The 131,290-nt window shown below is 37.4% G+C and overlaps 4 protein-coding genes, 1 long non-coding RNA gene and 1 pseudogene across 5 annotated transcripts; 3 read left to right on the forward strand and 3 right to left on the reverse strand.

The window, feature by feature from the left end:
• The first annotated feature begins 22,765 nt into the window (after window positions 1-22,765).
• On the forward strand, window positions 22,766-25,418 carry LOC116246170 (amino acid permease 3-like). Its single transcript, XM_031617893.2, has 6 exons — window positions 22,766-23,150; window positions 23,269-23,502; window positions 23,638-23,731; window positions 23,842-24,056; window positions 24,156-24,295; window positions 24,574-25,418. Exons 1-6 carry the CDS (start codon window positions 23,048-23,050, stop codon window positions 25,228-25,230), a joined length of 1,443 nt encoding a protein of 480 aa, XP_031473753.1. The 5' UTR covers window positions 22,766-23,047; the 3' UTR covers window positions 25,231-25,418.
• A 9,227-nt stretch (window positions 25,419-34,645) lies between these two features.
• LOC126409703 (uncharacterized) lies at window positions 34,646-62,317 on the reverse strand (annotated as a pseudogene).
• A 2,391-nt stretch (window positions 62,318-64,708) lies between these two features.
• Window positions 64,709-66,403, forward strand: LOC116245958 (putative disease resistance protein RGA1). Its single transcript, XM_050075619.1, has 4 exons — window positions 64,709-65,252; window positions 65,318-65,550; window positions 65,753-66,157; window positions 66,335-66,403. The coding sequence occupies exons 1-4, from the start codon at window positions 64,709-64,711 to the stop codon at window positions 66,401-66,403; spliced, it is 1,251 nt and encodes a 416-aa protein (XP_049931576.1).
• Window positions 66,404-71,268: 4,865 nt separating this feature from the next.
• Window positions 71,269-75,119, forward strand: LOC126409705 (putative disease resistance protein RGA3). Its single transcript, XM_050075620.1, has 4 exons — window positions 71,269-71,448; window positions 71,578-72,082; window positions 72,245-72,532; window positions 74,164-75,119. Exons 1-4 carry the CDS (start codon window positions 71,269-71,271, stop codon window positions 75,117-75,119), a joined length of 1,929 nt encoding a protein of 642 aa, XP_049931577.1.
• A 20,350-nt stretch (window positions 75,120-95,469) lies between these two features.
• LOC126409926 (uncharacterized) lies at window positions 95,470-97,511 on the reverse strand. Its single transcript, XR_007572866.1, has 2 exons — window positions 95,832-97,511; window positions 95,470-95,751 (listed from the first exon to the last, which is right to left on the reverse strand). It is a non-coding gene; the product is annotated as an uncharacterized LOC126409926 (long non-coding RNA).
• A 3,719-nt stretch (window positions 97,512-101,230) lies between these two features.
• LOC116245979 (disease resistance protein RGA2-like) lies at window positions 101,231-105,031 on the reverse strand. The gene is made up of 2 exons (XM_031617637.1): window positions 101,624-105,031; window positions 101,231-101,581 (listed from the first exon to the last, which is right to left on the reverse strand). The coding sequence occupies exons 1-2, from the start codon at window positions 105,029-105,031 to the stop codon at window positions 101,231-101,233; spliced, it is 3,759 nt and encodes a 1,252-aa protein (XP_031473497.1).
• Between the last annotated feature and the right edge of the window lie 26,259 nt (window positions 105,032-131,290).

Genomic DNA, 131,290 nt, shown 5'->3' on the forward strand with positions numbered 1-131,290 from the left:
TAATCCAAACATTCATCTAAAGCACATACACAATTTGCCCAATATTGAATCCAAAACCAAATGATTCAATGATATGGGCCCAAAAGAGACCAAAATTTTATAAACCGATACCATAATTGTGTTTAAGTGGGTCAAGAACCACTGAATCGGCCTTAAAGTGGCCCTTATCGTTCTTAAACCGCAACTAGAACACCCACATGCCCCTAAATAGAGCTGAACCGGTCAAAAATTGGACAAACCGGTCAAAAAATAGACCGTATCGGTTCTAAAACCCACTGAACTGGTTAAAAATGGCTAAAAAACGGTTCCAGAACTCAATGAACCGGTCTGAAAATGCCCGAATCGGTTCGAAAATCAACTTAATCAGTTCTGAAATGCTAGAATCGGTTCTAAAACTGAATGAACCGGTTCTGAAAAGCCCTGAATCTGTCCGAATCGGTTCTCAAATGAATGAACCGGTCCCAAAATGGTTCGAATCGGATCTGAAAGGTCCGAACCGGTCCCTAGAAGGTCCGAACCGGTCTGAATCAGATTGAATCGGTTTTGAATCGGATTGAACCGGTCTGAAATCGAATGAACCGGTTCGAGTCTTTTCCAAAACCGGTTTAAAAAATGAACCGTTTCTTTAAAATTAAACCGCATGGATACGAGTCGGGTCCGACAGGACCCGACCCGGTCCAAAAACCGAACACAGCACGCAGGCGAGCGGGCGGAAGAAAATGGACCTGAGTATGAGACATTTTCATATTTGGGATAGGCAAAACGCCTAGTATGAGACATTTTCATATTTGGGGATGTCCAGTTGGAGCAAAGCCATATAGACCAAGCAAAAGAAAACTGGACTCTAAGACGGTTAGCTGTTACTTTGTTGGGTATTCTGAAAGGTCAAGGGGTTATAAGTTTTATAATCCATCCAGTAAGTCTTTCTTTGAAACGGGAAATGCCCATTTCTTTGAGGATATTGAGTTTGGGGGAGGTGATCAGGTTAGAAACATTGCCTTTGAAGAGGGACCTGAGTCCACTCATACAGTTGTTGTAAGCAACAGGTATTCATTCCTGCAATTGTTTCATCAACATATTCAGAAGAAGGCAATGATGTCGATCTCCATACTGAAGAACAAACTCAACAACCTCAAGAAAATCAAGTAGAAGTGCCACTGAGGAGATCCATTAGAGAGAGGGACTCCTCTCTCTAATGGATCTCCTCAGTGGCACTTCTACTTGATTTTCTTGAGGTTGTTGAGTTTGTTCTTCAGTATGGAGATCGACATCATTGCCTTCTTCTGAATATGTTGATGAAACAATTGCAAGAATGAATACCTGACTGTTGCTTACAACACCTGTATGAGTGGACTCAGGTCCCTCTTCAAAGACAATGTTTCTAACCTGATCACCTCCCCCAAACTCAATATCCTCAAAGAAATGGGCATTTCCCGTTTCAAAGAAACACTTATTGGATAAATTATAAAACTTATAACCCCTTTTCTTACCGATTTTGTGTGTTGCAGCGGCGACGAAGCCACCGGCGGGCCGCCGGAGACCGTGGGTGGGTGCCTGAGGGTCGCACGGCCCTGTCCGGCGACAGGTAAGTCGCCGGCAGGCCTTTGACCGATGTCGCCCTCCCTGCCGTCGCCCTTTCCCTACCTCTTTTCTTCAATGGCTGCGACGGACGAAAAGGTGTTCACCTGCAGGCCACCCAACAGCGTGGGTGGCCGCTGGTGGGTCGCGCTAGGACGGCTGGAAGCCGTCCGTCGCCTTCCGGCGACAGTCGCCCGCCTAAAACCTGCCGTCCCTTACGCCATACCCTCTGCATCCTTAGGCGGCTGCAGCGGAAGCCCGACGACTTCCGTTGCTTCCCACGCCAATTTTGTTTTTTTTTTTTTTGAAAAACTTGCAGCCGAAGAACCAAATGAGGAACATCCGAACGGGAAACAACGCACAAAATCATCCAAAAATCAATGATTTAACGAAGAACATAGGCTCTGATACCAAATGTTGGGATTTCTCCCCATAGCGCATATACAAAACCAAACGTATATACCCTAAACAGGATCATGCTCATGCTAAATCATTGAAATAAACGAAACCTTAAACTGAAGCAGAAGCGTACCTGAATCCATCTGATCTGGTGCACAGGAAGATCGCAGCAGGGTCTTCCAGGGTACGTGCGGTACGCGTGAAGTCTCTCTCAGATGGGGAAGAGAAAACCCTAGAAACCAAAAGCAACTGTTCGCACGACCCCAGGGACCACTACCATTATATAATGAGGACAATTACGGATTCAACCCATCAAAGAGTCCGTAATTGCGTACTGGTATCTATACATTTCAAAATTACCCCATACCATCTAAAATGACGTAATATCCCAAAATGCAATCACTTAAGCGGATATTTACGTTAAGACAGCCATAATGTCTGAAATTCCTCATAGACATATGCCGGCCCACCAAATGATCTTACAAAAAGATATGGGACACCTGATTTTAAATGGATGGTATAGATTTGATGCCCTTGAATGTATGCTCAAAGTGACAGTCAGCATTCAGAAATTATATATATATATATATATATATATATATATATATATATATATATATATATATATATAGAGAGAGAGAGAGAGAGAGAGAGAGAGAGAAACCATTCTCATACACAACCTTGGCTTTCTACAAGGTCTATTCCTGTAGTTTAATTTCAAGGGTGGAGCTAGGATTTTTTTCATCGAATCCAATAAGTGGCATGACTCAATAAAATTTGGAACATTTTTTTGCAGAAGCAATTACATTCATCAAAATTTTTATAGGCACCAAATTAGAATTTCGGCTGAACAATTTTAAGAGTTTTTTTTTTAAAAAGAAAAAAACTTGGGGAGTCTTGGTGGCTGCTAGCACACCCGACTCCTCTCCTAAGAGCCTTTTCTGCAATAGTAGCACCTTAAAAAATTGGGGCAGATTAATTGAATATTTAACACCGTGTTTTATGAATCAGTCTCAAATTTCTTTGTCCCACCTATAAAATAATAGCTAATAGCAGCTTGTTACCAGCTTTAAAAGCACATAGTTTGTTTATGAGAACTTTGACGTACTATTACAAATATCTTAGGGCAAATGCTTCAAACAATATGTTACTGTTCTCAATACCAAACGACCCCTAAAACTCATTGCGAGTCCAACACCAGCTTTTGGTTCATCGAATGCATGCGGCATGCGCTTCATACATTTTATCAAGATTATCCTAAAAAATGAGGTATATTCTGTCATCTAAATCTTGGGATTTCACCGCAAGAATGTGTTCGTTTTCAGTGGATATAAAACCTCAGAGACGCATCTGTAGTATCGAATTCTGGTCGTCGACTTGAAGTCCGAAACCGTAGCCATGTATTTGAGAACATTTCCAACAGCTACGAGTAGGTCTACACATCAATATCATCGCGAATTTCATCTCATAAAAGAGAAAATAGAAAGGACAGCCAGATACCAAGATAGCCCTACTATGCATCGGTCAGACATGATTTCTTGAACCACATATTATGGCTTTATGCAGTCAATATCGTACCATAAAGATATGATACAAAAAGTGTATATTGAAATATGCCAAAGATCATAATTCATTTAAACATAAAAAAGGATCTTACAGGAATTTGAAAAATACAAAGTTCCCTTTATTCAGACCACAGCACATGGATGCCACTGAATTGTCTATCATAAAGGTGGTGAATATTATTATTGTCATGACAATCAAAGGCTGCAGCAGTTCCTTGATCTTGTTTCTTTTTTGTTTGTGCTTAGAATTCTTTCACTTTGAGCCGCAGATGCTTAGCAATTGGACTTGAGAACCAATGGCAGTATCTTTTTTTATTTAAAGCACAGTTTTTGAATAAAAGGGATTTTGATCTTCTGAAAAGACACGAATCTTTGGAATAGGTTGGAGAGATATTGTCAAAAAGGATATATATGTATGACCAATTTCGCAACTAGCGGATGGCAAAGGGCCTTGGCGAAGCCTGATTTTAATTAATGGCTGATTTCTTAATAAATTGAAGGAAAAAAAAAGAAAAAAAGAGTCAGAAAAAAATAAAATTGTTATATCAGAAGAAGGTTTATTTGTTGAGTATCCTATAATACAGTGACTTAACATGTATGGGAGAATTTGAATTTATGTTTATGATGTTTATCATTTTCAAATATAAAATAAAATAGCTTTCTTAATATTAAAATATCAATTAATTTTTTCGAAAACACTGTAAAAAAACTTCTGTCCTTACAACTTTTGTCTTCAAAACAAACATTCAAACTCGTGCCTTGTCCTTGCAACACACATGCAATAGATTGGAGTTTAGAAATTCAGTAATTAATTGATGAAAAAAAGGTGCTGCGGTTCAACAACTTTGAAGTTATCATGTGAACATATATATCATCCTAAAATTTTCAAAATGGAATATTAAAAAAGAAAAAAGAATTTTCAAGAAAGATGGACCTATTGTGCTTGTGATTTGAGTCAAAATTGAAACTCAATAGCATCAAACTCAAGATCTATAAGATTTGGTCAATTAGTACTTTAACAAGGTATATATATATATATATATATAATGATGACTCTGACTATCCGGAGTTCGTCCATCTGAAACAAATGGATGGTTAAGAGAAAAAAAAAGAAAAAAAAGTGTGAACTACACTAGATGATGAAAATGCTAGACACCTATCTATCATGTTTGATTGGGCTGCCCTGTTTAGATGGCCAAGTCACTCTGAAAAGCCAAAGTCACCATTTAATTTTCATATATATATATATATATATATATACACACACACACACACTAAAATTAGGCTCTACGTTAAACATATTATTAGCAAAACAGCTTAAGCTGAAAACTGGAGAACAATTTCCTACTCTTCAGAGCTATAAATTTCAAAGAAAATTATTACTTGAAAAAGAGCTAGAAATTGTAGACTTTATATAAAGTTTGTAGAGGAGAATTTGAACCATGAGAAACCTTTTATTGGAAAGGACATGATGCTTTTCAAATTTTCTCCTACAACACTCCCAAAAACCACAACTTTTGCACCTTATAGAGGTCAAAAATTGCTACAAAATAGTGGTGCCACGTTGAAGTATTATTTTCACACTTAAAAAGTCAGATTGCAAGAGGACTTCAAAGGGCATCACCTTGCATGCCATGAACAGTAAAAGTACAACACTTGATGACCCATTTTGCAAATGCATCCACAAAAAGATTCCCCTTCTAGGGTTTTGAGGTCGCTGTCAAGAGAGTTCAAACACGTTAAAATACATTTGATGCTGAACCCAAAGAAGTTGTCGTAGAGACAAGTGTCGGCTGTCAGGCAAGTAGTCGTGGTTCGATATGGCGGGATGGACATTGGCAGGGGCATAGATAGGTGGGGACTCTGCACGGAGCTCATTCTCTAAAAGTTTAAATTAGTGGTTGAACTTGGGTGGACGTGGGTTCAGTTATGTACGAGAGCCCCACCAAACCTAGGTGCCTCGTGGCCAATTGGAAATTTGTTAACCATATACTTAGTGCCCCATAGAAAAAAAAAATTCTGGCTCCAGCCCTGGATCTTGGTTACTTTTTAGTAAGTTGTTATGGTTTGAATTCAGTAGGAACCTCTCCTTGCTTGGGATCTATGATGAGAGAAAAATTGTAAAGGGCATTTAAAACATATAATCTGTTAGAAATGTGGCTCTTTTTGAGTGAGCAAGAGGCTAACAACCCACTGCCCATGAAAGAGAACGGAGGCTCCCCACAATTCCCACTTGCCCCTAGGGTCCTAGACTACTTTGATGTTTTGTATAGGTCCAATATATGTCAACTAGCATAACACTTTCACATATAAATCATGAGCATAAGGAGTAGAACTACTGTTGAACTCACAAAAATCAAACTGAGGACGTGCTGCTTAATGTTAGAAATGTGTTGCTTAAAGTTATGCTGGCTGGTATGGGGTTTGAAATTAAATTTAAGAAAAATTTATTGTTTTATTAAATATTTAAAAAATAGAAAAAGTGGAAAATAGATCAGCATGGGCCGATGCATATCTGCTAGCCAGCGAACTGATACTGCACCAATACCGATATTCATGTTCAACACTGGTTCTTAGTGCAAGATTTATCTGAGTTTTTTCCCCAATATATTAACAGTCAAGCAATTACTTTTGTAGATCATCTTTGTTTACTTAGTTCTTTAGGTACCAAGTGGCTGCATTATAGAGTTATATTGGTTTTTAAACAGCCACAGAACGTTATAGCGTTGGCTTAACCAGTCAAAAGTTGCTGGGAGATAGGCTCGGACCTTTGTTGCTAAAAAAACATCTATCCATAATAAAAAAAATATTTATATATTAGAATTAGCGACAGTTTATAGTGCAGCAACAGTTTAAATTTTTTCCGGTCCGGCAACTATCGAGCATCTACAACAATGAATTATACTCTTTTGCAGAAGGTTCTATCATTTCCCACTTGACTGATAGAGTATCATAAAGATCATGCTAATATTGTATGCCAAAACTTTTTATTTAGTAAAAAGAAAAGGTCTTGGGAGAAGCACAAGCCAAATTTTTTGCACTGTGCCTAGGCTTTTAGTAGGTCAACTTATTCCAGGGCCTCCCATTCAGGCCTCTTGTCAAGGCACCCATCAGAAGAGAACAATCAGAAGACTATATATAAAAAGAGCAAGTATTAGGTCAGTTCTCTTCTCAACCTTGATTCACAAAGACTTCTAGAGCATCCCATCTCTAGAATCCACCAAAGAACCTTTTGAAGCTGAACTCATGGATACCAAGAGCCATTAGAAAGGCAATTGCCAACTCTCTCTCCCTCTCTCCCTTGCTCACACACACACACACACACTCTCTCTCTATATAAGAAAGAGGAAAAATGTAACCTTAGTAGTAGGGAGACTTTGTAGGTATCTTTGTTGCTTTATTGCTCAACAATGAAAAGAATAATGCCTTTAGTGTTATACAACCAAAAGAAGGGCTTCAGGCCAAGGAATCAATGAGTGGATCTAGGGATAACTGGCCTTCAGAATAGAAAGGAAAGATTCTCCACAGGACAAGAAGAAACTAAATGGATGGTAGAGCAACAAAGTTGGCCCTAAGTACACCACCTCCTTTGAATGTGGTAGTCCATGAAAAAATAATGGATACAATACTGAGACCAGACATAGATACCATCCACTCAATATGCTAAATTGATATTGTATGGTAGCAAATGGGCACCTCAGGATGTGGGAATTTTGATGCCACCTCTTTTGCATGAGGCCAGAATTGCATCTGGAAATATAGATACCACAATGTGCAGTGTATGAACATATACCAACCAGTGAATATATGCTGATAGTCAAAAAGTAGAAAAATATTAATTGCATTTCTACCAAAGGTGGTTTTTGAAATTGAATTGAACAAGCTGTTGGGTTGTGGAATTGGCTGACACAGAGATTCAGCCGAATAGGCTGTGAATCATAAAAGACATTTTACAAGTTTTTACTATTTTGTCAATGATGCTCAAGGGGGTTGATCGAACGGGATTGAATAGGGGCTGGCAGGCACCTATTCTCTACTTTGATTCCTGAGGGCTAACTGTTTGTGCTAAAAATAAGGGACCATCGACATGTAAGTTGAAGTGTGGTAGGGGCAGAATCTCGAGGCACCGATGCAGGCCTTCATTGGGTGAGGGCTTTGACCTTTTTCAGGTGCTGGGTCAAACCCCCCTCACCCGAAAGTACTATTTTGTCAATGATAACTACGAAGAAAAATTAAACTCAAAAAGCATCTCGAGGGAAGAAATATCCTTGAAATATGAAAGTGACTACACATAAATAATTCTAAATGAGAAATTAAAGTGTGAATGCCAACAGATGCCAATCTTTGATGATGCTTGCTCATAGATGATAGGGAACTCAAATTCATTATATAGACTTCTCTAGGTCAGCCTGCGGAATTTTTTCAAATGGATGCTCAGAAATTTCGTGTGGCTGATGAAAGAAAGAACAGTGATCGGGCTTTGAAAATCTCATGAAATCGGATTTTGTTTGACAATTATGTCACATGAGGTTCAGTGATCAGGAAACCACTCATGTGACATAATTGCCAAAGCTTTTAATTTTATATGGATGTGACAATTATGTCAAACAGGGTAAACTTTTCTACAAACAACTATATGGATGTGATCTCCACATACGTGAGATGATTCAACATAAACTAAGGGCACCTTATACTGTATTTACTAAGCTAAAAGAGTTTAGATTGTGCATCCAAAATGCTTAAGAAAGCAAAATTATGCATAATTAGAACATATTTCCATATTAATTTTATTTTTCAAAAACCAAGGCTAAGGCATTTAGCTAGTCTTTACTGCACTCAAATGTACATGATAGAATCTACAAACACCGTCACACACAAACACACACAAAAACTTGTGTATGTGTGTGTATCTGTATTTAAAATGGAGAAATGACCCAGAAAATTAAAAACCAGACAACTGATCTTTGTCTTCCTTTTTGCTAAATTCTCAACGCTTCATTTAATGATGAGAGACCTGTCTGGATTAGTATCGAGTTATTACAATCTAATTTTCTAGGCAGACCTATGCAGCACATGCAAACACAAAAAACCTAGATAATGACTTTATCAAATATGATAATATATATGGCAAATTGGCTTATCTCTTTCTTAATTGAATATTTCATAATGAGCAATCCATTATAAGAAGCTTAAATTCAAATGTGAACACTACACTATATATATATATATATATATATATATAGAGAGAGAGAGAGAGAGAGAGAGGAGAAAACAGGACAGTTAGCTACTAGTTAGAATCTCGTATACCAAACTTGATGGGAATAACCTAAGCCGTTGATTCAAGGAGATCGGATGTTGGATATTCACTTTCAAATATAAAAGAGCAAACTACTTACTTTAAGAATCAGAAATACCCTCCAAAGGGTGAGAAAGAGAGAAAAAAGAGAGAAACAAATGACTTTCCCTAAACAAAGTTCCTTTCTTTTATCGAGGGGTATTTTGAACTCTTGAAAAAATATTTGTCATTTAATCTCTACCATATGATTTTATTGGAATTAATGACCTAAATGACTGTCATCAAAGTTTGGTATACGAAGGTCTAGTAGCATATATCTATATGTGTATAAGATATGATGGTCTTAGTAAAAAAGATGGTGATGGAGAGGGTCTCATAGATCAAGGAAGCTTTCTTATTCTATCTATTTGACCAGGCGATTGAGAGAAAGTGTATATAAAAAGTTTCAGTCTGCATTGAATGAATCAGCCTCCCTAACTTGGGGTAGGCATTGTTTGTCCTTCAGGCGATTAAAAATGCCTAAAGCAGCAAAAAGTAACTATAACAAGCTAACTAAGACAGGCCAAACCAAGCCAAATCCAACTTTAGTTTGAAAAATCAAGCCAAATTCTCCAAAGTCATCTTCCTTAACGTTTTTAATGCGATCACAACTTCCTAAAATAGGAACAATGAATCAAACTAGTCGGCTCATTAAAAGAAGAACCAAATAGAGCTAAGTTCAAACTAGGGGGAAGTTTTTTATCACAACCAACCTCTGGTTGTGCTTTTTCTAATGTACGCTGCTTGTACATATATTCATTTCTGACTGTAGACTTTACTCTAAAGTCTTATACGCATGAGCACTATTATGATGATTCAAACATTAATTAGCCGGTGAGAAGGAGTAAACTCATCGCTCATGTGGGGGGCAGAAGCCCCCTTCATTCCCTTTACTACCCAGGGTCTAGAGCTATGTCGGGACCAGGCGAACTACTGAATAAAATCTTGAAAGATTTGAAAAAATACTATCTCTTTGAAAGGCTCTATACATCTGCCGTTTCTCAACGCATTTCTTTAGACAAAGGTTCCATTTTTTTGCGAATGGTAAACCTTTCTCAGAACATAGAGTGTGAATCAATCTAGTAACCATTATTCAATTCGCCGACAAGGCCAATGGGATATATGGTCCCTCCATGAGAACTGAACACCGTTCAGCTTTGTTTCGTTGATTGAGATAGAGAAGGTGATAGCTTCCAGATCTTATGGAAATTATGAGTCCCAAGAGCTAATCCAGGTTTGATTTTCTCTCTATTTATGCATGTAGTTTACCTTAATCTAACTTGTAATCACACTTAAATAAATTAACTGTTTAGACGCGGAGAAAGACTTGTTGATGATCATGAGACTCAACAGTCAAGGTCATGAAATTAATGCAGTTTTTTTTCGCGGATGATTACGTCTAGAGATGATCAACAGGAAAGTCATATACCAAAGTCAGATTTAGCATATGAAAATGTCAATAGATTAATAGCGTGAAGCATGTTTCACTCGTAGCTTTTTGCTTAGAATATTAGATTTTTTGCGGCTCATTAGTTATAAGGCCACCTTTGTGACGGGGAAAAGCGAAAAAGTACAGGATAAGATATGAATGAATGTTTATCTTACTCTCAATCTCCACTAAAAACTTCTTCGTTCAATTAATTTATTATCATTATATATTAAAACCATGTGTGGATAAAAGAGATTAGTGGGACACATTGGAGCTTGGATTAATTAATAGTCCTTTGTAAGCAACTATAGTACATTTTTAGGTATATCACTAATAACGTACACTTATAATTTGGGGTTAATGAACACATGCTTTTAAAACATGTTATTAAAGCAAAAAAGAGCATGTTAGCTTGCTTTAAACGAGTCGTGAACATGTTAAACACAGATTAACCTAATCAAGCCTAATCAAACTATAAACAAACAAGTAAGTGCTCTCAAACTTCGATCTAATTTGTTAGAAACAACTGAAAATGTGGCAAAAGAGATTTACATTACTTTTGTAACAGTTAAAATGTGTTAAATGAGAAACAATTTTCACCCCTAATGAGTCATTACTGTTAGGTTTTCACTTTTTGAGACGCATAGACTTGAAGACATTGACCTTACATAATTTTAAGTAGGGACTTGAGCAAGTAAATTGCATTTTATCATAGACCACCATACTCAATTACTGATGCTTGTATTCCATAATTCAGAAATTAGAACCAGTGTCACAGATATTGAGATATCTTTAAAAATATCTTGATATTAATTAGAACAATCAGGAAAATGAAAAAAAGTGAAAAAAATCATGATGTTTTGAAAAAAAAGGAAAATATATTTTTTGAGTTTTTTGCGTTATTTTCATGTTTTTTCATTTTTCTCCATTTTAATGTCAATATCATGTACTCATATCTGAACTTAAACTAAATTATTTTTCATCATTGTTATCATCATTAAAACTTTCTTTTTATCACTTTTAACTAGTTTTATTTATCTTTTTTTTATTTAATTTCTGATTTGTTTTAATTTTTACATAGGTTTTTGAAAAATTTTCATTTTTTAAAGTTGTGCAAGTTTTTAGTGAATTTTTCCTGAGAAAAACAACTTTATCAGAAAATATCTATGAAAAATCTTGCTGTTAAAAACTCAAAAACAGTATTGGTGATGATGATTAAAGCTAATAAAATCTGCCATTAATCTAAAAAATAAGAAAAAACAATGAAAGATGTCAACTTCTATGCAAACTTAATATATAGCCTTTTTATTGGACCAAACCCAACCTCAAAGACCAAACACTACCAGTCAAGCAAGTATGATAGGCACATGGCAGACTTTGAAGGCCACCAGAAGCCTAAAATTCCAAAACAAAGGTTTCATAATTCCTCACTTTGAATGCTCCAAAGAACTTGAACCTTTAACCAAAATAGTTTTCCTGTTCTCAGTTTTAACTACCAAACTCCAAGAAGTTCAACATCTGTTAGCTTGCAACGCCCTTCAACTTCTTCTCATTTTGTTACTTTTCGAAGTCCCCAATAAAGAAAGTCTGAAAGAGCCCTTTCTCCACAGTCTGAAAGTTCCTATTGACATCATAAGGTTGAACATCTGGAACAATGACAACCAGCAGAACTCCCAGCAAGCAAAGCATAAGATTGATGTCTCCATCAAAATCAAATTATGGTTATCACACTAAATGAAGTGCATGGGAACTAACCTTTTCATCACAAGATGAAGCTTCATGGTAGTTTCCAATCACAATAAGGATCCATGGCCCACTTGAAAGAAGTTTATAGAACAGTGTCTTTCTTCAAACAGGAGGGCTGCCTGGTAAGCCCAAGTCAACCCACTTCCCCAACTTTAATGGTGATCTTAGGTCTTGTATGCTCTTTTCTATCATATGACTCATACTGAACATGAAAGCAGTGTGGAATCAAATCTTCAAAAGAGAGGAAAGCTATCTCATCTTGTGTTGACAAGTGGGGTAGAGAGAGAGAGAGAGAGAGAGTAATCCAACCAAATTAACTGAAATTTATGGTAATTTGCTTATTTTTTTGGCAAAAATAGCAATATAGTTGTGGTCATATACACTTGTGTTCTGGTTTATCTTTCATATATATATTGGTTCCCATGGAAGTTTGAAAATCAACAGCCAAGAGATTCCATGAATAGTTTAGATAAAGGTCTTCTTTCAATAAAATTCACAGAGCAAGTTCCTATTCTTAACAAATTGACCATAACGAACTGACTATCTCAGGTTTGCAAAGAAAAGTTAAAAAGTTTTACAAATATCAGTTCATAAATATGTTTTATTGGCATATTTGTGATCTCCGACTCTCTCTACCAAATGATGGATAGTGCATGCGATCAGAATGGATGGTGTGTAGCAACCACGTCCACACTTAATTTGAGTTTTAGAAGGTGTTATCTTGATGGTATCGATTAATGTTAATCTTGGAATTATAGGTGCTATTGTGGAGGTCAAGTAGATCACTTCTTGTTCATCTCTCTCTCTCTCTCTCTCTCTCTATATATATATATATATATATATATATATATATATATATATATATATATATATATATATATATATATATATATATATATATATATATATAATATCGAACGTTGTTAGCCTTATGGGCTGGAGAGAAATAGTCAGGAAATCCTCATGTTCCAAGATTGTGTGCTGAATGACGTTCATTTCAATAAAGCAGATCAAGCTCTACTTTTTGACTCTGCTTTTTATTGTCCCAACTTATTGTTGACCCCTGAATGTGGTAGTGCCCTTTCCATGGGTGGAGGCATGAGCACTGGCAACTTGACACTTGGTAGCCCCCACACCGGTTCGGGGCGTCTTGCTGGCACGTGCCATCTGTGTACAGCGTGCATCGAGGTAGGTGACACTTGGACAGGCTCATTTGGCAGGTGCAAGTCATTTCCACCCTCCGTGTTCCGTCACACAAAAATATCTTGGGTGTCACCTTTGTTGCACTATGAGCCGCATGGTAAAACTTTTATTGACATTTTTTCGCTCAAGCCATGCCAGTAAACCTTTCATTTATTTTTTTTATTCATTACTGATGTAGGCAATACGTCACACTTGGAACACTACTAAATATAAATAAAAATTACTATTTAAGATTTTCAAAAACTTTAATTTCATCCCCATAAAAAAATTCTAAATATTATACAGTATCCCCTCAAAAATAGAAATCTTGGCTCCACCCTTGCCTATGGTTGATGCATATATTGTAGGTCTATATATATATATATATATATATATGTCCGTGTTTTCTACTTTGGCCACCTATGAACTCCTAGGGAGACAAGGTTGATTGGGTTGCTCACCTTTGGATGAAAAGCAGACCTCAGATCTTGTGGACCAATGGACCAGATTGATTACACTCATTGGAAAGGAAGATTCACCCTAAGGATCCCATAGGCATTAATCACATCATAAAAGATGTGTGGCATGTTAAGGCCACAGTTAAAAAGTGTTCCCCCACTTTAAGCAGCCACATATAGTTTGGAAAGGAAACTGGAACTGTGTCTTTCTTTATAAAAAGAAACATCCTTTAGTGGACTCTTTTCCGCACCTTTATCGCCGGTGACCGCCCGCCTGGCGGCACGCCGCCTGCCACATTGGCAGCTCTAGAGGGTTCATTCTTTTGAACTGGTGGATCAGATTGCTCGTAGAATGACTAGGAAAGGAGGAAACTTTGGGAGCTTTAACGCCGTATCAATGCATACCACATTTATTATTATCTTTTGGACTGTTTGGCAATGGAAACAATTTATTATTGTTCTATGAATATGTCCCAAAAGAATGAAATGCACTTGATAACATTGTTTTATAGCATTCTATGAATCTCTCTCAATATAAAACGATAACAAATTGTTACTGTTGCCAAACGACCTCTTTCTGTTCTTATTTGGTCTTATCTTACCCTATCATATTGAATTATTAACTTGAATTAACAGAAATATTCAGGCATGCAATCAATCTACGGAAATGAACTTCATGTGCTCTCTACATATACAAGTAGATCTCTATGGTCTTAGAAGTAGATATCAATTGCATATCAGATATTTTTGTTTATGTTAATTCCCTATCTAAGCCGTTCTTGTGACAAAGGCACATCACATCATCACCCCACATTGTGGAGCCTTATCCCAACTGCAGAAGGTCAGCTTTGTGAGGCTTAATTCCCCTTCTTTTTTGATTTAAAGCTGTGATTCAGGTACTTTAGAAATCTTTTAGGCCACTGTTTTTTATGATAAGATCATGGAAAATCTATAATCTTTGGAGTCTTGCAAGGGAATTTAGCATCCAATGAACTGCCATTACAGTAGGCTCTGGAAACCAGCGGTGCTGCAAACAACTGGTAATTGCACACATGTTACTTCATAATGGAATGGTTCTCAATCTTGAATTGGCTTCACATTTGTGAACATGTGTGTTTTTGTGGAGAGATTGATATAGGTAAGCGACAGACCTAAGCTCATCAATGATTATCTTGGCCTTTATTTATTTATTTATTCTATTGTTAAAGGGATAATGGAAGAGATAGATGAGATCATTCATGATGCCATGTATCTAGCTTTTAAGGGTGACACCTATTTGTGTGTGTGTGTTTCTCTCTCTTTATATATATATATATATATATATATATATATATATATATATATATATATATATATATATATCAAACATAGATTTCTCGAGCATCTCATACATGCAATACATGCATATACAGTAGTTCTTGTTTTTTAAAATCACCTAACCATCTAAGTAGGGCAATCCGATTCATTGGATGGTTAAAAGAAAAATATAGAGAAAAAAGACTATATGTATTTTTGTTGCCTATAAATAGTTCATAACTTTTTTTCATTGGTTTCTCTCAACCATTTATTTTGTTTTACATTGATCGTTAGAATAATCATTCACTCATTATGTATATATATATATATATACCAAAGGGAAAAAAATTTTTTTTTGCTGTATATAAAAAAACTAAAGGAGAAGTTTTTTTTTGGGGAGGAGATAGACGAAAGAATTGGCCAGTTTCGTCATTCGTGGCAGGCAACAGCATTGATTGAAATATAATTAAAATAAACAAAGCCGCTCATTGCAAAAGTGAAAAAGCGTGGGGACTGATTATCTATTTTAATTAATTTTCCTATGCACGAGTCGGCAACAATGACATGGACTAGGCGTATCACGTATGACTCCAACAGGAACAACATTAACGGAAATCCTCGTTCAAGCGCCAAAATTTATCAGAATTTCAAACACCCGACTCCTCTTTTTCTGTTTTCTGGTAGGCGGCTTCAATTTCGTTGATCACAGTTTGCTATCACCATCCCTTTTAAGTTGAAAACTGATTTTTTAACAAACTTGACCGATTTTTAAGCTAGTGAAAAACTAGGCCATTATTCGACAGTTAATAGCAAGCCAGGCTCATATAGGGGAAAAAATTCATAAATCAAGACTCAATGTTAAAATTGCATTAAAAGTAGGCCCGGGAATGAAATTTCTACTAACAAATGATTGGGCAAGTTGGCCAGACGTGAGACCCACCTCCTCAGGCGTCAGAGTTGACTGCGCACCGCCCAAAGAGGGAAGAAACAAAAAGGGAATTGGTTGGTTCCCATCAAAAGGCAAAGTTCCTGTGTCGACTAAATCATTGAGCAAATTTTAAATAAGAAAAATGTTTGAACAATTTTTTTTTAAAAAATTATTTGCTTATTTTGGCTAGATTTGAATTTCAAATCTCAAATCAGAGCATGAAAAATGCACATAGGGGCCATTGATCACTCCATATTTGAAATCCATGTATATGATATAATGCTCTTTTACCAATATGGCAAAAGATTTATGGTAAAATCTATTATTTACAAAACTAACAATCTTATGTCAGACCTAACCACACTTAAGATTCTTTAAGTTTTTTTTTTCTTACATTAAGAAAAGGTTGAATTTAAGATCGGAGGGGGAGAATCTGATCTTAAATCCATATTTTTTTAAAGCTTGAGCAACAACTTTAAGTAGACTACAATGAGAGCCGAGAGTTTACCTATCAAATAAGAGAGTAAGGTCTGTCCTTCCAAGCTCGGCTTTCCGTCGCTAAAACGAGGAAAGCGTGGTTTCTGCACCATAAAATCTATGCATAAGAACACAATTTATTCAACCTAAGCATAATTAATTTTCAGCAACTACCAATTGATCCTCAATAGATGCTCTCTGCCTTTTATGTACCACACAAACCTCACTATATATATTCATTCTTCGTTGATGGAACAGTTTGTTCTTTAAAAGGTCATTTGGTAGGAAGAATACTTAGGCAGTGTCCAATGAAACTGCCCAAAACATTTCTTACACTTCTCAAGTGTCATTGCTATCAAACTACTCATAACTAGTTCAAAATAATCTCTCTCTCTCTCTCTCTACATTAATTTTTTGTTGTAATAGGAAATGTCCAAAATGAATTATTGGTAGGAGTTCAAACTTCAAAGACAAATCTGGGCAAGGTCATATTCAAGTCTAAAGCAATAATTTTGTCTGGTGGACTTTCTTTGAAATGGGAACTCGCATTTATTGAGTGTACACATTTGGGACTATGTTAGTCACAAATAGCTGCACATTCCCAAAATTTGTTTGAATTTTTCATGATTCTATTAACATGAAATAATAACTTCGCTGGTTTAAATCACACCTTAATGCAAATGACATATATGTGTGCATGTATAAGTCTATGTAAACTAATTATGAGTTATCAAAATAAGATAATGATAATTTACAAGGTACATGTCGATGTTGCTTTTGGAATCAAAGTATAATTTATGATCATTTACTTGAAATAATTTTATACACAACATCTAGCTGTAAAGCATGCATCAAGCAAGTTTTGAATGACTCATGGTCAGTCTACATAATTCTTGTATTACTTAATCTATATATTATATAATGACTTTTTTTTTTTGTTGAACTTTTTCAAAAATAAAAAAAAACTAACATTTTACTGACGATTCTCTGGAGAACATTTTGTGTCGGGGATTTGGATCTGCCACTTAGGAATCCTATGCAGGAACTTACAATTAGAATTGTTCATATGTAAGTTGATGATGATTATCTCATATAAAAATATAACGAGGATTACTCCTCAGAGCCTGAAAATTAATTTTGGTTTGTGATAATATTTCTTCTTCTGTTGAAGCATTTGAAACAACGACTTGTGCGTGTATAAAAAGATCAAAATCAAATAAAGATCTAAAACCGATGCTTTGTATTCATAGATAATATATTTAATTAATTACTTTGCATCTCGACCGCTTAAAATTGAGGCCAATTATATGATATCACTTGATGGTAGAACTAAATGGCCTCAATGGCTAGAGAATGAATTAAGTTATGGGAATACACTGAACTCTAGCAATATAAGGAGAAGATAAAGATAAAAGACTTTGAGTAAGAAATTAAATATGCAACAAAAAGGAACCGGATTCCCTCATCCCCCATCGTTATCCTCATATAGACAAATGTTGTGGTGTCGTAACAACTCAGTGTACATCAAGTCAGATGATGAAATTATATGTGAATAATATGGGCCGTTTAGCAAATATTAGCATTTTTTTTCATGAAATTAATCTCCATATTTTATTTTCAATGTATAAAATGAAATTTTTAAAATTTGAATTCAAAATATATGCAAAAACAAACCAGCCCTTCCTTTTTCTTGTAGAAAGATTAATTATTTTAAAATTTACTAAAATTTCCCGCCTTTTTCCCATAAAAAAAGAACTTCGTCATTTTATACATGTACAAAACCTTGCTATTTAAAATCCGAAATTGATATTTGTGGCTATGGTCGGGACCCATGTCATTTAAAGTAACAACTACAATCTACCAGCCACTAGCCCGAGCCAGTGGGCCGAGGTACGATCAAATTGAACAAATAGAAAGGGGGTGAACTTTCTAGTGTAAGACTGAGGATGACCATAGGGATGGTGTTATAAGACCCTGAAGGTACATCAAGTTCAAGTTGTTGCAAGTCTTGAGACAAGTCCATGCTTATCATCTTTTTTATAACAGTTTTAATGGCTGGAAAGCACAATATCTTTCTTTCTTTCTTTCTTTCTTGTTAGATATATGCGCAAACACCGGTTAGATAGTCCCAAGAAAGTTTACACAACATTTAGAACAAAGGCTGGTTTGCGGCCAAATTTCATTTTGAATCTCCGGGTGTCAACTCTTTGTGTCGCAACAGAGAGGCCACTGACATGCAAGTTAAAAGGTGGTGGAGGAGGCACACTGGGACACTAAAAACAAGCCCTATACCCTGAAAGTACGAGAGGTTGAGTAGTAGGATGAAATACTCTTCTTACTTGCCCATAACTCGGGTTGGGTAGACAACTGTCAGATTATGCCCACAGAGACGAACTGCAAGCGTTGAACCAAAAATTCATGTTGACGACCACCTAAGTTTGTTAAAGCGCTAAATCCTACATGCTTTGCATAATCTAATCTCAAATGGCTTAATTTTTAATCTAATGTCATAAGAAACTCGGTACTTTCAATTAGAGTAGTGTGGCTGTTCACATACATAATTGCATGGTGACAAACTAGGAGCAAAGAATGTCAACTTGACAGAAGAATAATGAACACACTGTTGGCCTTGATGTGTCCTTATATGGCTAAGTCCTGCCATGTTCTAATCTATCCAGTAAAGCCTTGGGTCACCTTCATAAAAAGTATACTCTAAGGTATAATTTTAGCCATTTCATGCAAGAACACTCTTGCAAGCAAGAAACAAAAGATGCTCTAGACATATTTATCCAACTTGAATTCTAAACTTAACCCTATCTTTAGATGCTAGCTTTTTTTTTTGGTATTTTCTTGAAAAATATTGTTTTTTCTCAATTGGGTTGTCTTCTAGTTGCATTATTGATAATATTTTTACAATTATTTATCAATATTTTGGACAAAAAGAGGGTTCAAATTAGTCAAACATCTATTGTATGCTAGATGTTTTGTTTTTGACTTGTTGCCGACTAATTCCTTGCTGTGGCTGACAGCAACCGCCCATAAGCTTCAGGCCAAGAAAGAAAACATTGGGGAGTGACCGTTATGGTACTTGACTTTTTTGATGCCAATATTAGCCCTAGCTAAAAGGATAAATTTCCTATTTATCATTATTAGGAGAAATTTTTTATTGAAGAAACCAATTTTTGGTCATAATCCCTAAGACATGCTTTATGTTCTTAAATATTCCTTAGAGCTTTTTGTTATGCCATCCATATGGCCCCATTTGTTTGATTTTCTAGAACTTTTGCTTACGTTCTTTTAGTACCATGTTTAGTTGTGCATGGAATTTAAATACCATCTATTCCTAACAATAGGTCAGCGGAAGTAAATTAAAAAAAGATGTTGAGATTTTCAAGGTAAGAAAAGGCCAAAAACAAAGTTCCACCTATCTATATTGTTGGAACTTTACTGCTGAGGATAAAGTTCCACATATCAAGAGAAAGTCCCTGGTGTTTTAGCTCTTTGTTTGTTTTATGACAATCTTTCTATCAAATTTGAACTTTTGTTCCACCTCTAGAATAAAGTTCCAGCTAATCAAACGGGTTATAGTGAAATAACCACAATCAAATGTTAAACCAATATAGGAAATATATTTATGAAAAAGATATTCTACACTTTGTGAATTTTTAAATAACTAATATACATTACATAGAAACCCATCGCTTTCTATTAAATTGCTTAATAGGACTCCTCCCCACATCAACTTTAAAAAAGCTGCAAAAAGCTCCTGCCGTTGTGAGGCCCAATCTAATTAAAAGAAAAAAAAAAAAACGCCTGCCCAGTGGCCAGCTTCCACTCTCATGAACCCACAACAGACCTGTATAATATTTTTGCTTAAATAATATTATCATCAGACTATGTATCCTTTAAACCTGCGTTACTAATAGAACCACGTGTAGCATTCATGATAATGATAAGAAAAAAGATATTGAGATGATGAATACCTAAAAGGGGAATCGTCTTCATAGATACTCGGATGAATTTTAGCTTTCCCATGGTCTTCGGGAACAGAAGGAACAAAGTTACTTTAACTTTGTGATCACTTATCTCGCGCACAGTGATGACGTGATTTTTTATCCCCGTTTTAGAAAAGTGTAGTGCACTCTCATTCGCTGGTGTTGGCCTTCTTTTATAGGGGAAACTACTGAGAATGAACGGTGTAGCTTAGTGGAATAAAGCTCGGCTATACATGATTCAAACCGTCTTCTTTGACTCGCTTCATGAACCACTAATTTGCTTTGCTGTTGTTAATTAATTTTCACGTCCACACACACACACATTATATATATATATATATATATATAATGTGTAAATGATGATTTTAGCTATCCAAACTCACCCAACCATCTCATTGGAGCCGTTTATTTGAGGGGCATCGATATGTAAATGAGCAAAATAAATATGAGGTATCAATATATAAATAAGTAATTTGTATGTCATTATGGACAATTGGGCCCACATGGGTTCACACTACCTCTGCCAGGGGCCGGACCAAATCTGCGATCTAAGTTAACCAAGAGGTGCCCTTGCAGTCGACAACCAGAGCTGAGACAATCCATGTTTGTTAATTTCGTTGGGATTCTTTGCAGGTTTTAAGAGTTGTTTGGTTGGAGAGATATTTTGTAAGTGACTCATAAATTTGCTTCAAAGGTTGAAGCATATTCATAAAACACTAAAATAATATTTCAGGCATATTTAAGGGAATGCACAACGTTTTCCGACCCAGTAGATAGCTAACAGGGTGGTATTTGAATAAGTAAGATGTAGTAAGGTGCAAAAGCAAAATAATTCAAAATTTGGTGTTGAAATGTGACGGCTTTTATTAAGTATTGAACACCTAAATATTGAAGGAGAATTGTGTAATTATCTTTGAGAGAGGGGTAGAGAGAGAGAGTTCCACTAGGCAAGTAGGGAAGATTCTTAATATCTTGACCTTTGTTAGGAAAGGTGGGTACGGGAGGAACCCTATGCTCTTCCAAACAAGGATGGACCAAAGGCTACACACATGTGAATTCGACATCTAACACGTGTAAACAATTTCTTCCGACAAAAACTTTTCATGCAAACTTAAAAAAATATTAAATTATTAAGTTAATAATTATTATTTTATTTCTTTTATTGATTAATTAACTTGGTCATTGAAAAATGAAGACAGAACAAAGACTAGGTTGTCATATCAGGTCTGTTGTTATTTGTAGGGCAATGTGGGCTCAGCTCCATGCATATAAGGACCACAGAAACCTAAGCAAGAAGGAACAAAAATACAAAATACTATATGAAAGGTAAACGATCGATGTGCGTTCCTTGCCAAGGATTAAGTAAATGTAAGAAGTATGCGGAGTAATAAACCTACATATTCCATAAACTTTACTTTTAAGTTCAGGCAAATACTTGATTTGATTATGAAACATTCGATCAAGTTGATTGAAAGTTCATATATAAAATAATTTTCTTAAAAAAAATATGGCGAGTAGAATTTTGATTCTTAGAAATAACCCTATACATGTTATCTTGTGAACTAACAATCAAGTTTATTAAATGAGCCATAATCGATACCCACAGTCCTCACTTGAGCTTATCCTTATTTCATGATTGTATGCATAATGAAGTAGCAATTATGTGCACGTAGGATATATATATATATATATATATATATATATATATATATATATATATATATATATATATATATATATATATATATATATATAAAGAGAGAGAGAGAGAAAGTACATATTTGTCAACCCACCTTTTCTCAAAGCTACCAAATTTGCATAAATAAATGATTCTGTTCATTCTGAATCAGTATATGTGAGATTACCTACACTTTTTTGCAATTTGTACGTGTTTTGTTTACTCGATGGTAGAAAATTCAAACACTTTTAATTAACATAGCAGGATATAATTGCAAAATAAGTATCAAAAAATATATCAGCATCATTATGCTGGAGGAAGAACACTAAATTTTGCTTATGAGTTAGAAACCGCATTTCATCTAGAACAACAAATGCACAGCAAATCTTCACGCTGTTTTTTTGCTGAGTGCTAGTAAATCTAGTCCCTGTAGATCGAGATTATGTGAAAAGGAAATTGGTTTCTTGGTTTTGTTGAATTTCTCTAATGTGGTGAAGAATGCACCAGATAGCAAACAGATGGTCGGCCTTTGTCCTTCTCTCCTGGTTGGGTTGGGTTGAACATATTATCATTATGTTTTTAGAGAGAGAAAGTTGATGAGAGAGGTCCGCGTTGACATGGCATGGCGTCTGTCGACGAGGCCCCACAGTCTTTTCTCTCTCCTTCCCAGCTTCACCATATATACCCGCGTTCCTCGACCCATTTGCTTCAGAGTTTCCATCGTCTTGGTCCCTAGCTTTCTTCACGATATCACTCCTGAAGACAGCCAGGAGCCAGAGCGACCTGTTTCTCTGTTTGTGGCTACTGGTTCCTTTTTGGGAGCTGCCACCTTAGTTCTGTCAGCTGAATAGGCACAGAAACTCTCTTAATTCACAGAATCCCAGTTAGTGCCACAGTAACAGAGAGGCCGTACTCCTTCATCTCCTTGCTTCCGCCATTAATTCTGTGGGTTTCTTGGTGGTGCCACCAATTTGGGAGGAAATGGGAGAGGGCAAGGGTGCGCCGAAGCAGTGCTTCGCCATTGATGTGGCTCAGCAGGACCCTTCCAAATTCTTCGATGACGATGGACGTCCCAAGAGGACAGGTGAGATAGAGAGCAACAGGGAAAAAAATTTGAGTTAGAATTGCTCTTGATAATGGAAGGGGCTGTGTCTCTAATATGGAGTCTTCTTGTTTTCTTCTTCTGTTCTGCGTTTTGCCAGGAAACATGTGGACTGCCAGCGCTCACATCATCACGGCCGTGATTGGGTCTGGAGTTCTGTCTCTGGCTTGGGCCATTGCCCAACTGGGATGGATAGCAGGCCCTGCTGTAATGATCCTCTTCGCCTTTGTTATCTACTATACTTCCACGCTTCTTTCAGACTGTTACAGGTCTGGAGACCCTGTTAATGGCAAGAGAAATTACACCTACACGGATGCTGTTAAGGCCAACTTAGGTATGTAGCATTTTTCTGCTGCAGCTCTGAAACTCAGAGAGCGAAAGAAAGAGAGAGAGAGAGAGAGAGAGAGAGATCTCAGTTTATGGCCAATATGATCAGAAACTGAACAGGTACTTCCATTAAATCTTGTAGGTGGTGTTCATGTTCAGATTTGTGGGTGGATTCAATACTTGAACCTTTTTGGTGTAGCAATTGGTTACACAATTGCTGCCTCCATTAGCATGATGTAAGTTGCTCTGTCTTCCCCTTCTGAAGCTTTTTTTCTTCTTGGTGTCTCCAGTCATGAGATGAACCCATTGTTTCTTATATTCTGAGTGTCCTTTTTGTCTCATGCAGGGCAATCAAGAGGTCCAATTGCTTCCATAAGAGTGGAGGGAAGAACCCGTGCCACACATCCAGCAACCCCTACATGATAATCTTTGGTATATCAGAGATAATACTGTCCCAAATTCCAGACTTTGATCAGATCTGGTGGCTCTCCACTGTTGCAGCAGTCATGTCATTCACGTACTCCACAGTAGGCTTGTCCTTGGGCATTGGCAAAGTTGCAGGTTTTTTTACCATTCCATTTTCACCCCAATTTACCCACTTTCACTACTCTTTCTTATCTGAAATTAAGCCTGAATTCGCTACTCTTCTTTTTACTGCAGAGCATGGGAGTTTTGCAGGCAGCTTGACAGGGATCAGCGTAGGCAAAGTAACGGAGGCTCAGAAGATTTGGAGGAGCTTGCAGGCTTTTGGTGACATAGCCTTTGCTTACTCCTACTCCATTGTCCTGATTGAAATTCAGGTAAACAGTTTAGTACTTTCTGGTAAATCTTTTTCTTGGTTTTCACTTGGGCAGCGGCTGAAATTTTACTGCTGTAAAACACAATCTGTGATATTGTTTTCATGAACTCAGAAGAACTGTTCAACTTCTAAAACTTTTCCCCTTTCAACTTGAATATATATACATCTGTGTAATTGATTCACAAAAACCAGCCGACAGCGCCCGACCGGCGGTACAGAATGTGACTAATATCTTCATACAAGAAAGATATTGATCATCTCTGTTTTGGTTCGGCGCAGGACACAGTGAAATCTCCTCCATCGGAAGCGAAGACGATGAAGAAGGCAACCCTCCTGAGCGTGGCGGTGACCACCACGTTCTACATGCTGTGCGGCTGCATGGGCTACGCCGCCTTCGGCGACCACGCGCCTTCCAACCTTCTCACCGGCTTCGGCTTCTACAACCCTTACTGGCTCCTCGACATCGCGAACGTCGCCATCGTCGTCCACCTCGTCGGCGCCTACCAGGTCTTCTGCCAGCCCCTCTTCGCCTTCATCGAGAAGTTCGCCCAGAGCCGATGGCCGGACAGCGACTTCATCACCAAGGACATCGCCGTCCCCATCCCCTTCGCCGTCAAGCCCTACAACCTGAACCTTTTCCGCCTCATCTGGCGGACCATCTTCGTCATCCTGACGACCGTCATCTCCATGCTCCTCCCCTTCTTCAACGACGTCGTCGGCATCCTCGGCGCCTTCGGCTTCTGGCCCCTCACCGTTTACTTCCCCGTCGAGATGTACATCGCGCAGAAGAAGATACCGAAATGGAGCTCCAGATGGGTGTGCCTCCAGATACTGAGCTTGTGCTGCCTCGTCATCTCCATTGCCGCCGCCGCCGGCTCCATGGCCGGGGTTGTCCTCGACCTGAAGGCCTACAAGCCATTTAAGAGCACCTACTAGAATAGAACTGTACTGCCAGTAAAGTTTTAAGCCTCTTTTCTGCCACACATGGCGCCCACTTGTAGATGATGCCTAAGAACAGGGAGAAATTTTCTCTACCCCATGCAAACATGATAAGGACACAAGAGATCCAATCTTGTACCTTTTTTTATTGTTTCAATGGAAATTAAAGCTTTATTTTGTATCAATCTTTAAGAAAAGGGAGAACAAAATCTTCAAAGAACATCTACCAACTTCATGCTCAAATTCCCTTCTTAATTTTATATCCCATATGTGTAAGATACATTATCATGGCAACATTCAGTGACTAAGCAGAAGAAGGATAAGAGTTCATGTTATATAGCATAGAAAGTGCTAAAATTGCGCCTGTGAAAGAAAAGAAACACATATTCACATGAAACACATATATAAAGAACTAAAGCAAGCTGCTGGCTGAACGGATAAAAAGTTAAAATTCATAGTTGTAAAAACTAAAACCACAATAAACTGTTGGTATATTTTAAAAATACTGTACACTATCACTAATATTTATGCTGGAATTGGTTTTAATTTTCAATCATCTGATAACAGCCAGCGCAGCCGATGGATTTCATTTACCCGTGTTACATTAGTTTATAATATCTTGTGTTGACTATGTGGACTGAATTATAGAAACAACAGTTTGAGGCGTCACAAAACCTACCATCCCCCCTAGACGATTGACTAGTTTCCGGCCACTGGTCACATCTTTCAACTACAAAAAAAGGTTGAATGGTCTTAATAAGAAGAACAGGTCCTTGATCAGGAAAAACGTTAATGACATCAACAAAGACATAATAAGGACAATAAAGACGGCTAGAATAAAAGTCTTGTATTATGAGATTGATTACGGAGATCACAACGCTGTTGAAGAGAATTTTAATTAATTAGCTAACATTAACGCATAATTTCTCATGTAATTATAATTAATAATTAATTAATCACTTATTTGAGCAAATGGATTCATGGTGGGTGAGTGAGATTGATGCTTGACTTGGCTGTTGTGGTCCTAAGTGGGGGTGGGTGCGACGCAGCGAGCCGACTAACTCGGGCGGCCGGTCGGGCCCTGTGGAAGGAATGGACGCCACACGTCAAAGGAAGAATAGAACAGGTTGGTCCATTGGCATCTTGTGTCACTGTTGAAAAGATCAGCTTGGTCCATTGGCATCTTGTGTCACTGTTAGGTTGGTCAATCCTTTTCCATTGTGCATGGCCCAGTAATATTCTGATTCTTGTCATATATACAGGTGCAAAAGAGAGAGAGGTCGCATGAATTCCATGTATTTCCTTCTTCTTTCTTTCTTTCTTTCTTTTTTGGCCGACTTCTATTTGATTCTGTTGGTAAAAACCTGGTTCGGGTATTAAATTCTTGACCTTCTTCAACTTGAACAACAACTCTAGTTCATCTTTGGCAACATGATGAAGAATTGGAAACCCCTGGAAGGCCAAAATCATCCGGTTAATAGACGTGTGAACATGGCACTATTGTCGTTGTCAGGCATTCATTGCTTGTCTGTGTGGCCAAAGGCTGATGTTTGTCACAGTACGGTTATGTTTCTATCATTCACGTCAAGCTTGAAGTCAATTTTGGCTAGGTTTGAAACCAAGAAATCTCTCTCTCTCTCTAGATTATTATATCATTCACGCCACATTTTATTATATCAAGAGTTATCTCGGAATGCTTTTAACTAGAGGTATATATTTATATATGTACAAAAGACAAAATCACATTAATGATTTATTATGCATGATTGGATTATAACACTTTATGTGAGAGGACTAAATGTAGTTCTATATTTATAATAATTGAAAAAGCCTTTAAAATAGTTCTACATTGGTAATAACCAAAACATTTTAGGAGTACATAAGCGTTGGCGTATTACTGTCAGTTTTGTCCGATCCACTAACTTTTCTTTTTTCAAGAGAATCAACTGAAACCGACTGGGAGGCGGAATTGCTAAACCACACATTTGGGTCAGTTTTGAAACAAGGGCTCACACAAATATATAATTCCTTGGATGCCCAAAAAAAAGAAAGAGAGAGAGAGAGAGCCGATAAAATATGAATATATAACAAAATTTGGGGACAAGAGGTCCCCTAGGTACATCCGCAAAAAACAAACCGCAAAAACAGAATCAAGAAGAAGGAATATACAATACAATGCACAGAAAAATGAAAGAGAGAGAAAGAGTTCTTAAAGCCCAAATTAACCAACTTGTTGCTTTTTGGAATGAGCAAGAACATGAGTATCCACAGCCTTGAAAAAGAGCCCAGCGTCATCTTTTTTTTCCCAACCTGAAGAAGGTCCAGGCTGCATCAGTGTCTAGGAGGAGATTGAGTACTATTATCTCAGTATTTAGGGCTTTAACTTGACTCCTTTAACTAGTTTATGTAAGTATGTCTCATTTTTTAAAACTTGTTTAGTTGCCACTTGTTTAACTATTCTCTTATTATAATTCAACATTGACTATTATAGAGTCGAGCCAAATCGAGTTTAAAGGAGTCGAGTTTTTACAACTCAAACTTGACTCGCTAAATATTTCAAGAAGACATTTGAACTCGAGCTCGACTCATTTATAAACGAGTTGAGCTCAAGTCGAGTTTTGACAAGCGAGTTCAAGTTGAGCTGGCTTGACTTGTTGTGCATCATAGGTATTGCACTTGCACTTGCACCATTTATGCGCCGCTAAAGCCAGCTTCTTGCTCTTCCTTTGGGGCAACCAACTTGCTCATCTTCCAAGTTCATGTATTGAATTGTCCCTCAACTTATATGTCTTACCTAAAAAACTGAAGCCTCCCCTATACCCCTGCCCATGGTTCAAGACCTACTTCAGAACCTAGGTGGCTGCGGTACCAGCATTTGCAGTCTACAAGAATGGTGCCAATAAGAATCAGACTAACGATAGTGCTCTCACCTGCCCACCAGCCCACCAGCCTGACCAGCTATTATGGAGTTCATATGAAGTTCCAACCACAAATTATGGAATATAAGCTCATCTTGCTTGTTCTGAAGTCGTTCTTCTCTCTTTAATTTTTGTCTTGCTGAGATTTTAGCACCGCCGGCTCAATGGTGTGAACATCTGAAAAAATGGCGGTCCAGCCTGATCAGTTGGACTACGATATGGCGCAAGCGTGGAGGTTATACAAAGGCAAGTTGGAAGTCAGGTCGCTCTTGCAACAATGAAGAATCTTTCTATGCTTACACAAGCAGCATATTACGCCAACGGCATACTGCCATATGATCTTCAACTAACGTTTGAAAATCAACAATCTCGGAAAGCTACTGCTATATATATATATATATATATATATATATATATATATATATATATATATATATATATAGAGAGAGAGAGAGAGAGCGAGAGAGAGAGAGAGAGAGAGAGAGAGAGAGAGTTGGGTAAGGAATTAAAACCAGGCCTCTCAAATTTGAGTTAAAAATTGTTTAACAAAAATAGACCTCTTAATTGATTATAAACACTACTTTTATGTAAATCATGTTATATATATACATATATACGTATAGACATATATAATTAGGTAATTTTTGTAAATTATTGCTAGAAATTGGTGATTTTCACTTTGACAACTCTAACATTTGATCTAATAATATTTTCACTTTTTTACACAAATTTGCAGCCATCTATTTGGTCAAATCTGTTAAAGCTACTTAATTAATGGTAAGTACAATAGGATGCATATGTGGGGATGCTATATATGTACACACACAAACACCCACATTTCATTAAGCCTAACTAAGTGACATAAAATGCTATAAAAGTATATAATTGTTTGTGTGTGTGAAAGTTTCTTATAATCAGCTGTTTACCTCATTACTTAGCTTAATCAATTCATAGTCAATATTTACTAAATATGTACATGTGAGAAAACAATCAGTGATGGGGTCTTTTATAAAATAAATAACTCAACAATGAGCGGTAGCAATCCGGGTACCTTTTTGAAAAATGATTTCATGATGAAACAAAAGTCATAGACGTGATGATCAGCGTAAGAAAAGATCTAAGATTGCCCAAACAAGAAACTTGTGGCTTATGATACAAGAAAATTTACATCCGGGAATTTGTATTCTGTGGTTGAGGCAAGAAGACCTAAGATGTGATCGATAACAAACACATTATAGTACTCAAGATCTATAAGATTTGACAAAGCATGAGCCCACAAATTTTTTTTTTTTTTAAATTGCTTGGTGGATACCACCCTAAACTTCATTTGATCTCAAGGCCATTTCACCAATCCCCGAGGAACATGTGTCTGATTTCACAAGGGATAAGCGCCCCAAAGATTTGAACCAGCGTCTGGCTGCATACAAGACAAGGCCAGCCAAGAGCACCAAACCCCTCAGGGAATTGAACCCGAAATTTACTTGTATCTTCGTGACCCGTGATCTTGATATCATTCAGCATCAACTAATGAGATAAATTTGTATTTTTGAAATGATTTTAACTGGAAAATATATTAAAAGAATTTTACATCTCAATATGTAATTCTAGAATTTGTGAAGAGATTATGGAAAGTGTACAAGTGGTTGAACAATATATATATATATATATATATATATATATATAGAGAAAGAGAGAGCCGATAAAATGAGAGTATATAACAAAATTTGGGGACAAGAGGTCCCCTAGATACAAAATCAGAGAGAGAGAGAGAGAGAGAGAGAGAGAGAGAGAGAGACTGGTAGTTGATTGATAGACACTTAAATGAAAAGACTGATGAAGAACAAAACAGTCCTTGATCTTTTTCAGTTCAAGGGTTGAAAAGTAACAAAGGAAAATAGTGTATACCAATTGTATTTTAAGAGACGATGAAAATGTCCCTCCATCTTTGTTATATATATATATATATATATATATATATATATATATATATATATATATACCACATGGGTAAGAGATAAAGACCAAACTTCTTAAGTTCTTGTTAAAAAAGACTGATGAAGAACAAAACAGTCCTTGATCTTTTTCAGTTCAAGGGTTGAAAAATAACAAAGGAAAATAGTGTATACCAATTGTATTTTAAGAGACGATGAAAATGTCCCTCCATCTTTGTTATATATATATATATGTAGAGTGGTTCTTCATAATTGTCTTGGTTAGGCGTTGTGTAGTCTATTCAATGACGGAAGAAAAATAAGAGAACTTCTAGAAAAGGTTCTATGACGCTTAGATAACGAGGGGGAAAGATGAGAAGAGTGAAGAATGTTGCTACAGCGTCAATGGGAATACTATTATCGTTTGCAATTTAAGCCATTAATCTTATGTTGTGTGCATCAACTTGACGTGCATAATTCTCCTGATCTCATCTTGAAAAGAAGAACCGAATAAAACGGGCGAACGGTGATGGCTGTTGGATTGTCATTTTATGTTTTCAAACCCGTTCGAAACTTTCACATTCAAGAAAACGAAATGAGAAGGAATAATTATTTGAACACGTAACTCTAATGAAAGCAAAACCTTCATTTTTCCTGATGGAGGAATCAAATTCTTAACTTCAAAACAGTGGCCGAGCTAGAAACTTGTAGCTGAGGGGCACCGATTCATCTTACTATTGCAATGGATTGGATGCATATTGAACTACAGGGTAGCAGCCTAAGTCTAGGGGTGAGACTTACATAGAGCTAGGCCTGATTTCTGTGTTATCGTAGTAAAACTCTTCTAAGGGTTTACTCATGATAGGGTGGACGGTTGCCCACACCAGCCACAAGGTAGCTTATTGCTTCGAAAGTGTGAAAAATATATATTCAGATATTCGAGCACTCTGAGAAGTGCATGTGACGTGTTAAAATGATCGAGATGTGAAACCTCATCCCTTCCCTCGATCCAGGACCCGAATAGGTGAGTTTGCCGATTTGGTAAGTCGACATTGATAATTTAAAACAACAAAAATCATTTCTAAAAGAAATAAACTTTAAACTGATTTCAAATAAGAAAATTCTATTTGGACAATTCAGAAGAAAAGAGAGGGAGAGAAACGGTCAGGTTGGCATTCTTTTCAATTTTAAGCAATGACATCAAAAGTTACTTTCAAAGCTCCAGTGTATACATATGCCTTGTGGATAGGAATATAAAACTATTATGTATATTATCTACCTACAAGATGCTTTATTATCAATGTAGAATGAAATTCTTATCCAAACGACCAGTTTCCAAGTTTAAGAGCTTCTCCTAGAAAGCAACTCTTTGATCATTTATGTGAAGCCATACCAATCCTTAAGCCAAAGTGCAGGTTGAATATGATGGAAGAAGGGGGGAGGCAGGTGTGATCTACCTGTGGACAATTGCCCACACGAAAGCTAAAAAAGCAACTTATTTAGATATTGACATTTCTAAGCAATTTTTCCTCAATTAATTATACATTTTATACCTAGTGTCCCTTAATTAGAATTCTTTGGCTGATCTGCCCTGCATGGTATGATAGCAATCTGGATGAGATCAATCTTTCTGAAACCCAAAAGCATCTGACATTTTTTTTTTGGGGTGTTGGTGTCCTTCTCAAAGTTGAATTCACATGCAAGAAGACATTGAAAGTTAGTTGTTGAGAATTATAATTTTTAAAATTTCTTAACAAGATAAGCATATGAATTATAAAAATAGATGACGATAATTGGTATATGAATCAACCTAGCTAAGAAGCGGTGGCAGAGCGAAAAAATATTTCTGCATGGGGAGTAATTATTTTTTTAAAACTTTAGGTGGGAGCAATGAAGTTTTTTAAAAAAAGTTCACAAATAAAAGTTGGAGGGTTTAAAAAAATCTATCCTGTCCACACCCCCAAAAGGGATGAAATCTTACATTCGGTTCAGATTCAGGTTCGATCGAGCGTTTACTACACTCAGCATAATAGGATTCTACGCAATCTGGATTTGGATTCAGATTCAGGCACTACTCTTTAAAACCATCTTCAGATTCAGTTAACATATATAAGATCCATCTAATCAGATCCTTATGGGACATTAGTCATATATGAAGCATTCGACTTTGGTTATGAAACTGCATACCGAAGCCAAATCCAAGTAGTAATCAAACATGGATTCCTTTATCAAATCTAATTAGACAGTCACAAATCAAATCTGCAATTCGATATTATCCAATCCATTAATTCCATTCGTTGGCATCTTCTTGATTCTTTGAGCACTGCACAAGGAATGAGGATTCAATTCAAGAAAAAACAAGAGAACAAGAAAGTGGATGAAGATTTCAAGATTACTCGTTGCCATAGTCCATTCTTGCAAGTGAAGACCAGGATGAAGCTTGGGTGAAACTAAGTAGAGACCCGAACCAACTGATGTTGAAGAATCAGCGGCTGAGTTAGTGGTCAGGAGTGAAATGCTGCTCGAACCCAGAGCTAGCTGTTCTCCACAAAATGAGTTCAGACACAAGTGCAGGCGTATGCCCCACGGAGTCCAATGTAAAACTTTGAATTTACATGTTGCATCATAATAGACCTGGGTGGAGTTAAATGGGACATCTCCAAGAGACCCGAGTCACTGCCCTAAGGCCAACTGAAAATTTATTCATTATATATTTAATATTCTATGGAAAAAAATTTCTAGCTTCGCCCTAATGCGAACATAAGCTAAGAAGCATCTGTAGATGGAGCAATCAATTCTGGTGATTAAGTACGAATATGCCCAGCAAACTTATGAAAAATCGGCGATAAGCAATTGGGCATATTTGTATGCACTAATTGCCACCTGAAATCAGAAGAGAAATATCATTTGGTTCGTCCATGAAATATTGTTGTTACTTATCGTCAAGGAAAAGGATGTTGAACTCATAATATCATTTTCCTGCTCTTTCCCCCTTTTTTTCTCGAGTATTTAATGAAGGTTCTACATCTGCTTTCACATTTATCTGCTAGTTACATTCTTCCCGATAATTTAAACTTAGAAAGAGTAAAGCCCTCAAAATATCAACAACGAAAGAGGGAGTTTGTTTTGCTGGTTATGGTTTTCTTTTTCTTTTCAAGTGTAATTTTGTTATTTGAGAAAAAAAAAACTTTTGAAGTTCTCCCTGTTTTTTAGGGAGATCAATGGATTGGATCCAATCAGATGTATATTTTATCATATCTGCTTTTTCCAATATCTAAGCATTCAAGTTCTAATTCAGATCCAAATTAGGACAGAGAAAAACCGAATTCATAATCAGAATCCAACTTTTAGATTAACATCCGAATCCATATCCAAACCACATTATAGACACAAAGCATAGGATTATTTATTGAAAACTATATCCCATCCGAATCTGAATCCAAATACGGTCAATATTTACTTGAATGCGAATCTGATTCAAATTCTTAGTCAGATATCATTTTTTTTTTCATATCTGATTTTTTTTTATACGATTTGTATAATGGGCTTGCTGTGCCCCGCACATCCACTTCGATCCGAAGGATTTTCAGATTGAATCAGTCTTGTTGCCTTGATTTGAGCAAGCGCCAGCAGGCTAGACCTTGTAAGAAATTAAGTATCCAGAATAAGTTTTGAGCACATGATCATCTATTTGTCACTCATTGTTTACTCTTGTTATATATTAATCCTTTGGGCTCATAGATCTGTTATTTGAATTCTATCTCTGGATTATTTTATGATTTCAATAGGAAGTCTTACTGAAAAAGATGAAAACATAAAACAAAAAAAAAATCGTGATAAATTGATTTTTTAAGTTTTTTTTCAAAATATCAAAAAATTTTCCTTTTTTTTTCATTTTTTCGTGAATATCAAAATAATGCTTATGCCTAGATGCTTTATGTAAAGAATTAGTCTTCTTGCCTATTCCAAAAAGAAGAATTTATTGCCCAGTGAAAGAGATTGTGGGAACAAATGATTAGAGCTACAATACTGCTTACAATTACTCAAGCAGTTGGACATCACAAGGTTGCTTTTGCTCACATACATAGCCACACATATCAAGATATTTATTAAGATATCACAAGATTAAAGAAAAAAATTTTGTGATATTTTAAAAGAAACATTAAAAATCAATTTGTCAAGATTATGTTGCGGTCCTTTTTATTTCATTTTCTGCTTTCATTTTCTTCAACTTTTGTTTGAATGTTTCATTTTCTTTCCTTTTGTTTTAGGTATTCAATGTGACCTCCTAGAAGCAATGCAATGCAATGCTTATTAGTTTATCATTTTTACCATTTTAACCACATGTTTATTATGTCTTCTATTAGTTCCTCATTTGTTGTATTTTTGCCAACATTTGTATTTTTAACTTTTTTTTAAAACACAAATGGCCAAGAAAAACCTCACCAATAAAACCAGAAAGTTATATTTGTGGCTATACTTATATGTATGTACGGAGGGTCCTTGTCTTCAATTCTCACTAGGATTATGTTTATAGCATTTTTAGTGAGTATTTCTTTCAGGCTAGGCTTCCAACAGAGATAACAATCTTTTGTAACAGCCAAAGCGTATAATCCTAGAAGATACTGGCATGAACTTGTATGGAATCTGAAGGCCATTGGTGCCATGGAAAGCTCCTCCATTGACCCTTTCATCTTGTAATGTCTCTCCTACAACCAAATGACAAATACTGTTTGTGATAAGTTCTGGCAGAGACATTTTGACAGCCAAAGGACAAGATCTTGTCTGTGATGAGTTAGAAAATTCAGAAACAGACACACTGATACCATGTATACATGTACATACATGCATACAAACTTTGGTTAATGAACATTACCAAATTTGTCAGGAGGTGCAACCACGGTTCCCTTCAATAGTAGTGAAAGCTGTAAAAAGAGTAAATTTTGAAAGTAAGCACATAAAAGGTTGATGATTCTGAATGATTCTAGTACAAAATTTCATCTTAATAGACAAGTCAGCAGTTTTCAGAATCTTGGAGAAACAAAACAAATGTGGCACCAGTTGATTGCTCTAATGAACAAGTTGGGAATTTAATAATTAAAGGATTTAACAAATATACGCACATAGATTAAAACCTTGGTCAAAAGTGAATCGTGAAAGACACGTCCCTTCTTCAATTTCACTTCATCCATGTTGCTGTCTCAAAGGAAATTATGATATATAAACAATCAAACAAGTGTCTTAAAAAAGAAATATTTTAAGTTATGCGAGACAACTTTTGTACTATGAATACCAGAATTTGAAGATCAGAATAGAAAGTGTGCAGGTATTTTTTGGCTATTGATAGCACAAAGAAAGCATGGACAGCACATGAAATGACAGTTGCACATCAATAATCTCACTTTCATGCTCATACATGCCTTTTAGCTCACTATGCCCATACTCAGGGAGCTTGTTGAGAAGCTTACTTTCAGTTCCTTGCTTATTTCATGAAATTTTCTTGTGGTACCGCGGTACTCCTTCTCAAGAAGGGGGATTATCAGAGGGACACTGTCCATGTATCTTACATCCACAAAGTTAAACAGCTTTAAGTTAAAAAAAAAAAAAAAGATCTATCAGATTAAGGCAAATGTTTAGAAAGTACCTTCTCTGCAGTAGTTCTTCAAGAAACAACTTAAGGCTGCTAACACCAATTCTTGATCTGTCATTCTTTGACAAAGAGCGGCCTAATTTTTCTTCCAAAGAAGCAATACCTTGTATTTCCCACAAAGAAACAGCCTGAAATAAGAAATACTCTTTCACTTCCAAATTCCAATACAATTGGATTAGACAATCTAAATCACTACCACCAGGGGCGGAGGGAGGGGGGCCCACCTAGGCCATGGCCCCACCCTGGCAAAATGGAAAAAAAAAGTTTACATTGAAAAAAAAATTATTTTTTAATCACTCTATGTATTTTTTAGATTTAAATTTAGTTTGGCCCTACCCAGATCCAAAGGTTGGACTGTTCTGGCTCCGCCACTGACTACCACGATCTGTTCCATGCAGGTATCAAAACCTTTATTTTTATCCTTGCCACAAATTTGAAGCTATAAAATGTCCGAGGACTATTTTATTTTTCAAGACTCAAATTTGAACTCTGACAGAAGAAAGGCTAATTTTTCATCGAAGAATGGCTGACCAATAACTTTAGAGTTTATAGTTTACACGACAAAACAAAAAAGGAAAATTTATAATGATGGAAAAGAAAAATAGATGGTCGCGAGCATATACTAAGAGAATAGAAAAAAAAAAAACAAAATTGTTCTTATTAGAAGATATATGACTTGTAGAGGTCCCGTGTACTCATATAAGGATGCATGAAGTTTCAGAAGCCTCTTAAAGAAGGGAAGGACATAAATGCCAGAATCGTTTGAGACAATGAAATTGTGAAAATTACCTGTTTAAATTCATTATTTGACCTAAAAACAGATTCATGTCAGAACCCACTCTTCCAGATAGTGCACAAACGAAAATGCAGAAATCGAAAAACAAACATTTATGATTCATGTGTTTCATAAAGGGCGGAGTAGAACCTGTAGAGGCGACCGCCGACATTCTGTCGGCGGCTGTGGGAAGAACGGCTACAGTCCCCATAGAGTCGTTCTCCAGCGGAGGTAGTGGCGGCGGCGGCGGCGGCAATGGGTTTCTCTCCTCAGCCATAGCAGCCCAGTGATGGGGACAGACAATTCGCGTATGGCTAAAGGGACCGATTACCCAGACGGTAAAACTTTATGTATCTCACACCATCACAAGACACGAGTATTTATACTTAAGGGTCCGAAACGGATATGGACCCGTATCGATGCAGGACTATTCAGATGGGGAAATCCCAACAATCTCCCACTAGTCCAAGTCGATATCAAGGGTAAACAAAATGAATGGACTAGCCTTAAAATCCATTCCAAGGTCCCACCTTGTTGTCTTACAAAACTTCTCAACAAACAAATGAGAATACAAAATAAATAGACAACAAGCTTAATGAGAATCAACAAACTGTATGTGATCACATTCATAAATGTTTACATAATAGTGTGTTTTCATTGAACTACACAAATCCATCCTCTTAACATGTTCAAAGAACATACCAGATGCTAGCGCTTTAGTAAGAGGATCTGCAACCATATCTGTAGTCCCAATGTGTTGAACACACACTAGTTGATTCTCTGTCCTTTCCTTAATAGCAAAATACTTAAGTTCCATATGCTTACAAGAAGTAGTACTTTTGTTGTTGTTGGAAAAAGACACTGCAGCTTCATTATCACAGTGAACCTTAAGTGGTCTCTCAATAGATTCCACTATCTTGAGCTGTGAAATGAAATTTTTTATCTAAATTGCCTGTGATGTAGTCTCATATAATGCAATGAATTCTGCTTCCATGGTGTGAGCAGTAGTAACAGTCTGCTTTTTGCTCCCCCATGAGATGACACCTCATGATAGAAGGAAAACAAAACTAGTAGTAGACTTTCTACTATCGGTACATCCTCCAAGATCGGCATCAGAATAGCCAATCACTTCTAAATGGTCTATCTTGTGATATGTCAACATTTAATCTTTTGTCCCTTGCAAGTACCGCATGACTCTCTTTACAACCTTCCAATGTGCCATGCCTGGATTAGATTGAAATCTACCAAGCATGCCAACAGCAAAGGAAATGTCAGGCCTAGTACAAATCTGCGCATACTGCAAACTGCCAACCGCAGATGCATATGGAATGTTGATCATTTGTGCCTTTTCAAATTCGTCCTTTAGAAAATCATTTAGGCTCAATTTATCCCATTTAGCAATGAGTGCCGAAATAGGAGAACAATTCTCCATCTCATATCTCTTAAAAACTTTATTGATGTATGCTGATTGGGAGAGACTTAAAAAACATTTAGATCTGTCTCGACGAATCTCAATGCCGAGAACAAATGAAGCCTCACCCATGTCCTTCATCTCAAAATGAGATGCGAGAAAATGTTTGAGTTCTGTTAGCAATTGAAGATCATTTGAAGCAAGCAAAATGTTATCCACATATAAAGTCAAAATTATGAACTTACTCCCACATGTCTTAAAATACACATATCGATCAATGATGTTTTCTGTAAACCCAAAAGTCGTAATGACTTCGAAAAACTTAATGTAGCATTGACGTGAGGCCTGTTTAAGTCCATAAATCGCTTTATTAAGCTTGCAAACCAAATGATCTTTACCACTCTCAGAAAACCCTTGAGGTTGATCCATATATACCTCTTCATCCAAATCACCATTCAAGAAAGCCGTTTTCACATCCATCTGATGTAGCAGAGACAGATGAACATGTCTCATTATAGTCAATGCCCTCCATTTGTGTGAATCCTTTAGCAACCAATCTTGCCTTGTATCTCTCTATGTTGCCTTTAGAGTCCCTCTTGGTCTTATAGACCCATTTACACCCTACGGGTTTTACTCCTTCAGGCAATGACACAAGGCTCTATGTCTGGTTTTTAGCCATAGAGTCAAACTCTTCTTTCATGACATTAATCTAGTGCCTATATTGTTTCCTTTCAACGGTTTCAATGAATGTGAAAGGATCATCATCAACATCTATGAAATCACTAGGCTCTTGTAGGTATACCACATAGTCTGATGATATGGGAGATCTCCTGGCCCTTGTAGATCTACGAACAGGTAATTGATCATTTTCAATTTGTATGTCCACATCCTGTTCGTGTTCATCAGTATGATCTACACTTAATTCATCTGGATCTGATGCATTGCCTGTATAATTTACATTCATGTTATCCTGGGAGACAACATAATCATACACATTTATATTCTCTTTATCAGGTCTACTTTCAGTATCTTGTATTTCCTCAAAATTGAGGTTTTGTAATGCATCTAACCCAAATGAGTCATCTTCCAGGAACTTGGCCTTATGTATTTCCACAATATGTGGTGTATGACATGGACAATAAAACCTATAGCTTTTCGATCTTTCTAGATAACCAATAAAGAAACCACTGGTTGTTCTAGATCAAAGGCTTTTATGTAGGGGTTATACAATTTAGCTTCAGCAGGACATCCCCATATGTGCATATAAGAAAGAGAAGGATTCCTACCTGTCCATAACTCGTAAGGAGTTGTGGGAACAGCCTTAGTAGGAACCCTATTCTGCATATGTACTGCTGTCTTGAGAGCTTTACCCCACAATGTTAGAGGGAGAGTAGAGTAATTTAACATAGCTCGAACCATTTCTTTAAGCGTACGATTTCTTCTTTCAGCAACACCATTTTGGTAGGCGCTGCCTGGTATAGTGTATTGAGGCACAATGCCTTCTTCCTTTAGAAATCGCGCTAATGGTTCATCCCTTTGTCCCATCTCAGTGAACCTACCATAATATTTACCACCTCTATCTGATCTGACTATCTTGATAACCTCACCGGTTTGTTTCTTTACTTCTTTCTTATAATCTTTGAAAACTTGACACACATTGGATTTTTCAAAGATTAAGTAGAGATACAAATACCGAGAATAGTCATCTATAAAGGTGACAAAATATTTTTCGCCTGTGTAACAAGGAGGGAAATGTCCACAAACATTTGTGTGAACAATTCCTAATTTTTAAGTACATCGCTCGACACCTTTTTTATATATGTTAGTTTGCTTTGCCTTTATGCAATCTACATATATGTTGTTATTTGTAAAATCAAGAGATCGTAAGATCCCTTCATTTAAAAGTCTCCTTATTCTCTTTTCAGAGATATGACCCAAACGGCGGTGCCATAGCATGTATGAATCATCCTTTATGGTACTACGCTTATTGCCAATTATATTATGACTAGAAACCAACGATTTAGGAGATTAGATCTTCACATTCAACTTGTATAAACCATCACACAAAATAGCAGAACCAATTTCAACAAGATCTTTATAAGTCAACATTTTTGAATTTTCAAACTTTAAACAGAAATCAAATTTGTCCAGTCTTCATACAGAAATTAAGTTTCTACTATATGATAGAAAAAAGAAAACATCATGAAGATCCAAAACAAAGCCAGTATCAATCCTAATCTGGCATTTTCTACAGCCTTCACATGTGAGCGCATTTTATTTCCTGATAAAATGCTCCTCTCATGTAGTGTTGGTTTCCTTTTGCTCAGAAAGTCCTGTAAATTATTGGTAATATGCACAATAGCACCAGAGTTAATCCTCCAACTATTAATATGAACATGTAACATATTACTTTCAAGTGAAACAAATGACATGTTACCTTTCTTCTCTAACCAATTCTTATACTTGATGCAGTCTGACTTCTTATGCCTTTTTTCTTGCAAAAGAAACACTTTATAGGGGCTAAGTTAGTCTGCGCAGTTTGAAAAGCAGGTTGACTTGATGACTTCTTCTTGGCACTCCTTTTCATTGAACTTTTCTTTATGCCAACTTTACCATCCCCAGAGTGAGAAACCATATGTGCACTTTGCAACTTCTCACCCTTCATTCTTTCCTCCTCTTCAACACATTTAGACATCAATTCATTGAATGTCCATTCAGTATTATGTGTGTTGTAACTGATCTTAAAAGGAGTATATTCAGCTGGTAAAGAGGTCAACATAAAGAATACCAAGAATGATTCAGAAATAGTCAACTTCTTGTCATTCTTTTGAGAAGCAATGTTCTTCATTTCTAACATATGCTGACGAATGTTACTCCCTCCTTGATATTTCATAGATATTAACTTTGACATTAGGGTACTAGCTCTGGTTTTATGAGAACTGACAAACTGAGCCTCAACTGCACCCAAGAACTCTCTCACCGATCTACAAGGTGGGATAGCAACACGTATGTTCTTAGCGACCCTTGATTGCAAAAGCAACAAACTTAGTTGGTTAGAACGCTCCCACTTGTCAAAATACACTATTTCATTATGTGTACTTTCTGGTGTAAGAGGTGGTGAATCAGGTCGCCTCAAAGCCACATCTAGATCTATATACCCCAATGTAAACACAACATTTTCTTTCTATTCAGCATAATTTGAATCATCAAGTAAAGGGATAGAATTTGAACCATTAAAATAAATAGATCCAAACAGTGTAGACGACAAAAGACATCTATAAGTTGACATGCATTATATGAGACAAACCATATAGAACAATAAACCAAATAAAGATTCTTTATATCTACTATTTCCAAGACAAATACCAGGGGTCATTAGGATACTACTTTGGTAATATACCTAATACACATATGTATTCAGTCTTAACTTTATCTAGTAAAACTAGGAAATATAAATCTAAACTATAGTTAATCATAACACCTTTGGGTGTAAAATGACAGAACTATATAAGGATCTATTTTCTTATTTTACTCTACTCATTCTCTTGAACATAACACACTACCTTTGGGTAATTATGCTACTTCAAATGAGAATAAGCACAACATGAAACACTAATGTGTCTTTAAATCATGCGTAGTCACTTTAGTGAGGTATGACATGATTTAACTAATCATAAGCTATTTACATTAGCGTTATCGTACAACTTTATGATCATGCAATAAAATTTAACCTTAGCATAATCATAAACAAAACATGATACAAAAATATAATATGTCACAATAACACATTTAAAATGAAACACTAATCACATGAATCATTTCTGCACAATAACTTAATGCTATCTAAATTGTTCATTAAAGCTCCATAAAACATAATGAATCGGTCTCGTATCGATCTAAAATAATCGAACCAATCCATTAATCACCTTAAATGGACATAAAACCACATATACCAGCTTCCTCTAGCTTAAAACCGGTCCCGTATCAGTCCTAAATGGACTGAACCGATGGAAAACTAGATGAACCGGTCCGAAAAGGAAAAGAACTGGTCTCAAACAACTCTGAATCGGTTCAAAAGGGTCCGAACTGGTTCTGAAACTGAATGAACCGGTCTTATAAACTGAGAACCAGTCCAGAACCGGTCTGAAAACGGATGAACCAGTCCCGAGAGCGAAAGAACCGGTTTGAAAACAACTGAAACGGTCTGTAAATGACTCGAACCGGTTCTATTTTAAAATCAGTCCGTATGGATACGGGTCGGGTCCTATCGGACCCGACCCGATCCAGAAACTTAAAACGCGGGCGGAAGAACGGGCGCGAACAAGTTTTTTTTTATTAAAACTTTATGGATCCGGATCGGGTCAGGACTGACCCGACCTGGTTCCGACCCACCTCCCGCTCGACCGAGCGAGCAGTTTCACTCACGCGAAACTGCCGCTCGTATGCCCTACGCCGAGCGGCGGAATCGCTTCCGACGGGCCTCCAGGGGGGCCTTGGGTGGGCGACGGCAGGGGCTCACGGCGCCATCCGGCGACCGGTAAGCCGCCGGCGGCCCTCTGATCTGCCGTCGCCCTCCCTACTATTGTTCCTCTGATGCCCCTTTCTGGTTCGTCGGGCGGCTGGAAAAATGGTGCCTAAAAGCCCACCGACAGGCCACCCAACGGCGTGGGTGGCCGCCGACGGGGCAAACCAGCACGGTCGGAAGTCGGCTGTCGCCTAATGCCCGACCCACGCCCGCCTAGACGCCGGATTCTGGCAATCCACCTCCCTTCTGTCACCTTTCCATCCCCCTTTCTCTTTCGTGGTTTTCCCTCTTTCGTGGTTGCCACAACGCAAGGGAGCCGTCGGGGAGGGGGTCGAACCAGGATGGGCTGGAGGCCATTCGTCGCTTTCCGACGACAAACACCTGCCCAAAGCCGACCGTCCCTATCCGTGTTCGTGTCCCTACGGCTGCAACGAAAGCCGACAGCTTCCATCACCGACGCGATGGAGGCCGTCGCCCTCTTTCCACATTTTTGCCCTATTCTCTTTGCATGAAAACAGAATGCAAAGGAAAACACGGAGAGGAATCGTGGAGTGGGCTCATAACCCATTGTTGAAGCTTTGCAAGGAATCTAGATAGCGCACAAACGAAAATGCAGAAATCGAAAAACAAACATTCATGATTCATGTGTTTCATAAAGGGCGGAAGTAGAACCTGTAGAGGCGACCGCCGACTGAATGTCGGCGGCTGTGGGAAGAACGGCTACAGTCCCCATAGAGTCGTTCCCCAACGGAGGTAGTGGCGGCGGCGATGGCAATGAGTTTCTCTCCTCAGCCACAGCAGCCCAGTGATGGGGACAGACAATTCGCATATGGCTAAAGGGACCGATTACCCAGACAGTAAAACTTTATGTATCTCACACCATCACAAAACACGAGTATTTATACTTAAGGGTCCGAAACGGATATGGACCCGTATCAACACAGGACTATCCAGATGGGGAAATCCCAACAAAGTCATCATACTCCAAGCAAATAAAGGTCTGATGTGAACTAAAAACTGGATTTTATGCATGCCCGCAAGCACGTGCATTGCAACCTGATGAGTTGTAGCGTTACTCCAACCATTACAGTCCTCAAGGGAGAGAATGATAAACTCCTTATGCTGCATCTTTCCTCCCACAAGAGCTTCAACTGCACGTGCTTGAGCCTTCAAATGTATTTTGGAAGTCAGTTCATGAAAGAACAAGAAAAAATAAAAAACTAAGCTTGTTCCATGGAGGAATACTTGAACAATTTTCTGAGAACCAGCAGACAAAAAAATAAATGCTAAACCAACCATTCAAAACTGACCCACTTTTTCTTTTTCTCATCCAGAGTAATAGATGACATCTATACAAAATTGAGGATATGGAACTACTGTAACACAAATTTCTAGGATCAATTATGATACTAAAAAAAGTAAGTGTGTGTGTGTGTGTAAAGCAATAAATGTTACTTTCTAAAGAATAAGCTTAATTTAATTTTCTCCTTTAAGTCACAAAATTGGAAGGTAAAATCAATAGGAATCAGCTGAACAAACATGCAATACAGTTTAAATTCATCCTAATTTGTAGTTATTTAATATTTTCCCAATTAATATAAGAACAAATGGTGATAGCCTTTAACAAACAAGAATCAACATAAGCCTATCTTGACCTAATTTCTACTGCGAAAAAACAGATGACTGCAATAAGTCAAAGAACAGGGGCATGAATAAGTACGAGATGATGAAATAGACCCCCCAAAAATGCAAACACGGTTAAACTTCATGATACAGGAATGTGGCATGTAGAAATCCATAGTTCAGTGGATGGCATGCATCTTGAGATTACCTAAAATTCAAAGCTTCATACTGCTGTGAATGTTTGTACCCGCAACATTCTAGTTTTCCTGCCTGGAGCGGGAGAAACAAGGCCTGGTGTGTCAATGATTGTGAGATTTGGGCAGTATTTATATTCAATTCCAACTGTTATTTCCTTTGTAGAGAACTGACATGCATCACGCTCAGGCCTTATGTTTTCAGCTTCAATATATGCCTGTTTACCACTATTACTAGTTATTGATTTGAACCGGCGCAATAGTATGCTACTCGAAGATGAAATGGCATAGTTCCTGCAATGATCAGCTAAATAAACAGTAGAAAAACAAAAAGATAGACCAAACCTAACAACAACAGAACCAGCATTTGGCCATCTGTTTAATGCATGTCAAAATTAAATTTGGGCACAGAGAAAAAAAAAATTGCAAATGTCTTAATGGTTTCACTAAGATAAATATATGCCAAAGTAGTCATACCTTGATATAGAAAGGTCTTCCTAGAAGAATGTTCATGGGATATCAGATCTTTTGAGATGAAAACAGAGTAAGTGCCATATAATTTACAAGCCTGGTCTTCCATGATGCTGGAGCAAACAGGTGATCATAGAATATTCGGGCACCTTGAGTACCAATCAGAAATCCATATCCTTGAGCGCAAAGTTTAACGTGTTACTAGGCTTTGATGCCCACATCATGAACATACACGAGATAGCATCTAATAAACATAGAGAAGCATGTAATGATGTGATTATCACCGTGTTGGGAGGTCCGCTGTTTATGATATGAAGTTTTTATTTGGTAATTGAACTTTCTATTACTCCAGAATTGTATTTTCAGCTTTTTATGGTTCTGGATCTTGAAATTGTCATTTGTAATAGCTAGAAAGGGTACATTTTTCACCTTATATACAATAATTAGCTAGTCAGTCATTGAACCTTGAAAATGCCCATAGCTTTATGTGATTCACTTTCTCTTTTTTTCTTTCTTAAATATTCATAGCTTTATGTGATTCACTTTCTCTTTTTTTCTTTCTTAAATATTCATATAAACGTAGCAAAGGTTTTCATTTAAGAGTCTACCACGCATAATCCAATGCAGAACTTATAACATTTTAGGATGGTTTCTTTACTATAAATGCGCCTTTGATTGTATTTCCCTTGGCCTAACTTAAGAATCTTTTCTGATAGGCACACTTACGTGCCTAAATGAGGAGGAGCTCCTCTATAAAACTAACCAAATTGCACAATGTGTTATTAGAGACAGCGCAGTGTGTTAATAGAGACAGCGCCAGTCTCAAACTGATTGACACAAGCAATTTTAAGCGACATCATGATACACGTTAGGCAGGCGATTTAAGCTCAGGAAACGACGGTGCTTCTCCTCGGGCATGCGTGCTGCAGGAAAACATTCATGTAGGGTGGCAGGTCGTAATACTTGGACCTCAATCCGTAATTCCTCCTTAAGGCCACTGACGAATGTACCAATAAGGGTTTCAACAGGCCACCCACGAACCAAGTTCCTCAAAGTGCTCCTGGTACTCCACCACACTTCCTTTCTGCCAGTCGGGTTGGCCTTGTTAATGTTAGGAACAACACAGAATAAACTCTCCTCTCGCACACTCAAGAGGGGGTTAGAAGCAACAAGGAAGAAGACAACGATTTACGTGGTTCGGAGCAACAATCTCATACGTCCACGGTCACACAGATCTCTTGTATTCTCTCTCTCTATGAACACACAGCACAGACACTCTCAAGCGGCGGCCATCCTCAAAACATAAGGATTAAGGCAAACCCGCATTTGTACAAAATGATCCGCGGTATTGCATATGAGTGTCCAGTATGGATCAACTTCCATACACCAACAATCTCCCACTTGGAATTTGATCCATCCAAGTGCTTGTACATCACATACTCAACCTGTGCAACGTCTCCTCATCAATCAACCTTGGAGACAAACTGAAGTTAAACATAACCTCAACTTCTCAGCAGTCACTGGCTTTGTCAACATGTCTGCAGGATTCTCTGTTCCACGAATCTTTTCAAGAGATAGTATCTTCTCTTCCAACAAATCTCTAATGAAATGATACTTCAATTCAATATGCTTTATTCTAGCATGAAACACTGGATTCTTGGCTAAATGAATTGCACTTTGACTATCACAAGAAAGAACACTCTTATCTTCCTTTACATGCAATTCTTTTAGAATAGTCTTTAACCAAATCATCTCTTTGCTGGCTTCTGTAACTGCAATATATTCAGCTTTTGTGGTAGACAGTGCAACAACCTTTTGAAGCTGTGAAACCCAACTAACACAGGTTCCTCCTAGGGTATAAATATACCCGGTAGTACTTCTTCTACTGTCAAGATCACCACCCAAATCTGCATCTACAAAGCCATGCAAAAGTAATTCATTTTTCTTAAAACAAAGGCTCATACCTGAAGTTCCTTTCAAATAACGTAATATCCACTTCACAGCTTCCCAATGTTTCTTTCTAGGCTCAGCCATGTATCTGCTCACTACTCCCACTGCTTGTGCTATGTCTGGTCTAGTGCATACTATAGCATACATCAAGCTACCCACTGCTGAAGCATATGGAATCTTTGACATTTCTTCATGTTCTTCATCTGTCTTGGGTGACAAATCTTTGGACAGTTTGAAATGACTAGCAAGAGGCGTACTAACAGGTTTAGCATCTTGCATCTTAAACCTGCACAAGATCTTCTCAATATAATTTTGTTGAGACAAATTTAACGTACCTGTCTTACTGTCCCTACTAATTCTCATCCAAAGAATTTGTTTTGCAGTGCCTAGATCTTTCATTTCAAACTCCTTTGATAGTTGTTCTTTCAGAGAATTAATCTCTTGCAAATTTGAGCCTGTAATAAGCATATCATCCAAATATAATAGTAAAATGATATAACAACTATCAAGGTTCTTAAAATAGCAACAGTGATCCATATCACACTTCTTAAAAGCATTTCTCCCCATGAAGTTATCAAACTTTTTGTACCACTGTCTTGGTGCCTGCTTTAAACCATAGAAACTCTTCTCTAATTTGCATACAAGACTTTCTTTCCCTAATACTTGAAAGCCTTCAGGTTGCACCATATAAATATCTTCCTCCAAATCCCCATGAAGGAATGCAGTCTTTACATCTAGTTGCTCTAAATATAAATTTTTAGCTGCAACTAAACTCAATACCAATCTTATAGTAGTTAGTTTTACAACAGGAGAGAAAATTTCTGTATAATCTATACTTTCTTTCTGTTGGAAACCTTTCACTACTAACCTTGCTTTATACCTTTTCTTTCCATCTGCTTCTTTAATCCTGTATACCCATTTGTTTTGCAATGCCTTCTTCCCACAAGGAAGCTCAGTTAATGTCCACGTTCTGTTAGCATGTAGAGAGTCCATCTCCACTTTCATAGCTAACTCCCACTTAACAGAATTTGTAACATGCATTGCTTCATCAAAACACTTGGGTTCTCCAGCATCAGTTAACAACAAGTAATGTAAGTAAGGAGAATACCTTCGATTTGGTTTTGGCCTTCTACTTGATCTCCTTAATGGAGGTTGGGATGTGCTTGCTTCTTGTTCCATCTGACTGTTTCCATCTTGACTCTTAATTGCAACATCATTTTCAGAGGCATCTTGAAGTTCTACAATGTCTTCACTTGTGTCATGATGTTCATTCTTCTCAGACATAAGACTATCCTTGTCTTTGTACAGAGTCATCTCATTAAACACTACATCATTATGTCTAATAATTTTCTTCGTTTTATCATCCCAAAAGCGATACCCAAACTCATCATTTCTATAGCCAATGAAATAACATTTCCTGAACTTAGGATCTAATTTATCCATTTTATCTGAGTCTATATGTATGTAAGAAACACAACCGAAGACTCTTAAGTGTGCAAGATTTACCTCCTTGCCGGTCCAGGCTTCTTCAGGTATTCCATAGTCCAAAGGAACAGAAGGCCCACGATTTATCAAGTATGCAGCTGTATTGATTGCATCCGCCCAAAACATTTTTGGTAAGCCTGAATGCAGTCTCATGCTTCTTGCTCTTTCACAAAGGGTTCTGTTCATTCTTTCAGCAAACCCATTTTGTCGTGGTCTTTTAGGGACCGTTCTTTGTGTTCGAATCCCATGATCTGCACAAAAATTTTTAAACTCTTTGCTGTCATACTCACCTCCATTATCTGACCGCAGACATTTAATCTTCTTTCCAGTTTGATTTTCTACTTCTGCTTTCCACCTTTTGAAAACAGTAAACACGTCAGATTTATGTTTGAGAAAGTAAACCCATACCTTCCTTGTACAATCATCAATGAATGTGACATAGTATAGGGATCCTCCAAGAGAACGAACTGGAGCTGGTCCCCAAACATCAGTATGCACCAACTTTAGCTTTTTCTTCTTTGGAAGCCGTCCAACTTTGGAGAAAGTGACCATTTTCTATTTTCTGAAAACACAGTCTTCACATAGCTCAATGTCTATAGATTTCAAGTCATGCAACTTGTTATTTGTTGTCATGATCTTCATTCCCTTCTCACTCATATGCCCCAGCCTGTAATGCCACAACAATGATTTATTCTCACATTTCGCCACAGCCACTGTGTCTTTCACATCTGCAGTCATGTACAAAGTGCCAAGTTTGTGGCCTCGTGCTATAACCATAGCACCTTTGGTTATCTTCTAAGATCCGCCAACAAAGGTAGTAACATAGCCTTCGTCGTTTAACTGTCTGACCGAGATGAGATTCCTCTTCAACCCTGGGACATGTCTGACATCTTTTAACTTCCATACATGCCCATTCTGCATTTTAATGTGAACCTCACCTTTTCCTACAATATCCAGAGGTTCATCATCGGCAAGGTATACTCTACCAAATTTTCCTACAACATAGTTATGCATACTTTCATTTGAATATGTTGAATGGAAAGATATGCCAGAGTCTAAAATCCAAGACTCTATAGAGCTGTGTACACTCAAGGCAAGTGCATCAGCTATATCTTCTGTTGTTGCATTTGCTGAATCATCTTCACGATTTTGGTTCTTCTTCTTCAACAACCTGCAATCTCTTTTCCGGTGTCCTGGCTTACCACAGTTCCAGCAGCCATCACTTCGAGGTTTGGATTGACTCCTTCCCTTAGATTTGGACCTTCCACGCTCTTGGTAGCGTTGATTAGTTCTGCCCCTATTTTGAACATTTAGGGCAGAACCGAGGGGCTCTCCTGCCTCTCTTCTGCGAATGTCCTCACTAAGTATTAAATCTCGAACACCACTGAACTTCAATTTGCTTGACCCCGATGAACTACTCACAGCGGTCACAGTGGCACTCCAACTCTCCGGTAGAGATGACAGTAAAATTAAGGCTTGAACCTCATCATCAAACTTAATATCGACAGAACATAATTGAGAAGTAATAACATTGAACTCATTTATGTGATCCGTAACAGAGGCACCTTCAGCCATTTTCAAATTAAATAATCGACGCATCAGATATACCTTATTCAAAGCAGAGGGTTTTTCGTACATATCTGTTAGCGTCTTCATCAGACTTGCTGTCGTCTTCTCGTTAACAATGTTGAAGGCGACGTTTCTAGCTAGCGTCAACCGGATGACTCCAAGGGCTTGTCTATCCAGCAACTGCCAATCTGCATCAGCCATTGTTGCAGGTTTCGCTCCCATGAGTGGTTCATGCAGTTTCTTCTGATACAAGTAGTCCTCGATCTGCATCTTCCAGAATCCGAAGTCTTTACCGTCGAACTTCTCGATTCTGACCTTTCCTTCTTCCAGCGCCATTGTTCCTACCTCGAACGAACCGAGCTCTGATACCAGTTGTTAGGAATAACACAGAATAAACTCTCCTCTCGCACACTCAAGAGGGGGTTAGAAGCAACAAGGAAGAAGACAACGATTTACGTGGTTCGGAGCAACAATCTCCTACGTCCACGGTCACACAGATCTCTTGTATTCTCTCTCTCTATGAACACACAACACAGACACTCTCAAGCGGCGGCCATCCTCAAAACATAAGGATTAGGGCAAACCCACATTTGGATCCGCGGTGTTGCATATGAGTGTCCAGTATGGATCAACTTCCATACACCTACAGTTAAGAAACTAGCTATCGAAACCACCAAATGGTGAGTTCGTCAAAGTTCATGGCAGCATGTCTTACCTTCATTGTCTCCAAAATTCCTTGGCATTCAAGGAACTGTTCAGTCTTGAAGATCCAACTTGGTAGGTCATCTCCATTGAAGCCGGGAAAATCCATCTTGATCGGCTTTCATCGGTTTGCTTCTCCTCCCTCCCCCCATATGGGAAAGTAGGCAGTGGCAAAGCTGGGCTGCCCCCAGTGTGCGCCAAATGCATATTGACAGGAAAAACGCCACCGAAAGTTGGTCTGGTACTGGCATGGGTAACGCCAAAGGTGTCAAATGAGATGCCAAAAACCAGTGGCGGAGCCAGCGTGGGGTAGGTGTGGGCGCCTGCCCACGCCAGCCCAAGATAGCCCAAAATATTTTTCAAGTCGTAGCGTAGCCTTCTTCCTCCCTCTCACTCTCTTCACTATTTGTTAGAAATTCATAAGAATTGAGATCTTAAATCCAGTGTTATCATAAAAATGTCATGCATGCCGGAGAAGTTACCGAAGGTTCTTCTTACCTTAGTCGATTTTCATGGGGAAAAAGAGGCAGACCACCATAATTCTGGCTTTTTACATGATTGCAAGGGATAAATTATCCATGATAAGTTTAACGGAGTGGTGGTACACGAAAACCATTTGTTTCATGCCTCATTTAATAAATCATGAGTTTAAATTAAAAAAGAAAAAGGTGAGAGAAGAAGGCCACGTTCGGAGACGGCTAAGAATTTTCTTAAATATTATAAAATTTTTAAGTGGTCTCCCACATCTTCACCCTGTGGGGCCTATGGCCTATTAGAAGCATGCATGCCGTCTATAATTTATTTGTTTTAACCACATTGGAAAATTATCAAGAATTGTCTTAAATATTTTAAATTTTTTAATTGTCTCGCACATCTTTACCATGTGGCCTACTTAGAAGAAATGCATGACATCTTTTGTCTTCCCCACATTGGAAAATTATCTTTTCATGTACGAAATTTTTGTGAGATTCGGATTCCTTGTTGTAGATGAAGTCTTACACTCTATCATGGCTGGTACCAAACCAATTAAATGTACATTTTAATTTTTGTGAGATTCGGATTCCTTGTTGTAAATCAGGTTATATAAGCCAAATAAAAGGCCAACACTTCCTGATAATGGTTAGCATTTTAGGCATTTTAGGCCCTGTCCGGACCATGTCTTTTTTTTTTCCTTCCTCCCAATAAGATATTTTAAGTTAGAAGATGTGTCAGTCTCTTAAAAATTCTTTATTTTTAAGTAAGAATCTTAAATATTTATCCTTAAGAATCTTAAATATTTATTCTTATATATATATAAGTCTCCACCAGCTTTGAGTATTTTAAGTAAATGCCTCGCCAGCCAATTAAACTCTAATAAATCCAAACATAATGAAAGCAATGCTGAAATAAGACTAAAAACAGACCATAACGTATCAACAGAATAAACTTGGTGGAAAATGAGTTTGTGAAGCGTTCTAAATAATGTGGATAAACTCAATTACACCAACAAGAAGGAATATCAAAATCCATCAAAGTTCGGAATACCAACATCCTGTAACCACTTCATAAAATGTCGAACACATTCCAAACCAAGAATTTTCTATACTTAATCTCGTCAAGGCTCTTCTCCTCCAACAGCGTCGGACCACCCTCGGACACGAGGTGAGAGAGCGGCTCCTCGCACAAGGCATTGCACTTCATGTGCAGAGTGATGGGGCGCCTGGTCTTTGTCCTGCCACCGACGTGGTTGAACTGGAACCCATAGGCCATAAGTGCCTCCATGAGGGCACTCTTGCCGTCCGATGGCCGACGATGATATCGGAACGGAAGATCAGAAAACTGATTTTAAGGAAAGATGAGATCAAGATTTTGTTGTAACATACACATTGTAACATCCCTAGTGTACATATCTCACCATTTGTTAATTTGTATAGCTATAAATACCTGATCAGGATTTTGTTTTAACATACAGATTGTAACATCCCTACTGTACATATCTCACCATTCGTTAATTTGTATAGCTATAAATACTTGCAATCACCCCAAATTTTTTTCAAGTCCAAAATTCAATTCATGGATCCAAACTAGATCCAAAAAAATTCAAATTAAATCCAAATCAAGCATTTTGGACCTAAAACTCGAATTGCATTCAAAATGACAAAATTTGAGCACCGCGCTCACATGGACCTTGGTTTAAGATCTCACCCAAGTCGCGTACTCGAACCAAAATCAAATTTAAAACCAGTTCAAAATCGCTTAAAACGGAGTTGAGCACTCGTTTTTAACAAAACTTTCCTTTTATTTTAAATCATAAATACATATTCAATTCAAAATTAAAAAAAAAAATATTTGACCTCTCGCGTGCGACGAGTGCGATCGAAAGCGCGACCCACCTGCCGCGGTTGCGCGCGACAGTGCCCGGCGCTGTTGTCTGCCCCTTCCTCCTTCCTTTTTGATGAATAACTGCCCTCTATGGGGCAGTTTTGGTCTTTTGGGGTGGGCAACAGCCCTGCCCACATCAAAAATTGTTTTTTTGCAGTCCTCATGACCAATCATACCAATTTAAAACTATTTCTTTTTCAAAATAATTCAAAATTATTTGAAATCTGGATGAAAATGTTATAAAATTCTAAAAGTTTCAATTTTTGAGTTTTGACTCCAAAACTCCCTATAAATACCCATACAATTCCTCCGGGCAAGAGTTAGCCTTTGGAAAAACTCTATTGTATTCTCACTTAAAAACTTAAAGTTTTTCCCTTAGCTCTTTCTCTCCCTCTTCCTCTTTTCATTTCTCTTATTCCTCTCCAACTTAGAGCAAACTACAACTTTCTTGGAGATATCTTCTTCATTATCTTGGAGATTCTTTCAAGGTAAGTCTAAAATCATTTCAAACATGGTTGTTCATTTTCCTAAGTCATTTCTCATTAGAGGTATGTAATCATCATTTCTCTCATTTCTCACTTATTTTCTTTCTTCTATTCTTCATCTCTCAATGGCCAAAGGAGATAGCGCTCAACCTCTTTTTAGAGACAAGAGGTTATGCTCAAGTGCATCAGGAGCATGGAAAGATGAAATGATCTTTCATTTCATGATTGAACCATGTTTTCTCTTTTATTGAATGTACCATTTCTTTCTTCATTTTCTTCTCATCTTCATCAGCCATGGCCAAAAGAGATAGCAATCAACCTCTTTTTATAGACAAGAGGCTATGCTCAAGTGCACCGGGAGCATGGAAAGATGAGATGATCTTTCATTTCATGATTGAATCAAGTTTTTTCATTCATTGAATGTAGCATTGTTTTTATTTCTTCATTTTCTTCTCGTCTTCATGTTTTCACGGTCAAAGGAGATAACATTCAATCTCTTTTTAGAGACAAGAGGCTATGCTCAAGTGCACCGAGAATATGAAAAGATGAGATGATCTTTCATTTCATAGTTACATCATGTCATCCCTCCAAATTGAATCTTTTTCTTTTCATCTCTCTCTCATTCATTGAATATTGTCTATGTATTATCCACACGTAGTTGCTTGGATTTCCCTTTTATATGCGAGTGTGCGGTGGGAATGAAAGTGTAGTTAGGGTTATTTTTATTTTTATCTTCATATTGATTTTTGAGGTTGAGACTTGTCCAACCTGAAGAAAACTCCCACGAAAATGTACATGTAAATATGCATTTGCATGTCATTTTGAATTAGTTTCTTTTCTAATCTCCCAATTAGGATCCCTAACGAGTGCCTTGTTATATTGCTTGTTTTTCTTCCATAACTAACGGTGGAAAGAATATATCCCATGTGATAAACCAAATCATAACATCCTATATTTAAATAAATCATATTTTTCAAAAGATTTTCAAAAGCAAATACCCTTTCTAAAGCAGTCTTGGAGACTTAGCTTAGACTCTTGCATGAGTCCAAGCTCCCATTCGGCCCATATCAAACTTGAAGTCGGTTGTTTTCATTTCTTTATTTCTAATATCATGAAGATGACACATATGTATATACATGGTATATACATATATGTGCACATGATTCCTTCATTTGTCTCTCTTTATGTTTTCACATTTTATTTTACAAATTTTTATATATATATGAATGCATATATACATGTGTTCTACTTTCTCTCTCTAGTGTATATATATATATATATATATATATATATATATATATTTCTCTTGTTCTTCCTCTCTCTATTTAAGTTTAAGACTTTATCTTCAAAAGCTTATACAAATATGTATACATACATATAGAGAATATATATCTCCTCATATTTCAAAATCTTCTATCTAGTGATATTTGAAATCTCTTTTTCTTTTTCTCGTTATTTTTATGAGAGTATTTCACCTCATCTGTCCTTTTTAATATTTTCCTTTGATGACTTTTTATATCTACCGACTTCACTAAAATCAAAACTCATATATATGATATTTACAAAAATAAAATCTTAGATGTATATTATGGTAGGAATGCTTTAGATGAATGTTGTGGTATGAATGTTTCATTCTCTTTTAATCATATAGGAAAGATCAATGCATTCATGCATTCACATTCACTTAATATCACAAATAAGCACAATCACATTTCTAAAAGAACTGAAGCAAGATGAGATGAAACTCTAACTAGATGGTAACCGAATTAGAGCAAAATCTCAATCCTGCTTAATGTCTTAAGAAAACACTAAAGTGATTTCAAAATAATTTTTCAAACTTTCCAAATGATATTCATAAGGATTTTTCGTTTCTATTTTTCCCTAAAATATTTCACATTCTCAAGCAACTCTTCAAGAACTTTTTTAAAAGTTTGAAACATCAAACTTTTAACGTTTTTTTATACCGCATATAGAATCAAAAAGATGTTTAAGTTAAAATGAAATGCATCAATATTAAACATAGCCCTTGGGTTGATTACCCTTGATAAAGGCATCGGGAACAGTCGATCCTCGTACCAACGGACGAGTCTTTTTTTTTTTTCATTTCAAAACAAAAACTCATTTTTCTTGAGCACTCTAAAACCAACAAAAAATTTTACTCATTCATTTTCTTCGTCTCTCTCGCTTATTTTTTCATGGTATCATAGCAATTTCCGTGAGAAGAATAGTGGGAAGGCGAGCGTCTCAACTAGGAATCTCGACAGAAGCATTCCTGTCTCCGGCAGATTCGTTTTTTCTTTTTTCTCTTTGCTACGAGTGCTGCCGAGATTGGAACAGGGGAGTTACCGCCAGTCCACGGCAACCAAATCGGCTGGCGTTGTCAATTCCAGCCACCGTAGCTGTCTAGCACGAGACCTACAGAATCCTACGCATCTGAGGATCAATTCAGCATAATTTCAGAATTTATGAAGCTGGCGATGACGAGCTGTTGATTTTCCAAGTGCCGCCTGTTTCCAGGCGACTGTCCTGCGGCTGACGAAAGAATCACCACCGCCTCCCCTTTTCTGATAAAAAATTGCGATTTCCCGATTCTCTGGTGATTCGTTTCTACAACTCCTTTGATTTACATTAACTGAGAGCAAGATTGATTGATTAATTCTCCGTCTGTGGATTATGAAATGGAGGATCTCGACTGAGACGGTGAACATCCTTCTGCTGCCTGCTATGAATCAGGGAGCGACTGCAACTTAAACGAGGACAATCCTCGACTGCTTCCCCTTTCTGCCAAAGATTGGGATTTCATCTAGATTCGGTGAATCATTCAATCCGTGTGAAGCATTCCTTTAATTCATGAACGAACTGTGATTTTTTTGCACTGTCGGTGAAGCATTTGGTGACTGGAGAGACCTGCGACCGAGGAGGAGTAGGAACCGGAAACAGAGACTGTTCGTGGGAAGATCCTGCATCCGCCTGCGCATATCCGGCGATTTCATCCCCATTTCCACATAAAAGATTGGGTTATTCCACACTTTCCGGTGAGGCAATCCAACATTACACTTTACTGTTATCTAAATGTTGAACTGCAAGCGATCAGTCTTCCTGTGCTGAGACTTCACGCCCGTTCTGTGCTCGTTGATATCGGCTGAAGCAGGAGACCATTTCTCACATGAACGGGATAAGAAAAATTCGCTACGAGGAGGAAAAGATTTTTTATAGTAAGAAGGGATTATGCCAAGTGGCTCTTCACTGCTTTTCATTGGAGAATTGGAGAAATCGGGCGGGAGAGAGGGGTTAAGGAAAGAGGAAGGAATATTTTAAGAGAAAATCGAAAAGAAAAAGCAGGAAAGTGGGAGAAATCAAAGGTACAGAGCAGGACATTAATAAAAGAGAGAAAAAGAAAGAGAGAAAAAGAGATTATAAGAGATAAATCAGAGGGAGAGAGAGAGATATTAGATAGAGATAAAGAGAGAGAAACCTAAGAAAGAGAGAGAAAAAATTAATAAAAAGAAGATTCTAAGAGAGTAATTGAAGAGAGGGAAAGAGATTTAAAAAAAAAGGTAAATAGATGTACCAAAAAAAAAAGATAAATAGAGGAGAGGGAGAAACAGATTAATAAGAGAGAGAGAGAGAGTATCTTGGTGGTATAAAAATAGATTTTTGATATTTTAGATTGTATCAAATATTTATAAAGATAATGTAGCAGCTTTTATGTTTGAATTAAAATTTATAATATATATATATATATATAACTACAATGGCAATGGTCATTTTTGTGGGTAATGCAAAAATATGCTATGGTTGTTACAAATGATTTGATACTCCTAAGAGCCACAGTGTTTACCTTGCTCCGAAACCCAATAACCACTAAGTTTATAACCACAGCTCCCTCATTTAGTGGACAGGGGAAAGAGATTGGTTGAAAATACATACTCCATGGTTTCAGTGGAGGAGCCAGAAACTTTTGGCTGTGGGGCACTAGTACATAGTATGTAATTTTTTTTTCTAAATTTAAATATATATATATTATTTCTAACCCTTCTTCCAAACACCGGTTTCAATAACATTTTGACAGTCAAAAGTTACAACTGAATTGGTCCACACCTTTTGCAAAGCGAAAATATCCCTAACCAAATGAAGTTAGCAAAAGAAATATGGGAAAACTTGGAATGAAGATGACTGCACACAATTGGAAGGCTTTCTACTTCCAAACAGTTATCAACAACTTTTATTAAACATGTCATAATCGAGGAAAGAACCCAAATGCTTTATTTCAAGAAAAGTCTAAAAGAAGTTCAGAGAAGTTTGATTTGCTTGATATGAGCAAGCCTGTGTACATCTGCATACTCGCTGGCATATAATGATAATAAAAACAGTAAAAAACTTGCATAGCAACCAAAAATCACGACCAGGCAAAAGCGAGAGGAATTGTAAGTTAAATAAACAGAAAAAAATGATTATGACTCTTATATTATCTTTTATGAAATCTGTTCTTTACTTGTGATTATTGCCATTAGGTATGTTGTGTAACTAAATGGCTTGATGAAGATTATCCGGCTGGTGCATTCCCAACCTGTGATTAGCAACTAAATTGTGGGGATTTGCTACTAATTGTACTGAGCTCCCATCATGAAAGAACCTTTCCCATTTTCATCCGTATCACAACCTACAGCTCTTTTCATCCAATTGACTTGTACAGCCACAACACCTTTTTGATGAGTGATGGCAGAGCTACGCTTGATAGAGTGACAATTTCAGTGACAGTAAACAGTCTGCTTTCCATTTTGGACTATGGGGCTCGACCCAAGTCTGGCATGGGCATTGGACTTGAGAGAGTCTTGGATGGATGGAGCTCTTTCCAATGGAAGCTTTAATGGGCTGGCGTGGGCCCACGCCAGCCCACACGTAGCTCCGCTACTGCATGGTTTTAATGGCCTATTATCCAGCGTTTTTTTTTCTTGGGTATTCAGGCAAACTTCCATGAAACTATATCAATAGTATCAATGAACCCAAATATTGCAATTGCACAGACTACCAGCTTATAGGGTCTATTCTTAGTTCAAGATCCCTCTTACTAAGTAATTGAAAAAAAAGGATATGTAGATATGTTTTACCGAAGATGGGAATGGTATGGGGTCATGAACTAATAATCATGAATCTGACTCCACCATCAGATTATTAGTTCATCCCATACCAGATCGGGCCGAAATAAGGTTATGTACATTGTAAATAAGGTATGTACATTGTCTAAATAGATAAAGATATGGATCCCTGCATCGTAACATTCCATTTAAGATTAAAAATATGCTTAATCGGACCTACACTCATTTATATATTTCAAAAAAACATGAACTGAATGATTCTTTCAAAAAGACATAAACTGCCCATTATGTAATATACTTGTGGGGTGTCAGAAAAGGTCCCCACTTAGCTCATAGATCAGAGTTTCAAGGATCTTTTTAAAATTTTACATGTAGATGTCCGCATTCGAGCATATCTATATGTAATTGGAGTAGACGTAAAATATTTATAAGTATCTTCGAAAATTTCCTTAGAAAGTGAGAATATGTAATTAATAGACTTGAAAATGTGTAATTAATAATATTTGGTCCAGCGATCGTAAAGAAAATGACATTCTTGACGCTGTGTCTTAAATATATTTACTAAGGTTAATGGCAAGACAATGGAAAACGGAGAAGTAAAGTGAGAGGAGGGAATTAATGTAGTGCAATTTTTTTTTTTTTATTTTAGGTAAGGGGTACTAAGTCTACACTTATTTCTTTAATTCGAGTGTAGTGTCTGTCATCATTGTATTGCAGAAGCACCCACGAAAATTAAACTAATGACCACGCTTTCACGTCTCAAAAAGTAGAAAAAGATCATGACAATAATGACTTCTCAAGATGAATGAAAACATGAAATAAATGGCCAGAGAAATTGGGTCTACTTATTCAAAAAGAGGAAATAATTGTGGGCAGCCTGCTCTTTATATCGTTAGTTCTTGACTTCTCGCTATGCCTTTCTTTGATGGAGATTTCCTCATACATATACAAACAAACAAATATGCCCTAAAGCAGAATCTTGTTCATGCTAAATCACTGAATCAAAACTTTAACTGTAGCTGAAGCGTACGTAAATCCATATGAACAAACGGACGGTCAGATCGTGGTAGGATCTTCTAGGGTCTGTGCGGAGCACGTGCTGTTTCTCTCAAATGGGGAAGAGACAACCCTAGAAAGCGACGTTTCAAGTCTCACTTTCTGCTCCATGCATGACCATAGGGACCACTACCTTTTATATTATGAGCAATTTCGGATTCAACTCATCAAAGAATCCTTAATTGCGTACAAGTATCTATACATTATAAAAATACCTCATACCATATAAAATGACGTGATATCCCAAAACGCAATCACTTAATTAGATATTTACATTAAAATGGCCATAGTGTCTGAAATTCCTCATTGACATATGTCAGCCCACCAAACGATCCTTACAATTTCCCACTTGGGCCAAATATGTCTTTATACATTCAAACATTACATAAATTAGGAACTCATAACTACTATCTTATTAAACATCATTTTCACCAGTCTCGTCCATGATCCTATCAACACGGAACCAATGTGACTTTCACTGTATTAATATTAGCTAAACCTTCAACGATCATAAATATTGATACAATCAATGATATAGATCTGGTATGGATGTATAGCATAAGAATTACATGTAATGTGATTACAACATGTCTATTCTCAACAGGTCCTAATTTAAAACCTTATGGAGATCAAAAAACACAAACACAAAATGAAACCAAAGAACTTTACACTATATTCTGCAGAAAATTAATATGTGTATACATGAGAGCAAACAAAATACAAGCTCCCACTAAACAAGCACATCATCGAATGATAAAACCCCCATACGAACAACATGTTTGTGAAAGACCTTGCGTGTTAAACTTTTAGTAAGTGGATCCGCAATCATAGAGTTTGTTTCAATATCCTCTAAAGACATCTGACCATTCTGTATCATTTCTTTGACAGCCAAAAACTTAATGTCGATGTCCTTCGACTTTGACAAACTGCGGCTGTTATTAGAGTACATGACTGCTAAATTATTGTCACACAATAATCTTAGTGGTTTTTCTACACCAATCATAATGCGCAACCCTGTGACAAAATTCTGCAACCACAAAGCATGATTGGATGTCTCGTAACATGTTATGAATTCTGGCTATGGTTGAAATAGCTACTATTGTTTGTTTGACACTTTTCCAGGATATAGCTCATTCAGCCAACAAAAATACATAGCCTGAAGTATATTTTGTACTCTCTTGGCACCCAGCAAAGTCGGAATCTGAATACCCAATGATCTGCAACTAGCCTGACTTTTTGTACGTAAGTATAAAAATCTTTTGTTCTTTGTAAGTACTTCAATATTCTTTTGGCTGATTTCCAATGATCCATACCAGGATTAATTAAGTATCTGCCCAACATTCTAACGATAAATGCAATATCCAAACAAGTACAAACCTGAACATACATAAGGCTTTCCACAACAGATAAATAGAGAATCTTTTCCATTTCTTTAGATTCGAGTCCACTTTTAGGGCACTGTTTAGGACTAAACTTGTCTACTCTAGTAACTGGAGTATCTCTTGGTTTGCAATCTTTTATGTCATATCGCTAATGCACCTTATCAGTGTAGGCCTTTTGTGATAATTCAAGAATATCCAGAGAAAGATCTCGAAATATCTGGATCCCCAATACAAAAGATGCATCACCAAGATCTTTCATGTCAAATTTTGTTGACAAAGATTTCTTAGTTTCATGCAATATACCTACATCATTACTTACCAGCAATATATCATCGACATATAAAAACGGAAAGATAAATTTACCTCTATTGAACTTTTGGTATACATATTTATCAACCATATTAGTCTCGAAACCAAATGAAACTATAACTTGATGAAATTTGTAATATCACTGATTGAAAGCTTGCTTTAGCCCATAAATGAATTTCTTGAGTTTGCAGACTATTTTCTTTGCATCCCCTGAAACAAAGTTTTCTGGTTGCACCATATATATCGTTTCATCAATGTCTCTATTTAGAAATACTGTCTCTGCATCCATCTGATACAACTCCAAGTCAAAATGAGCTACAAGTGTCATTATGGTCTTAAAAGAGTCTTTCGACGAAACAGGAGAGCAAGTCTTTGTATAATCAATGTTTTTCTTCTTAGTAAAGCCCTTTGCGACAAAACGTAAATTATACCTTTCGATGTTTCCTAATGAATCACTCTTGGTTTTAAATATCCATTTACAACCAATAGGGCTCGCACCTTCAAACAAGAGAACAACGTCTCATACGTCATTATCTGTCATAGACTTTATTTTCTCATTCATAGATCTATCCACTTATGAAATTTAGAACTCTTTGTCGCTTGCTAGAGGTTAATAGGATCATCCTCCACTAAGCTCACATCAACATCATATTCTTGGAGATAGACAAAATCATTTGAAATTATGTTTTTTCTCTATGAGTGGATCTCCTCAGTGGCACCTCTACACGACCCGGGTCCGAAGTTCTTACCGAAAGCAGTCTGAGGCGGCAGTTTTTTTTATTCTTATGGATCCGAGTCGGGTCTTTCACGACCCAACCAGGTCCAACCCTACTTATGGATCCGGGTCGGGTTTGACATGACCCGACCAGGGTTCGACCGCTACCGCGTGAGCGGTTTCATTGATTGCTTTTATTTATGATTCATATGATCCGTTCAGGCAGCGACTCCACCACTCGCCGTGACCCGACCTGGGTCCGACCGATATCGCGTGAGCGGTTTCAGGCAGCGATGCCACCGCTCGCCTGCCGAACGACAGGCGAACGGTGGATCTCCATTGGAAGGCCACCCAAGAACGTGGGTGGCTGCCGGCTTGCCGCGCCAGGACAGCCGGAGGCCAGCCGTCCCCTTCCCTGTTCCTCTTCCCCTTTTCCCCTTTTGCGGCTGCAATGGAAGCCCAATGGCTTCCATTGCCCACGCCCCCGATTTCCACCATGGTTGTGTGGAAATGCTCGTGCCACTTCAAAGAACAACCCTGCTTCTTCCGGTGAGCAGATGAAACCCCTCTGCACGTCCCTATCCTCTACCAGCAGCCAATAATCGTTCCTTTTTTTTTTTGAAAGAAAGGGAACAGGCCGTTGGACATCCCTTTCTCTTTCGTGATGAAGGAGAGGAAGGGCGGTCATCAGGCGGTCAGTAGGGAGGTTGTGCAGCCTTGGTGATTTCTGAATCGCAACCGAAGAAAAGGGGAAGATTTGAAAAGGGAATAACAATCCAATGATTCAACAATAAACATAGTCTCTAATACCAATTGATGAAGATTTCCTCATGCATATACAAACACAAGACTATAGCGGACGCGTACGTGAATCCATCTGAACAAACGGACGATGAGATCGCAGTAGGATCTTCCAAGGTCGACGCGGAGCACGTGCAGTTTCTCTCAGATGGGGAAGAGAAAGCAACGTTTCAAGTCTCACTTTTGCTTTATGCACGACCTTAGGGACCACTACCTTTTATATTATGAGTAATTTTGGATTCAACTCATCAAAAAATCCATAATTGCATATATGTATCTATACATTATAAAAATACCTCATACCATATAAAATGACGTGATATCCCAAAACACAATCACTTAATCGGATATTTACATTAAGATAGCCATAATGTCTGAAATTCCTCATTGACATATGCCAGCACCCAAACGATCTTTACATTCTTTCCCTTCATTTAAAAATTGTTTCTCTTCCTCTGCTCTTCAGTCTAGTGAGAAACAGGGGTGGAGATGATAGGAGGGATAGGTGCTCTTGCAGGAACAACTATTTCCAATCTAGTGAGAAAAGTGTAAGATTAATAAAAGAGATAGAAAAAGAAACTTTAAGAGGGAAATCAAAGAGAGAAAGAAGAAAGAAGAGACATTGTACACATCCAAAACAAAGAAGGGATAGATATTAATAAAAAAGAGAAATAAATAGATTTTAAGAGAGAAATCAAAGAGAGAAAAGGAAATCAAGGAGAGAGAGGAGTTAAGAAAAGAGAGATATTTAAAGAGAAAAATCAAAAAGAGAGAGAAAGTGGGAAAGTGATAGAGAAATCAAAGGTAGAAATAACAAAAGATTAATAAAAAAGAGAGAAAAAGAGATTTTAAGAGATAAATAAGAGAGAGAGAGAGAGAGAGATTAATAACAGATAGGAAGAATGAGAGATTTGAAGTGAGAAATCAAAGAAAGAGAGATGAAGAGAGAGAAACTTAAGAAAGAGAGAAAAGAGGTTTTAAGAAAGACATCAAAGAGAAAATGATCAACAAAAGAGAGAGACAATGAATTTTATAGAGTAGTCGAAAAGTGAGAGAAAAAGAAAAAAATTGAAGAGAGAACTGCATAAGATTAATAGAAAAAATTTGAAGAGAGAAAAGAGTAAGATTAATAAAAGAGAGAGAAAAAGGGATTTTAAGAGAGGAGAGTGAGTGACATTAATAAAATAGAAAAAAGATATTGTAAGATATCAATATAAGAGAGTGAGATAAATAGAAGAGAGAAAAAGAGGTTTTAATTTAGAAATCGAAGAAAGGGAGAGAGAAAAGGGACAGATGTATCAATAAAGGAGAAAAAAAAAGTTCTAAGAGAGTAATTGAAGAGAGAGAAAGAGATTTAAAAAAAGAGAAAAATCAAAGAGAGGGAAAAAGAGGTTAATAAGAGAGCGAGAGGAGAGACGAACTCGAGCTGAGAAACCAGAGAAGATGAAAACAGTAATTGTTGTACTTGCAGAAGCAGCTATTTCTAGTCTATTGGGGGCTGTAACTAGTTTGATGAAAAACAAGGTGGACCTCATCCTAAATGCTGAAGACAAACTCGAGCAGCTTCAGGGGAAGCTGGAATGCTTGCAGAAGGCCCTCAAAGATGCAGATCGGAAGCCCTTTTACAGCAACGAGCGCAACAGAGGTCTGGAGGGAGACGTGAAGGACGTTGTTTATGATGCACAGGATATTGTTGAGGAATATCGAAGTAAAATTGAGGTCAGCAAGAAGGATAAGGGTTCTACTTCAACAAACAAGGTATGCAAGCGGCCTTGAACCGCTCTGTTCTGTTCCATTCCATTAATGAACATGTTTCTTTTCCCTATGAACTTGGTAACGAAATAAAAAAAATCAATGAATGGCTTGATGAAATAAAAAAGAATTGGGACATGGATCTGCTCAAACCAAAACCAAAAGAAAATAGCCAGGGCCCTATTGGTGGTGAAAATGACAACCCTCCAGAGACAACCCATCACATAGGTGCACAACCACCCATAGGAAGAGAGAATGATAAAAGGGTGATAGTAGAAAAACTGTAGTCAAATGGCTCAGGATAGAGTAGAATGACAGAGAAGCATGATGTTTCTATTATTTCTATTGTAGGAGAAGGCGGGATCGGCAAGACTACTCTTGCAAAAATGGTCTTTAGTGAAGTCAAACAACAGTTCGGAGAATGCAGGTGGTGGGTTTGCATTTCTGAGAGGCCAAACCGTAAGGATCTATTGAGGAAAATACTCAAGGAAGTGTGCAAGGGATCTACAGCAGGTCTTGATTGTATCACTTCTTTGAGTGACTTGTGCACACAAATACAGAGTGAGCTATGGAAGAATAGATTTTTTCTGGTCTTAGATGATGTATGGGAAATAGATTGGTGGCAGGGAGAGGCAGAGAGCACTCTTATGAGAGGTGCAATGGGGAGCAAAATTTTGATCACTAGTCGCAATATAGATGTCTCCAAAGGTGTCAAAGCTTTATATAGGCATAGATTGGCAATATTGCCAGAAGATGAGAGTTGGAATTTATTTTTTAACAAGGCATTGAGGACTGAAAATGATTTGGTGAGCCACAATTTGCAAGATATTGCAAAAAAGATAGTCAAGAAGTGCGGTCGGTTGCCACTTGTGGTCCAAACTATTGGGTCCTTAGTGAAACAAAAAGCATGGAAAAAGCAGAGTGGAAGGTGGTTGCGGATAGTGTGATCTGGGAATGGAAGATGCCTGCCTTATCCTCTTCCTCTCAATATGGTCCCATTCTTCCTGGTCTTGTACTGAGCTACCATGACTTGCCACCTTATTTGACCAGTTGTTTCGTCTATTGCAGCATTTTTCCAAAGGATCATGAGATTGAAAACGAGGGATTGATCATGCAATGGGTGGCACATGGATTGATTGAAGAAAAGGAAGCCGTAGGTGTGGAAGTGGCAGCAAATCAGTACATTGAAGATTTGATAAGGCGTTGCTTGATTGAAACACATGATAGATTTTTTGAGGGCACTTTTCTCAAATTGCATGATGTTTTGCATGATCTTGCCTCATATATAGGTGGAAAGGAATATAGGCATGCCTCTTTTTCTGAGCAAACACGCCATCTGTCATTACTTGCTATAGACGATGCAGAAGCGGCCATGCAATGCCTCAGAAGCAGCAAATAAGGTGCGGACATTATTGAGTGCATCCTTGTCTTCGGTGGAATTCACTAATTTCAAGTGGTTGAGGGTGTTGTCATTGATGCAATGTCTAATGGATGAGCTACCGAACTCCATTGAATGCTTTTCACTTCTAAAATATCTCGATCTAAGCTGGTCTCATGTGAGACGATTGCCCAGGTCAATTGGCAAACTCTATAACTTGCAAACATTGGATTTAAGTTATAGTAAAATTGAAGAGTTGCAAGAGGAAATGGGTGAACTGTGCAACTTGAGGTATCTTGGGCTGGAAGGAACAAAGTGTTTGAAATCTATAGCCAAAGGCTTGGGTAAGCTTACCAATTTACAGACATTGCACAGGTTTTTGGTATGCGATGATAGAGGGGACATAAGAGGATGCAATATTAGGGAACTAAAAGACTTGAACAAACTGAAAGGAAAATTGTTAATAAGGATAGCGTCAGCTACCAAAGCACAATGTTTTTTTTTTTATTTCTACTTGCTAATTTTTTAGTTTCTAATTGTTTAATTTCTACTTGCACAGGTTGGCAAATGGCAAGATCCACGTTTGCAGATAAATAAATCTGGAAAATTCACCAACCCCGACAATTAAGAAAGAAACATTAGATGCGAAGTGCGCTCGTGCAGGGTTAAGACAATAGAATGTGAATGATATTAAAATGAAGACGAAAAAATTCCTAAATCAAGTCCTAACTAGCGAACACGGTGCCAAACATATTTTGTCCGTGGTCTTACGTGATCATCACTCTTGTAACCGTTAATATTCTATTTGAAGCTTTCGTTTTAAATTAATTTCCATTACGTAGGGACAAAAAAAAACAAAGTTCATGCAATGAACCACATTGTTATGTGTGCTATACCCGTGAGTAGTTCAGCGTGCCTTTTTTTAACCAACCTAGTCATACGTGTCATGCTGGTTATGACAAAAATACCCTTAGTTCACACAAAAAAAAAAATCACACAAAAAAAAAAAACTTAAGTGAAGACAAAAATGAAAATCGAAAAAAAGTAAAAAGACTGGGATATTTAAAAAAAAAGACCAAAATCATCAATAATGTAAAATCACTACAACAAAGAACATTCTGGTGATGCTTACAATGGGCTCGTAGAATAATAATTTAGTAATTGAGAATGGTAACCAGAACATACCTGTCGCTTGCCTATCCCTGGACATCGAGCTAGGTCTTCCATCGAGGCATCCATGATACCAGAGAGAGATTGCAAGAACCACAAGCTTGGTGAAGAATCACAGCATGACCAACTAACTGGGGGAACAGCAAGATGTTCACCATCATTTTCCAAAATAAGTAGCTTATAGTTTTGCTGATGATAATGAGGATAAAGGAAGGCAGGCTCTTGATATTTGCATAGTTAATTGCAGACTCTCTCCCTGACATTCATAAGGAAGGTCATACAGAATGAAATTTTCACAACAAGCTGCTACTTGTGGAAAAACAAGGTGGTTTTTGGCATAAAAAAAATTGCATGGATTTATGAAATAACTACTATACCTAGTTTAGACCATATGCTTTCAACTCTATAACTAGCTTCCATAAATCACTTTACCTGCACATTAGCGCCCTTACGCTGGCTAGCAAGATATGCAACATTGAGATAAAAGAGCATAACCAAATGCAGAACCTGCTTCTTGTCAATAGCACTTACCCCAAAAGCGGAGCCAAGGGTGACAACATCACTCTTATTGATATGACGAATGCTCATCTAACAAAAGAAGATGGAATTTATAGATCATTGCATCCTGACCTCAGCGCACCAGCTATTTAGCAAAGTCCTTGTTGTTAAGGACATAACAAAGTAAAAGGGAGATGCAAACAATACCACTTAGAAACTTGAAATCATGTGATTTTGGAAATATAAAACATCGGACCATACTTAGAGGAAAACAGAAAGCCATAATGTAGAAACATAAAAATGAATAACAAACACTGCTCCAAGCATATGGACTTTTCTGTTGCAACACTACATCAATAACGTAAAATCACTACAACGAAGAACATTCAGGCGATGCTTACAACCACACAAAATCAACAATCCATGAAATTCAAAGGTGGAATTCGCAAAAGAGGATTGGCAATCCATTTTTACACTTTACCCATGCCTTCATTAGTAAGGTACACTGGTGGGATACACTTTTGCAAAAATGAGCTCTGTTGAGGGTTCCTTGAAAGCTACCACAAGAGTTTGAATAGAGACCAGATAACAAGCCAGTACAACCAAATCAGAAGCCTCAATGCACAAATACATTAAATAATAGATTCACATGACCACAAACAAATGTAAATAGCAGGAAAAGCTCTTTTAAGATGTTTTTTTGACGTTTCAGCACAAACCAACACCCATTCGATACAAGGCCAAAACATTTATCCTTCCTCAAGTCAACTTTATGTCAGTTACTTGAATCAATCATCCGACGATTATGAGTAATAAATCCAAGAAAACACTCTTGTGAATCTCCTTTTGAGTCTTTAACAATAGAACCTAAGAAAAACATTAAAATGTTAGCATAAAAAAGAAGTCATTATTGACTATGTTCGAAAGAGATTCAACTGATATTGTTGTCATCAAGGTAAAATCAAACATCTAAGAACAAAACAACTACTAAACTTAAAACAGTACCTGATATTTTGTTATTTGTTACTGCATAATATGTTTGAATTGATGTTCAATCATGTCATATTATCTCATCTTCAGTAGTGTCCTACAAGAAAACTCACAATAATTGATCAATAAACAACTACTATAACATATAAGCACAAATAAACATGATAAACTTTTATATACATACATTTTAGTACTTACCTTTAGCAAATACAGCTACAAGATTCATTGGGTCACCATATTATCTTATCTGATTACCTGCACAAGCTAATTCTTCCACTGTCTTGAACTCAATGAACTCTTACATTCATCCACAATTCAACCTCTATTACTAAAAGTGGCTTCATATGCAATTGTAGTAATATGAATATGCAACATATCTCGTGTCATATGTGATAAAATAGGGTATTTCAATTCTTTATCTTTTCTCCAAATCAATATATCAAATGAATAATGAGTGCTAGTATCTCATTTGAGTAACCCATCTTCTAAATACATATCAAGCTCCCATCTAGAGCATCATATCTTCTCATACAATTTGATGGTCAACTCTATTTGGGACTCACTTGGATTTATATCCGGACTTTCCACCCAAGTCCAAGTCCGATATAAACTTATTACATAATTCATATCTAAATTCAGATATAGATCCAGTCCAAGAACTCATATAGAGACCCATAACGAAAGCCCTAGATCAATATCTAGATCCAAATCCTGGCCATAGATCCAGACAAATCCCTAGATAAGGTTTCATATTCAAATTCTAGCTTTAGTATCCAAGAAAAGCCTTAGATCCAAAATAGAGCCCAGATCCAAATCAAACTCAGATCCCAAATAGAATTTCAGATCTGAATCAAGATCCAAATCCAACTTCAAACCCACTCCAGTTATGAGCCTTGGCTGCAATTTAGAGCCGATCTGGATCTAAGATCCAAAATCTATATCCATATTCTTGTCCAGATTCAAATCCTCGGTCTGGGTCCAAATGTAGATCCAACTTTATATTTTTTACTCAATCCGGTTGCAAATATGAGATTGACATCCAAATCTGAAATTCCAGATCCGAATGTGAAAATTCAAATCCAAAACTGAGATTCTAGGTAAATTCAGAGATTTTGATCCAGATCTAGTCCAGATCTGAACTTTAGAAGCATCTATAGACCCATATCCATTGCTTTTATCCATTTCCAACTCAAAAATTCCAATGTTGACTTGGCTTACTATTTGGATGTAGTTCATATCCAAATCCAAGTCACAGACCCTTTTCAGGCCCAAGGATCAAGACATCGTGGTCATTCCCAGACAATTAGTTTTCAGTTCAAAATCCTCAAAAATACCTTTAAATGTTCTCAAGATATCATTGAATTTCCCAAATGCACTTGATTTTGTCAAAATATATTTTATTTTTCCAAAAAACCTCATTTTTGTGATAAAAATCTGAAAATGCCTTCTTTTTCTCTCCGAACGAGGCCAAGAGCTAACATTGCAGGACCAGCCAGGCCGAACACTGGCGAGCAAGGTTCTGTAGGGCCTGACCAGGCCTAGTCTGGCCGCCGGCAAGGCCAGCTCCACCCAGCCAAACAGGCTCAGCCAGGCAATGGCCCCAACTGACTAGTCTAGGCCAACTTCACGCCATGATTAAAATCCTACCCTTTGCAAGTGCTTTGTACATCACAAGCAATATGGTGATTTATGCCTACTTGATTGGTTAGGTAGGTTTTTGGGCCTGATGTACATTTCTTTGTTCTTTAAGATAATTGACTTGGCCCATCTATTCCAGTTCATTGGCCGATGGGTGACTGGGAGATTATAATTTTTGCCTCTTCTCTTTTTGTTCGAACTCCAAGTATTTCGTGGCCCCTCCGAACGAGCGGAGGATTCATCCCAATCATCTGGAGCTTACGTTGATGTTGGTGGTGTCAATTTACGTTGATATTGGTGGTGTCAAGTTAGTGAAAGAGGGAGAATGAATTAAACATATGATGTTGGTGGTTCCAATATCGATTTTTCATATTTTAGATTGTACCAAATATTTATAAAGATTATTATGAAACAAAGATTGTAGCAATTTTTATGTTTGAAATTCAAAGTTGTAGTTGATATATATTTTGCACCCTCAATGGCCATGGTCATTCCTATGCATAATGCAAATTGCTTCATATAACAGCCATGGTGTTAATTGTCGCTGTTAAAAATGTTTGATACGCTTAAAAGCCAATAGCAACCAAGGCTATAACCATGGCTAATGGCCTATTTTGTTGTTGTGCCTTTGAAGAAAGAGGGTTCTCTCTCTAAGCTTCCGTGGATTCTCTTCACTCATTTATAGATTCATCCCTATCACCTGAAGCGAGGCCCAAAGACTCATCCCTATCACGTATCACCTGGAGCGAGGCCCATTCATATCTTTTGTAGAGTCTCTACAGTCATCTTTGTAAATGTAAATGTATACATAATTGAGAAGACTTATAAGCTATACATGACTTGCGCAAATCAAATTACTATAATACGAAGTTCTACAATCAATATTGTCTACTTTTTGTGTTCTCGAAGCAATTGATAATCGCTTCATCGCCAACCAAAAATATGACTCATTCATTTATCTCTCCCTTCTACATACAAGCAAGTTTCAACAACATTCATTCTTGAAAATGGCCTTTAAGCATTTGATGTTGAACTAGCAAAGTCAACTGCACATCTATTTGTACATCTATTGGTGGTGAAGATGACAACCCCCGAGAAACAACCCATCACATAGGTGCAGAACCACCCATAGGCAGGGAAAATGATAAAGAGGTGATACTAGAAAAACTCTTGTCCAATGGCTCCGAACAGAGTAGTATGACAGGCAAGCGTGATGTTTTTATTATCTCTATTGTAGGAGAAGGCGGGATCGGCAAGACTACTCTTGCAAAAATTGTCTTTAGTGAAGTCAAACAACAGTTCGAGGAACGTAGGTGGTGGGTTTGCGTTTCTGAGAGGCCAAAGGGTAAGGATTTATTGCGGAAAATACTGAAGGAAGTGTGCCAGGAATCTAAAGCAGGACTTGATACTTCCTTGAGTGACTTGTGCACCCAAATACAAAGTGAGCTCTTGAAAGAAAAATTTTTGTTGGTCTTAGATGATGTATGGGAACTAGATTGATGGCAGGGAGAGGTAGAGAGCACTCTTATGAGAGGTGCAATGGGGAGCAAAATTTTGATCACTAGTCGAAATATAGATGTCTCCAAAGGGATCGGAGCTTTATATATGCATAGATGGCCAATGTTGAGAGAAGATGAGAGTTGGAATTTATTTTTGAACAAGGCATTGAGGACCGAAATTGATTTGGTGCGCCACAAGTTGCAAGATATTGCAAAAGCAATAGTCAAGAAGTGTGGTGGGTTGCCACTTGTGGTCCAAACAGTTGGGTCCTTAATGCGAACAAAAAACATGAAAAAAGCAGAGTGGAAGGAGGTTGCGGATAGTGTGATTTGGGAATGGAAGATGCCTGCCTCTTCCTCTTCCTCTCAATATGGTAGCATTCTTCCTGGTCTCATACTGAGCTACGATGACTTGCCGCCTTATTTGAGGAGTTGTTTTGTTTATTGCAGCATTTTCCCAAAGAATCATGAGATCAAAAGGGAGGGATTGATCATGCAATGGGTGGCACATGGATTGATTGAGGAAAAGGAAGGCATAGATGTGGAAGTGACAGGAAACCAATACATTGAAGAATTGATAAGGCGTTGCTTGATTGAAGAAACCGATGTTAGATATTATGAGGGCACATGTCTCAAGTTGCATGATGTTTTGCATGGGCTTGCCTCATATATAGGTGGAAAGGAATATAGGCATGCGTCTGCTACTGAGCAAACCCGCCATTTGTCATTACATGGTGAAGCGGCCATGCAATATAATGCCTCAGTTGCAGCAAACAAGGTGCGGACAATATTGTTGAGTGCATCCTTGTCTTCAGTGGAATTCACCAATTTTAAGTGGTTGAGGGTGTTGTCATTGAGGGGATGTCAAATGGATGAGCTACCAAACTCCATTGAATGCCTTTCACTTCCAAAATATCTTGATCTAAGTGTGTCTAATGTGAGACGGTTGCCCAGTTCAATCGGCAAACTCTGTAACTTGCAAACATTGGATTTAAGTGATGCTAAAATTGAAGAGTTGCCCGAGGAAATGGGTGAACTGTGCAACTTGAGGTATCTTGGGCTGGAAGGAACAGAGTGTTTGAAATTTATTGCAGAAGGCTTGGGGAAGCTTACCAATTTATGGACCTTCCATAAGTTTCTGGTATGCAATGACAAAGGGGACACAAGGGGATGCAATATTGGGGAACTAAAAGACTTGAACAAACTGAAAGGGAAATTGGTAATAGAAGGTTTGGGTGGGGGAAGGGTGAAAGTTATTGATGCAGAGAAAGCACAGCTTAAGAATAAGCTTGAGCTAAATGGTGTGGAATTAAAGTTTCAGGTGGGAGAGGATGACAAAGTGGATAGTGCCTCTGAACAGAGGGGTTTGCTGGAGGCTTTAGAACCTCCACATGGCATAGAGAGGTTGAGAATTTGTGATTATGAAGGAGATAGGCCTGCATGGTTTTTGAACACCAACTATGTGGAGCTGCAGACACTATGCCTGGAACGTTGCCGATCGTGGGCAACAGTGGTAGGAATCAAATCATTAGAAAAATTGGACATCAAAGCCTGCCCAAAGCTGTATGAATTACGGTGCTTGCCTTTGCTAAAGTCATTGAGTATTTTAAGCTGTGATGGACTCAATACAATTGCTGACATGGCTGCTCTCAAATCCTTGGAGGTACCTCCATCTAATAGGCTGAAGACTCTTGCTAATATGCCGTACTTGGAGTCGTTGGAAGTGAAAGGTTGTGGCAGCCTAGAGCGAGTAGCTGAGATGCCCGCACTTAGGTCACTGAGGGTGGTTGGATGTAATATGTTGAAGACTCTTGCTAATATGCCAGCCTTGGAGTCGTCGGATGTGAGAGCATGTGGCAGCCTAAAGAAAGTAGCTGAGATGCCTGCACTCACATCACTGAAGGTGGTTGGATGTTATATGCTGACGACTGTTGCCAATATATCGGCTTTGGAGTTGTTGGAAGTGAGAGATTGTGGCAGTCTAGATCAAGTAGCTAAGATGACCGCACTTAGGTCACTGAGGGTGGTCGGATGTAATATGCTGAAGACTCTTGCTAATATGATAGCCCTAGAGTCATTGGAGGTGAAAGATTGTGGCAGCTAGAGCAGGTAGCTGAGATGCCTGCACTCAGGTCACTGAGGGTGTATGGATGTAATATGCTGAAGACTCTTGCTAATATGCCGGCCTTGGAGTCATTGGAAGTGAGAGATTGTGGCAGCTTAGAGCAAGTTGCTGAGATGCCGGAACTCAGATCATTGGAGGTGGACAGATGTAAGAGGCTGAAGACTCTTGCTCATGTGCCTGCCTTACGGTCGCTGCATGTGCATCAGTGTGGTAGGCTAGAGCAAGTTGCTGATGATCGCATGCCAGACTTGGAGTCATTGAAGGTGAAAGGTTGTGGCAGCCTAGAGCAATTACCTCATGACATACCTGCTCTCAAGTCATTGACAATGCACGGATCTGATAGGCTGACTAATATGCTGGCCTTGGAGTCGTTGAATGTGAGAGATTGTGGCAGCGTAGAGCAAGTAGCTGGGGTGCCTGCACTCAGGTCACTGAGGGTGTGTAGATGTAATGGGCTGAAGACTCTAGCTAACATGCCTGCCTTGGAGTCGTTGGAGGTAAGATATTGTCACAGCCTAGAGCAAGTAGGTGAGATGCCTGCTCTCAAGTCATTGAAGGTGGACAGATGTGATGGGCTGAAGGCTCTGGCCAACATGCCTGCCTTGGAGTCGCCGGACGTGAGAGATTGTAACAGCCTAGAGCAAGTAGCAGATTATCACATGCCAGCTTTAAAAAGATTGAGGTTGTCTGACCTAAACACTCTGAAGCAGCTCCCTACTCGCCTTCCTTCACTTGAGGAACTGATAATGGAGAATTTGGCCAACTGGGAGGGGTGGGCAGCAGCTGCAACAGGGGAAACAATATTTACTTCTATGCCATGCTTAAGAGAGGCGTATTTTTACAAATGTCCAAAGATGCAGACACAAGGCATGATTGATGAGTTGGCACGGCTCCAAACTCTGAGAGTGACGAAATGCCCAAGTGCAAGATTGGGATGGAAATTGCTTAAAAACATGCCTAACCTCATTTACTTGGAACTAGATGGACCAGCTTTGGAATCAACACTGCCATCACCATTGTCATTGCAGGTATCAACATTTCTACCCTCCCTCGAGTCTCTCACATTGAAGGATAACAACACTGAAGATCTCAAATGGGGAAAGGTGCCTGAGTCGGTGTGGGGTCTCTCCCAACTAAAGGAATTGAGACTCGAAAGCTTCACTGAGGACATCAGCTTGGGAGGCCGCTGGCAATGCCTTCCAAAACTGAAAGACCTTCGGCTTTCTGACTTCCCCAATCTCAAGTCTCTTGTGGACGTCAATAATATTACTCCCCAACAAAATGAACCAACATGTCCCACAGATGCACAGGAACAGATCGCCTGCCTCTCAAAGCTTGATTGCATACATATTTCCACATGCCCCGCACTTGATCTGCTGCAGGTTAGAAAGAAGATGACTAGTGTTGCTATAAGATGTCACTGAACTTTTTCAGTTCATTTTAAATTGTCTGAAATGTGTGTGGTTTTTAAAATTGGTGTTGGTGGTTAAACATTATCTTTTTGCATTTTGTCATCTCTTTTCTCTCTCCCCCATATACACACCAGCACTACAAAACACTATATTGGCACTTGCTGTCTTGTCAACGCATCCCACCTTATCTTTTGAACTTAATTTAAAAAGTATCAGTATTATATATATATATATATATATATAGTCATTAGATTGGTACTGGCTATGATTTATGATACGGCAACGGCTATTGCGGTTTTTCCAATGAATTATGGTTCTGTTAGAGGTTGTTTGAATGCCTTGAATGTTGATTTTATAATTGAAATTGTAAAAACAAAATTCTACCACAAACTGGAATTCAAATGAAAATTCCACTTCTAATTTTCCTTTGTGTTTAATAATATGAAATTTTGATTTTAGAATTGAAAATGATATGTTTGATAAAATAGAAATTAAATTCCGTGATTGATGAACTACAATCTTTGTAACATATACCTTAAGGAAAAATGAAAAAAAAAAAAAATCTAGAATGATAATTCTACCTCCTAAGACACGATCACAAGATTCTACAGCCAGCCCAAAATTCTGAAATTTGGCAACACAATTCCCATATCATAAAAAAAAGAATCCTAATTCTACAATTCTACAATTCTGTCCTCATTACATAATCACTTAGGGATGTCAATATATCCGATTTGAATCAGATAATCATACTATTCCGAAAAAATCAAACATTGAAACAAACTGAATATTCAACTAAGGAATCAGATCGGATTCGGCTTTATGAAATGATACCCGATCGGATTTGGATATACATAAAATCAAATTGGATTTGGATTTGGATTTAGATCACATTTATTTTTAAGCAAATATCCTATATATAGTGCTCTTACATCTTGAAAATTAGCAAAATTTGGTTCAAAGTTCATAATCAGATTCAGATATGAATGTAAAAAATCAGATTCAAATTGTGAAATCGAATTTCGGGTTCAGATTTGGATATGAGTTTTTTTTTTTTGTTTGTACTCAAATCCGAACAAAGATTGATATTAGTGAAAGCGAGAAAGAAAAATTAAAAGAGAAATCAAGAGAGAGTGAGCGAGAGAGAGACTAAGTGAGTGAGTGAGAGAAATGAAGGAGAGATAAATGAAGAGAGATTAATAGAAAAGCAAGAAAGCGAGATCTTAAGAGAGAAATTAAAGAAAAGAGTGATTAATAAAAAAAGAAGAGATTTTAAGAGAGAAATCAAAGAGAGAGATGAAGAGAGATTAATGAGAGAGAGACAAAATAATTAAAGAGAGAAATTAAAGAGAAAGATATTTAAAGAGGAGAGATAAATCGAAGAGAGTGTGAGGGGAATTGATAAGAAACATGGCAAGGGAAATTTTAAGAGAGATGTTGGAGAAAAGGGGAGAAACATAGATTAATAACAAAAAAGAATGACAGATTTTAAGAGTGAAATCCAAGAGAAGAGAGAGATCAAAGATAGAAAGCAATAAACGAGAGAGAAAAATATATTTTAACAGAAAAATAGAAGAGAGAGTGAGACACACATTAATAAAAGAAAAAAAATTAAAAATGAAATTGAAGAAAGATATCAAAAATAAAAAGAGAGAGAGACGGAGTGAGAGAGAGCATAAAAGAGAGAAAATATTAATAGATGAATCAAATAGGGGGAGAAAGAGAGAGAGATTAAAAGCTAATGATAAATTGATAGAGGGATGGAGAAATAGAGAAACTAAAGAAAGAGAGAGAAATTATGAAAGATAAAAAGAGACATTTTAAGATAGACTTGAAGAGAGAGAAAGGCTAAAAAAGTGGAAGAGAAACTTTAAGTGAAAAATAGATAAGAGAAAAAGAGTGATCGAAGAATAATCTATTCTGAAGAGAAAGCCTTTTTCCTCTGTGAGTACCCAGACTATTGGCAAGAATAGTCTACTGTAGAAGTTAATGAAAGTAGTTCTTCTTGTTCTCTTGTTATATCTCAATCCTATCGAGAATGTACTTCTCCATGAAAATACACTTTTGAGACACTAATAGAATGATCAATAGGTGACTATCAAGAGAATGAAGAAAAGAATGTGGTTAAAGTTGTGGTTTAAAAATAAAGAGTAAGTAGCAGAGATTTTAAGAGAGAAATCAAAAAGAGAGAGAAAGAGAGAGATGGATGGGAGAGGCAGAGAGAGAGATTAATAAGAAAATGAGATATTTTAAGAAAGAAAAATCAAAGAAAGGGATTGATAAAAGAGACAGGAAAATATATTTTAAGAAAGAAATCGAAAAGAGAGAGATATATTAATAAAAAGGAGAAAAAACAACTTTAATAGATAAATAGGAGAGAGAGAGTAGTGAGAAAAAAGAAAGAAATTGAAAAGATAGGGAGATAGAAATTGATAAAAAAAGAGAAAAGAGAACTTAAAATATTGATTAGAGAGACAGATTACCAGAAGAGAGAAAAGAGATATTTTAAGAGAAAAATTAGATTAATAAAAGAGAGAAAAAGAGATATTAAGAGAGAAATTAGGAAGAGGCAAAGGGAGATTAATAAAAGAGAAAAAAATATTTTAAGAGAGAAATCAAAGCAAGAGAGATAGAGATCAAGAAAAGAGAGGAAAAAAAGAGATTTTAAAAGAGAAATTGGAGAGAGAAACCAAAACTAGAAAGAGAGGTTAACAAAAGAAGAGAGATAAAGAGAGAGAGGAAAAGATAAATTTTAAAATACAAATCAAAGAGAGAGAGAAGGAGATGTTTTAAGTGAAAATTTAGTGAGATACATACATACATACACACACATACACATACATATATATATAGGAGGAAAAGACATTTAAGAGAAATCAAAGAGAGATGAAGAGATTAGTGTATAAAAGAGAGAAAACTTTTAAAGGAGAAATCAAAGAAAGAGAGAGACAGAGAAGAAAAAGAGAGAGGTAGGGAGGGAGAAAGTGAAAAGAGAAACAGATTAATACAAGATAGAAAAAGTGAGATTTTAAAAAAGAAATCAAAGAGAGAGAGAGAAAGAGAAAGAACAAAGAGAAAAGGAAATCAAAGAGAGAGAGAGGGAGATGAATTCACAAAAGGTCTAAATCTAGCCATAGGACTGTTGGGTTGAATGTTAATTTTAAGGATGTGCACAAGGCAATCAGTTGGAGTAGCCTGCTCCAACTTGTCAATTAGCATCAATGCTTGAAATTTGCCCTTGATTTAATTTTTTTTTCTGGCAAGTCACATTGATAGCTGGATGCGGGAGAAGGTGACTAGGAGCTAATTGTCACACAATCAAGTAGAAGGAACATAACAAACCTCAGTATTAGCTACTAGCATCCAAGATTTCTCCACCATCGTTATAGTAGAATAAAGATACTAGGAAAGATATTTTTTTTATGGTATGACAAGTGGATGATTGAGCTTCAAGAAAATGAATTGCAATCAAGCCAAAACAATGAAGAACAATTTTTAACACAAATGGAAGAGGGGGGTGGGAAGATCTCAAAGAGGTACAAGCCCTTCCCCTTCCCCCTTCCCTCTGCCTCCAAGGTCTTGGATTGCTTCGGGATCTGAGTAAACTTATAATATTACTCCTTTCAACTTGAAAAGTAGTGTACGCCACCACTTTGCAGTCCAGAAAAGCAGTGTCAATGAAAATCCAATTGAAGACCAGACTTTCGCACATATTATACATTGTGTAGAGTAGTAGAAAGAAGACACAACAACAACTCACAACATTAATAAAACGGGAAATAATTAGTCAGAGAAATTCGATCCTACACATTCAAGATGGTAATATGTTACCTAAAATGGTAAACCTCACTATGTACAAATGGAGAATATTGAACCGAATAGACCCATTATTATGCAATAAGAATCTCACAAGGTTGAGCTAAAATGATGTCAATTTCCCCTTGGTCTCCTTTATTTCCTTACATGCTAAGCGTCTTTACAAATTCTTAGGTTCTTATGGCCATTAATGTCTGTGAGGGGTGATCAATCACTTTAAGAATATGGGCTTTTAAACTGAGTGAAGTGAGTCTTTGTTCATTTTTTATTAATGGGAGAGAGAGAAAGCTCTTTGGTAGTAAGAAGCGATTGTGTCAAGGGGTTCTCAACTGCTTTTCATTGCATGTAGTATTTGAGATGTTCTCAAGACGTCTTAGAAGAGAAGTTCAGAGAAAGAACTTGCTTCTCCAAGTATATCTTCTGCTGGTGGCATGATAACTGTTAATAGCTGAGCCAAGATCTGTTTTTCTACTAAAAATTTGTGAAGAGCTTGCAGGCAATGTAGGGCTATGTATTAATAATCAGAAGTCATCCTTTATTGTCTTCCATGTTCAAAGCAAAGTATGTACAAAAATTGCTGGCTTTTTGGGATGGGGCAAAAATTCTTGACCATCCCAAGTGCAAGATCGGTATCAGCCAAGGTTTAATGTGCGGCAACTGTTTATGGTAGTTTTAGTGATAAATTATGGTTCTTAAGAGGCGTTTGATGGCCTTAAAATTGTAAAAACTAAATTCTACCTCAAACTAGAATTCAAATGAGAAATCCACTTTTAGTTTTCCTCAGGGGCGGAGCCAGAATTTTTTTCAGGGGTTAGCCAAACGGTCCACAGGTCGGGCTAAGAGGAGCGACAGGTCGGGCCAAGAAGAGCGACCGATCAGGCCAAACTAAAAAAATTTGTTTCTTTAATATAAAAAAAATTCCTACGCTCACCCGCGCCATGGCCCAGGTGGCCCCCCCTTCCCTCCCCCCTGGTTTTCATTTGCATTTAATAATCTGAAATTCTGGTTTTAGAATTGAAAATGTCTTGTCTGATCAAACAGAAATTCAAATTCTATAGTTGACGAATTACAACCTTCATAACATGCATGCGTCCTCAAGAAAGATGAAGAAAAAATATAAAATTTTAGAATTACAATTCCAAGCCCTAAAGTACAATCACAATTCTAGAATTTTGATTCAACAATGAACCAATAATTCAAGAATCACTATTCTTCAATTGATAATGCAATTCTCATTTCATCAAAAAATGAGAATTTTGATTCTTGAAGTCCATAATTCTGACCTCATCAAATACTTTCTTAGGGAAGTCAATATATGAGATTTGAATAGCATATCCAATCTGATTAAGAAATCAGATCGGATTCAGCTTTAAGAAATGACATCCAGTCGGATTCAGTTATACATAAATATTCGATTGGATTGGGATATGAATCCGGATCAAATTTATTTTTAGCCAAATATCCTATATGCAATGCTATTACATTTTGAAAATGGGCCAATTTGGGTTCAATATTCAGATTTGCATTCTGATATGAATGTAAAAAATGGATTTAAATAAAATTCAGATTGTAAAATTGGATCTAATTTGGGAATTGGATATTGTTTGTTTGTTTGTACTCGAATCCGAATGGAGATGGGTGCTAAAAAAAGAGAGAACAAAAATTTTGAGGGTGATATCAAGGAGAGTGTGTGTAGGGCTGCACACGAGCCGAGTTGAGCTCGAGCTCGGCTCTACTCATGTTTAGTCACCTCGAGCTCGACACGAGCTTCACAACTTCAGCTCGAGCTCGACTCGAGCTGCTGCCTTCGAGCTCGAGCTCGACTCGAGCGGCTCGTTTAAACAATTTAGTTATCAGTAATGCCTTTTCCGCTGCATCCGAGGGCTTGCAGCATGCATGGGTGAAAGTGTCACTTACGACGTGGAGAGGAGGAAAGGCGGTGTGTTGGGAAAAGAGAAAAAAGGAAGGAAAAATGAACCATGACCGTGGTGAGGAAAGAGAAAAACGGGAGGGAAAATGAAAAAGTAATTCATTGATTAAAAAGTGTAATAATGATTGTGGGGTATAATAATGAGGTTTAAAGAAAAGTGGCTGTGTGGGTGAAGAGAGGGAAAATAAAAAAACGTAAAACAAAAAAAAATGAGATTAAGCTGCATGGGTGAAAGTAAAAAAAGGAGGGAAAATTAAAAAAGAAAAATAAAAAATGATATTAAAGTCCAGTCGAGTTCGACTAACTCGAACTTGACTCATTAACATACTTGTTAACACCCTAAATTTTTTCACATCAAAATTGAAGCAAAGTGAAAATTTCATAAAAGAATTGTGAAAATTTACAATTTCAAAGTCAATTTCGAATCTAAAGAACAATTAGATTCAAATCGTGAATTTAACCTGAGACACGAATCCCAATATAGGATTACGAGTCCAAATCCAATTGCAAATGTCATTTGAAATCCAAATCCAATTGCAAATGTCATTTGAAATCCAAATCCAATTGCAAAATTCAAATTTTGACTTAGATCCAAGAATTGGATCTAATTCAGTCTACAATGCTACGTGGGACCCACGTGTGGGCCCACCTAACCCGTGTGGTCAAGAGCCCCCCAGGGGCCATGCTCCTTCCATTTAAAAAAATAAATAAATAAAATAAATATTTTATCTCAAATTAATTGAAGAAAAGTCATTTTCAAGAAGAAATAAAGGAGAAACCTAGGAAAAGGGAGACATTTATGTCTCTCTCTTCTTTAACCAGGTCCTCTTTAAAGAAAAAATCATTTTCAAGGAAGCAATTATTAGACTGGTCAAACTCACCTAACCTACTTAATGCAAGTAGGTTCGACCCTAGTGCACCCAAATCTTAGCTAGGCTCAGTCAACATGAGCTCAGCTCGGCCAAAAAGTAGGTATGTCTCACAATCCAAGTTTTGGACGAAAATAGACTTTGACCGAACCAAACCCACTTCGACTAAACTCAGTCAAAGTACAATTTAGCTCAATTAAGAGCTTTCTTGATCCAAATTTATCAAATTACCTCAAATAAAGTCAAACTACTCGCAAATGAGCTTTGACTTTGGTCAATTGATCGAAATTGATCAATTTGGATAATTTTGCCCTTCTGTGGTCAAATTAAGATTAAAAAGCCTAAATTGGTTTATGAAAGACAAATAAACATTTGAATTTGTCAAATGTATGAATCAAATACCAAATTTAAATTGAATTTCTCAAGTGAAAGTTTGATTCAGTTGAAATCCATTTTCAATCAAGTTTTGGACGAAAATACCCTTTTCAAATCAAATTTGATAAAATTTTTGAATTTTATTAAAATTTAAATTGAATTATCATAATTCAATGGAATTTAGAGCTTAGTAACTAGGTTTTAACCTTACATGCTCGATTTCAAACAAAAAATAAATAAATAGTACAAAATAAGAGCAAAACCCTGTGCAAGGGCATTTTTGTCCAAAATTTTGGTCAAGATGGTCACCTAGGTCTGAACCTATGTTGACCAAACCTAGCCCAGCCCACCTAGCTCGTGGAAATGGGCTGAGAAATGGTCAATTGGGACCTTTAAAGCCTATTTAACTCATTTTACAAGTCCCCAAGGTCTTAAGCAAGTTCCTAAAGTGAGTTAAGAAGGTGGTTGAACCCACCTCCTCCTCTATATAAACCTCCCTTTGGCCACCAAGGGGAGAGACGAAATTTTGGAGCATTCTATCAAATTGCTGCAGCCAAGGAGCTAGGAGGGAGAAGCCAATGAAGAGAGAAGAGGTTCGTCCAAGCCCTCTTCCCCTTTTTCTCCCATTCTCTTCTTCACTTTCTTTTATTCTCCCCATTGATTTTGCTAAGTTAGGGTGCTTAAGTGAACCCTTACTTAGGATTTTCATGGTGAGAAGCCCTCTTTACCACTCCAAATTCCAGCAAGCAAGCTATTTCTTATTTTAGCTTTGCTAAGCTTGAATCCACGATTGGATTCTTGCTTAGGATTGCTTGAGTTAGAAAACAAGCGAAGACGAAGGACAAACATCAAAACCAACCGCAAGGTAGGTGATCTTAACTCATTTCTCTTCTACTTTAGCTTATTGTTGATTTATTTTGATTCCAGCAATTCGTGGGAGGGTTTAATTTCATTTGCTTACGGCTGGGAATGATGTCCAGTTAAGGGAAATCTACGCTTCAATGTACATGTTAATGCATAATGCATACATATGTCGTTTTTTTTTCTTAAATATGAACCCAAGTATCAAATTTTGAAATGGGCCCCAAGGCCACGTCCTTTTCAAAGGAACCAACTTAATACCATTTTGAACTTCCTACCATGAGAGAATCCCACGGTGAGAGAGTGATATTGCTACGCCATGTATGATGAAAATGCCTATAAGGGAAGGATACGTTTTTATGAATGTGATCCACCCTTGCATGGCGAAATGATAGACGAATAAGCTTGAGCATTGTTTTATTTTCTTTCTTATTCACAGTCATTTGGATTCATGTCTTTCAATTTAATTGATCAAGGGTAGTAGGGAAGATTTGAAACAAATTTTCAATCTTCTTACATAAAAGAACCCACCCATGAATCATCATGATTCATGAGTCATGCGGTCCATTGATAAAATTTCATTTTGAAGAGTAAGGTATGTATATATATATACATTGTTATATACATATACATACATGTGTCCAATCTCTTGTTGAAAATCATTTTTCTTCTCTTAAAATCAGGTTGGAATACGTTTCCAAACTGGTTTTTAAGAATGATGATCGTTTTGATTAATTTTCGTAGTGCAAGGCTATGAAATCATTTTCATTTCATTTTTACTTAATTTCAGCAAACCCATATGTAAGATGTATGTATGTTGTTGAAATCAGACCATACTTCATAGGAATTGGTTTAAGAATATCAAAATTTACATATTTGAAATACCAACCATTCTAGAATCATCCAAAGGAGTTGATAATTTCATTACTACGAAATCTGGAATTTGCATAGATTTGAAAAACTCATTGTTTCTATCTAAGGAACGAGTCCTTATTGGAATCAATGTCCACAATTTTCAACTATTTAAATCAACACAAGGTCTGATTTTTAGCTATTTTGAGACAAAAGTGGACGTCATCCATATCTCCCATCCATTTCAAAGATTGAACTTGACATCATTTATATATTTTCATCATTTTGATAATTTTATGTCAAGCCTCAAGCTTATGGACTATATCTGTAATTCATGTGCTTAATTATATAATGAGCACATAAAGAGAAAGTCCTACATTTTAATCATTCTTCATGCATAGATTGTATGACGTGCAATATGAATTTTGAGAGATTATGAGAGAGTGAAGAATGTATGTTTCATATGAATGAATTTTGAGAGATTATGAGAGAGTGAAGAATGAATGTTTCATATAGTTTCCCTTCTCGTTTCATGCATTCACTTTCACTCAAAATCAATAGCATCACATGCACATTCTCAAGAAATTAAGTTATTCAAATTTGAGTTGCAAAAAGTGACCAAGTCATATTGCAATGAGAATTTGTAAACCTCACTTAACTTCAAAAAAAAACACAAGCAATGCATTCATAATCTTTTGGTCAAAGTGCATTTGAAAAACAACATGTTTTCTAACAATTTGGAACCTATATTCTTTCAAAAGAATGAATTCTACAAATTACATGATTTGACAAAAGAAGAGTTCAAGATCAAATTTTATCATAAGATGATCATCATCATCTAGAGTTCACAACAAAGAACTCAATTCTAAATCTTCAAAATCCTCAAGAATTATGTGTTTCAAATAACACCAAAACAAAGGTTTTTAAACCAACTTGAAAACCTCCAATATTCAAATTCATTGAAAAAATGAATTTCGGTTCTTGAATCCAAAAACCTCAATGCATAAGCATATAGGATTTGCATCAATAACTCGTATATGATCCAAATGATCCTTAGTCCTTGGTCTAATTACTCCTGTTAAAGGCGGCAGGAATGGTTGGACCTCGTACCGATGGGCGAATCCCTTTCTCTTGAAAACTTTCTCAAAACCCCAAATTCTAAAAGAATTTTGCTGACTCGCATTTTGACCTCCTTGAAAAAGGGGTGGGGTGCGAACAATACTCGAGTTTATATTTAAGCTCGAGCTTGACTTGTATAAAAAGCGAGTCGAGCTCGAATCGAGTTTAGTCGAGTGAGTTGGATTCGAGCCTGAGTTGGCTTGACTCGTTTTGCAGCCCTAAGTGAGAGAGAGAGAGGGGGAGAGGGGAGAGAGAAATCAATGAAAGAGAAAAAGAAATCTTAAGAGAGAAATTAAAGGGAAAGAGTGATTAATAAAAGAGGAAGAGAGGGAGATTTTGAGAGAAAAATCAAAGAGAGAGATGAAGTGAGATTAACTAAAGAAAGAGAGAAAAATAAAGAGAGAAATTAAAAGAGACAAAGATATTTAAAGAAGAGAGACACATCGAAGAGGGAGATAGGGAGAACATTTATAAAAAAGAAAAAGAAAATTAAGAGTGAGGGAGAGCTAGAGACTGATAAAAGAGAGAGAATGAGAAGTTTTAAGAGAGAAATCCGTGGGAGAGATCGAAGAGAGAGAGACTAACAAATGAGAGCCGATAAAATGAGAATATATAGCAAAATTTGGGGACAAGAAGTCCCCTATCTACAAAAACAAACCGCAAAAACAGAAGTAAAAGACGAAATATATAATACAATGCACAGTGAAATAAAAGAGGTGTGAATAGAGAGGAAAGGTAGAGCGGAATAGTTACTCAGCCGTAGACTGACAGCGGCGCCTCAACCGAATGGCAAAATAGACATCCCCCTGCACAAGACGAGCCACCGAATCTGGCGAAGAGAAGGTGCCCCTGAAGACCCTGTTGTTGCGCTCCTCCCAAATGCGCCACCAAGTTGAAATGAGCCACAACCTCCAAACACGACCCCAGAAAGCAGACAGGTGAGGGGAAGGATAAAACAAGAAAAGAAGACAAATGGATGGTGGGTCTGGAAGACTACTAACAAACGAAGGCCAGGTAGATGCAAAAACAATAGAGAAGAATAAGCAAGAAGTAAAAAAGTGGACCCGAGACTCAGCCGCGGCAAGACACAAGAGACACTAGTTAGCCAAACTGATTCCAAGGCACTGTAAGTGGTCAAAAGTATTGATGTGGCCAGTAAGTAAAAGCCAGACAAAAGCAATGACATGAGGAGAGGGGCCAGGGGACCAAAGAGAACGGGGTGGGAGCGACGCAACAGAATGACCAAAGGAAGCGAGGTGAAAAGAAGAAAAAGTGAACTCACAGGTAGGTGAAAGAGGCCAGGATGAGGATGTGAACGATGAAAGGTCAGCAAGGTAGAGGAAAAAAGGAATGGCAGAAAGCATGTCGCACCAAAAGTGAGAGGGAGAGGTGTGAGAGATAGAACTATTCCAAACACTAGGGGAAGACAGGTCGAATTTGGAGCAGATGAATAGGGTGATGGAAGAATACTCAGTTGCTAGACGCCACCCATTCTCCCAGTTGCCAAATGCCACCCCCTAGAACATAAAGAAGACTCACCAGCCCGATTAAGGTTGGTAACCCCAGCACCCCAAGTGGACGCGGAAATACAACCATATCCCAACGTGCAAGGCGATCCGAAGGCCGATCACCATCCCAGATAAACTTACGAATAATCTTATCATACCTACTCAGAACAGCCACAGGAGGCCGAAGACAGCCAGAGCATGGAGGGCGACAGACGCAAGATAGTGCTTAGCAAGAGTAATACGACCTGAGAGAGAAAGCAGTTTTTCCTACCAACACTAAAGACGATCAACAAGTTTTTGCTCTACTCCACTCCAAAAGGAGGGTGCAGGAGGCGACAACGTAATCTGGAGCCCCAAGTAATCCATGGACAGACCAGTTGCCTTACACCCAAAGCATGCTTCAGCGAGAAGCATCGTAGTTGGATCCGCGTGAGTGAGGGAAATGTGACATTTAGTGGAATTAATAGAAAGACTCGAAATGAGCTCAAAAATCCGAAGGATGAGCCAAGTTCTCACAATCTGTTGGCGGGAAGCATTGTCAAACAGGAGAAAATCGTCAGCATACTAAAGGGTAAAGAAAGTCTGAAGGTGGGGGAGTGAATGCGGTGTGAGGAAGTCAACGACCGTTGCGTGATGAAATAAAACAGAAAAGCTCTTAGCAACCAAGTTGAAAAGCGGGCGATAACGGACAACCCTGATGGAGGCCACGCTCGAGACTGAAGAAATCGCCACACTTTTCATTGAAGGAGACCGCAAGCTGGGCCCCAGTGACCAACGAAATGATCCACTGTCTAAATGACGGACCAAAAGCAAAACGGGTGAGGATGTGAGAAAGGAAATTCCAACTAACCGAGTCAAAGGCCTTAGAGATGTCCAATTTAAGGATGAAGGAAGGAAGCCGCAGACTGCAGAGGGAGTGAACAACCTCATTGGCTAGGACAACAACATCCTGCAATCGCCGATCCTTGATGAAAACAATCTGAAAGGGGTTAATAATAGAAGACACGACTAGCGCAAGCTGCAAAGAGAGCAACTTAACAATAATCTTGTAAGGCGTGCCTAAGATGGAGATCGGACGAAAGTGGGTGACGTCCATAGGGTTAGGGCGCTTAGGCACTAAGACACAGGTAGCTTGGTTAAATTCCTTAAGACATATGAAACTAGAGGCAAACTCATCACAAAACGCAAACACATCAACGCTACAAGTCTCCCAAAATGTAAGAAAAAATTCGATAGGGAAACCATCAACGCCGGGCGCCTTACCAGAGCCAAGGGCCCAAGCAGCGTTCTTGATCTCTTGATGCAGAAAGGGCCGCTCAAGAGAAATCGCACACGAGATAGAGAGGGAGAAGAGGTGAAAATCCGGTAGCAGGACACGAAAGCAAAGAGGCTTAGAGTAGAAATCCCTAAAATGAGCGGTCAAAGCCGGAAGAATGTCATCACCAAGAAAAACCCTGTGCCCAATAAGCATGGACTGGAGCAACATCTGACGGCGCATTTGAGAGGCGGCCAAGTGGAAGAATCTAGAATTCTAGTCTCTATACGCAAGCCGACCCAGCCTAAAACACTGCTGCCAGTGAATGGACTCTCTAATCCGCCACTCCTGGGCAATACACTGGAGACAAAGGAGACAAGAAGATTGGTCCGCAGAAATATGGTCAGAAGATTGGAGGGATAGGATCTCCTCATCTCAAACGGACACCTCAGAAAATTTGCCGCTCCAGAAAATACGTTTCCAGGCAAAGACCTCCCTCCTGATGGAGTGCAACTTCCGCGAGGGCCTGAAAGCGGCCCACCTACCATTGAGGGTGTGAGCCCACCAATTAGGGACAGCCACAAATGATTCATCTCGGAGCCACCAAAGCTCAGAACGAAACCTGGCGTGCCAGGTACCAGCCGTACCCCGAAGAAGGAAAAGGAGCAGCGGAGCATAATCAGACAAGTGCCTTGGTCCAAGAACCAAGGAGGACGAAGAAAAAATAGAGAACAATTAAGGCAAGAGAAAGATATGGTCCAACCTACGAAGAATAGGAGGATTCCAATTGTTGAACCAAGTAAACATACCATTATTCAGAGGCACGTCAAAAAGACCGAACTCATCAACAAACGAACGAAAAGCAGACATAGATGGACTAGAAGTGATAGGGGAGGACGAGTCAGTAGGGCTAAGCAAACAATTGAAGTCTCCTGCCAACAGCCAAGGTGAAGCAACAAGCTGACGAACATGATGCAAATCAGCCCATAGCTAGTCACGCAAAGCCCCAACGCAAGGGCCATAAACCGCAGTAACTAAGACCGGGCCATTGGGCCAGAGACCATTAAGAGAAGTTGAGATAGAGTATCTACCAACATGCACAACAACCCCGTAAGAGGTGGAGACCAAGCCAGCAAGATGCCGCCAGTGACACCATTAGCCGGCAGGAACCCGAAGGACGGTTGACGAATACAAGCATGGTGGTGAAACGACGAATCACGGAGAGAGTCGCCCGCCCCTTCCCCATCCACCCCCTTATCGTTCACCTCTGAGCTTAACACCGTACAGTTGAGGTCGAGAGATCGAGAGAGAGAGAGAGAGAGAGAGAGTGACGCTTCACATGGGGAGCTATAAATGCGATCGTCGACCTGCTCCTATTGTTGTTCGTCTCTTTTCCTCTCTCTCTTTTGTCAGGGAGATTGGGGAGGACTGGTCTAAAAAGTGTCCTTCGGTTGTCGTCTCTTGCTTTGCTCTGTTGGAAGTGGTGGTGGTGCTGGGTTGCTCTCCCTTCGTGGTGCTATTGGTTAATTGGAAAGTAATCGCGTAATCGGAAGTAGAGAGATGGCAGAGGACGAGGTGAGCAGCGGTAGGACATCGCGGAGGGTTATCCTCATCTCCGCCGGTGCCAGCCACTCCGTTGTTCTCCTTAGTAATCTCTCTCTTTCCTCTCTCTGTCTATTTATCTCTCTCTTCGACGTAGTAGTGTCTGTGCTTGTGCTTATTACTGGTTTTAATTTAATTGGATACTAAAGGAGTAGAACTGAGGAATGTGTAGAACTTTCTTATTTTGCCTTCTGTTTAATTGCTACCACGGAGGGAGTATGCTCGTTTGAGGTGGTTGCAGGTTCATCTCTAGTTCTAATGATCTCGTTGTGTTGATCGTCTGTTTTGGCCTATACGACCTGGAATATTTCTGAAATTTGATTATATTGAACAGTCCTGATTGTGAGGGAGGGAAGGGGATTGTAGATGGGTAGCATTTCCTGACAACATCTGGTCTGCAGATAACGTGTGTTTTAGCTGTTGATGGGTTGACAAATTCTATCTTACAATAGCTATCTATCGTGCTTGGCTTGTTTCACTGTTCAGCATTTGTAATGGGTTCAATTTGTGACCAAGTTCAGATTCTATCTCATAAATATGACGCTACATTTGAAATTTTAAATGTCTAAAAGTTTACGTTTCCATTAGATTTTCACAGTATAAAACATCCATTTCTAAACTGTACATCTAAAAACACACATGACGATCTAAAGGAAGAAGCTTAGGATGCTCCGTGTTTGATGAGTTTAAGAAGTTTAAAGCCCAGGATTTGCATTGGAAGCCTTGACAGATCTACCTGCTATGGATGCTCGAAGTTTAATTAGTTAGGATGCTCCGTGTTTTATCTCTCTTTATCTATCTCTCTTTTTTTTTTAATTTCATTCTCTCTCTTTTATTCTCCTTTTTTCTCACTTTGATTTCTTTCTCTTTTATTATTCTTCCTCTTCCTTTGGCTTTGTGATTTTGCTCTTTCTTTCTCTTTCGCTCTCCCTCTCTACGATTTCTCTCTTCAAATATATTTTTCTCTCTCTTTAATTAACTTTTTCTCATTTTGATTCTCTCTCTCTCTCCCTCTCCTTTTTCGATTGCTCCTTCAAAATCTCTTTTTTCTCTAGTTTATATATTAATCTTTGTGTATCTCTCATTGATTTGTTTCTTAAAATCTTTTTTTTCTCTGCTTTTATTAATGGCTCTCTCTCTTTCTCTAATTTCTGTCTTACAATGTCTATTTTTCTTTCTTTTATTAGTCCATTTCTCTTTGATCTCCCTCACTCTTTCAATATTTCTTTCTCTCTCTTTATTTTTTTTCTTAAAATACTTTTTTATTTTTTTATTATTATTTTTCTCTCTCTCTCTTTCGAGTTTCTCTTTTAAAATCTCTTTCTCTTTTCCTCTCTCTCTTTTATTCACCTCTCTTTCACTTTTTTGTTTTCTCTCCCCAATTTTCTTTTTTCTTTCTTTTTTATTGATCTCTATCTCTCCCTCTCTTTGATTTCTCTCTTAAATTTTTTTTCTGTTTCATCAATCTCTCTCTCTCTCGCCAACTTCTCTGTTAAAATGTTGCTTTTTTGCTCTTTTATGAATCCCTCTTTCTCTCTTTATTTTCCCCTTTAACATCTTTTCTTCTTTCTACACTTAATATCTCTCCTAATCTCTCTTTCTCTCTCTCTTAAAATCCCTTTCTATCTCTTTATCAATTCTATCCCTTCAATTTCTCTCTCTCTCTTGAATCTATCTCTATCTTCTACTTCTCTCCTAAAATGTTTTTTCTGCCTTTTATTAATCTCTCTCTCTCTTTGATTTTTCTCTTCAAATCTCTATTTTATTAATCTCAATTAAAATCGCACTTTCTCTCTATTTTATTAATCTATCTCTCCCTCTCTCTTTCTCTCTGGATGATTTCTCTCTTAAAATATTTATTTCTCACATTTTTAGTTTTAAATCACTTTAACCACATCCTCTATCTTCATTTTCTTGATATCTATATATTAATTATTTTATTTAGTATCTCAAAAGAGTATTTTTCTTGAAAGGTACAACATCAATAGGATTGAAGTACAACAAAAGTAAGAAAAGAGCTATTTTCATCAACTTCTTATAGAGTAGACGAATCTTCCTAACAATTCGGGCTTCTCCCCCATACTCAAAGATCGGAAGGGCATATTTTCATAATTTTTAAAATAGGAAAAAAATTTCTTTAATGTTTACACATAAATTAAAAAGTTTCCTATATTTGTATATATTGATAACTTTAAGCTGGTTCAAAATTGTTTGGAAATAAGCCCTAACAAAGGTCTTGGAGACTTATCTTGGGCTTTTCAATGAACACTAGTTCCTCTCTAACCTACATAAAAAATGATAAAATTGGTAAATATCTAAAATTAGTTTTTAAACTTACAATTTTAGTTTCAACAAAAAATCAAGATATCTTCATTAAAGCAAACCTCTTGTTTGCATCCCAAAAATTTTTATTGGTTTTGGAGTGCTCAAGAAAAATGAGGTTTGGTTGTGAAATAAGAAAGAAAGAGACTCGACCGTCGGTATGATGATTGACCGTTGCTGGTGCCTTTACCGGTGGTAATCAACCCTGAAAGAGATGCAGCTCGGTTCAATTTAAGAAGATAAAGTAGGCTTCCTATAATTGCTTAAGGAATGAGGGACTGTAGGCGAAAATTTTATTACAAAACACGTGACAGAATAGGCGTCACCATTTTAAATAAAAATTGCACAAAAATTCACTTCACTTAGTATAAAAGCCCATATTCTTGAACTGATTGATCACCCCTCACAGGCGTTAATGGCCATAAGAACCTAAGAATTTGTAAAGGCACTGTTGGAGTTTGTTCACACATAAGGGGGTGAAGGAGACCAAGGGAAAATTGACATCATTTTTGCGCAACCTTGTCAGATTCTTATTGCATAATAATGGGTCTATTCGGTTCAACATTCTCCATTTGTACATAGTGAATGTATAGGACCTAATTTCTCTGACCAATTATTTTCAGTTTTTGTTAATGTTCAGAGTTGTTGTTGTGGCCTCTTTCTACTACTATACACATTGGGAAATATGTGTGAAAGTCCAGCCTTCAATTTGATTTTCATGATGCTACTTCTCGGGACAGCAAAGTGATGGCATACACTACATTTTAAGTTCAAAGGAGTAACAGAAGACCTTTGAGGTAGAGGGAAGGGTGAAAGGCTTCTATTTAAGTTAAAAGTTGTTGTTCATTGCTTTGGCAAGATTGCAATTCATCTTCTTGAAGCTCAATCACCCACTTGTCATACCATCAAAAATATTTTTTCCAGTGTCTTCATTCTTCTATAATGACGGTGTGGAAATCTTGGATGTTAGTAGCTAGTCCTGATATTTGTTATGTTTTGCGTGCAATTAGCTCTTAGTCACCTTCTCGTGCTTCTGGCTCTCAAGGTAACCTGCCAAAAAATAAATTAAATCATGGGCCAATTTCAAGTTCTGCTAATTGACAAGTTGGAGCAGGTTACTCCAAGTGATGTCTGCCATGTGCACAAACTTAAAATTAACCTTCAACCTAAGAGTCCTATGGCTAAGTTTAAATCTTTTGTGGATTATCTCCCTTTGATTTCTTTCTTATAATCTTTCTCCTCTTTTATTAATATTCCTTGCCATTTCTAATCATTATTTTCTCCCTGTCTCTCTCTTTTTGATTTTTCTCTTAAAATCTCACTTTCTCTCTCTTTTATTAATAGATTTCTTTTTCAATTTCTCCCTCTCTACCTCTCTCTTTCCTTCTATGTCTATCTCTTTCTTCCATTTCTCCTTCAAAAATTTTATCTCTTTTATATATTAATATATGTTTATCTCTCTTTGATTTATCTCTTAAATGTCTTTTTCTCTATCCTTTATTAATTTCTCTCTCTCTTTGATTTATATATATATATATATATATATATATATATATATATATATATAAAACATCCTTTTCTCTCTCTTTTATTAATCCTTAAACCAGGGCATCCGCTGGCCCAGGTGCAGGCCCAGGTCCACCGGCATGGGTCAGGCCGATGGGGGGCCCGATTCGGCCCGACAAATTTTAAACATTATTTTTATTATATTAATAATATATTATAAATTTATTTTGATACTTTAAAAATATTTTTTTATTGTAACCGGACCCGGCTCTTATTGGGCCAGCCCGGACCCAGCTCTTATCGGACCGGGCTGGGCCGGCCCGATGCCCAGGTCTATTAATCCCTCTCTTTGTCTTTCTTTCGATTTTTTTTTTAAATATATATTTTCCTCTCTCTCTCTTCAATTTGTCTTTTAAAATTTCTCTTTCTCTCTCTTTGTTAACCAATCTTTCTCTTTTTGGTTTCTCTCTCTGGTTTCTCTTTTAAAATCTATTTTTTTCCTCTCTTTTGTTGATCTCTATCCTTTATCAATCTCCATCTCTCTTATCTTTTCAATTTTTTTCTGGCTCTTTTATTTGCCTCTTAAAGTATTTTTTTTCTCTTTTTCATTAATATCTCTCTCTCTTTTTGATTTTTTTCTTAAGATACATTTTTCTGTCTCTTTTATTAATCTCTATCTTTGATTTCTTTCTTAAAATCTTTCTTTTTATCTCTTTTATTAATATCTCCCATCTCTCTTGCTCTTCAATTTCTCTTTTAAAATTTCTGGTAGTTGCTCTTTTATTTTTAAACCAAAACTTTAACCACATTCTTTTCTTCATTCTCTTGATAATCACCTATTGACCATTTTATTCGTGTCTCGAAGGTGTATTTTCCTTGAAAAGTACATCATCAATAGGATTGAAATACAATAAGAGAATGAGAAGAGCTATTTTCATCCACTTCTTCTAGTGCACAATATTCTTGCTCATAGTCTAAGCCCATACAAAACGATGGGAAGGGCTTTCTCCCCGTTTGCTGGGCGGGTGAAATTTAACGCGGTATTACCATGAAAAATTTTTTTAGAAAAATTTACAGGATGAAATTTCCCCCTCTTCCAATCTGAAACTCTGTTTGATGCACAGGAAGAATTTACCGTGGTAAATTTAACCTTGTCTGATGCACAAGAAAAATTAAACATGGTAAATTTAATCATGTTTGATGCACATGAAGAATTTAACGTGGTAAATGTTGTTTTTTTTGTGTCTTCTCCTCTCCAAATTTAGCTGCCTCTGCCCTTGCTCTTCATCAAAGTATGATTTCTTCTCCAAAAGAAAGCCGACTCTTGTGATGTATCGAATTTTTGGCCTTTACCAATCATTTGGGTCCCAAAAAGATCATTTGCAAGGTCATAGCTAACTTGTTGAAGCAGCTCATGCCTCACCTGGTGTCATCTTCCTAGCTTCTTTTTTTTTTTTTTAATTCCTCACTGCTGCCTGCGCTGTGAATTCATTTTTGTTTCTGAATTAGCTCATTCTTTGGCTTCTTGCAGCTACCCACTTTACATGTTCCGAAAAAGCTGTTGCACTCGTTTCCATCAAAATTTGGAGGACTGGAGAGACCTTACGTTCCCTTGATGGAGAATGTTAAGCAATTCCCTTTCACCATTTGTCTTTGTGTTTACTTGTGAACCAGCAATTGGACCGTCTACCAAAATACCACACAACCACATGTGCCAAATCTCCCAGGACGACAGGGCAACTTGCACTTAAAAAAACCTAGGCATTACCGACAACCGGAACATGTGGGTCACTATTCAAGCTACAGTAGGCAGCTATTTGGGTTTAATTGTCAAAATTCAGAATCAGAAAAAAACATTTTGCCTAGATCACTAACTAACACAACAATTTTCATTTGCAGAATAATATCTTAAGACAAGTGCACAAGTTTTCTAGGTCGATTCAAGAAGATATAACAGCAGGATTAACATCATGGAGTTCTCCATGAGAACCATAAGGACCATCTGTTATCATTCTTTCCAAAAGAGGCCTAGAATGACAACAATCTACTCATTTTATTCAACCGTAACCACCACTGTGGTGCATCATCCGGACTCGAGAAGGTTTGACAACTTCAACCTTGAACCATGCAATACAACACTCGTTATATGTACAGGGGAACCAACATTTTATTTATAATTTGGTAAAAGTATAAAGGTAACAAAGCCAGAAAATTCCCGACCTTTCAAGAAATGCCGCTTGCTCAACATTTTCTTTACAGTTTGGCTACGATATACTCATCTCTACAGACTGTAAAATTTTTACATGTACCTCAAGGTGACTTGAGCATCAATATCTGCAATTACTAATCCTAAGAATCGGCATCACCACAGCCATTTACTTGAATTACAGTTAAGGGATTACAAGATATACACAACAGGAAGATTATTAAGCTGGCCTACCATTTATACAATTAACCTCTGCATCTATTGCCTCTCATTTTCAATCTACCAAAAAGACAAATGAAGATGGGAAGGAGAACAAAACAAACATGGACTGGTTTCCAATTACGCCAGCCATGTTAGCTGTACAAGGTCTCCTCATCCTCTGTTTTCAAGGTGCTTAGGAAGTAGATGCCCCCATGCGCCTCTCTGTTACATACAGAATGAACATCAACAACTGCTAAAAGAAAAGAGCATAACTGTTAAGGGTGTTTTGCAACTTTTTCTACCTCCATTAGCTATGAGCTTCTCCACACGAGCAACAATGTGCTTTCCATAAGTATATCGCTTCAGAGCATTCAAGTGCACCTTGATTCGTGACAGAATGAATTCACGTTGTTGGTCATCACAAGTAGAAAGTCTTCAACTTATTAGATCCATGTACCTTCAATGACTTGAGAGCAGGCATGTCAGCGAGGGTCTTCAGCCTCATCACACATATTTCACACATATCTTCTAATACCATTATTTAGAGTTTGAAGATGGATTTCCAGACCTTTGAAACCTGGGGCAAGAGAAGAGGACCCGCCAGCCCATGAGATCTGATTGTCTTTAGCATCACTTTGCATTGACTACTTGCATACGATAGGTTACAAGAAAAGGTAGAGAAGAATCAAGAACAGGGGATGGAGTTCCCTGAATAACCGGTATACCTGGTTCAGCATCTTCCATGGATGCCCTTTTTGTCTCAATCAGGTCTGAATCAACTGCATCTGTAATCACCATCTCCATCGCTTCCCTTTCATGTTGATCAACAATTGTCAAATGGGTCTTTTCATTAAAGGAGATGATGGTGTACTCAAACCAAGAGGTTTAACGCTTGAATCAGTAGATTGAATAGGCGTACAAACCTTCTTCAAGTAAACTCTTCCCTTGTACACGATTTCCATTATTAGAATTGACAACACCATGGCCAGGCCCTTCTTTCCTATTACATTTTGAAAATTTTACATCTGACCAACTGACCTTTTTGGGTTCCTCCATATCCAGGCCTTTCATCTCTGCTTGCAAAAACCTGCATTGACGGGTCATGTTGGTGGTAACCTTGCAGACAGAGCAATACTTACAATTTTCCTAGATAATCTCTTATAGAGAGACCTGGCTTTCTCCCAATCTGATCTCCACGACAGGCTTGGGAGCAAAATTTAAGAGGACGTCAAGAAATCAGCGAGCATGCCCTAGGAATGAGGGTTTTTGTATGTGCGTCTCTTTCCAACTGTTCTCCAAAGGCTCAGCAATATTCTGAATATCAGCTGATGGCAGACCTCCCCATCTTCCCCTTCCCCCATTTCAACCTCGTTGGAACCATCGAGTTTTTCTCTGCGGGCGACTGCGACGCAATGTGAAGATCCTGAAAGCCTCTTTCGACTTCGTCGGAGCCTGGGACTCCTGACTAGTGGACTTCCCCTTTGCCCCCTCTCGTCCTTGCAGGAACCAGCAGGAAACTTTTCCTTGTCTTCCACTTTCCCTCCAGTTTCGATCTCATGAGTGTTTGGAGAACCAGACTGCGGAAGAGGCCGTCGACAACCTCCCACCAGATACCACAATAACAGTACAGAAAGAAGGGAACAGGCCGTTGGACCCAGTCATCTTCATTTGTTTCATTTGGTTTTCGAGTCTGTGAACTTGCTGCTGCTGCAGCCTGCATAAGAATACAACAGATGCAAATAAGAAGTAACAAATAGTGTTCGGATGTGGTAAACCTTGGCAAACTAGGTGCGAATCTGGCTACTCATCTCATCCTTGCACAAGTGAAGCCAGACCTCAAATTAGGTGAGGGTCCTTCGCCCTTTTCTGGAAATTTTTAAACTCCATCGTCCTCCCCACCATCCATCGTCTAATCCTTCGCACATGTGAAGCCAGATTGCAAATTGAAGGTTTTGTAAATAATTTCAATTTTGGAAGTCATCTTAAAAAATTCAGATAATAAGTTGCATTAGATCCTTGTTTTTTTGTTTGATTGATTGTTGAGTCACAGCACTACTAATTGAAGAATGTCATGGTTGACACAATGGGGCATGAAGCCTGATAAGAACTACACTATTAAAATGAAGGAAATCTGTCTTGCATTGTGAATATGAGTGTAAGTCCGGCCTACAATTTGATTTTCATTGACGCTACTTATCTGGACTACAAAGTGGTGGCATACATTACTTTTAGAGTTGAATGAAGTAATATTATAAGCAGCCCAACACCTTGGACGCAAAGGGAAGGGGGAAGGCTTCTACCTCTTTAAGGTATCCCACCCCAGTCTTCTATCTTTGTTAAAAGTTGTTGTTCATTGCTTTGGCCTGATTACAATTCATCTTCTTGAAGCACAATCATCCACTTGCCGTACCATAAATAATGTTTTCCTCAGTCTCTTTATTCTTCTATAGTGATGGTGAAGAGACCTTGGATGCTAGTAGCTAGTCGTGAGATTTGTTATGTTTCCTTCTTCATGATTTGTGTATAAGTTAGCTCCTAGTCATAGTCACCTTCTCTGGCTTTTAGCTCTCAAGGTAACTTGCCAATAATGGACAATTGCAAGCATTAATTTTAATTGACCACCTAAGCAGGCTACTCCAACTGATGTCTGCCTTGTGTACAACCTTAAAAGTAACCTTCAACTTAAGAGTTCTATGGCTACGTTTAAATCTTTTGTGGATTGTCTTCCTTTGATTTCTTTCTTATAATCTTTCTCTCTTCTTTATTAATCTTCCTTTACTTTTCTCATTCTCTCTCTTTGATTTCTCTCTTAAAATCTCATTTTTTCTCTCTTTTATTAATCTATTTCTCTTTTCAGTTTCTCCCTCTCTACCTCTCTCTTTTTCTTGTCTGTTTCTCTTTTTCTTCCATTTCTCTTTTAAATTCTTTCCCTCTTTTATATATTAATCTATGTTTATCTCGCTTTGATTTCTCTTTTAAATATATTTTTCTCTCTCGTTTATTAATTGCTCTCTCTCCTTGAAATATATATATATATATATATATATATATAATTTCTCTCTTAAAACATCTTTCTCTCTCTTTTCCGTTTCTTTTTTAAAATATGTCTTTTCCTCTCTCTCTCTCTATCTCTCTCTTCTCAATTTCTCTTTTAAAATTTATCTCTTTCACTTCCTTTGTTAACCGCACTCTCTTTTTGATTTCGCTTTCTGATATCTGTTTTGAAATCTCCTTTTTGTCCAATTTTATTGATCTCTCGCTCTTTGATTTCTGTCTTTAAAGTATTTTTTTTCTCTTTTATTAACCTTCTCTAATTTCTCTATTAAAATCTCTCTTCGTCTCTCTTTTATCAATCTCTTTCTACTTAATTTTCCTCTTAAATTATTTATTTTTCTCTCTTCTCTTAATCTCTCTCTAATCTCTCTTTTAAACCTCTTTCTCTCTCCTTTGTCAATCTCCATCTCTCTATCTTTTCAATTTTTTCTCTCTCATGAATCTCTCTCTCTCTCTCTTCTAATTTTCTCTTCAAGCCTTTTTTTTTCTCTTTTCTTTTAATAAATCTCCCTCTCTTTTAGATTTCTTTCTTAAAATATATTCTTCTGTCTATTATTAATTTGCTCTTTGATTTCTTTCTTAAACTTCTGTCTCTTGCTAATTCGCTGTTTAATTTCTTTCTTAAAATCTATCTTTTTCTCCCGTTTATTAATCTCTATTTGCTGCTCTCATACCTCTTTCTCTTTGATTTCTCTCTTAACATCTCTGCTACTTACTCTTTTATTTTTAAACCACAACTTTAACCATATTCTTTTCTTCATTCTCTTGATAATCACTTATTGACCATTCTATTAGTATCTCAAAAGTGTATTTTCTTTGAGAAGTACATCATCGATATGATTGAAATATAACAAGAGAACGAAAAAAGCTACTTTCATCAACTTCTTCTAGAATAGGCTATTCTTCCTCATAGTTTGGGTCCATAACGATTGGAAGGGTTTTTTTCTTCTGTAGACTCTTTCTCTTCAATTACTTTCTCTTTCTTTAAATCTCTCTTAAAATGTCCCTTTCTATATTTTATTAATTTTTCTCTCACTTCATTTTCTCTATTTTTCTCTCTCCCCCCTCAATTTATCTCTAGCTTTTAAATCTCTCTCTCTCTCTCTCTCTCTATATATATATATATATATATATACATATATATCTTTAATTCATCTATTAATTTTTTTTCTCTCTTTGATGCTCTTTCTCATTTCCTCTCTCTCTCTCTCTCTTTGATATTCTTCTTCGATTTATTTTTTAAAATTTTTTCTTTCTTTTATTAATGTCTCTCTCTCTCTTCTATGTTTCTATGAAAATATATTTTTCTCTCTCGTTTATTACATTTTCTCTTCGATCTCTTTCTCTTTTCATGGATTTCTCTCGTAAAATCTCTCATTCTTTCTCTTTTATTAATCTCTTTTATTAATCTCTGCCTCTCCCCCTCTTTCTTCAATGTCTTTCTTAAAATTTCTTTTTTCATCGTTCTTATTGATTCCCCTCATACTCTCTCTTCGATTTATCTCTCCTCTTTAAATCTGTTTCTCTTTAATTTCTCTCTTTAATTATTTTGTCTCACTTTCATTAGTCTCTCTTCATCTATCTCTTCTATTTCACTCCTAAAATCTCTCTTCCCCTCTCTCACTCAGTCACTCACTCACTTTCTCTTTCACTAGCTCTCTTTCGATGTCGTTTTTAAATTTTCTTTCTTGCTTTTACTACTATCTATGTTTTTTCGGATTTGAGTACAAACAAAAAAAGTCATATCCAAATCTGAACTAAAAATCTGAATCTGTTTTTTACATTCATATTTGAATTTTGATTGTGAACTTTGAACCAAATTTGTTCGATTTTTTAAATTTAAGAGCATTAGATATAAGTTTTTTTTAAATAAATGTGATCCAAATTTATGTATATCCGAATCCGATCTGATTTCTTAATTGGATATTCAATTTGTTTCCATATTTGATTTTTTTCGGAATAGTTTGAATTGTAGAATCAGAATTCTTATTTTTGATGATAGGGGAATTATATTATCAGATGAAGAATTTTGATTTGAGAATTTTGGGATCGTTGTAGAATCTTGTGATTGTATCTTAGGAGGTGGAATTATGATTTCAGATTTTTTTCATTTTTCCGTAGGGTAATCAATTATGGAATTTTAATTTCTCTTTTATCAAACACATCATTTCCAATTCTAAAATCAAAATTTCATATTATTAAACACAAAGGAGAATTAGAAGTGGAATTTTCATTTGGATTCCAGATTGCGGTAGAATTTTGTTTTTACAATTTCAATTATAAAATTAACATTCAGGGCATTCAAACACCCTCTAATAGAACCATAGTTCCGTCGCGATATCCGTCGCGATATCATAAACCATGGCTAGTATCAATCTAATGACTATATATAATTTTTTAGCAATACTTTTTAAATTAAGTTTAAAAAATCAGCAGGATGGGTTGACAGGTAGTAAGTGACAATATTTTGGTTTATAGTGCTGGTATTGATAAGGGGGAGAGAAAGAGACAAAAGAGCCAACGGAATGCAAAAAGATGAATATTTAACCATAACGACACCGATTTTAAAAAACCACACACATTTCAGACAATTTAAAATGAAGTGAAAAGCTTCAGTAACATCATATAGCAACACTAATCATCGTTGCTATAATGCTAATCTCCTTCCAAGACGGTCTCTTAACTCCTGCGGTAGATCGAGTGCAGGGCAACTGTAAATACCTAAGTGTTCAAGCTTCAAGAGGCAGGTAATCTGTTGCTTTGCATCAGTAGGACATGTTGTTTCATTTTGTTGGAAAGTAATATTATTGACGTCCATCAGAGACTTGAGATTGGGGAAGTCATAAAGCCGTAGTTCTTTCAGTTTCGGGAGGCATAACCAGTGGCCTCCCAAGCTAATGTCATCAGTGAAACGGCGTAGGCACAATTCCTCCAGTTGGGAGAGAGCCCACACCCAGTCAGGCACCTTTCCCCATTTGAGATCTCCAGTTTTGTTGTCCTTCAAGGTCAGAGACTTGAGGGAGGGTAGAAATGTTGATACCTCCAATGGCAATGGCGATGGCAGTGTTGATTCCAAAGCTGCTCTATCTAGTTCCAAGTAAATGAGGTTAGGCATGTGATTAAGCAATTTCCATCCCAATCTTGCACTTGGGCAATTCGTCACTCTCAGAGTTTGGAGCCCTTTCAACTCATCAATCATGCCTTGTGTCTGCATTTGTGGACATTTGTAAAAATACGCCTCTCTTAGGCATGACATAGAAGTAAATGTTGTTTCCCCTGTTCCAGCTGCTGGCCACCCCTCCCAGTTGGCCAATCTATCCATTGTCAGTATCTTAAGTGAAGGAAGGCGAGTAGGGACCTGCTTCAGAGCATTACAAGCTCTCACAGCCAGCGACTCCAAGGCAGGCATGCTAGCGAGAGCCTTCAGCCCATTACATCCGTACACACTCAATGACCTGAGTGCAGGCATCTCAACTACTTGCTCTATGCTGCCACATTCAGACACGTTCAAGGACTCCAAGGCCGGCATATTAGCAAGAGTCTTCAGCTTACATTCGTACACCCTTAGTGACCTCAGTGCAGACATCTCAGCTGCTTGCTCTAGGCTGCCACATTCATCCACCTGCAAAGACTCCAAGGTCGGCATATTAGCAAGAGTCTGCAGCATATTACATCTGCCCACCTCCAATGACCTCAGTGCAGGCATCTCAGCAACTTGCTCTAGGCTGTCACAATCTCTCGCCACCAATGACTCCAAGGCCGGAATATTAGCAAGAGTCTTCAGCATATTGCATCTGTACATCCACAGTGACATGAGTGCAGGCATCTCAGCTACTTGCTCGAGGCTGCCACAATAGTTTAGCTTCAACGACTCCAAGGCCGGCATATTAGCAAGACTTTTCAGCATATTACATCCGTCCACCCACAAGTTCTTCAGCAGAGGCATGCTTGGCAATTCACACAATGTTGGGCAGGCGCTGACCTCCAATTGTTCCAATGATTTAATTCCTATCACTGTTGCCAACAATGGGCAACGTCGCAGCTGTAGTGTCCGCAGCTCCACATAGTTGGTGGTGTCCAAAAACCACGCAGGCCTATCTCCTTCATAATCACAAATTCTCAACCTCTCTATGCCATGTGGAGGTTCCAAAGCATCCAGCAAACTCCTCTGTTCAGAAGCACTATCCACTTTGTCTTCCTCTCCCACCTTGAAGTTTAATTCTACACCATTTAGCTCATGCTTCTCATTAAGTTGTGCTTTCTCTGCGTCAATTACTTTCACCCTTCCCCCACCCAAACCTTCTATTAACAATTCCCCTTTCAGTTTGTTCAAGTTTTCTAGTTCCCTAATATTGCATCCTCTTGTGTCCCCTTTGTCATCGCATACAAGAAACTTATGCAGGGTCCGTAAATTGGTAAGCTTCCCCAAGCCTTCAGCTATAAATTCCAAACACCTTGTTCCTTTCAGCCCAAGATACCTCAAGTTGCACAGTTCGCCCATTTCCTTGGGCAACTCTTTAATTTCACTATAACTTAAATCTAGTGTTTGCAAGTTCCATAGTCTACCGATTGAACTGGGCAACCGTTCCACATTAGAAGAGCATAGATCAAGATATTTTAGAAGTGAAAGACATTCGAAAGAGTTCGGTAGCTTATCCATCTGACATCCCATCAATGACAACACCCTCAACCACTTGAAATTTGTGAATTCAACCGAAGACAAGTATTTACTCAACAATGTCCGCACCTTGTGTGCTGCTGCTGAGGCCTTATATTGCATGGCCACTTTTGCATCGTCTGCACCAAGTAATGACAGATGGCGGGTGTGCTCAGAAGCAGAGGCATGGCTATATTCCTTTCCACCTATATACGAGGCAAGGTCATGCAAAATGTCATGCAATTTGATTTCCTTATATTCAGTTTCTTCAAACAAACACCGATTTATCAAATCATCAATATATTTATTTGCTGTCTCTTCCACATCAGTGCCTTTCTTTTGGTCAATCAATCCATGTGCCACCCATTGCTTGACCAAACTCCCCTTTTCAATTTCATAATCCTTTGGATAAATGCAGCAATACACAAAACAACTCTTCAAATCATGTGGCAAGTCATCATAGCTCAGCATGAGACCAGGAAGAATGCTACCATATATTTCAGAAGATGGTGATGAGGCAGGCATCTTCCATTCCCATATCTCACTCTTCTCAACGCTTTCCCAGACAGCTTTCGTCATCCTTTTTGTACGCATTAAGGACCCTACTGTTTGGACTACAAGCGGCAACCCACCACACTTGGCCACTATCCTCTCCCCAATACCTTTCAAATTGTAACTCACCAACTCATTTTCATCTTTCCATGCCACATCCAGAAACAAGCTCCAACTTTCCTCGAAAGTCATTTCTGGTAATTTATGCATTTTAGCACCAATCCATTGGGAGACTTCAACCTTTCTACTAGTGATCAAAATCTTGCTCTCCTTTGCACCTCCCATCAGGGTGTCCTCTACCTCTCCCCTCCACCAACCTAATTCCCACACATCATCTAAGACCAACAAAAACTTGCTCTTCGAGAGCTCACTTTGTAATTGTGTACACAAGGCAGTCAAAGCGGTACCCTCAAGTTCTCTTTCCGATCTCTGGCATACTTCCTTTACTATCTTTCGCAGCAAACCCATACGGGTTGGCTTCTCTGAAACACAAACCCACCACCTATGTTTCCCAAACTGTTCTTCGGCTTCCTTAAAAACCATTTTTGCAAGAGTAGTTTTCCCAATCCCACCTTGACCTACAATAGATACAATAGAAACACCACAACTTCCTAGGACACTATTCTCTGTAGAGCCATCAAGCAAGAGTTTTTTTACTGTCTCCTTATCGTTCACCCTGCCTATGGGTGGTTGGGCAGTACTTATGTGATGGGTTGTCTCTCTAGGATTGTTATGTTCATCACCAATAGGACCCTCACCACTACTCTGTTTTGGTGTCCTGTTGAGCAAATCTACCATTTTACTATCGTTTTCTATTCCATCAAGCCTTTGGTTTATGTATTTAATTTCTTTGCCAAGTTGGTAAGAAGCAGATACATGTTCTTTAAAGCAAGAGCACAGAGTGATCCAGGGATTTCTTACCTTGTTCAATGAAGTCATAGAATCCTTCTCCCTTTTGCTGAGGTCAACCATGTTTTGGTATTCTTCGATGATGTCCTGGGCATCATAGAAAATGTCCTTCAGCTCTATCTCTAGATCTCTATCACGCTCATTACTGAAAAAGGGCTTGCAATCTGCTGCTTTGAGGGCTTTCTGCAACCGTTCCAGCTTCCTATTGAGCCTTTTGAGATCGTCTTTGGCATTCCGTATGAGGTCCACCTTCTCTTTCAATAAAGTGGTTACAGCCCCCAACAGATTAGAAATAGCTGTTTCTGCAAGTGTGTCGATTACTATTACCATTTTCCCTGGTTTCTCAGGTAAATGGAGCAAGAGGAAGAGAAACAATTTTCAAGTGGTGGGAAGAAAGGCAAATAGCTAAAAGAGAAACACCATGCTGGCACAATTACTCTTGACAACTACCTCCACCATGCAACAGCTCTCTTCTTCGTTTAATTTATGCTACATGTCAGCAAGTGGGTTTAATGTAATAATATATCCAGCCCCTGGTATCCACGTTCTTTCATTAGTTTCAGAGGCGGCTCTTTCTCCCATACAGACTAGCTACATTCAAATTGCTGCTTCTTTTTCCTCCAATTCTAGATGTTTATGCCATTCACCTTAATTTTCCCATTTGCAATAGTGTGACCTGTTTTTTTTCTTCAATCCGGTGAAACATGCTTATAATATTGGAGCACATAGCAAAAATATTCAATTATACATATTTTTATTAAGTAGAGCTAAAGAAGAAATTAAATTAGTTATATTTAGTTGCTGCTGAATAAATCTAGTGGAATTGGAAAGATCCCTAAGCCAAGGCTTCTACATCTCTTAAGAGTTCCCGTTATCAGATTGGCCAGATAGATATATATATATATATATATATATATATATATATATATATATATATATATATATATATATATATATATGTATAGAGAGAGAGAGACAGAGAGAGAGAGAGAGAGATAGAGAGAGAGAGAGAGACATAACATTACTAAAAACACTTGGCCAACGATAGTTGAACCAAGGGAACAATTATTTATGTCTGTAAACACATCAGAAGTTTATAGACCTATCAGTAGACATCGGAAGTTTAACCTACAGCTGGTCTCCCTCTTTCTTTAATTTCTACTTGCTGATTTGATAAGAAAGATTAATAAACCTTTCAGTGGGCATCGTAACTTTAATCTGCCCACCGCTTAGCTTTGACTGTCGTGAGACCATGTGCTCTACAGGAACACATGATAAATAGTACTTGCTGATGAATTTTTTTAGTGAGTTTTATTAAAGAGAAAGGTTGTTTGTTTACAATCTTGTTGATATACAAAATCATCAGCGGAAGAAGGGAGATTTGTTTTGAACTGATCTTGGAAGCCTGTGCCCTTCACAAACGAAATAGAACATAAAGACATTCATTTTACTCAGCTTGAAGGCCTATATTCTTGAGATGATTGGTCACCCTTCACAGCCAATGGCCATATAAACATAAGAATTTGTAAAGACACTGTTAGAGGATGTTAGCACCTAAGCAAATGTAGGAGATCAAGGGAAAATTGTCATGATCACTTTAGCTCAACCTCTTGGGATTCTTATTGCATAGTAATGGGTCTATTCCTGTGACACAGATTCAATATTCTTCATTTGTGCATATTGAGGTTTAACCTTTTTAGATAACTCATCACTATCTTGAATGCTGACCACCCCATTTCTCTGCCCACTTGTTTCCTGTTTTCATTAATGCTGAGAGTTATTGTTGCTGTGGTCCTTAACTTTCTACTACACTAGGCATTGTGAAATATGTGTGTGCAGTCATCAGTCCGGTTCTTATTGACGCTAATGTTCGGGACAGCAAGAGGTGACGCATACTACTTTTGAGTTGCTAAGTTTACCCACGTCCCCAAGCAGCTCTGGACCTTAGAGGCAGAGAGGGAAGGAGGCCAGAGGTAGCCAGTCAGAAAAGAAATTAAATCAGGGGCCAATTTCATGCATTGCTAATAGTCTTGTACATCACATGTTAGGGCCAGTGGGAAGTGGGTGTAGCCCTTTTTCGCCAGGGGCGGAGGGAGGGGGGGGCCGCCTAGGCCATGGCCCCACCCTGGTAAAATGAAAAAAAAAATTTACATTGAAAAAAAAATTATTTTTTAATCACTCTATGTATTTTTAGATTTAAATTTAGTTTGGCCCTACCCAGATCCAGAGGTTGGACTGCTCTGGCTCCGCCACTGCCCACCACTCTATCTGATCTCTCCCCCTTGGTTTCTTTGTACCACTCTATCTGATCTCTCCCCCTTGGTTTTTTTGTTCTCTGCTTCCATTTGTTTTCTTCCACACAATCTTTGTAAATCGGTGGAAACTTAAGGAAAGCAATCGTTTGGCAACGCACGCATCCTCTCTCTCTCTCAAGGGCAGGGCCAGGACTCAATCTTTACCTTCGCATAATATGTTCCTATTTCTTTACGTTCTATTTGCTGATTTTATAAAAAGAATAAACCCATCAGCCTGCCATCAGTTAATTTCAGCTAAAGGATGGCAAGATCGATGAAGGGTGCTAAATAAATCCGGAAAAGTCCCTCAACCCCAATCTTTTACGTTTAGTCACCTAGAGATTTGCCCTTGCTGTTCAAGTTTGTCGGATTCCTTTTTCAAGACTATTTGTTTATCTGATTGAATCATGTAAAAAGTTTGGATGCATGCATGAACCTTCGGGAAGCGTATTTATTCAGGCGAGAGTTGATAATTATATTTTGGAAGGACGTTCTTAGTGTCAGCCACCAAAGCACAATGTTTTTTTTTATTTATTTCTACTTGCTGATTTTTAATTTCTCGTTGTTTAATTTTGACCGTGTTTGTCTCTACAGTTTGGCAAGATCCACGATTGCAGATAAATAAATCCGGAAAAATCACCAACCCCAATCTTTCACGTCACCTACAACTTGTATGTCCCGACAATTAAGAAAGGAACATTAGAGGCGAAGTGCGCTTAAGCAGGGTTAAGCTAATAGAATGTGAAAGATATTAAAATGAAGACGAAAAGAATTCTTTAATCAAGTCCTAACTAGCGAACACCGTGCCAAACATATGTTGCCCGTAGTGGCACGTGATCGTCACTTTTATAACCGATAATATTCTATTCGAAGCTTTCGTTTTAAATTAATTTCCTTTAAGTAGGAACAAAAAAGCAAGGTTCATGCAACGAACCACATTGTTATATGTGCTATACCCGTGAGTAGTTGAGCGTGTCTTTTTAGCGAACCTGGTCATATGTGCCAGCAAGATGGTTATTATGATGAAAATACCCCCAGTTCATACAAGGAAAAATTACACAGAAAAAGAAAACTTATGTTTTTGAAAATCGAAAAAAGTAAAAAAACCAGAAAGGATATTTAAAAAAAAAATACCAAAATCATCAATAACGTAAAAGCACTTCAACAAAGAACATTCCGGTGATGCTTACAGTGGGCTCGTAGAATAATAATTTAGTAATTGAGAATGGTAACCACAACGTCGAGCTAGGTCTTCCATTGAGGCATCCATGATAGTATGATACCAGAGAGAGACTGCAGGAAACACAAGCTTGGTGAAGAATCACAGCATGACCACCTGACTGGGTGAGCAGCAAGATGTTCACCGTCATTTTCCAAAATCACTTGCTGATGATAATGAGAATCAAGGAAGGCAGGCTCTTGATATTTGCATAGTTAATTGCAGACTCTCTCCCTGACATTCAAAAGGAAGGTCATACAGAATGAAATTTTCACAACAAGTTGCTACTTGTGGAAAAACAAGGTGGTTTTTGGCATAAAAGAAACTTGCACGGATTTAAGAAATAACTACTAAACTTCCATGTGCGGCACATAGTTTAGACACATGCTTTCAACTCTATAACTAGCTTCCATAAATCACTTTACCTGCACATTAGCGTCCTTACGATAGATAGATATGAAGCATTGAGATAAAAGAGCATGACCAAATGCAGAACAGGCTTCTTGTCAATAGCACTTACCCCAAAAGCTGAGCTAAGGGTGACAACATCATTCTTATTGATATGACGAATGCTTGTCAACGCATGATTCATCTAACAAAAGAAGATGGAATTTTATAGATCAATGCATCCTGACCTCAGCACACCAGCTATTTAGCAAAGTTCTTGTTGCTGAGGACATAACAGAGTAAAACGGGGAATGCAAACAATATCACTTAGAAACTTGAAGTCATGTGATTTTGGAAATATAAAACATCGGACCATATTTAGAGAAAAACCGAAAAGTCATAAAATTAGAAACATCAAATGAATAACAAATACTGCTCCAAGCATACAGATTTTTCCGTTGCAACACTACATCAATAATGTAAAATCACTATAGCAAAGAGCATTCTTGTGGTGCTTACAATCACACAATATCAACAATCCATGAAACTCAAAGGTGGAATTCTCAAAAGAGATTGGCAATCCATTTTTATACTTCACCCATACTTTCATTAGTAAGGTACACTGGTGGGATACACTTTTGCAAAACTGAGCTCTGTAGAGAGTTCCTTGAAAGCTACCACAAGAGTTTGAATAGAGACCAGATAACAAGCCAGCACAACCAAATCAGAAGACTCAACACACAAACACATTAAATAATAGACTCACATGACCACAAATAAAGCTATAATAGAAGGAAAAACTCTTTTAAGATGTTTTTCTGACGTTTCCGCACAAACCAGCACCCATTCGGTACAAGGCCAAAACATTTATCCTTCCTTAAGTCAAATTCTACTTTATATGTCAGTTACTTGAATCAATCATCCAACGATCCTGAGTAAAAAATCCAAAAAAAACACTCTTGTGAATCAACTTTTGAGTCTTTAACAATAGAACCTAACAAAAACTAAAAATGTTAGCATAAAAAAAAATATTGACTATGTGCAAAAGAGATTAAGCTGATAATGTTGTCATCAAGGTAAAATCAAACATCTAAAAACAAAATGTAAGAACAAAACAACTACCAAACTTAGAACATGACTTGGTCTGCATAATATGTTTGGATTGTTGTTCAATCATGTCATGCTATCTCATATTCAACAGTGTCCTACAAGAAAACCAACAATAATTGATTAATAAACAACTACTATAACATATAAGCACAAATGAACATGATAAACTTTGGTATACATACATTACTAATACATACATTACTAACCTTTAGCAATATCTTATCCAATTACCTACACAAACTAATTCTTTAAATATCTTGGACTCAATGAATTCCTACATTCATCTACAATTCAACCTCTAGTACTAAAAGCAGATTCAGAGACAACTGTAGTAATATGAATATACAATATATCTCGTGTCATATGTAATAAAATGAGGTATTTCAATTCTTTATCTTTTCACCAAATCAATATATCAAATGAATCATGAGTAATAGCATCAAATTTGAGCAATCCATCTTCTAAATACATATCAAGTTGAGACATGGGAGCTTGGAAAGGAATATTCTCTGTTTTATTTAAAGAGCTAAAAAATCTTACACTATATCTATTGGAATTGTTACATGATGAGTGAGTCTCTCTCATATAAAAGTAGTAGCATCACATTCAATATCTTTTTTTAGACCTTCAATTTTTGCAACTTAGCTGTTATAGAGCTCTTGCAATGTATCTCTTACTAATGTTATTTGATGTTACTTTTTTTGTATTTGACTAAAAGTCTTTAAAAAGACAAAGTATGTTCAACTTAACTTTATCATTGGATCTAGTATGGAAGAAATAACAATTAATATATTGTATACTTATCAAACTTTTCTTTTATTTTAGATGTCATTCTCTTTATAAAGCTGCATCCATTCACAACTTCTTGTAATAGTTATTGAACACTCAAAATTTCTAAGAAAAATAGGTTTGTTGTAGGATACTTGGACCTGAAAAAAACACAGAAACATTATAAAATGCTTTAAGAAAAGTACATATTTTTTTGTATTCTTTCTCATTCATCTGCATCCATCAACCAAGTAAAACTAGCATCTTTCATATTATATCTATCAAAAACATGCTTGTACATAAGTGCATCCTGAAACATCAAATGAGTAGAATTCCATCAAGTTGCAATATCTAGCACCAGCTTCTTTTGACCACGACTTTCAAATTCATTTACTATAAGTTGAAAGTTATAAAGTCTTGATGAAAAACATTTTATATGTTTGATTGTATCTCTGATCTTTTCAAGTTCATCTCTAATAGCTGACAAACTATATTGCACCATCATATTTACAATATGTGCACAACAATAGACATGATAAAATTTACCGCCTTGGTATAGATGTACACCACTTTTCTCTAAAAATTCTTTCAAAGTTTTTATAGGAAACTTCCATTACAGTGGTAATGAATTTATAAGGGAAATCTCCATTACACAAATTTTCGACATCTCCATTAGACCAATTTTTCCAATACTTTACTTAAGCGATATGTTGGTATTGGACAGTAATCCAAAATTGCCCAAATGCATGATTGGGATGAAAATCGCTTCAGCACCTTCCTAACCTCATTAAGTTAGGATTGGATGGCAGCTTTGGAATCAATAGTACTGCCATCAGAGGTATCGACATTTCTACCCTCCCTCGAGAATCTAACTTTGAAGGACAACAATGCTAGAGATCTCAAATGGGGAAAGGTGCCCCGGTGTGGTGTCTCCCCCAACTAGAGGCTTTGGACCTACACTGTTTCACCAAGGACATCAGCTTGGTAGGCCATTGGCAATGCCTTCCGAAACTGAAAAACCTTTGGCTTTCTGACTTCCCCAATCTCAAGTCTCTTGTGGATGTCAATGATATTACTCCCCAACAGAATGAAACAACATGTCCTACTGATGCAAAGCAACACATTGCCTAAACCTTTTCTCTTCATTTTAAATTGTCTGAAATATGTGTGGTTTTTAAAATTGGTGTCGTTTTGGTTAAATATTCAACTTTTTGCATTTCATCATCTCTTTTCTCTCTTCTCCTTTATCTATACCAGCACTATAAACCACTATATTGCCACTTGCTATTACGTGTCAACCCATCCCACCTTATATCTTAAACTTAATTTTAAAATATTGTTAAAAAAGATATATAGTCATTAGATTGGTACTAGCCATGGTTTACGTTGTCGTGACCGTTTATGAAGGTCTTAGCAACAAATTATGGTTCTTTTAAAGGGTGTTTTATTTCCTTAAATGTTTATTTTATAATTAAAATTGTAAAAACAAAATTGTTCCTCAAACTGGATTTCACATGAAAATTTCACTTCTACTGTTCCTTTGGGTTCCATAATATGAAATTTTGAAAATGATGTGTTTGATAAAAACAGTAATAAAATTCTACAATTGGAGAATTACAACTTTCGTATCTTGTGCCCTAATGTAAAATGAAAAAAAAAAGAAAATCCTAGAATCATAATTTCACCTCCTAAGGGATAATCACAATTCCAGAATTTTGATTCAACAATAAGCCCAAAATTTTGAAATCAAAATTCTTCATTTGCTAACACATTTCTCATTTCTTCAAAAACGAGAATTTTAATTCTAGAATTCTACAATTCATACCTTGTCAAATACTCACTTTTGGATGTCAATGTATCCAATTTGAATGAGATATCCAATCATACTGTTCTGAAAAAATTGAATATGAAAAAAAAAACGAATATCTGATTAAGAAATCAGATTGGATTCGGCTTTAAGAAATGAGATATGCTCCGATTCGAATATAAATAAAATCTGATCAGATTCGGATCAGTTTTATTTTTAAGCAAATATCCTACATCTAATGCTCTTAGATTTTGAAAATCGGCCAAATTTGGTTCAAAGTTCATATTCGGATTCAAATATGAATGTAAAAATCGGATTCGGATTGTGAAATCAGAATTTGGGTTCAGATTTGAACATCACTTTTTTTGTTCCTACTCAAATCTGAACAGAGATAGATATTAATAACAGAGAAAAAAAAATTAAAAGAAAAAAATCAAAGAGAGAGCGAGAGAGAGAGAGGGAGAGAGAGTGAGTGTGAGAAATCAAAGAGAGATAAAGGAAGAGAGATTAATGAAAGATGGAGAAAGAGAGATCTTAAGAAAGAAATTAAAGAGAAAGAGTGATTAATAAAAGAGATAGGAATAGAAATTTTAAGAGAGAAATCTAAGGGAGATGAAGAGAAATTAATGAAAGAGAGACAAAAGAAGTTAAGAGAGAGCAAGATTTTTAAAGAGGAGAGATAAATTGAAGAGAGAGACTGAGGGCATTGGTAAGAAAGATGAAAAAAGGTTTTACAAGATATATTGAAGAAAGAGGGAGAGACAGAGGTTAATAAAGAGGACAGACTGATAGATGTTAAGAAAGAAATCTAAGAGAAGAGGGACAGATTAATAAACGAGCGAGAAAAATATATTTTAATTGAAAAACTGAAGAGAGACAAAACATTAATAAAAGAAGGAAAAAAAGAATTTAAAAAGGATATCAAAGAGAGAGATGGAGTGAGGGAAAAGATAAAAGAGAGAGAAAAAAATTTTAATAGATGAATCAAAGAGGAAGAGAAAGAGAGATTTAAAAGCGAAAGATAAAGATAAATTGGTGGAAAGAAAGAGAAATAGAGATCAAACTAAAGAGAGAAAAAATTAATAAAGGATAGAAAGAGATATTTTAAGAGAGAGACTTGAAGAAAGAGAGGATAAAAAAAGTAAAAGAGATACTTAAGTGAAAAATAGAAGAGAGAGAAAGAGTAACCAAAGAATAGTTTACTCCAGAAGAGAAAGCCCCTCCCATTGTTGAGTATGGGAGGAAGCGAGACTATGGGTAAGAATAGTCCACTCTAAAAGAAGTTGGTAAAAGTGTCACTTCTTGTGCTCTTGTTCTAGTGTTTGATGGACTTGAATTTTGATTTTAGAATTAAAATTGTAAAAACTAAATTCTACCTTCAATTAGAATTTCAAATGAAAATTCCACTTCTAGTTTTCGTTTGTATTAGTGAAACTTTGGTTTTAAAAATGATGTGTTCGATAAAACAAAAATTCAAATTCTATGACGAAACCTTCATAACATGCACATGCTCTAAAGAAAGAAAAAAATTGTAAAATTCTAGAATCATAATTTCACCCCCAAGGTACAATCACAATTCCAAAATTTTGATTCAACAATGTACCCAAAATTAGGGATGTCAACGAATCGGATTCGGATCGGATACATCTTCAATCATATCTGTTTTTTCGGATATTCATATATTCGGATTCGGATTCGAATTCGAATAGAGCAAAGTCATATCCAAATCCGAAATCCGATTTTACAATCCGAATCCGAATTTTGAACCGGATTTTGCCATCTTTCAAGTATTAGATAGAGGATATTTGTCTAAAACTGAATCCGATCCGAATCCGTATCCGAATCCGATCCGATATTCATGTATATCCAAATCCGAATCCGAATCCGATCGGATGTCATTTATTAAATCCGAATCGGATCCGATTTCTTAATCGGATATTAAATTTTTATCCATATCCGATTTTTTCGGATCGGATCGGTCGGATATCCAATTCAAATCGGATATATTGACATCCCTACCTATAATTCGAGAATCAGAATTCTTCAATTGACAATGCAATTCCCATTTCATTAAAAAATGAGAACTTTGATTCTAGAATTCTACAATTTATGCCTCATCAAATGCTCACTTAAGGATGTCAATATATCAGATTTGAATCGGATTCTAATCAAACTTTTCAAAAAAATCAAATATGAAAAAAATTGAGTATCTGATTAAGAAATCGGATTGAATTCAGCTTTAAGAAACGACGTTCGATCAGATTTAGATATGCATAAATATCTGATCGGATTCAGATCAGATTTATTTTGAACCAATCCTATATGCAATGCTTTTACATTTTGAAACTAGGCCAAATTTGGTTCAATATTTAAATTCGGATTCAGACATGAATATAAAAATCAGATTTGGATCAGATTCATATTCTAAAATCAGATTTCATTTTGGATTTGTATTTTTTTTTGTTCATGCTCGAATCTGAATAGAGATAGATGTTAACAAAAAAGAGAAAAAAATTAAGGGAGAAAACAAAGAGAAGCAAGAGAGACTTAGAGAGAGAAAGTTCAAAGAAAGATAGAGAAATAAATATCTTAAGAGAGAGATTAAACAGAAAGAGTCCTTCATAAAAGAGAGACAAATAGAGACTTTAAGAGAAAACTCGAAGAAAAATAAAGAGGGATTAACAAAAGAGAAAGAAAAAAAATAAAATAAGAAATTAAAAGAGACAAAGATATTTAAAAAAGAGAGATAAATTGAAGAGAGAGAGAGGGAGGGAAATTATAAAAAAGAAAAAAAATGAAGAGAAATATTGAAGAGAGAGGGAAAGACAGCTATTTATAATAGTGAGAGAAGGAGAGATTTAAGAGAGAAATCCGCGAGAGGGAGAGAGATCAAATCGCGATATTAATAAGCAAGAAAGAAAAAGATATTCTAACATAGAAATAGAAGAGAGAGAGATTGAGAGATTAATTAAAGAAAGAAAAAGGGAGATTTTAAAGAAGAAATTGAAGAAAGACATCAAAGAGAGGGTTATAAAAGAGAGAAAAGATAGATATTAATAGATGAATCAAAGAGGGAAAGAGATAGATATTTAAAAGCCCGAGATAAATTGGGGTGAGAGAAAAAAATAGAGAAATTGAAGAGAGAGAGAGAAATTAATAAAATAATGTAGGAGGCTTTTTAAGAGAGAACTTGTGAGAGAGGGAGGTTAAAAAGAAAGTGAACGAGAGACTTTAAGTGAAAATAAGAGAGAGAAACATATTGGAGATAGAGAAACGAATTAATAAAAGAGAGAAAAAAAGAGGTTTTAAAAAAGAAATCAATTGGAAGGAGAAAGAGAGGTTTGCTTTAATGGCAAGATATTTTATTTTTTTGTAGAAATTAAAATTGTAAGTTTAAAAATAATTTTAGAAATTTACCAACTTCATTATTTTTTATGTTGGTGGGAGAGGAACTAGCGTTTATTGAAAAGCCTAGGATAAGTCTCCAAGGCTTCTTTAAGGGTTTATTTGAAATACTTTTGAACTTGTTTAAAGCTATCAATATATGCACATGTAGAAAAAAAATTAATATATGTGAAAATATTGAAAAAATTATTTTCTATTTTAAAAATTATGAAAATATGCCCTTTCAATCCTTGAGTATGGAAGGAAGCCCAGATTGTTAGGAACAATCATCTACTCTAGAAGAAGTTAACGACAATATCTCTTCTTGTGCTCTTGTTGTACTTCAAATTTTTTGATAATGTACTTATGGAGGAAAATACTCTTTTTAGACACTAAATAGAATGTTAATAGATAATTACCAAGAGAATGAAGATAAGAATGTGGTCAAAGACATGGCTTAAAACTAAAAAAGTGAGAAATAAAGATTTTAATAGAGAAATCAGCAAGAAAGAAAGAGAAAGGGAGAGAGACATTCATAAACTAGAGAGAGAGAGTTTTTAAGAGAGATAAATAAAAGAAAGATTTTAAAAGAAAAATCAAAGAGATAGGGAAAGTTTAATAAAAGAAAAAAAAAGAAGATTTTTAGAGAGAAATAGAAGATAATGAGAGATTCAAGAGAAAGGAAGAAAATGAGGAGATAGAATAGATAAAAGAGAGAGAAAGAGAGTTTAAGAGAGAGAGAAAGAGAGATAGGGAGAGAAATTAAGAGAAGAAATAAAAGAAAACATGTCAAAGGGGAAAATTAAGAAAGAGAGAGAGAGTTATTAACAAGAGAAAGAAGAAAGAAGATTTAAAGAGAGAAATGAGGGAGATATTAACAAAACAGAAAAAATTTTAAGCAAGAAATGAAAGAGAAGGAGAGATAGAGATCAATAAATAAGAGAGAGAAAAAGAGAAATTGCATAGAGAAAACAAAAAGAGAAAGGGAGGTTGATAAAAGAGAGAGGGAGAAAGAGAAAGAGAGATTATAAAAGAGAAATTGAAAAGAGAGAGAGAGGAAGATTAATAAAAAAGAGAAAAATGTATTCTAAGACAGAAAATAAACAGAGAAACAAAGATCGGAAGAGTGAGTGAGATCAAAGAGAGATGGATTAATAAAAGAGAGAAATAGACATTTTAAGAGAGAAATTAGAGAGAGAGAGCGAGCCATTAATAAAAATAGAGAAAAAATTATTTTAAGAGAGAAATCAAAGAAAGATAAACAGAGATTAATATATAAACTAGAAAAAAAGATATTTTGAGGGGGAGAGAGAAAAATAGAAAAGAGAAAAAAATTAATAAAAGAGGGAAAAAAATATTTGAAGAGACAGAGCGAGAGCACAAAAGAGAAAGAACGAGCGAAATCACAAAGATAAAGGAAGAGGAAGACTAACAAAAGGGAAAGAAAGATTTTAAAAAGAAATGAAAGAGAGAGAAGGTGAGAATCAAAGAGAAAAGTGCATTAAAAAAAAAGAGAGAGAAAGATGCTTTAAAAGAGAGATGGAGATTAATAAAAGAGAGAAAATGAGATTTTAAAAGAAAAATCGAAGAAAAAGAGAGAGAAAGAGAGACAAATAAAAAAGAGAAAGAAAGCTAAATAAGAGAAAGAGAAAGAGAAATTTGAAGAGAGAAAAGCAAAGATAAAGAAATCAAAGAGAGAGATAGAGAGAAAGAGAGAGAGAGATCTAAGAAAGAGAGTGTTGGAGTAATAAAAAAGGAAAAGACTGGCTGTTGTTGCTGGGTTGCCAATCGTGGTGTGCTTCATCACCGGTGGGCTGAGTTGTCGCTGGAGGGCCCTGTCGTTGTAGTAGCAAAGGGGAAGAAGCACAAAGGGAGAAGGCGAAAAGGGCATTGGCGGATGAAAATAAGGGTTAACCTTCACTAACAGGACGACGAACAAATAGTGATACGTACTACTAGTGGCAAAAAAGGTGACATCAGTAAAAGTTGAGAATAAACACCATGAAGAAACTATATTGTCAATGGTTCTTGATTAATTACTGACGAACAATGAGTTTGTCAGTGACACTCTTAACAATTATTGAGTGGCAAAAAAGGTGACATCTGTAAAAGTTGAGAACAAACACCATGAATAAACTATATTGTCAATGGTTCTTTATTAATTACTGGCCAACAATGAGTTTGTCAGTGATATAACTGACGTGACAACCAACCGTCAGTAAATAGCAGGTCTTTATTGACGAAATTTTTGAGAAGTCAAAAAATATAAAAGTTTTCTGACAAATTACCGGCACAGTCACTAAAAATTATATTTACTGACATCCCTTGAACTTCATTGGTGAAGTGTCATTTGTACTGATGGGTGATTTTCTTATTGTCAATAAACAAAAGATAGAAGAAGAGACATTTTAGTAAAGAAATTGGAAAGAGATAGAGAGCAAGAGAGAATCGATAAAATAGAAATACATAACAAAATTTTGGAACAAGAAGTCTCCTAACTACAAGAATAAATCACAAAAACAAAATAGAAGAACCAAATATACAACTTAGTAGCACAATAAAACAAAACAAGAGGGGTAGAGAGAGAGTGGATAAATGGAATGGTAGAGTCCCCCAACAGCAGATGAAAGACGACGCCATAGCTGAATACCAAAGTGGACATCCCATGCACAAGGCATGTCATAAACTCCGACGATGAGAATGTTTCCTTAAAGACCATGTTGTTGTGTTCCTCCTAAATACACCACCAAGAGGAAATGAGCCACAACCTCTAGATACAACCCAGGAAAAGGACTGGTGGAAGGAATGACAAAGAGTAAAAAAAAGTGAATGGAGGGACAAAGGAAGGCCATGCAAAGGTAAGAACATTATAAGAAAGGACAAAAGCTAAAAAGGTGAACCCGAGACTCAGGCACAGCGAGACCGAGAGGACATTGGTTAACTAAACTAATACCAAGGAGCTATAGGTGGTCAAAAGTATTAATGTGACCAGCAATGAGCGTAAATTGGACCCACCGTCACAGCTGAGTGAAGAGATCAAAGCTTGGTGACCACGAACTGAGCCTGAAGGCAGACCCGGGATAAACTCCGGAACTGAGTCATGAGTATCTTAGTGTTCGCACCCCACTCCTTTTTCAAGAAGGTCGAAATGCGAGTCAGCAAAATTCTTTTAAAATTGGGGTTTTGAGAAAATTTTCAAGAGAAAGGGATCCGCTCGTCGGTACGAGGTCCAACCGTTCCTGCCGCCTTTAACAGGGGTAATTAGACCAAGGACTAAGGATCATTTGGATCATATACGAGTTATTGATGTAAGTCCTATATGCTTATGCATTGAGGTTTTGGATTCAAGAACCGAAATTCATTTTTTTGAATAAATGAATTTGAATATTGGGGGTTTTCAAGTTGGTTTAAAAACCTTTGTTTTGGTGTTATTTGAAACACATAATTCTTGAGGATTTTTGAAGATTTGGAATTGAGTTCTTTGTTGTGAACTCTAGATGATGATGATCATCTTATGATAAAAATTGATTTTGAACTCTTTTTTTGTCAAATCATGTGATTTGTAGAATTCATTCTTTTGAAAGAACATAGGTTCCAAATTGTTAGAAAACATGTTGTTTTTCAAATGCACTTTGGCCAAAAGATTATGAATGCATTGCTTGTGTTTTCTTTTGAAGTTAAGTGAAGTTTACAAATTCTCATTGCAATATGACTTGGTCACTTTTTGCAACTTAAATTTGAATCACTTAATTTCTTGAGAATGTGCATGTGGTGCCATTGATTTTGAGTGAAAGTGAATGCATGAAACGAGAATGGAAACTATATGGAACATTCATTCTTCTCTCTCTCATAATCCATCAAGATTCATTCATATGAAACATACATTCTTCACTCCCTCATAATCTCTCAAAGTCCGTATTGCACGTCATACAATCTATACATGAAGATTGATTAAAATGTAGGACTTTCTCTATATGTGCTCATTATATGATTAAGCACATGAATTAGAGATGTAATCCATAAGCTTGAGGCTTGACATAAAATTATCAAAATGATGAAAATATATAAATGATGTCAAGTTCAATCTTTGAAATTGATGGGAGACATGGATGACGTCCACTTTTGTCTCAAAATAGCTAAAAATCAGACCTTGTGTTGATTTAAATAGCTGAAAATTGTGGACATTGATTCCAATAAGGACTTGTTTCTTAGATAGAAACAATGAGTTTTTCAAATCTATTCAAATTTCAGATTTCGTAGTAATGAAATCATCAACTCCTTTGGATGATTCTAGGATGGTTGGTATTTCAAATATGTAAATTTTGATATTCTTAAACCAATTTCTATGAAACATGGTCTGATTTCAACAACATACATACATCTTACGTATGGGTTTGCTGAAATTAAGTAAAAATGAAATGAAAATAATTTATAATCTTGCACTAGAAAAATCAATAAAAATGGCCTATTTCCTTAAAGACCGGTTTGGAAACATGTTCCAACCTGATTTTAAGGGAGGAATGTAATTTTTGACAAGAAATCAGATACATATATGTACATATATAACAATGTATACATATACGTACCTTACTTTTCAAAATGAAATTTTATCAAGGGACCGCTTGACTCATGAATCATGATGATTCATGGCTGGGTTCTTTTATGTAGGAAGATTGAGAACTTGTTTTAAATCTTCCCTACTACCCTTGATTAATTAAATTGAAAGACATGAATCAAAATGACTGTGAATAAGAAAGAAAATAAAACAATACTCAAGCTTATTCGTCAATCATTTCGCCATGCAAGGATGGATCACATTCATAAAAACGTATCCATCCCTTATAGGCATTTTCATCATACGTGATGTAGCAAAATCACTCTCTCACCGTGGGATTCTCTCATGGTAGGGAGTTCAAAATGGTATTAAGTTGGTTCCTTTGAAAGGGACGTGGCCTTGGGGCCCATTTCAAAATTTGATACTTGGGTTCATATTTAAGAAAAACCGACATATGCATGCATTATGCATTAACATGTACATTGAAGCGTAGGTTTCCCTTAGCTGGACATCATTCCCAGCCATAAGCAAATGAAAATAAACCCTCCCATGAATTGCTGGAATTAAAATAAATCAACAATAAGCTAAAGTAGAAGAAAAGTGAGTTAAGATCACCTACCTTGTGGTCGGTCTTGATGTTTGTCCTTCGTCTTCACTTGTTTTCTAACCCAAGCAATCCTAAGCAAGAATCCAACCGTGGATTCAAGCTTAGCAAAGCTAGAATAAGAAATAGCTTGCTTGCTGGAATTTGGAGTGGTAAAGAGGGCTTCTCACCACGAAAATCCTAAGTAATGGTTCACTTAAGCACCCTAACTTAGCAAAATCAATGGGGAGAATAGAAAAAAGTGAAGAAGAGAATGGGAGAAAAAGGGGAAGGGGGCTTGGACGAACCTCTTCTCTCTTCCTTGGCTTCTCCCTCCTAGCTCCTTGGCTACAGCAATTTGATAGAATGCTCCAAAATTTCGTCCTCCCCCTTGGTGGCCAAGGGGAGGTTTATATAGAGGAGGAGGTGGGTTCAACCACCTTCTTAACTCACCTTGGGAACTTGCTTAAGACCTTGGGGACTTGTAAAATGAGTTAAATAGACTTTAAAGGCTTTAATCGACCATTTCTCAGCCCATTTCCACGAGCTAGGTGGGCTGGGCTAGGTTTGGTCAACTTGGGTTCTAATTGACCATTTCCACGAGCTAGGTTTGGTCAACTTGGGTTCAGACCTAGGTGACCATTTTGACTAAAATTTTGAACGAAAATGCCCTTGCATAGGGTTTTGCCCTTATTTTGTACTATTTATTTATTTTTTGTTTGAAATCGAGCTTATAAGGTTAAAACCTAGTTACTAAGCTCCAAATGCCATTGAATTATGATAATTAAATTTAAATTTTAATAAAATTTAAAAATTTTATCAAATTTGGTTCGAAAAGGGTATTTTCATCCAAAACTTGATTGAAAATGGATTTCAACTGAATCAAACTTTCACTTGAGAAATTCAATTTAAATTTGGTATTTGATTCATGCATTTGACAAATTCAAATGTTTATTTGTCTTTCATAAACCATTTTAGGCTTTTTAATCTTAAGTTGACCGCAGAAGGGCAAAATTGTCCAAATTGATCAATTTCGACCAATTGACCAAAGTCAAAGCTCATTTGCAAGTAGTTTGACTTTATTTGAGGTAATTTGATAAATTTGGGTCAAGAAAACTCTTAATTGAGCTAAATTGTACTTTGACTGAGTTTAGTCAAAGTGGGTTTGGTTCGGTCAAAGTCTATTTTCGTCCATTAATTGGATCATGAGACAGACTTACGTTTTGACTGTGTTGAGCCCATGGTGACCGAACCTAGCTGGAATTGGCACCACATTTGAGTGCACCCGGGTCAAACCTACTTGGATTAAGTTGGTTAGGTGAGTTTGACAAGTCTAGTAATTGCTTCCTTGAAAATGATTTTTTTCTTTCTAGGAGGACCTGGTTAAAGAAGAGAGAGAGACATAAATGTCTCTCTTTTCCTAGGTTTCTCCTTTATTTCTTCTTGAAAATGACTCTTCTTCAATTAATTTGAGAGAAAATATTTATTTATTATTTTTTTGACATGGAGGGGGCATGGCCCCTGGGGGGGCTCTTGACCACACGAGCTAGGTGGGGCCCACACGTGGGTCCCACGTAGCATTTTAGACTGAATTAGATCCAATTTTTGGATCTAAGTCAAAATTTGCATTTTGCAATTGGATTTGGATTTCAAATGACATTTGCAATTGAATTTGGACTCGTAATCCTGCATTGGGATTCGTGTATCGGGTTAAATTCACGATTTGAATCTAATTGTTCTTTAGATTCGAAATTGGCTTTGAAATTGCAAATTTTCACAATTCTTTTGTGAAATTTTCACATTGCTTCAATTTTGATGTGGAAAAATTTGGGGTGTTAACAGATGCCCCTCTTTGTTGTTAAGCAAATTGAATAATTTGCTTAATAGCAAAGATTCACGCACCAAATTTTTGCAAATCGTTTGGAAAATCCATTTTTCAAATGATGTTGAACCATCCTCGCTCGAGGGGAAATGCTAGGCATAGACCTGAAATAAGAAGATTTTTCTCCATCTCATTGGAGACTTTGTAGAGGAATTAATGTTGGTTGAAAAATTTTGTAATTGTGAAAGTTTTTGCATTTGATGCTTTGAGAAATTTGCCCTCGATGCCTTCTAAACCGTTGGCAAGTGCTTTTTCTCTTCTTTTACTTAGTTTTTCACATACTCGCTTTTGCTTTTGAATTTTGATTTTCTTTTTGAGCCACCCTTCACTCTTGGGAGAAATTCCTCACCACCCCAAAAGCTACTACGGAGTTCCACCGCTTTGGCGGTTTTGTGTAGTTTGCTTTGTGTAATATCAAGTCTATCGGGCTTTCTTCTGAACCCTTGTAACAAGCTTTGGGCCGGTAACTCCTAGACCAGTTGGCCTCAGGGTACCAAATGTAAAACACTCCCCGGGCTTACTTGCTCGAATTCAGAAGGCTTTAGGAGACTTAATATAAGCAAAATGTTCATGGATTGCTTTTTAGCTTCACGGCGTAAGCATAGGTCATATGCCCACCCGCGCCTGCTGAGCTTTGAACCAGAGGAACAACTACACTCACCCCGAGCTCATTGCTCAACTCATTTCGCTTGATAGCTTTTTCTAGCATCTTGCCAAGGTCTTTTAGGTGACAAGATTTTTTCTTATGGCATCTCATGCTAGACCTTTACAAATGCCGATTGTCGGGACCAACATTAATTACTATACATTAGTCCCTCAATGTCTGTGAAATTTCTTGCCTATTTCAAGACGATGCCCTTGCAATTGTCCTCAAGACATGGGTTGAGTTTGAAACTTTTGATGCATTTTTGAAACTTTTCCCTAAGGGATACCATGCCCCTTAGTTGGTTTGAAAATTGTTACAAACGTGCTTATCAAAGCACAACTATTTTGAATTTTTTTTTTTTTGAATTGCAAATTCAAGTATAGAATTTTTTGAGATGCAAAGCATTAATTGGATCGGGGATTTCAGCCCCATCGGCATCAATCAGTCGATAAGAATTGTGTGGTAGAACCTCTTTGACAACATATGGTCCTTCCCAGTTCGGCGCCCATTTTCCTTTGGGTCTACTCCTGAGTGGAACTATGGATCTTAAAACAAGATCATTTACCTGAAATTTTCTTTCAATGACTGATTTGGCATAATGTCGGGCGACTCTCTTACGATAGACTTCGGCATGCTCTGCCGCTTGTAGTCTTTTCTCGTCTAAGAGGTCTAATTGAGCAAGTCTCTTTTTTTGATATTTGCTAATTGGGAGTTCAATGAGAGCAGCAAATTTCATTGCTGGTTTTTGGACATGTAATGGAAGGACAATTTCCGTTCCATATACTAATTCTGCTGGTGTAGCATTGGTGGGTGTCCGAATTGTGGTTCGATACGCCCAAAGTGCATTGTGCATTTTCTCGTGCCAATCTCGGCCTGTTTCAACTGTCCTCTCTAAGACACGAATCAAAATCTTGTTGGTTGCTTCTGCCTGACCATTACCTTGAGGGTAATATGGGGCAGAAAAGTGATGTTGTATTGTGTGTTTGTGACAAAGATTGCGCATTTTCTCATTTTTGAAATGAGTACCGTTATCAGAAACGATATCATGCGGGATGCCAAATCTACACAAAAGATTTTTATGAATGAAGGACACTACGTGTTGTCCTTCGACTGTTTTTAAAGTAATCGCTTCCACCCATTTGGTGAAGTAATCTGTAGCTGCAAGAAAATGCCTGTGTCCATTTGAGGCAGGTGGATTGATTGGACCGACTACGTCGAAGGCTCACATGGAGAATGGCCATGGTGAGCTGACCGAATGAAGGTACGCTGCTGGAGCATGAATTGATGGTGCATGCAACTGACATTTGATGCATTTCTTGACAAATTGGTGACAGTCTCTTTGCATTGTGGGCCAATAGTACCCTGCTCTGACTATCTGCTTGACGAGGGTTTGATACCCTACATGTCCCCCACAAATTCCTTCATGGGCTTCTTGAATGACTTCTAGTGCCTCATTTGCATAGAGACATCTAGCATATTCTGTGCTGAATCCTCTTCTGTATAGGATGTCGGCTAGAATGAAATATCTTGAAGACATGTGTCTCAAAACTCTTTGCTCTTTTCGAGACATTTCTGGTGGAAGTGTTCCAGTTTGGAGAAAATCCTTGATGTTCTGATACCATGGTGTTTCTCTACTTTCTGCTTGCAACACCTGTTCTGGTATGACAAAAGATGGTTGTTCGAGTCTTCCAACTTCAAAAGATCTGATAGATTCTCCAGGTTTGAAGGCAATGGTAGAGCCTAAACTGGCTAAATCGTCTGCTATTGGGTTAAATTCTCTTTTGACATGTAAGAGTTGACATTCATCGAACTGTCTTAAGAGGGAAGCTGCTAACTCTTGATATGGGATCAATTTTTGATCTTTGACTTGCCAATCTCCATTGACCTGACTGACAGCTAAGAGAGAATCTCCAAAAATGCGAACTCTCTGCACTTTAAATTTGAGCAACATTTTGAGTCCTTGGATTAGGGCCTCGTACTCTGCCATATTATGCGTGCAGGAAAAATTCAATTTGAGAGAGTAAGGAATCATTTCCCTTTCTGGTGTAATGAAAAGTATCCCAATGCCTGCCCCAGCTGTGCTCTTAGATCCATCAAAGTACATCTCCCAAATCGGCTCTGGTTCAGTTGTCAGGATTTGCTCATATGGAAAATCATCATTTGTTCTAATTTCTTCATATAGAGGAAAATCTGCCAATTGGTCTGCAATGGCTTGCCCCTTGATTGATTTTTGTGACACATATTCCAAATCATATTGCATCAGCAAAACCTGCCACTTTGCTATCCTTCCATTCAGAAATGGCTGTTCGAGGATATATTTGAGTGGATTAAGTTTGGATAAAATTTTAACTTCACAAGCCAATAGATAATGCCTTAATTTTTGACACATCCACACCAAGGCTAAGCAAGTTTTTTCCATGTGCGAGTAGTTCTTTTCATACTGCACAAATGTCTTACTGATGTAATAAATGGCATGTTCTATTCGGCATCCTTCTTCATATTGAGCCAGAAATCCACCACAGGCTGAATCGTTAACTGTGATGTAAAGGAGTAGAGGTTCCCCTAAAATTGGAGGTTTTAAAATTGGTGGGCAAAGAAGATACTTCTTGATCTTTTCGAATGAGGCTTGACATTCATGCCCCCATTCAAATTTGACTCCTTTCCGCAGTAAATGGTTGAAGGGTTCGCATCTCATGGCGAGATTAGATATAAACCTTCTGATTGACTGAATTCTGCCTTACAAGCTGCGTAGCTCCTTAAGATTTGTTGGGGGTGACATTTCGATGATCGCCTTTGCTTTGGAAGGATCCATCTCGATTCCCTTTTGGCTGACCATAAATCCCAAAAGCTTACCGGATTCCACACCAAATACACATTTTTGTGGATTCAATCTAAGTTTGTATTGTAAGAGTCTATCAAAAACTTGAGAGAGAATGTTGATGTGATTCTCCCTTGTTTTTGACTTAATTAGTAGATCATCTACATATGCATCCATGATTTGATGCATTTGGTCATGAAAAATAGCTGCCATAGCCCTTTGATATGTTGCCCCAGCGTTCTTCAAACCAAATGGCATTACTGTATAGCAGAAGGTACCCCATGGGGTTGTAAATGATGTTTTGGCTTGATCTTGAGCTGCCAACTTAATTTGGTTATAACCAGAATATCCATCCATAAAGGAGAACATAGCGTGACCTGCGGTACTGTCTACCAACAAGTCAATGTTTGGAAGTGGGTAGTCATCCTTTGGTGTAGCCTTATTCAAATCTCTGAAATCATGCAGAGCTGAATTTTGCCATTTTTCTTTGGGACTACCACAATGTTTGCTAACCATTCAGGATAGTCGATTGTTCGGATGAACCCTGCCTTTAGTAGGTCTTCCAGGCCTTCCTTAACTTGCCCCTCAAGACGAGGGTCTAGTTTCCTCAACTTTTGTTTGATTGGCTTGCATTCTGGTTTCAATGGTAGTCGATGCTCGACTAATTTTGTATCAAGTCCTGGCATGTCCTCATAAGTCCACGCAAAGGCTTCTTGATGCTTTTGAGGAAGTCTATCAGCTCTTTTCTTTCTTCTGCTGAGAGACTTGTTCCAATTGCAAAATCTTTGGACTCTCTTCCGTGCCAATGTTAATTTCCTCAATCGGATCATTAATCAGAGGTGACGGTTGATCTTGCTTTCTCATTTGGATGAACTCTGGACATTCGGCCTCAGTGAGTTCTGGATTTATCTCCTTAAAAGCTTTTGATGTTTGATCCTCAAATGCCATCCTAAAGATTGTAAAGAAGTTAGATGAAATTTGAGACATTGTATATGGAAGTAATTTGCATTTGTCATTGTATTTTTGAAGGTATTACAAAATGAAGACACTTGGTCTATTTGAGTACAATGACGACAAAATGACAAAATGATGACGGATTTGTTGATTCAAATTGATGGTGAACATCCGCCTATGGTATTGCTCTTGACGAAAGGTACTGGCTTGAATTCTTCCTCAACATCCACTTTTTCATAGCTTTGGCACCCCAAGGCTTGAGTGCCTCGTTGTCCTGTCAAGGTAACTGGTTCCAAGATTCCATTTTCATGTTTGCCAAGGCAGTAAATGGCTGGTAGCCATGGCGTATGAGTAAATCCAATCCTTTCTCATTCTGGCAGAATTTCTTGAACAACGGATGACTTTTGTAACTTGTTTCAAGTTTGGTACCCCTTTTCACCCATACCTGTTTCTTTGGTTTCTGAATGGCCAACCTGCTAAGACTTTGAGATATTTCTTCCTCTTTGCAGACTCGAATACTGGGTACCTCAATTGTATATGTTGGTACCGGAATCATTGGGTGTACAAGCCGACTTTCCCTATCCTCTGCATAGATGGTTATAGAATTCCCGTTGTGAGTCCATTTGACACACTGATGTAGAGTGGAGGGAACTGCATTGGTAGCATGGATCCATGGCCTGCCAAGCAACAAGTTGAAGGAGGGTTCTATATCCACCACATGAAATAAAACCCGATGATACGTCTCAGAAATATTCAAATCCAGACATATGCATCCTAGGCATGGTTGTCCTGTCCCGTCATATCCATGGATGAAAATTTTGGATGGAGTATAGTCAGCCTGTCTTATGCCCAACTCACGAGCTGTTTGTTGTGGACAGATGTTCAGGCTTGCTCCACCATCAATTAAAACGTGGGAGACTCTGGTGCCCCTTGTCTCTATCACTATGTGCAAGGCGTCATTGTGCGATGCACCTCCAGTTGGTAGATCTTTATCAGAGAATATGATCGGACTATTTTCACATAATTCAAAAGCCCATTCATTCCCCCTGTTAGGGCTAAACCCTCCCTTCTTGACTTCAGGTAAGGGGTCCAATTCATTGAAAATGGATTCCAATGGTTCAGGGTCGCACACTTGTGACTTCTGATCAATCTCTGTCAGATGGTCTTGTTTAACCAGTCCGGTTTGTGCATTGATGGATCCTTTATCATGTTTGAAAAGCAATCCAAAGAAATCCAGGGACGCTGTATCCCTTTTGTTTGTCACCATAATTTGACGACCTGTTGAAAATCTGACCATCGAAACTATTCCTTTGCCATGTTTAGGAAAAGATTCTTGAGAATGTCCGGCTGTTCACTGACCTCTTTGATTATTTCTTTGTCAACTGCATCTTGCACAATATTTTTAAGTACAAGGCAGTCTTCTGTATCATGTCCTGGAGCGCGATGAAATTTGCAGAATTGCTCTTTGTTTTTCCCCATCATTGGTGGGGGGTTGGAGACTTTTGGGAGAAACAGAGTACCTCTTTCGATTAGCATATGCATGACCTCTTCATAACTTTGTTGTAATGGGGTAAATTTTCTATCGTACCCCCATCCAGGATGTTTGTTTTTTGTGCCACTACTACTGCCACTAGCTCTGTCCATTACCCCTTTATTCTTGGGATATTCGGACTTTTCTTTCTTGAAGGCTGCAGCGTTGGCCACGATGTTGGCTGGAGCATTCTGACTTCTGCTATTCTTTTTTGTATCTTCCCTTACTTTTACCGGGATGACAGCATCAAAAGCTCCATTCTCAATTCCTGCTTCAATGCATTCTGCCCTCTCAGTGAGATCGATGAAAGACTTGATTGGAGCATTGGAAATGAGGCTCCTTAATGGTTGTGTCAAATTGTTTACGATCAATCCCAGTGCATGGGATTGAGAGATTGGGTCTCTCATCTTGTTGCAAGAAGACCTCCACCTCTGAATAAAATCTCTCACCTTTTCACCTGGCCTCTGTTTTAGGTAGCATAATGTGGTGATCGTTGGTGCAGTTTCAACGTTTTGAATGAACCTTTCGATGAAAAGGTTGATTAACATGTCAAAATTTTTCAATTCCACTGGGTTGATGTGTTCCCGATACCATTGTGCTGCAATTCCTTCTAGGCTTCTAGGGAAACATCGAAAGAGGGCCCTATGATTGTGGCGGAATTTGTAGCATTCAGCAAAGAACATGGCCAAATGTGCCTTTGGGTCTCATGGCCATCAAATTTGATAAATTTCTTGGGCAAGTTTTTTATGTGTTTGTCATTTTCGAAGCTTTCGTAGAAATCTTCGCAAGTGAAATTCCTCTTGTTCTTGCCTTTAAGTTGTACTGCATTTAACTTCTTTTCAACTTCCTGGATTTTTGTTTTCCAGGATTCTCTCTTCTTCTTTTTCTTGGGAGTTTTCGGTTCTTCCTCACTACTAGATTCTGTTGTAGCGTCTTCAGAAGAGTCTGAACTGCTTGATGAGTACTTTCTTGTTTTCTTCCCTTTCTTTTTGGCTTTTTCTGCCTGCGCTTGTTCTTCATTGAACATGATCATGTATTTCCGGAATCTTCTGTATTCCTCAAATTCTGGGTCATTTATTTCCAGCTTGGGAGGTGTTTCTGAGGAGGATCTTCTCCCCTGTCTCCTATAAAGGTTGATCAAGCTCCATTTCACTCCTTCTCCTGCTTTGGCTTCTGGTTTCAACCATAAAGCGGATGTTCACCTTGCAAGAAGAAAAATTGAAAATGTTAGGATGTGAATTGATGAGAGATGACAAATTTTGATTACATATTAAAAGAAAGATGAGAATGACAAAACTTGACAAAGTTTAACATAACTTGACAAAACTTGACAAATTTTGGCTTAATGACAATGAACTAGACATGACAATCTAGGACAGAAGGATGATGGGCGGACTTCATCCCACCATTTTACATATTCGGGACCCATTCCTGGACCAAGGACAAGATACAAGTGAGCAAATGATTCTCAACGTTGCTGGGCATATGGTGTATATCCCGGACCACTCTTCAGTGTCTAGTTCACACTCCACAATGGCTCCTTCCGACTCAATTGGATATGCCTTCCTCTGACGCAGTGAGAATTGCCTGAGGCAACGCTCCGGATGATATTCAATTATGAAAAACGGTCCCAATAGAAGACTTCCTCTGACTGAGTTGTAAGTGTATCTTGACTTGATGACCTCTCGATCAAAGAAGTCCCAAATGATGGTGGAGTCATCAACTTCCTCCATCTTTCTGCGGTAGTGCTCCATACTGGATAACTGACCGTCTGTGTTTTGAAAATGACATGATTGTGGCCCCACATGTTTGTAGAACCATGCTTGCAGTGCAAAGACACATCCTTCTATCGAGTCTGCATCTCCAATTGAAAATTTGGCCAACCCTCTGTAAAGGAATGCCAAGGCTGCCATTGCTATGGAAATGTGACGGACTTTGACATGCCCCCATTTTCTGAAGAGGCGAGCTATGCGGAAATCCATTATGTGTTCTTCATTATTGAAGAAGATAAGACCCACGGTACAAGTCACCATGGAGTTTTTGTACTTGTCTGCAACAGTTCTAGATAGTGACGCAGGGTTGACAAATTGGGAGTATGTTTCACCAAGCTCTTGTAGTTGAAGATATTGATGTCCATCTTTCTCTAGAAAATGCCAACTCCTTTTCCCTGTGAGTTTACGAATCACTTCTAGAGTTTTGACTTGACCTTGGTTTACAAGGAACTGGTCTTCAATTGGACCTCTTGGGTCACCTTTTGGTTCTGACAAACCCATAATGTTGGAGAACTCATCAAGAGTGATTGTCATTTCACCCCATGGAAACAAGAATGTGTTGGTCCTTGGGTTCCATCTTTCAGCAATTGCATGGATTAGATTGCCATTGATAGGCTGTATGGCAAGACTGACTGCTTCTTCAAGACCACAATCCTCTAAGTGATCCGGGAACATACACCGAAAAGTTGGGTACCATGAAAGATACCACTGAGGTAGGTAGACTCCACTTGGGATGATGCGAAGTCCGGATCGGCCTTGACATGACGAATAGGATGTGGTCATATGGGAAGATACTTTCTGAGTCCATCTAGACAAGAGAAGGTATTAGACTTTGACATGAATTGACCCAATAGAGACTCGAGAAGAGTTTTGACATTG

Source organism: Nymphaea colorata, chromosome 1, assembly GCF_008831285.2.
Source record: "Nymphaea colorata isolate Beijing-Zhang1983 chromosome 1, ASM883128v2, whole genome shotgun sequence".
NCBI classification, from domain to species: domain Eukaryota; kingdom Viridiplantae; phylum Streptophyta; class Magnoliopsida; order Nymphaeales; family Nymphaeaceae; genus Nymphaea; species Nymphaea colorata.

Excerpts from the sequence above, each read along its gene's own strand:
- LOC126409705 (XM_050075620.1), top strand. The coding sequence starts at position 71,269 with ATGACAGGCAAGCGTGATGTTTTTATTATCTCTATTGTAGGAGAAGGC. Across the intron at positions 71,449-71,577 it reads TGCGGAAAATACTGAAGGAA|GGAGAGGTAGAGAGCACTCT; the intron begins GTGTGCCAGGAA and ends GATTGATGGCAG. Across the intron at positions 72,083-72,244 it reads CATGCAATGGGTGGCACATG|GTGGAAAGGAATATAGGCAT; the intron begins GATTGATTGAGG and ends CCTCATATATAG.
- LOC116245958 (XM_050075619.1), top strand. The coding sequence starts at position 64,709 with ATGACAGAGAAGCATGATGTTTCTATTATTTCTATTGTAGGAGAAGGC. Across the intron at positions 65,253-65,317 it reads AAAGATAGTCAAGAAGTGCG|AGTGGAAGGTGGTTGCGGAT; the intron begins GTCGGTTGCCAC and ends TGGAAAAAGCAG. Across the intron at positions 66,158-66,334 it reads AGACATTGCACAGGTTTTTG|GTTGGCAAATGGCAAGATCC; the intron begins GTATGCGATGAT and ends CTACTTGCACAG.
- LOC116246170 (XM_031617893.2), top strand. The coding sequence starts at position 23,048 with ATGGGAGAGGGCAAGGGTGCGCCGAAGCAGTGCTTCGCCATTGATGTG. Across the intron at positions 23,151-23,268 it reads TGGACGTCCCAAGAGGACAG|GAAACATGTGGACTGCCAGC; the intron begins GTGAGATAGAGA and ends GCGTTTTGCCAG. Across the intron at positions 24,057-24,155 it reads GGGCATTGGCAAAGTTGCAG|AGCATGGGAGTTTTGCAGGC; the intron begins GTTTTTTTACCA and ends TTTTTACTGCAG.
- LOC116245979 (XM_031617637.1), bottom strand. The coding sequence starts at position 105,031 with ATGGTAATAGTAATCGACACACTTGCAGAAACAGCTATTTCTAATCTG. Across the intron at positions 101,582-101,623 it reads CATCGCCATTGCCATTGGAG|GACAACAAAACTGGAGATCT; the intron begins GTATCAACATTT and ends CTGACCTTGAAG.